The sequence below is a fragment of the Artibeus jamaicensis genome, unplaced genomic scaffold (genome assembly GCF_021234435.1).
Source record: "Artibeus jamaicensis isolate MK-2021 breed Jamaican fruit bat unplaced genomic scaffold, CSHL_Jam_final contig_387, whole genome shotgun sequence".
Taxonomy (NCBI): Eukaryota; Metazoa; Chordata; class Mammalia; order Chiroptera; family Phyllostomidae; genus Artibeus; species Artibeus jamaicensis.
Genome location: NW_026521812.1, coordinates 23,164,056 through 23,308,234, shown reverse-complemented (window position 1 = coordinate 23,308,234; position 144,179 = coordinate 23,164,056). Strand labels below are relative to the sequence as shown.

General features: G+C 43.1%; 2 protein-coding genes and 2 pseudogenes across 3 annotated transcripts; 2 read left to right on the top strand and 2 right to left on the bottom strand.

The window, feature by feature from the left end:
• Positions 1-62,684: 62,684 nt before the first annotated feature.
• NR2E1 (nuclear receptor subfamily 2 group E member 1) lies at positions 62,685-80,987 on the top strand. Its single transcript, XM_037159031.2, has 9 exons — positions 62,685-62,733; positions 67,255-67,400; positions 70,540-70,627; positions 72,091-72,326; positions 73,661-73,807; positions 75,814-75,910; positions 76,295-76,444; positions 76,693-76,798; positions 80,775-80,987. Exons 1-9 carry the CDS (start codon positions 62,709-62,711, stop codon positions 80,935-80,937), a joined length of 1,158 nt encoding a protein of 385 aa, XP_037014926.1. The 5' UTR covers positions 62,685-62,708; the 3' UTR covers positions 80,938-80,987.
• Positions 80,988-101,337: 20,350 nt separating this feature from the next.
• On the bottom strand, positions 101,338-143,645 carry SNX3 (sorting nexin 3). 2 transcript variants are annotated; one of them, XM_037159023.2, is made up of 4 exons: positions 143,330-143,641; positions 108,972-109,067; positions 103,518-103,642; positions 101,338-102,090 (listed from the first exon to the last, which is right to left on the bottom strand). In XM_037159023.2, exons 1-4 carry the CDS (start codon positions 143,489-143,491, stop codon positions 101,985-101,987), a joined length of 489 nt encoding a protein of 162 aa, XP_037014918.1. In that variant the 5' UTR covers positions 143,492-143,641; the 3' UTR covers positions 101,338-101,984. The 2 variants fall into 2 exon arrangements, with proteins under 2 accessions (XP_037014918.1, XP_037014919.1); XM_037159024.2 differs by lacking the exon at positions 103,518-103,642 and having other exon boundaries at positions 143,330-143,645.
• Positions 119,982-129,180, top strand: LOC119059409 (ATP synthase F(0) complex subunit C2, mitochondrial-like; annotated as a pseudogene).
• On the bottom strand, positions 133,569-134,355 carry LOC128627354 (40S ribosomal protein S27-like; annotated as a pseudogene).
• Positions 143,646-144,179: the final 534 nt, after the last annotated feature.

The following is a 144,179-nucleotide window of genomic DNA, read 5'->3' as shown; positions in this document are numbered from 1 at the left end:
TTTTGCGATTAATAGGTGGTGGGATTTTTAGGCACCTGTATTTCAGGCCCAATTATTCACATAATTCCAGTGAAGTTGTACCAAATAGTTTCTTGGCCAGAGAACAAATTTCCCCCTAATGAAGTAGCCCCTGAATATCTAGAAGTTGATGGAGTAACAGCCCCTCCTCTACCTTGGACAAGAATAGAATTAGATAAGAAAAGCAGGACATCAAAAGCTCTATTCATACAGCTAGCTCTAATTGTTTGACTAATGACTCTCAAAATAACCTTTGTTTAACATAACTTCATGCCATGCGCTTGCTCCTTTAATGTTATGTATCAATCTCTATAAAAATAAAGCTTAAATCAAACTCTGTGAGTTCAGTCAGTCCCATAGGGGCTGGCTGTTCTCCAGCATCCAATCAGGTGTCTGACTCTTCATTTGTCGCGTGCGCCGTCCATCCTTCAGGGACTCTGAGACCTGCCGATGCTGGACCCCAGCAGAAAATGATAAATCTAAATTTGAAAAAGTTATGGGTCCTGGCTGTTGTAGCTCAGTGGATTGAGTGTGGCCTGCGAATCAGACAATCGTGGTTCGATTTCCAGTCAGGGCACATACCTGGGTTGCAGGCCGGTTCCCTGCAGGCCAATTCCCAGCAGAGGACGCAGGAAAGGCAACCATACATTGATGTTTCTCTCCCTCTCTCCTTCCCTTCCCCTCTAAAGATAAATAAATAAAATCTTTAAAAAAAAGAAAAAGTTATGGGATTACAAGCAATAATGAAGACAAATTATAATAGAAAGTATTGGTATTAGTTTTTAAAGCATTGTTTTAAATATAAAGCTACATATTTATTCAAAATTGATTCCTATGTGATGCATAAATCACTTCCCAGATGTGTTTCTTTGTGGAGAGAAGCAGGTAGGACGTGCATTAATGAGAGTAAGGTCTTCTCACCCTTAAATACTTCTACAGAATGTTCTTTGTAAAGAAAATGCAGTGAAAATTTCCCTTTTCTGCCTTAAAACATCTGTGAGTTTTTCTTCTTTAGATAAAATGAGTTTTGGTGGGCTCATGGTGAGGAAGAGGTTAAGTATAACGAGCAATCATGTTATCTTTAAAGGCGCATCTCAAATTAAGTTTACATGTGGTAGCTTTTTACAGAGGGTGGATTGCAACATGTGAGCAATTTAAAAGTGAACATTTCATTTTCAGGTTCAGAGTAGCTTTTAATTCCCTCACTAGTGTGCTTCTAATTAAACCCTATTTGTACCATTCTTTATAAAATGAAAGAGACACTGTTATACTGGATTTCCCATCAGAGGAACTCAAGATAGCCCTCATAAAATGACTAATCCAAAGAAAAGGAACAAAATGTGAAAATGAGCCTTAAAATAAAGCCTAACATTTGAAGTAGCATTATTACTAACTTATCACAAGTAATACCCTTTTTTGATAGATCCAAATGATTTAAATATATACAAAGAGGGACAAAAGTAGGTTCACAGTTGTTTATATGGAAAATAATATAATGATAAATAATAATACAAGAGTAAACTGTGTTTCATGTACTCACAACTGTAAATGTACTTTTGCCACATTCTGTATGATTAGTCACAGTAAGTCACCAGAATGCAGAAGGAGCAGCAACAAGGCGACAAAATGCAATGGAAATGATATGTCCAACAGTTTAAGTTGCTGCTTAAAGTTCAAAGATTTACCTCTTGCCAACTTTCATGCTGACATTTAATTGGTGATACGTGGTCTCTCAGGTTTTGCATTTTTTTCCTTATTACCTATAAGGTTAAGCATCTTTTCACATGTTGATAAATGACACAAGCTTCCTAGACTCTTCTGTCTCTGTTCACATTTATTGAGTTTTTTGTGCTTTTCATCATACTTTGTTTGTATATATTTTTTCATACAAAAAAAGTTTAATGTAATCAAATATCAGTTCTTTGCCTTTATGATTTGTACTTTTTGTATCTAGTTTAAGAAACCTGCTGGGATCCAAGATCCTAAAGATATTCCCTATATTTTCTTCAAACAATTTAAAAGGTTTTATTTTCATTCTTCAAGTTTAATCTATTTGGGATTTGCTTTTGTGGTTTGGGTGACATGGAGATCTTAATTTTACTTTTCCATATAGAAAGTAAACTGTACCAACATCATATATCAACCCATTCATCCTGTCACCCCTGATGTAAATATCACCTCCATTGTGGATCAAGAGCCCCTAAATGCATGAGTCTAATTCCAGGCTTTCTACTGTACTCAGCTGATCTCTTTGAACATTTCTGAACCAAATTAGTTTGATTGGTAAAGCCTTGTAATGACTTGATATTTTAAAGAGAAAGTCCCACATCCTCATTATTTTTCCCCCAGAATTGTTTGGTATATTTTTAGATATTTGCTCTTTTATTTGTATTTTAATCAGTTTCTCAAGTTGCATAAAAAATCCAGGTGGATTTTTAAAATTATATTAAATTGCTACACCAAATCTGCGAAGGGAGGAGGGGTTAAATGGAAGAAGACAGAGAATTTGGAGGTGGGATCATTGAAACAATTCTGTAAGATCCTGTAATTGTGGATACATGATTTTGTGCATTTCTCAAAACTTTAGTATTTTGCAGCAGAAAGGGTGAGCTTTAATAAAAAAAGTTTTTTTAAAAAATTAGTTAGGAGGTTGGGGGATCCAGGAAGGAACACAGAGAATGACAAGTGAATTGATCTGTCTTGTAAATGTATGAGACAAATTTACTAAATTAGGGGGTGAGGGAAAGGTTCTGGCCTAAGCAACTTTAAAAGTGAGCAGAGTCTATAAGATTAAAAGCAAAAGGAATGGCACATATGCACTATACTCTAGTTGGTGTTATTTCCCAGAGGGGTACAAGTTAATGATGCTGGTACACTGCACATGAATACTGGAATTGAACAATCAAGTAAATGGGTAGTGGGAACAAGGTCTCTCACTGTTAGAGTGGGAATTTGCCAATAATCAAGAGACTATAATAGATTAGCGTTGGAGACATCAGTATGAACTACATTATGTTTAGCTTAATATGGACACAGATGGTTATGTATAGAACTATTTATAGATGTGTGTATATAAACAAGTCAGTATACATGCGTGTATCTCCTTGCTCTGTCTGCTGACAAGACCTAGAAGTAATGACACTCCAGAAGCAACAAACATACCTAGCTCCCAAATCTTGGTTTCTAGTACTAATTTCCAATAAGAGGAACCCAGGTTCCTTGGAGAAGTGTCTGATTCTAGGACTGGAGCAGGAAATACACAAGATGAGCCTAGAGCTTCTGTACCACCAAAAGGTATGGAAGCACTCCAAAGACAGAAAAATTACTTTGATGGGAATGTGTCAAAGGGACACAGGAGCCAACCGAAAGCATTTCCAGTGGTCAAAGAACAATTTGAGCAACAAAATAAAGGAGTATTGGAGCATATTCTAAATTATTAAATGAATATTCATGACTCCATACTGATATAACAAAGGACTGACTAAATAAATGTGAGAGAAGAAACAAACCTCCCTTGCAAAAAATTCCCCATAATTTACGTAGATCCTTCATCCTCAAGGATGTAGAAGACAACTCCCCATTTCCTAAATGCGCATAGTAACTTCTTTCCAAAGAGTACTGTTGTGGGCGTGAAAGGAGAAAAGAGTGACTTTGCATTGGAGAAATCTGACACACAGCACCTCAGCCAGGGGAGCAATGTAAAAATCAGCAGTGATAAAACATGGTAACAGCATGTTCTCTTGATATCACGGGATGAAGTGGCCCTTGACCCTTGGGGTCTTCCTCACAGAAACCCATAACCCCAATCTAAGCATGAGAAGAACAATCAGACAAATCTCCATAGCAGGGCCTACTACAGAATATTCAACTAGTATTCCTCAAAATTATCAAGGTTATTAAAAACAAGGAAACGCTCGCAGAGCTACAAGGAACCTAAGGAGACATGACCACTAAATATAACATGGTGTCCTGGGTGGAATCCTGGAAGAGAAAACGATACTAAATAAAACTAAAAAAATCTGAGAAAATTATGGGCCTCACTTAATAAGAATGTATGACTGTTTGGTTCATCAGTTGTAACAAATACATCATACTTTTGAAAGATATTAGTAATAAGGACAGCAGAGTGTGGGGTACATGAGAATGCTCTATACTGTCTTTAATTTTTCTATAAATCTAAAGCTCTTCTAAAAAATAAAGTCTATTACTTTAAAAGTATTACTCAGGTTAGTTTTCTCTTTCAGTCTTTTATTTGAGAATAACCTTTAACATTCCCAAAGTTTTCTTCCTAATGAAATTTTGTCACATCCAAAACTACTAAGATTGATATTTATTTTGGCATCTAACAAACCTATACATATGGTAACTTTTGGGAGGGAAGAATTCAGGCATTCTGTACTACTGATTAATAGGAGGCCCAACTATTCCAGTGACCAGGCATAGTAGAAACTATATAAAAGTGTAAGACTTTGCAATCTTGGCTACAGCTTTTCCCAAATAGCAGTTTCAAATCTTCTGTAAACTTAAAAGATCTGTAATGCAAAGATAACCATTGAATTTTGAGGGCAGGAGTTTCCACATGATGTACTTCTACCCTGAAATAAACTTAAACATTGCTTACGTGAGATGTTTAATTGTGAGTAGAACTGTTACCCCGAGGATCTACATAATGTGCTCCTATTAAATAAACATGTTAATCTGATGGGTGGGATTGTTCCAAATTTTCCAACTGAATTTCGAGAGTAGTAGTTTTCACACTGTGATCTAAAAGGCTTGAAACACTGTTATGGGTTGAACTGTGTCCCCCCCAAATTCGTATGTGGCAATCCTATTCCTAGTACCTCAGAATGTGACCTTATTTAGAGATAGTCTTTACAGAGGTGGCCGGGTAGAAATGAGGCCACGAGAGTGGGTCCTAATCCAGTATGACTAGTGTCCTTACAGAAGGGGAAATGTGGGCTCACAGACATGCACAGAGAGAGGACGATGCATGGGGAGAACATGGCCATACGCATCAGGAAGAGAAGCCTGGCCCTGGCTGGCGTAGCTCAGTGGATTGAGCGCGGGCCTGTGAACCAGAGTATCGCGGTTCGATTCCCAGTCAGGGCACATGCCTGGGTTGCAGGCCAGTTCCCAGCAGGGGACGCATAAGAGGCAACCATACATTGATATTTCTCTCCCTCTCTCCTTCCCTTCCCTTCTCTCAAAAAATAAATAAATAAAATATTAAAAAAAAAAAAAAAAAGAAGAGGGCCCTGGCTGGTGTAGCTCAGTGGATTGAGCACGGGCCTCAGAACCAGACACTCGCGGTTCGATTCCCAGTCAGGGCACATACCTGGGTTGCAGGCTTGTTCCCTACAGGCCAGTTCCCAGCAGGGGATGCATGAAAGGCAACCATACATTGATGTTTCTCTCCCTCTCTCCTTCCCTTCCCCTCTAAAGATAAATAAATAAAATCTTTAAAAAAAAGAAGAAGAAGAAGAGAAGCCTGGAAAAGATCCTTCTCTCACAGCCCTCAGAGAAAACTAACCCTGCCACCACCTTGGCCTTGACCGCAAACTTCTAGCCTCCAGAACTGCCAGGTAATAAACTGTTGTCTAAGCCTTACCCCCACCCCAGGTTGTAGCAGATAAGCAAACTAATCCAAATACCCTTTCAGGCACTTTTGGAGGAAGGATGGAAGTGGAAACCCAATTTTCTTTGTTTCTATGTTAGATTTCTAAGTAAATTTCTTTAAATGAAGCATTCCAAACTAATGTTACAAAACCATTGTGCAAAAGTGATTTTAACATAAATGATTTCAAACTCATTTCTAATCAACAGGTTCAGTTGCTCCTTGAGGCCATTCTTTAACAGTGAATTTCTGTCACTGTCTTAGTCTAGACACCTCCGAAAACCAGAGCCTGAGCTAAAGACTTGTACTTAGTAGGTATTTAGGAGGAGATTCCAGGGGAAAGTAGATGCTGCACCATCTATGCAATCAATGCATTATTCTCCTGTTGAGTAAATATTATTCATTCTCCTTTTGGGAAAACCATTGCCACCTATGATCTATCATTTTTGCCCAATGCCCTTCTTCATAGACATTAAAAAGTGAGACTTCAAAGTAACATCTAAGTAATGAAAATTCTACATTAACAAAATCCTGAATTAGAGAAATCCAAGTTAATTTATAACATATATAATGTTTAAAATTGTTCTTCCCTATAAAGCAGGTTGTATCGTTAGGGTTCTCCAGAGAAACAGAACCACTAGCATCTGCACTGTGCGTAGGAAGAGGTTTGTTTTTGGAGTGAGGGAACTGGCTCATGCAGTTGTGGGAACTGACAAGCCTGAAATCCATAAGGCAGATAGGCAGACCGGGAACTAAGGCAGGCAGGAGCTGATGTTGCAGTCTTGAAGCAGAATTTCTTAAGAAACCTGTTTTGCTTTTAAGGCCCACGCAAATTGTTGAGAGTAATCTCTCTTTCTGAAAGTCAGTTGATGGTAGATGTTAACTTCACAGCAACACTGGGATTAGTATTTGATTAAATATCTGGGTACTGTAGCCTAGCCAAGTTGACACATAAAACTAACCATCACACAGGTCAAGAAACGAAAATCTAGGGACATGCATTTCCTTCCCTATGGCACTGTGGAAAAGTCAGAAAATGCTCTGGCTCAGTTCATTTAAGGAGCAGCCGCAGCAACACGGTCAAGGTAATAATATCATGGAAAAAAGAATGAGTTGGTAATACAAGTACATTCTTGCAGAGAAAGAATGCTACCTTAAATGGCAAAGATATTTCTGACATGGTCTGAATGTCTGTGTCCCCTCCAAATTCACATCGGATTCCTGATATCTAATTTGGATAGGGTTAGGAGGCGGGGCTTTTGTGGAGCCTTTATGAATGGGATTAGTGCTGTTATAGAAAAGATCCCTCAAGGCCCCCTGGCTCCTCCTACCATGCCAGAATACGAGAAGTCTGGGGCCAAGGAAAAAGTCCTCGCTCAACCACATTGGCAGCCTGATCTGGGACTTCCAGCCTCCAGAACTGTGAGAAATCAGTTTCTGTTATTTATAAGCCACCCAGTCTGTGGTCCAATATTTTGTTACAGCAGTCTGCATGGACTCAGGTAGTGAAACAACTTGTTTCTGCTTTATTCCTGCACTATCCCCAAAACGTGTGAAAATAAAGCTTTAGACCTGAAGATTATCGGCTCTTCAAGCAAACCCCCGTGGAAATAATCTACTCCATCCTCTTTGTTTACAAGGAAGGAACCTGAGAGAAGGAGAAGTCAGCCCACTTGTCTGTGATGTCACCACCAGTGGGCCGCACACCTCCAGTCAGGACCCAGGTGTCCCGGCCCTGGAGTGCTATTAACAACCCCAAGCCACCCTTGTGGACCACGAAGGTGAATACCGGTGGCTAGAGAATGGATTTTTTCCCACTTAGTATTCACAATTTCACTTGTGTATGAATGATACCATGAAGTTTATTTTATAGCTATTGGATAACATTAGAAAATACTTGCTAATCTTTCAGGTGTGATACAGGCACTGAAGTTATGAAGACAAATGGTTCTTAATTTTTAGGGATGTGAACACTGCGTACATTTTCTTCAAAATACTTCAGCAAAAAATAAGAAACAAATATGGCAAAGTAGTAACAATTATACATATAAGCAATGAGCATATGGGTGTTTGTTATATTATTCTCCCCCCTTTGTTATGTTTGAATTTTTCATAATAAAAAGAAAACAGAAAAAGTTTACTTTCTGTTCCTAGATGTGTTGGCCAGTATTAATCTTTCACATGTCCAGCATTCACTGTCAGTGAGTCTACAAACCTACAGACCACGTCCCCAGGGTTATGCACATTCACTGCTGCAGACTAGGAAATCTAAGCCCAGGAGACCCCAGACTGACCCTAGGTGGGCTATGTCCATTCCTCCTTGATTCTTATTCTAATATTTACAAGCTGAAAAATTATCACATGTTTACATCGCCTAAAAAGGCACAAAGCCTTCTTATCCCTCTCTTCATAGGTCAAATAGCTTAATGTGTCAGTTTTTACCAAAAAAAAGACCTAAAATAAATTGATGATTGAGCTAGAGATGCGATAGTTATAGTAGTCTCACAGCATTTTTATTTAGGCTGTAATTATACAACATAGAGTGAAGCTTTTATAATTATTAGTACTTTATGTGTGAAAAGACTCGATGGCGTGTACCATGCTTTATAAATGTTGGTTGTCGCCCTCACCACTGAGCATTCATTAAGCATCCACTGTGTACCTGTGCTAAAAACTAGAAAAATTCAGTGACATGAGAAAATCCAGGCCTTGGACTCCAGGTAAGCTATCAAACAGTTCAAATGAACCAAATAATTGCAAACCTCTGCTTCATTGATTATTATTTGGCTATAGCCACTCGTGTGTTCCAAAGTCTCACATCCAGCACTCACATTCCAGAGACATTTGATAAATTGTATACGCTTATATATAAACTGTATAAGCTAAGGTATTGAAATTGCATTGTCTGCTAGAGTAAAATTGGAAGCACTCCATTTCTTTATGATTGTCATTTTCTTGACCTTCAAAGAAAAATACAAATTTTGACCCAGCTGAAAACCTAGTGCTGATTTGAGAAGGATTAGAGGTAGGAAGAAGAAGTTCAAACTTGAAACCAGTTGTTCGTCATTGATAGTTAACGACTAAACTCCAGATAACTAACAACAAAGCATTCTTTACCTCCTCAAAATGGAACACGTGAACTGATGATACAGAAATGCTGATTCCCAGGCGTACATTCCACTGTGTAACCTGTTTCACCTAATTTAGCCCTTTCACTAATCAACTGTAGCTATGTAATCTCTCTGCGCCTTAGTTTATTTATCCAAATAAGAGGGTCAAATGATTTTAAGGCAATTTCAAAATACAATGTTTTATAGATTCTATAATTTTTAAATTCAGTGATATTCTTAAAAGTTTTTAAATGAACTGTTATTTCTTACAGTTTTGATAAGTATTTTCATACTATTTCACCTATTGCCTTTTTCTTTCATTTTTATATGTATTTTTACACATACAGCACTGTATTTTCAGTCTTAGTATCAACTTTTTCTGGGGACCTTTCTGGTAGCAGAAAAATTAAAAACTAGTGAGGTCGCAGCTGATGAGAGCTCATGGAAGCTTTAAAAATGAGGTGGAGTGGTCTGAGGGGAGGGCCCTGTGCCAGCTGGGGGTCTCCACAGCCCTCTGGCATCAGGGGCAGCCACAGGAAGCATTTATTTGCTGGGGCTCCTTTATTTTATTGGTATCACTCATCTCAAGCCTAAGTCCCCATTTGTGTCAGATGAGGTTCAAGGCTCTGTCAGGACACAAAGTGGAGAAACTCCAAAAGGGGCACACATTGTCACTGACAAAACTTGGTGGGACATAAGGCTGTCTACTCTCTTCAGAATGTGGACTCACCTTATTAATATTTACTGCAGCCCAAACCTTTGGTAAATGTGTGCTATAACTATTTCATTGATTTCTCTCCCAAGAGGCTATTTGCTGTCTACCCAGGACGCCAAACTGATCCTCCTAAAATGCTTCTCTCAAAGCAGATTTCAGGACACCTGTGCTCTCTACATTCTGCCCACCCTGCATCTTCCTCTCCTCTGTCTTTGGCACTTGCTTTGGAGAGTTACAAGCACAGCACGTGGCCTTTCTTTTCCAGTATATATTGATGCACAACTTCCTGTAACAGCAAGAATTGTTCTTAGTTGCCAAGGAGTGGCAATATCAGGTTCACACCAGATTCCGAAATACCACCATCCCTGGGCACACAGCCCTGTGACCAAGGTGTTCTCCATTAAAAGCCAGCAATTTATAAATACCAGAGAGGCTTGGATTCTCAGCCTCTTTTTTCCCTCTTCGTATGTTGGATTTTTGCCTTACCAGCCTGGAACCTCCCTGTTCTTAGTCCTGGTTTATGAGCCCAAAGTCTGAATATCAGAGATAGCCAACAACTCAACAAATAGTTCCTGAGAAATGACCTAGGACCAAGTTCTGGATAATGGATAGTGGGAGAGGGGTCAGATTTCTGGGAAGAGAAGATGCTCCTGCCATGTCACAGGTGCAGGAGAGAGAAGGAGTGTGAAAGAAACCCCTGTATGGTATCAGGACACACAGCAGAGTGTTTGGGGAGCAACCCAGAGGCACATCTTGATAGTGGATTCAAGAAAGGCTTTAAAAAGAGCTGGAGGCCATAAATGCCACCCTTTGCACTTCCTTGATTAACCTGAAACGCTCACTCTGAGTAAACAATGACTTATTCATTAGTCAGACCTTTGATGTCACCTTGTCTTTCTTGTTTTATTTTTAACTGTTTGACCCTGGGCAGAAGCAGAGGCTTCAGGACAGTGGTTCTCCCATCACCGATTCCCCTTAGTGCCAGAAATACCACCATCCCCAGGCACACAGCCCTGTGTCCCAGGTATTTTCCATTAAAATCCAGCAATTTATAAATACCAGAGAGGCATGGGCTTGGATTCTCAGCCTCTTTTTTTCCCTCTTGGTATGTTGGATTTTGGCCTTACCATCACCTAGTTAAGACTGAGAGATCTGGTTGGAGACAGAAGCAGGGCTGTCCAACCTTTTGGCATCTCTGGGCCACACTGGAAGACGAAGAGTTGTCTCCGGCCACACATTAAATACATTGTAACACATAACCACGAAAAAAATCTCATAATGTTTCAAACGAATTTACGATTTTGTGTTGGGCCGCATTCACAGCCATCCTGAGCCTCCTGCCCCGGCAGGTTGGACACCCCTGCTAGAGGAAAGAGAAGGAATTTTCTGGAAACAGGACACTCTCTGGGAGAGGCAGTCACTGGCTGCAAGTGTCCAACGGGAACCTCCATCTGCCCTCTGGAATCATAGAACTTCCAAACTTCCACTGGGGAGAAAGAGAAGTCAGCTGTCCCTGCCTGACCCTTGGCACCCGCCAGGCCCCAAGCCTGGATGCACAGTCCACCCGAGAGCCCGAAAGGACGGCTCTCTCAGTCTCATTCTTCCCAGCCTTCTGCACCTGAATTCCACTTGCTGCTATGTGCTCTCTCCTGTTTTCTGCCACTTCTAATTTTCCTTTTCCTTATTTATTCTTTCCCGCCCTCTCTCCCTTCCTTCTACCATCCCTCTCCGGTGTACAGACATTTGGACCCAAGCAGCTCCTTCAAACCTTCCTTTTGTTCTTAAAATTCCATTTTCTTCCACCAGGGGTCGACTTTGTTTCTTTTTTTCTGAGGCTGATGCGGCTCCACGGGGCGAGAGATCTTAGTCCAGACACAGCCTTTTGCGGGGAATTGTGGTAAGGCTCGAGGCAGATGCGCCTTCCCGGCCACCTGGGTCGGAGTTACCCGAGTGAAGAAGCAGCTTGTCGAGGGGGAGGCTGGACTCCTCTCTGCCACCAAAAATGGCGTTCTTTGCCCCGTTTGAGGCGTTGGAGTTGGATCAAGTTCCCCGGAGTTGGGGATACCATAAAGTGGCGCGGGACCACTGCAGTCACCACCCGAGACTGTGGTGCAAACGCCTGGGCGGTGCAAACAGCGGCTGCGGCTGTGGCTCAGGATCCTGCCTCTCTCCCTGTGGGCCAGGGGTGTGGAGACACTCAGCTCCGCTTGCTCGCAGCCCAGGAAGCTGGGAGGCAGGGGCCAGGGCTGAGCGCCTCGGCCCTGACAGACGCCGCCGGCGGGTGCGCTGGGGCCGAGCCTCCGCGGCCCGGACAGGCAGCTCGGTGCCTTCAAAGTCCCCCAGACGGCCCGGGTAGCGGGCGTCAGCAGCCGAAGCCCAATTCTCTTCAAACCCAGGATCGGACATTCATCTCCAAAAGCCTTTTCTTGTTTCTCCTCCTATTTCTTCCTTCCCATTTGTTTGGTCGCCTCTCTGGCTGCAAACCAAGAGAGGGGACCAAATATAAAACGTCAAGCCGAATTAAAAGCGTAGGGCTTGTTCGCTCCCAGCCTCCTCCCCACCCCCACCCCGCCCCTAAATTGTGTTTCAAAACAACACGGTGACTTTTGGACACGATTTCTCCATTTCATCCACACCACAATAGAGACGCCGTGAATGCCGCGGGTGAAGTGTTTGGCTGTGTCAGAGTCGGTCCCGCAGGCTGGCTCGGGCCGGCTCTGGGGCTTCGCTTTGTGTTATGTTCACGGAGAAGATATTAATTAAAAGAAATACATTATTAAAAAGTAATGAGTTGAATAAAAATTATCTCAGCTCATTTTCTGATTATGTTAATTGTTAAAAACCCTTCAATCACGTCGTTGCAGTCAATGGGCTTTAATGTGAAATTAGTGGGCTCTTGATAACTTACAGTCCAGAATAATCCTGGCGGTTTAGTCATCATTCCTAATAACAAGGATGTTGCTAAGAACAGAAATTTTACATGATTTTGATACATACAGCCCTTCCCCCCACGTATCATTTAAAAAAATAAAAAAAGGCTTAGCCTGCCCGCGATTTCCAAGTTCTCCTTCCACGGATCCACCACGGCCTCGCGAACCTGAGTTTGTGCTCCGGCCCCTCTGGCTCCCCGCCCGCTGCTCCCCGCCCGCACGTCGCGGGTTGCGGGTTCCCACTCGAGACCCCACGGGCCCCTGGAAGACTAAGTGCCCGGCCCGCCCCTCCCCCGGGGCGGAGAGCTGTTCCGAGCCCCGGGCTGTGCCCTGTGGCAGGGGAGGCGGGGGGGGGGGGGGGGCGCTGGCGGGGGTCCGAGTTCTCAGCTACCTGAGCTGGAGGGGCTGCGCGCCACCTACCCGGCGCAAGCGCTTCCAGACCTGCGTGGCGCTCCCCAGGGCTTGCGGGCCTGCGGGCCTGCAGGGCAGGGCGGGCCGGGTTGTGGCCAGTGCGTGTTTGTGTTTTCGGAGGCTTGGAAACCACCCTCTGGAGAACCGTTGGCAGCGCAGACAGGCGCGGGGGCGGACAGTCCGGCGAGACGTGGAAAGATTCCCCGCGACTACAGCCAGGGCCTCACTCCTCACTGGGGCAGAGTAGGCTCTCAGTAGGTTTCATTGGCTCCAACGATAGCTAGTAAATTAGCACGTGATTCTGATGAACGTCGACGACCAGCCTTCTTGCAGCCCCTGGGCCGCCCAGAAAGCTCCTGCCCCCACGCGACCTAACTCAGAGCCCAGTTTTGGGGGCGAGGGGAGTGTTAAGCTGGTCAAGGGTGAGAAGGGATGTTTCACATACTCCACAAATACTTCGCTCTCAGGGAGCCAAGGAAAGAAATGCTCCACACCCTCTTCTTGGGGGACAGACTGTGCTTCGCAGGCTGTGCTTGGCGTGGGGGGAGGCACGACTGGTAGAGTAGTGGGGTCCTGGACCTTGGAGGGGTGTGGTGATGGGTTGCCTGAGGCGAGAGGGATGAGCTTCTATCTCAACCTGTCTGGTCCTGGATGTCTAGGAACAAAAAACTTCTCAATTGAGGTGCTTTGACGCCTTGTCCAATCATCACCCAACATGCAGCTAGAGTTGAAGGTTATCATCTGCAGACAGGAAGAGATGCAATCTTCATTTTCTTTTCAGGGGAACTAAGTAGAGGAAATTGGGTTTTCTGTCTGAAATTACATGTACATATACACATGTCTATAGATATTGATATGCAAAGGTATGTGAGCCCGGGGTGCAGTCGTTGAGGAGGGTGCGGGTGTGTCTTATAGACTGGACTCATTTCCAGGATTCACTCTGTGCCTCAAAGTGCTTTCTCAAAGCTTCGACTTTTAAGACTGTCTGTCTGGGTGGGATGGGGAATCTGGTGTTTCTTCATTTGTTTATGTGTGTGTTCCTTTTGCCCCTCAGAAAGAGCAACTTTCTTTTAAAATATGCATATTTTCACTTTCTCAAGCCCAAACACCAAGAACCTTCCCAGAGGAGTGGGGGCAAAGGTGTCAGGGGCTGCCTGGGACGATCCCAAAGCTAATCCTTGTTCACCTCTTACTTGCATCTGCTGTTAGGCTGAAGATCATTTCAGTAAATAACAATGAAGGGGAATGGCACCTAGAGGGCTCGTCGGCAACATTTAAAAGCCAATAGAGTTTATACTTCTACTCTATCATTTCTTATTGATTAGAGTAATCAAGATAAAAAGCTAGTCGAGCTCGGAGAACTTCAGCAGCATATCATTAAAGATAAGAGTCAGTTAATTCTGGAGCTGGGGTAATGTGGCTGAAATGAAGGGTTCATTTGCATGAGATGCTGAGCCCAGTAATGAGGGGACAAAAATCACTAATTAGGATTGCAGGATGTCGCCCTCTCTGCAAGCACCCTTTCCAGTTCGCGGACAGAGAGGAGATCCGCATTTATGTAAATCTGGGCAGACTTGCTTTGTTGAGGGCGATTATCACCCGGCTCTCTAAGCCATCCTTCCAGGGCCCACTGCCCGACCTGGGAGGGAATGCGGGTCAGTAAGGTCGGATCCACTCCTTCCCTGCCCATCCCACTCCCAACCCGCCCCTCCCTGGCCACAGGAGGACGGCTGGTCCACTACCTATGGACGCTCCCAGGCATTCGTCGGGGGCTGCAGAGGCCCGCTGTCTAGTCTTCGAAGCGGGCTCTGGCCTGATCAGCGTGGTCGCCTGGGGAGTGCGGGTTGAGGCGTGAGAGCACAGCACGGGCTCAGCTCACAGGCCCCACAGGAAGCTCAGGGATCTTCCAGGACAGGATCCAAAGAGAGGCCCATATCTCAGGGCCAACGTCCTTGCCCCCCAACCCGATAGCTTCCGCCTGTCCATTCTGGGAAGGCAGTGCAGGAGTGCATACACGTGTCCTGTGTGCCTGATGTGCAGGAATGTGTGCCTGTCTGCGTGTCTATGTGCACGCAGAGAGCCAGGTCTTGTGTAACTGGGAGTATTGTTACTGCGTGAATGCTTTTGCGTACGGATGTACACAAGTGTGAGAGTGTTCGTATAGATGGTAATGCAGCGTATGTCGTGTGCACACCTGATATTGTGTATGTGGGGTGCAGGTGGCGGGGGGCGGGGGCAGAGAGCTTGAAGAGGTTCCCCGGAAGGAGAAGCCCTCCAAATTTAACGAGTTTGGGTGCCCAGGGATGAAATGGCAGCTGAGCCAGGCCTCCGAAGGCCCCGCGATGCCACAGGAGACCGCTGTGGGAGGCCGAGGAAGGAATCGGAGCACGTGCGGAAGCGGTGCCTCTGAGGCCTGGCGGAGCCGGACAGAGTTGGTGGAGGCCTTTGTGCTGCGCGTGGCCCCTACTCTCTGTCCCGCGAGCAAGCAAGTAAAGCAACCTTACCTCTCAGCCGTCGTAGGCTCCCTCGACCCACCTAGGAAAAATGAAAGTAGACAAAAAAAAAAAAAAAAGGCACCCCCAAGACAGGTTTTATAACTTAATGGGAGAAGGGGACGAGTGGAAGCCACTGGACGATCAGAAACCGCGCGTTCTCACCCAGGCCCTGGTCCTTTTCCTGCCCAAGGTACTTTAGGAGTCAGGTCCTTCGCGGCCCTCCCAAATCCGGTGCTGGGGGAGACTCGGTTCCCAGAGCAGTTCCCCACCTCGATGCTCCTTCGTGGGTGGGAGGTACAAGGGCGCGCGGCTGCTGGGGCAACCCCTCCCGCAGACTGAGCGGCCACGCCGGGAACCCCACCCTGCGTCCTGCTTTACACTCGGCCCCTTTGGAAACTAACTTCACCCTCACTTGGCTTCGGCATAAAGGAATCAAAGCCTGTGTCCGATAATTGTAGGTGTCAGCGTGGAAAGTGGCAGTGTTTGCGCACTCTTCCAGGTCTCCCCGTGTCTGCTCCCCAGGCACTGCAGTCCTCTCACACCCCACCCCCAGCACACAGCTCGCGGGCTGCAGGGAGACCCGCGGCTGCGCGGAACCCGAGGCCCACGGGCCCGGTGCGCGCGAGCGTCAAGGACCTACAACCGCGCGAAGACCAAACCGCCAAGGCCGCGCCTGGAAGGTTTCGGGGGCTGAGGGGGCAGGGGGGTACCCAGTAGTCTGGCTGGATCCCGGTGGGCTCAGTTAAAGGGACCGTGGGTCCAGGAGCGGGAGGTGCCCACAAGGGGCGCGTTTCTTTAGTACCGATACCCTGCCCCCCCTGGGATTTTTTTGTATCCATGCACAGCTGGGGGCTCCCTCACCACCCACCCCTTGGCCTCTCCCTACAGAATAAAGTCAGTCTGTATTTAATGGTTATGGTGGATGTGAGGGGGATTTGGCAGAGGCAGAAGAGAGGCCTTTAGCTCTCAAATATCGGTCCTCACGTCGTGTGAGCCTACCAACCCACCACGACCCCATATTCTTGTGCGGGTGTCTGACTCGAATGACAAGCAAGCTGATTTTTTCAGTACATAGCTGGGAAATGTACTGAGTGATAATAGAGATTTCTCTTTCATTTTTTACGCTTGACTTGGTTATTGTTGCTTTTCTTTTCCCGTGATTCCTTCTGAGGATTAGCTCTGACTTCCCCACTATTGGCGGTCAAAGTGGCCCCGACTCGGGATGACAATTGACGGGGATCAAGGGATTGCCCATTCTGTGCCTGTAAGAACGGATTCGTGCCAGAGAAACTCATCAAGTGGAGGCGGAGAATAAAGCCCGTTCGGGGGTAAATGTATTCATTGAGAAGGGTTCTCCCAAATTGCTTCTAAGTTTTTTTAATGAAAAGTAACGATTGCAGCAATCAGCGGCTTTTTGGCGGATTACAAACCTGGAGGGAGCTGCGGCCCTGCATTGAAAATCGCCCCGGCCTTCGCGCGGTTCACAAGAGCAGCTCCAGGGCCGGGGGGCCGGTCCCCAGACAAAGGTGGGAGGGGGGCAGCCGAGGAGGGTGCCTCTGGGCGCGGGTGGGAGGAAGGTGTGGCAGGGAGCTCCCCACAGAGGAAGGCCAGGGGCAAGGTGCAGAGGAGGGTGCCGAGAGAGATCGACCCCACCACCACTGGGTAGATTCCGGGCCTGTGCAACGAGAAAGGTGCGTGAGGGGGACCGAGCAGGTGACTATGGAATGCGGAGGAATGCAGGGTGCGACCCAGTCCCCCACCTCCACCCTGCACCTGCGCGGACTAGTTTCTAATTTTAGGAAAGCCTTATTTTGCAAACTGGAACTAAAGCGTGGACACCTGCTCGGCCTGGGTAGGGTCTCCCCAGGAGTTACTGGCTGGAGGAGAGAAAGCTGAGTCCCATGCCCTGGGCGGTAGCGGATCCCGGCTGAGCTGGAGCCGTGCTGGCCCACGTCCCCTCTCCCACACGCTTTGGCCTCGCTCGCACCCGTCTCCTCTGCCACCACTGAACTGGAACGCGCGCCCCCGCCTTCACGGAATCCAGGTCTCCAGGGAGGCTCTGCTCCCAGCCCCAGGACGTGGGGAGTCGCCTTAGAAAACTAGGGGGCAGAGACACAACGCGATTCCCACAGAGGCTGAAATCAACTGCGGAGGCCTAAGGCAGCCGCATTCAGCCTGACTTTTTTATACATGTATTTCTCTTAATAGTGTATCTTGGCAGGGGGGTGGGGGGTATGTTTTTCACGCCGACTTCTTTAAGGCACTCTGAAGTAAATAAGGGGAGCAGAGAGACAAGGGTGGGGAAGAGAAGAAAAAGAAAGACTCTCCCCTCTCCTACCCCCACCCTTCCTCAAGTCTAAAAAGAATAAATCCAGCAGGCAAGTCCGCAGCCCTGAAGGTTTAACTTTTTTTCTTTGCAGCTTGTCAATGCGACCATTGCTTTGATGGGAGGCTCCTCAAGGTGACACATTTCTGAACTTCACCCCTTTTCAAACTAACTCCCTACCTCCTTGTTAGTGGCCAGCTCTGAACTTGTGCAGAGTGTTTTTGTGTGAGTCAAGGCTCATTCACAGGCGCTTTTGTGGACCTCTCCTCCTTTCAGGCCTCAGCGTGTTACACCAATTAAAGGGCGACGTGCTGTAAATGTAATGGGCCGGGCAGCGATTGTTTCTGACAAGCAACAAAACACATAGATCCACCCCTTAGATTAGGCCGTTGAAGGGGAGGTTGAGGCCGGTCAGTTTACTGAATAGTTTGTGAACTGTAATTCTGAGGACTCATGTGAAAAAAAAAAGTCTCTTCCCACCTCCCTGGCCTTGCTCCCCCTCTCCAAAAGCTCAAAAAGAAAGAAAGAAAGAAGGAAGAAAGAGAGAGACGGGGGAAAAAAAAAAAGAAAGAGAAGGAGAGAAACAAGTGGCATCCGTGGGGAAGAACAGGGTCACTGGAGAAGAAACCTGGGTTAGAGGCTTGTCCTTTCACTTGGACTGTCCCCAAAGCCCCTTCAGTTCTTTCCCCCCACCTTCCTTACTCTTTGAAGTTGGCCCTCAGCTTTATCTACACAGCAGCCTTCTCCCCTACTGGTGAGCTTGGTTCCCCCCACATCAGACTTGAGATCAGGGTAGAAGTGAGGAAAAGTCAGGTTGTTTTAGAAAATTTATTTGGGGTTCGATCTGGTGCTGGTGCGGCACTGGTGAGGCACAGGCAGCAGTACCCACCCCACCCCTCCCCTGCCTTCCCCTGGGGCCTCTCCAGTCCTCCCTCAGAGCCCTGCGTGCTGCAGAGGGCTCTGGTGCAGCCACTCTGCCTGGGCTCTCTCTACCCTGGGATTTCCTCCTCTTTTCCAATTTCTTGTATCCACCCTGGCCTCTGCAATTCTCCATCATCACCTGAACTTTAAAGAGCACATTTCACCTGGAAAGGAGAGGTTAGAGACTCACCTTTCTCACAAGTTCTGAGGCCCAGACAAGAGAAGTGAGTTGTCCAAGATCACAAAGCAGGTAGCTGAACTGCACCTGGAGTTCAGTTCTCCTATTCCATCTGGTAAAGGATCCGCCCTCCCACAAATCACTGCCCCGCCTCCCCACACTGCCTCTTCGATGGCTTCTCTGCCCCTGGGCACACTCAGCCGAGGCTTTGCTTCTGTGGTCCCAACCTCACTCTTCTGCTCTCTTGTCCTGACACACTGCCTGTCCTCAGCCTTCCCAGCCCAACTCTGTCCAACAAATAGTTACCAAATATCAGTTATACACAAAGGACGTTTTGCCTTTTCTTTTTTTTTTTTTTAAAGATTTTATTTATTTATTTTTAGAAAGAGGGGACGGGAAGGAGAAAGAGAGGGAATGAAACATCAGTGTGTGGTTGCCTCTCTCTTCCCCCTACTGGTGACCTGGCCCACAACCCAGGCATGTGACCCAACTGGGAATCAAACCCTTGATCCTTTGGTTCCCAGGCCGGCACTCAATCCACTGAGCTATACCAGCCAGGGCCATTTTGCCTTTCCTATGAAACTTTCCAGCCACTCTTATTCACTCAGTCCCTCCCCATTCAAACTCCTCTATCTGGATTTCCACTGCCTCCCCCATCACTTTCTGCCTGGAAATCTCTTATGTGTTCTTCAATACCCTACTCACATGACACTTCTGAGAAGCCATCCCAGGGTGCAAAGACCCCGCAGAAGGAAGAAGGTTCAGCTTGTTTGAGGAATTCAATAAAGCCCAGTGTGGTAGAGCAGAGTAAGGTTGGAGAGAGGTCCAATCTCCCATAGCTTTGTGGGTTACGTTAGGAACTTCAGATTTTCCTGTAGAAGCAACGAGGAGCCACTGAACAGTTATGAAGAATGAAAGCCTCTTGTCTTGAAAATAGAGACTGTATCCTTTTCATCTTTGTGTCCTTTTATTCCTATCCCAGTGTCTGGCGCATAATTCTCAAGAACCAATTGCTAAGGGCATACGCAAACCAATAAATCATTAAACAGATACCATCCAGCCCCTCCATATCTGATAATTCTGGCTGACCAGGTTGTAAGTGCTGGGATGGCAGGGACCAAGTCACAGTGCCTTTGAATTCTCAACAGAACCTGATACTAGTTCCATGCTAGGAATACAGTGCACACTTGTTCTTGATTAAAGGTCTGCGAGAGAAAGAACTTAAAATCAGGGGGCCTGAGACTTTGCCAATGCTAATAGTCTTACATTGGGGAACACATTATGTAAGCCACTCTGAAACTTTGGTTTCTTTATCCATAAAATAGGGGCAATGCCACTCAATTCCCCGGTTATGAGGAGTAAACAATGCCAGTTGTATGAGAATGACTTGATTGCAAAGGAATACATTCATGAACGAAAATTAGTACGTGCCCTGGGGCCAGGATAAGAGAAACGGTGAGCGGGTCACTTTAAGCAAACAGGATCCTGGAAGAACTCCTCTGACTCTCGGCAGCCTTCCCCTCTCCAGCGGTTGGCTCAGAGCCCAGCTGGTCCCATATCTTCCCCCAGGGCGTGTCACCGCTGCTGACATCCTTCACACTTAGCTCCCTAAGCTCATGCTCTAAGAATCCTGTTTCAAAGAAGCCTGCATTCTCTTGTCACACGTCGAAGGCTGTGCTTGGAGACCCGGACAACTGGAGTCTGGGGTGCCATGGCAGAAATTACACAGACTCTGATTCCTACTAAACCAGGCTAAAGAAGCCCTCGTGGCAAGAGCGGACGGGGGCCCACCAGCCCCCCTGGCTGTTCACCAAACTCTGCTGCCCAGGGGCTGTGGGTGCCTGTCCTGGAGGCCCTTGTTTCCTTGAGGATGAAACATGGGTACCAGAGACTGCTGACCTGCCGGGGAGTGTGCATGCTTGTGTGTGTGTGAGTGTGTGTGTTCCAATCACCTTAGTTAGCCTCTGACAGTGGGAAAAGAACCCTCCAAAGGGAGAGGGGAAGTCTTTTTATTTAGGTTTCTACGTCCAAATCAAATTCTTTTTTAAAAATGCAGACGGGACAGAAAGGAGCGGGATGTGGGCTTCTGATGTTTCCTTGCCCTGCCTTCATCGGAACATTTTTTAACCTCAAAGAGCAGGCGTAGAAGCTAGTATTTGTCAAATTCTGAAGCCGAGTCAGCCAGCCAGCGTGCCAGGGAGAACTCTAGGAGCAGGAGGGGGCCCCAGGCGGCGGCGGGAACACTTGGGCATGTCACGTCTTCCCCACGGAGATGGCTTCACTGTGTGTACCCCAAGTAGATGCCAAGCCAGAGGCCTGCCCTCACGGAACTAACGTGGGAGTGAATGTGCCCTTAGAGGCCTTCACCCCGGCCTGGGGTGTGTGCTGCTAGACCCTCTCCCCACAGGCTGAGACGACAGAAGGCGCCTGCCTGGGTCTCCCAAGGCAGGAACCCCTTGGCCACCAGGAACCGATGTTGCTTCAGCTCAGTGTCAGCTTGTGCAATCTTAAGTGATGTCGGTCAAGGATTCTACACCTTTCTTCATATTTTTCTTGCAGTGATTCCTCCCGGAGGATATTTTTCAGACGATTGCCTCCCCACCTGAGGGAGTCGTTCATCTTCATAGGAGAGTAACTTTGGGGACTGGGAGTGCGGAGCAGTGGAGGGGGTATTGGTGAGCAGCACCAGGGGAGTGAAGGGTCTGGAGGAACTGCCCCGGGTGTGTAGCAGCTGAGGGTGGACTACCAGCCACGGATCCCTGGAGAAGAGACGAACGATTGGCCAACAGACCCGCTGGTCCCTTGTGAGGGTTGAGCAGCACTCGGTGCCGCCCCAGGGAAGGTGGGGGAAGCAGAAACCTAAACAAGCGAATTCAATTACATCTGAAAAAGAATAGGCTAAATTAGGACTCCGTCCTTGGGCCTGTTCCAGGAAATATTTGTGAAAAGTTAGTTGAAAGAATACTACCATCCAAATCCTAATTTCGCTATTATATAAAAGCCCCAATTTCTTTGCAGTTTCTGATTAGAAAATGTTTTCCTGATTTTGTCTTTGCTACTGGTGTGTGACCTCTTAATTTAATTTTATTTTTTGCTTATACAAACAGATGGCAGTGGAAACTTTTTGCGATCACGTTGCAGCAAAGACGGGGGGGAGTAGAAAATTAGTAATTATATATTGTGTACCTAATTCACTTAATTAGTAGTTATCAAACATCCTTAATGGTTCATAGCCACAAACTAGGTTCATATCTGAGGATGTCACCCTGCTTCAGAGATCGCTCACGTTTGTCTCTGTGATGCAGGGAGAGAGAGAGTGTTCTCAGTGGACTGAGGTGAGAGTCCGCCAGGCCGAAGCCCTGGCCCTTTCCTGCTGCCCTCTGCCCTGCCTTGCCCCTAGCCGAGCCCCTGTGCTAGTGCCAGTCAGTGATAACACTCTCCAATCTATCCAAACAGCCAGTCAGTGGGAGTGAAGATCCAAAACCTAGTGTTTGAAAAAGTTAATTTTTGACTTTCAGTCACTTGCCTGAGAAATGCTCCTTGCCCTGGCCAGGTGTCCCGGTTGGTTGAGCATCTGGAACATAAGTAAGGCACATACCTAGGCTGTGGGTTTGCTCCCAGGTTCAGACCTGTATGGGAGGCAACTGATCAAGGTTTCTCTCTCACATTTCTCTCTCTCCCCCCCCAACCCATTCTGCTCTCTCTAAAATCAGTAAAATCAATATCACTGGGTGAGGATTTTGAAAAAGAAAGAAAGAAAATGCTCCTAGGCTTTTTCAGTTTCTCTTCTCAAGGCATGCTGTTAACTCTTTGAGGGACCTTGCATATCTGTGGGAAACCTTCTCTGTGTGGGAACAGAAACTAAATTAGGTGCATTTTTGGGTCATGTGCCATTTCATGGTGGACAGTATTCAGGGCTGTTGCTTACCATCGTGTAGGTCGAACATGGCACAAAAATAGAGGGAAGCATTCAATCAGCCTACGGATGGAATTGGGGCTCCAGCTCACTGAGGTAAGGGGTGAGGACAGATGGGGCCCCTCCCATGCTAGCCAGCTCTACTTCACCAGTTGGGGAAAACCACAACAGCTGTTTTCGATAGTATATTTCTTTTGGATGAAATGACAAATTTTAAGTTCTGGGGCCAAGCACCTTGGGTCTAAACTCTGTGTCATATACTAGCTGAGTCACCTTGGATAAATTGCTTACCCGCTGTGTCTCAATTCCTCATCTATAAAATAAGTGAATAATAATAAGTGAAGAATATAAATGAATAATGAGTCACCACTTCATAGGTTTGTGAGAACAAAAAGACTTAATACACGTAAAGAGCTTAGAGTAGTCTGGCATATAGTCATCACTCAATTAATATTAGCTATTGTTACCGTTATCCTTTGATATGTTAAAAAACACATGTACTTTTCCCCCACTGTGGCAAGGATTAGAAACACAAAGTCCCCATGCTCTGTTTAGAAAAGAGTAATGGGCCTGCATGGCTTGGCAGGAAAAAGGCACTTAAGTGGGGTGACACAGGTTTAGGTCCCTTGGAGCCACCAACTGTGACCTGACCATGTCCTCTACAGCTACAGTCCCCTGGTAAGCAAACTGTGGGCAATAACAGGATCTACCTCGAATGATCAGTGTGAAGATTAAACACAAAACACAGAAAGTGTCCCACACGGTGCCTGACATTTAATAGGCTCTCAAAAAGTACTAGTTATCGTTTGATTAAAGGTAAGCCAAAATTTTTTTAAAAGTTAAGCCAAGACATGGCATTTGAATACTGTTATACACAGAGTAACCGAGGGTGTTCCAGCATCAATGGAAACAAAACAAAACAAAAACGACTTCACCCCTCCCTCCAGCCCAGGCAGTGATCTAACAACCTTTACGTGGGACTTAGGTCGAGGCCCCTCTGGACTGATGGATGTTGCTGTTTGCCTTGCTTCTCCCACCTCTCCCTTGGTGCTGGTCAAAGGTGACGTTTGCAGGAACTGAGAAAACCAGTCAGGGAAGATGAAGCGTCTCACAGCCCTTTCTGTGTGAGGGCGCTCCGAGTACCAGACTGTCAGCTCCTGAGGGCGCAGAGCGAGTCTGTTTCTGTTTAACCATGTATCTGCACTGTCCTCAGTACATATTTGTTGAAGAAGTGTCTAAAAAATGAATACGTTACTAATGACTCTCTTGTACAGTAGCAGTTCAGGTAAACCTGAACTCAATTTGTCACACTTTGTGAAAGGAGAAGTTAACAGAAGAGGTAGCTCCTATGACTTCAGTATTTAAAAAAACCTAGTGTTTGACTATTAGCCTCAATTTAATAGTTAATAAGATTTGGGATTTGCACAAATTCAGCCCAATTTCTTATACCTTGTACAGGGAGATCCTTAGCACCAAGAAGTCATTCAACAAACATTTATAGAGCAAGTCCTATATGCCAAGACTGAAATAATAACTTACGCTTTAAGTCTACTAGTTCATTCCACATATAAATTTAAAGTAATTACCCCCAAGATGAAAAGAAAAGTATCACCTCCATTTCCTCTTTGCCATGTGAGGAAAGTGGGGCTCAAAGAGGCTCAGTGACGTACCTGAGTTTCCTCTGACAGTGGGGCCTGCTGGAAGGGGGTGCTCCAACCGCTAAACCCAGCACCGTTCCACTTCTCCCTGGGACGTCTTCTGCAGGAACTGCTACTTAAAATCATGACCTAGAGGGAGCAACATTGTCACTGTTTTAGAAAAGGAGTAAGGCAAATATTTTAGAAACATTTTCTTGTGAACTTTAAAACATTTTTTTAAATGAGAGAGATCAGTTTGTTGTTCCACTTGTTTATGTATTCATTGGTTGTTTCCTGTATTTGCCCTGACTGGGGATTGAACCTACAACCTTGGTGGATCTAGATGATGCTCTAATCAAATAGATATTGGGCCATGGCTTTGAAGTTCGGGTTTTTTTTTTAAAGATTTTATTTATTTTTAAACAGAGGGGAAGGGAGGGGGAGAAACATCAATGTGTGCGCATGCCTCTCATGCACCCCCTACTGGGGACCAAGCCTGCAACCCAGGCATGTGCCCAGACTGGGAATAGAACTGACTGGCAGCCCTTTGGTTCACAGGCTGGCACGCAATCCACTGAGCCACACCACCCAGGCTGCAGTCTTTTATTTTTTGTTTTTTACCAAAAGCACTTTCTGGTTAACACAAAGGTCTTATCAGAAAATGAGTCATTATACTTCACTCCCTGGTGTACCCATTAATCCAAATTTAAATCTAATTATTTAGGATTTAAAATAGAAAAAAGATATTTTTGAATATTTCTAACAATCTAAATAGACATTTTTAGCACACCTTTTCTCAGTAGATGCTTAATGACTTAAACCCACCCTACCTTGTGGCGACGGAGAAAGCATCGTGCTGAGGGATGGGCAGACTTGCCCAGGTGAACTGACACGAGGAGCCACAGGGCCTCAGAGGCACAGAGAGAGCAGGGAATACATGTAGCTTTCCAAGATGTCCAGCTGTACTTCCCTGTTATCCATCCAATAACCACCACCCCTTCCCCAACACGTATGTGAGTTGGAATAGGTCTTGTATCCTTCTAATCACATTTGTTGCCATTAGGACAATGATAACAACAGCCACCCTCAAGATGAATTGGATGGAAATGGTGGGGAGTCTGCACGATCAGAAGTCCCGGGGAAAACTGCAGTGCCAGCCAAGTCTGTCTTGCCTCCTTCCATCTCCCCGCCCTCCCAACTTCTGAACCACTCCCCACACGTGTCCTACGTCCCCACTGACCTTTGCTTCTGAAAGGTCCTAAATGCTCCACTGGTCTGAGGCCTGTCCTTTCTGGAAAGTGAGTCATGTTTCAAAATTACTGTTACAACAAACTTTTCAAGTAGGTATTAAGATGATCTGACCAAGCTAACTTATCCTAACGTGAGTTATTCCCACAGAAGTAATAATACAAAAGATCTTCTGAACCTAAACTAAGCTGTAATTTATGGGGTTCATGCCAGAAGGGTTTTAGGGGCCAATGAAAGGAGTCTCCCAGGTCATGTGCTCACCCCCGGCCCGTAAGCTGAAGACACAAGAGCATGTGGCTCATGGGGCAGGACGAAGTGGGTTATTTTAAAAGGGGATGTGGGTGGGGGCAGTGACTGGTCTTTCCTTTACACGGGTCTTGTGTTAGTCTGTTCTGGCTGCCATAACAACATGCCATAGACTGCATAGCTTAAACAACAAAAATTTATTTTTTCATGGTTGTGGAAGCTGGGAAGCCCAAGATCAAGGTGCTGGTCAGTTTGGTTTGTGGTGAGAACTCTCTCATACTGGCCTGTTGATGGTTGCCTTCTCCCTTTGTTCTCACATGAGAGAGAGAGAGCTCGGGTCTTTTGTTTTTCTTATAAGGGCACCAGCCTTATTGGATTAGGGCCCCACTCTTAGGACCTCACTTAACCTCCATCACCTCCTCAGAGGCCCTATCTCCAAATGTGAGTATAGTCCCATAGGGGGGTTAGAGCTTCAACATATGAATTTTGGGTGGGGTGACACATTCAGTCCATAACACTCCACCCCTGGCCCCCTAAATCTTTGTTCTTCTCACATACAAATACATGTACTCCATCATAGCAGTCCCAAAATTCTTAACTCATTGTGGCATCAAATTAAAGTCTGAAGTCCAAAGTCTCATCTAAATAGCATCTAAATCAGATATGGGTGAGACTCCAGGTAAGGAGAAATTCCTCCCCTGCTCTAAACCTGTGAAACCAGACAAGTTACTGCTTCCAAAATGCACCGGTGCGACAGGGATAGAACAGTCTCATTTGTAAAGGAAGAAACAGGAAACAGGGAAAGGGTGACAGGTCCCAAGCAAGTCTAATGCCAGGAGGTATTTCGTTAGCTCTTAGGGCTTGAGAACAATCCTCTCTGGTCCAATGGCCTTGCTTTCAGGGCCACTGTGGCAGCAATGTCACCCTCGAGGCTCTGTGGGCAACCCCACCCCTTCAGCTCTCTGCTAGGGGCCCCACCAGGGCTCTGTTTAAGGGCCCTGACCTTGACAACCAAGGAGAAAGCAGCCTTCCCTTTTCTTGAAAGATAAGCCATGTTAACAGCATGCCTTCATTCCACTCCTTTTTCTTTTTAAGCTGGCAGTATTTCTGGTGGTAAAAATCCCATTTCTATTTCTGTCTTTTGATGAGGTGGCTGATTAGATCCATGGCTTACACCCACATTAATCTCTTTATCAAAGTGTTGTTCAGCCACACCGTTAGCATTTTTAGTCAGAACACCATCGTTGTTTTGTTTTGTTTTATTTTTGTCAATGTGGATAGGCTGAGAACATCCCAAATATTTAAGTTCTGGTTCCTTTTTGCTTAAGGATTTGTTCCTCAACTTATCTTTCACCTCTTTTTTTTTTTCCTTCAATTTTATTTTGTGTTGGTTTCAGTTATAGAGCTTAGGGGTTAGATAATCATGCACTTTACATAGTGCTCCTGTCAAAATGCCCAGCAGCCCAACTGGCACCATACGTAGTCATCATCATCTCTTTCCCTTTGCATTTTTACTATGAGCTGTGAGGAAGACTAAAACCACACCTTCAATACTTTGCTGAGAAATCTTCTCTGCTCAATATCTAATTTCATTGTTCAGAAGTTCAACCATCCACAAAACACTGGAATACAGTTCAGCCAAGTCCCTTGCCACTTGTAACAAGGATCAACTTTCCTCTAGCTTTGAACAATCTTTTCCTCATTTCTACTTGAGATCTCACCAGAATAGTCTTTAACATCCCTAAGTCTACCAACATTCTTTTGTGGTTATTTATGTATTTCCTAAGAAGAGATGGGGGTTTTCTCTCCAGCTCTCCTCTTTTCTTTCTGAACCCTCACCAGAATCACCTTTTACATCCATGTTTCTACTGGTGGTCCCTTCATGGCACTGTAAACTTTTTCTAGCACACACCTCAGAACTCCTCTAGCCTCTACCCACTTCCCAGTTTCAAAGCCACTTCCATATATTTCGATATTTGTTGCAGCAGCAGAACCCCACTTCTTGGTACCAAAATCTGCAACTGTCAGGGTTCTCCAGATAATTAGAACCAGCGGGATGTATGTCTCTATAGAAGGGGATTCATTACAAGGAATTTGCTCACATGATTATGGAGGCTGACAAGTCCCAAGATCTGCAGTGAGCAAGATGGACCCAAGAGAGTCAGTGATGTAGTTCTGGTCCAAAGACTCAAGGTCCAAGAAGAGGTAATGTTTCAGTTCAAGTCCAAAGTCAGGAAAAACCTCATGTACCAGTTCAAAAGCAGTAAGGCAGGAACAGTGCCCTCTTACTCAGCCTTTTTGTTTTATTCGGGCCTTCAACTGATTAGATGAGGCCCACCCATCTTAGGGAGCACAATCTGCTTTACTCAATCTATGGATTTAAATGCTCATTTCATTCACATATACCCTCACAGACACATCCAGAATAATGTTTGGCCAGATGTCTGGGCATTCCATGGCCCAGTCAAGTTGACACATAAAATTAACCATCACAGTTCTCAACCTAATATATCACCTTAGATTCATAAGGTAAATTAGTATTCCACCTTATAAATTTTAGAATCCCCTGGAGAGCTTTAAAAACAAACCACAGCCCTGGCAGGTGTGGCTCTATGGGTTGAGCGCGGACCTATGAACCAAAAGGTTGCAGATTCAATTCCCAGTTGGGGCACATGCCTGGGCTGCAGGCTGATGTTTCTCCCTCTCTCTTTCTCCCTCCCTTCCACTCTCTCTAGAAATAAACAAAATATTTTTAAAACAACCAACAGTGTGGACCTGCCCCCAGAAATCCATATATAATTGTTTAAGATGTAGCTCATCTTGGGAGTCTTAAAAGCTCCTGGAGTTATTCTCACATGCAAACAAGGTGACCAGATGACCTCAATAAGCAAATTTAACAGGACAGAGAGGTCACATGGGAACACTTAATGTGACTCACCCTGGAGCTACCACCAACTAACCACTAAGAGTCTCTCAACTCATTAGCTGAGGGCCATGAGCTGAGTGTACCAGCAAAGGAAGAGTGAGCAATCAGACAACACCGGTTTTTCTCAAGTGCACATGAGAAAACTGAAATCAAAGGCACAAGGCCTTTGGGGGCAACAGAGATCCTTTAGATATGGGAATGGTGAGGTATTATTTTATACTTTGGTGTTGGGACAAACAGCTTTGGCTTATGTTTCATAATTTGTGTAATTGTGATTTCATGCACTTTTAATCATTTAGCTGATTTTTGATGTTCACTACTTTTTTTTTCCTGGGAAGTGGGGGACACATTGCTCTCACTTCTACTGGTGCCTGGGGCACCCCCAGGAGAGGAGGAAGGACACCTGACCTAGAGGGGCTGCCGGCAGGGCCTCCGTGCAGCTGCCGCCCCAGAGCTGGGATCCAGGCCACGGAGTCCCGCCTCCTGTGGGGAGGGGGCGAGGGAGAAAGCGGGTGGCAGGGGACAGAAACGCCCCTCCACCCTGGCTGAGGAGGCGACTAGAGCCTGGGTGCGGGCAGACTGGACTTTGTGTATTTAGAATAGTAGTTCTGGTCCTCTCGTTAGTGAGGCTAAGGGCTGACAGCGACACCTCCCTCTTCTCTGAGGGGCGGCAACTCTTCCCACTCTGCCACGGGCTCCATAAGGCAACCAAAAAGGCAATTTACTGTCTGAGTAAGGTTTTTGTATAGTATTTGCTTAATGTGAATGCAGCCAGAGACAAAAGAACCTAGAACTGTCTTGCATGATAAAGAAGGACTACATTATATTGGACCAACTTCTTAAAAGATATTGACTCCTTAAAGAGGAGTTACTGGTAACTTGAAAACTGGTGGAACCAACCCTGAAACATAGTTTTGTAAATGAGCCCCACAACGCGGAGTGCCAGTTTGGGAAAGGGGGTGGTGATGATGGTTTTATGGCGAAATGTACTTAATGCCGCTGTACTGAACACTTAGAAATGATTTTGTGGAAATTCCACATTAAAAAATAAGGCATTTTATTCAGAATGAATATCACCTTTACATACATAATACCAAAACCGAACCCCCCTCCCCAGGCTTCAGGAACTCTGCATCAGAAAGTCTAGGTTCAAATACCAGAAGAGGAAAGAGGCATAATGGCACAGAGGTGGTGTCTGCAGAACCACCCACAAACACCCACACTCGCTCTTCACGGGGTGGTTCTCAAGATGGGAAGGAGCTAATCAGACCGAAATGTTTCCTTGGAGTTGAGCTGGTGTTTTAGTGGCAGAGCATGCACAGGGAGGCAGGGAGAAATCTTCCTCCTCGAAGCAATGAAAAAATGCTGGGCTGCCCACCAGGGCCGGACCGCCACCCCCACCCGGAGCAGCCCACCCAGCGCCCAGAAGGCCTTCGCCTTCTCCGCAGCGGGGGCCGCGAGTTTGGCTGCGGAGCCAGCGCTGCGCTGTGGAGACCACGTCTGGCCCGCGCAGCCCACCCCGCGGGCCGCGCTCATAACTCCCAGGGCCTCCTGTGACTGCGAGGCGGGAGCAGCAGCTTCACCCTCCTCCCTCCTGCTCCCTCGGCCTCCAGGTTCAATAGGATTACATCATGGAGCAAGTATGCGGGGCAGCCTGAGAATCAAAGCCATCTCAATCAGCGGCTGGTTAACTGTAATGTTGCTGAAACACATCCTTCCCACCCACCCCCTCTCCCGTCTCCCCACCCCAGACCTCTGCTTTTCGTACCATTAAGGGTAGCGTTACTGGGGAAAAGAAAATCTGATCAAAACTGTCGACCGCCAACGGCAGATTTTTCTATGGATTCTATAAAGGCCACCTTAACGATTTCCCTAATTAATGGATGACATCTTTGGCTGAAGGAGAGGCGATGGATTCGACTCTGTCTTCGTCTTTGTTAACCTTCTAATTAACTTTCGTAGGTCACCCAGGTCTCCCAAACCTAAAAAGTGAAGAGGCCCATTGTGCGAGGAGCAGTAAACTTACTTTTTCTGCTGGGGTACTTAAAAGGGAGAATGATTATAGGCCGAGAAAAATAACTCCATTTAAAAGCTTTGTGGTCCAAGCGAATGCATAGGGCCCTCCCTTAGAAAATAATTGAAACACCTTTTATACCAATATTTCTATGCATAATAAAATAAATTAGTAAAATGCACCTAAATTCAGCAGCGCTTTCAATTTTTTTTTCTTTAATGTAAGCCTTTGCAAGTCAACAAAAGGAGTGAGGTTCAGAGAGAAAATTGCAACTGCCACAGCTACCACCCTTTCCACAGAGCGAGTGCAGGACAGGGCCAGGGGCTCAGATGCCAATCACCTCCCCAGGAAATGTTCCAAGTGTACCTACCGCCCTTGCCCAGGCAGGGGATGAACTGCCTCGGGGACTCAAACACTATTAGCAAATGAACAGGTCTTTTTCTGGATCGAGTGGTTAGGGGATGGGGAGGTTCAGAAATATTTTAATGGTCTCAGTGAAAAAGAGAAACCATGATGGTAGAAAGTCAGAAAGTAAGGTGAACCCCCACTGTGCTCAGGAAAACTGGTAAAGCAGAACAATGTTTTTTGTTTTTTTAAGTAAGACATAATTGTGCTGGAATTTTAGTTTTGGTAGATTTGCCAGAATGTACAGATGAGTTGTGGCTGCATCTCCAGCTCCTTGGCATCTCCGACCACACAAAGGAGACACCCAGGGGAAGAGCAGGTGCTCAGCCTAAAATGGAGAGGAGCTGGAGGCCCCTTTAAAGCAGGGTTTTGCTGGAAGGGAGCTACTCTGAGAGCCCCACCCCAAGCACAACAGCAGCAGTGATTTGGGTATTGTTTTCTGATTAGAAACATATCCAGACCTAACTGTAAAAAGCATGAAAACATTAAATACTGTCAAGATTTCAATTATGCCTTTCCATTTTTTCTATGCACCCAAATATTTTTACACAGTTCAGATTTGTATCGTTCTGATTGTTTCTTTAATATCATGTGATGAATACTTCTCCGTGTCATTAAAAGTGGGAACAAGACCCCTTTGCGGTCCTTACCACACACCAAGGTTTAAGGTGCAGGGGGCAACTCTATGACATTCTTCTGGAAAGCTTCCACTCGTGGGAAAACAAGTGCTCACATGTATTGCCCTGATAGGTTAAATTGCTACCGCCTCTCTGGAATAGGGGGCAATTTGGCATTATTTATCAAATAACAAAACATATATCTTTTTTTAATCCTCACCAAAGAATATGTTTACTGATTTTAGGGAGAGAAGAAGGAGGAGGGAGAGAGAGAGGAACATGGATGTGACAGAGAAACATCAATAGGCTGCCTCTGGTACATGCCCTGACAGGGGATTGAAGCTGCAACCTTTTGGTGCAAGGGACGACCCTCCAACCAACTGAGCCACCCAACCAGAGCAAAACATACATCTTTTGATGTAGCAATTCCTCTCTAGAAATATTCTCTGGAGATATACTTGCACATGTGCACAATGGCACATGTATAAAGTTACTCTTTGCAGCACAGTAGAGGGGAAGCACTCTAAATGTCCACAGATAGGAACTGGTTAAAAAATGTGGTACATTCACGCAGTGGACTATAATGCAGCCATACAAAATAGATGAAGATGCTCATTATATACCAATTTGGAATGGTCTCTAAAATAGCCTGTGAAGTAAAAAACAAACCAACAACCACGTGAAGAAGGAGCAGGACAGTATGTAAAGTGTGGTACCATTTGCAAGGAAAGGCATGGTTTCAACTTTCATACCATTTTCTTTTAGTTGCATTTCTCTTGGAACAAGAGATCTGAGTGGCTGAGGAGAAGCTGTGAGAGGGAAACTTTAGCATTTACCTTTTATGTCTTTCAAATATGTGCTGTGTGAATGTACTGCCTATTCAAAAACCCCATAAATTTAAAATTTTACAAAGAGAAAGTTTGCCATTTTCTACTCTGCCTTGTGCACAGTCCTGTACAATTCCAGGGTGGTCCAGTCGTAAAATCATCCTGTTCATTTCCATGTCCTCAGATTGCTTTAGGCTTCTCAGAGTCTGCCTAGATTTAAAGACACCCTTAACATGGAAGGTACACAGTCAACTCTCTCTTTGAAATCTTTAAATGTTTTTTTAATGAAAACAGAATAATGCATTCTGTGATTTAATTGTTGAAAATTAAAATTCAACAAACTGTGAAGACTGTATAAATAAAACATTCACAAGCTTCATCAGCACGTGCATCAGGACAAATGCTTTGGGCCTTGGAATTGTGGAAATATTTCCTAACATTTGAGACGTGCCAAGAAAGAGATAAAGAAATCAAATAAGATCTCGTTTTATACAAATTCTTCCTGCTCACAAGAGTCTGATTTACTTGTATCAATCAATTTAAGTGATTCACAATTTATGAGCCATTTTAAATGATTGAACTGAAACCTGGAGCCACATTATCCTCTCCTCACTCTTCAGCCTAATCTGTCAAAATGGCATGGGAAATTATTAGGTCAAGCCATACAAAATTAATGTTGTGTCAATGGTCCAAAAGCAGCAATTTCAAGATTCAACCTAATATTTTTATTATCATGATGCTGTAACCTGTAGTTGCATAACAGAGACACTGTTAGTTGCCTGTCCAACATCTATTTCTCTCTTCTCTCCCATTAGCAGAACACCCATTTAATAATCACTTATGGAGGTAGTAAATCTCACTCCAACTAAACCACATACATGGAATTCCCATCTATGTTGCTTACGATTGCTCTGAATTTGGGGGAATGAGATATAAGAAAAGACAGCTAAAATCTTCTGAGAATTTCTCTTCCACTAGACATTTTCAGGTCCAGCACGGGACTACCCAGAATTCCAGTAGTCATCTTGCCACTACAAAGAAAGCAAGTGTGCAGACAAAATGAGCATCTTTTTAGTAGGAAAAAAGGAAGTTGTGTATTCATGATAGTCCTAAGTGGTTGATAACTCTGTATTCCTTGACCTTGTACTTCTCGTTATGTGAAATAATAATTTTCCTTATTATTTAAGCCATTTTGAAGTGCCTTTCTATTACATCCCAAATATCAATAGACCATCCTGGCAAATATTTTCACCACTTTAAGCGTGTGAAGCCCAGGTGGTTTCCTGTAAAAGCTCCTCAAGTAGTTCTGTCGTGCTCCTTTAGTCAAGATTATTTTAAATCCGAAAAATAAATTCCTCCTCAACCTCTTTAGTCCTCAAGAAAATGCAAATGAAAACCACAATGAGATACCACTTCACGCCACTAAATGGCTATAATCAAAAAGATGGGCAATAACAAGTGGTAGTAATGATGTGGAGAAATTGGAACCCTTGTGCATTGCTAATGAAAATGTGAATGGTACAATCACTTTGGAAAACAGTTTGGCATTTCTTCAAAAAGTTAAATATAGAGTTACTGTATAACCCAACAATTCTACTCTTAGATATATATCCAAGAGAACTAAACACATACGTCCACAAAAAAAACAAAAACACTTTAGACAGGAATGTTCATAGCAGCATTATTCATAATAGCCAAAATGTAGAAACAACTCAAATGTCTGCCAATTGGTGAATGAACAGATAAAATGTGGCATATCTATACAATGGAATAGTGTTTGGAGATAAAAAGAAATGAAGTGCTGACACATGCTACAACAGGACCTTGAAAACATGCTAAGTGAAAGAAGCCAGACACAAAGGACTACACAGTGTGTAATTTTACTTCTGCGAAATGTCCAGAATACGCAAATCTATAGAGGCAGAAAGTAAATTAGGGGTTTCTGGCGGCTGGTGGGAGGGGGAAATGGGAAGCAACTGCTAATGGAAATGGAGTTTCTTTTTGGGCGTGACAAAATATTCTGGAATTTGAGAGTGTTAATGGATGCACAACTCTGAATGAATATACTTAAAACTACTGAATTGTACACTTTAAAAGGGTGAACTTTATGATAATAAATATCAATTATAACTCAATAAAGCTGTTATGAAATTTTCAAAGAATAAATGTCTCCCACAACTATAATTGTTTTAAAAGATTTCAGAATTATCATATAACTAAAAGCCAACCTTCAAAAAAATATATGACCAATTTGTTAAAAGAAATACTATTTTCTATCTTATTAGACCTGCAGTTTTGCAGCCATTTAAGCAAAAACTGATGGAAGACTCTATCCCCCAGTAGACTGTACTTCATGAGGGCAGTGTCCACACCTGCGTCTCTGTGCCAGCATGTCCAGCTGGGCAGCACATGCTACAGAATGAGTGCATGAATGGACCTTGGTGCATCTTCTTATGAGAACTCCTGGGTTTAGTCCCTAAAATAGCCCTCTGTTAACTTACCTGTAAAATGGGGCTGCAGCAGTAACTAACTGCCTTTAGGATGAGTTAAATAAGAAAAGAGAGCCAAATTGCAAAATTCTTGAAACATATTAAGAATCAATAAAAGGTAGTCATTGCTGTTTTGTTTGTTGTTATCATTATTATTACTATTATTATATTTTGGGAACTTATGTCTGCTCATCACAAGAGATAGAAATTTGTCCTGGCTGGTTTGGCTCAGTGAATTGAGCTTTGGCCTGAGAGCTGAAAGGTTGCTGGTTCCATTCCTGGTCAGGGTACATGCCTGGGTTGTGGACCAGGTCCCCAGCTGGGGGTTTGCAAGAGGCAACCAGTTGATGTTTCTCTCACATATTGATGTTTCTCTCTCTCTCTCTTTCTACCTCCCTTCTCTCTCTCTAAAAAATAAATAAATATTTTTAAAAGATAAGAATTTCTTACCAAAATATCAAATGATTACTTTTTAAATATGTATTTATTATTATCACAAAGTTGAAGAACGGAGTGGCAATTTTCAGATTCAGAAACAAAAATAATTAGAAATTCAGAATCATCAATCACAAGATTTGACAACAGTTTATGAGTACATGAAAAAAATCTACTAAGCTATAATACATTTGAATTTCTTTTTTTTTAAAATATTTTTTATTTATTTATCTTTAGAGGGGAAGGGGGGAAGGAGAGAGGGAGAGAAACAGCAATGTACGGTTGCCCCTCCTGCGTCCCCCGCTGGGAAATGGCCCGCAGGAAACCAGCCTGCAACCCAGGCATGTGCCCTGACTGGGAATCGAACCGCGATTGTCTGGTTCGCAGGCCCGCGCTCAATTCACTGAGCTACACCAGCCAGGGCTGAATTTCTATAAATGATTTAGAAACATCATTTTCCCAAACTTCTACTATTTTTTGTTATTCCATTAAGCTTAAAATACTAAGGACCTTTTAATTAACTGGTCAGCTTTCAGGCTGTGTTTACAAGTTTTTTAATTGTCTCCCTTATCCTCCCCTCTATCCACTTCCAATTTGTAAAATGCACATTTGAATAGGGCAATATTTTTCACTTTGCATGAAGTTTAACATACACAGATAAGATATGAATTGAGTCAAAAATTGTTTTGAGGTAGGTTGGGGTGTGCCAGCGGCCAAACTTTGGTCCTCCTAGCTAAGTGTGGGTAAATTATTTATCCAGCATCCTGTAACCTGTTAATAGGGCTTTGAAAGGAAAGCCCAGGACAAGCTGCTCTTGTTGCTGTTGCTACAACACACAGGGCCCCTCTATCACATAACACAGGGACAAACAGAGGACAAGCAGCAAATCATCCTCCACTAGCCATGACACCAAGTATTATGAGAAATGTCAAGTGTAGGGAGAATGGAAAGTGCATGGTTTTCCGGTGCATTCTTCCAGGTTTCGGTCCAGATTTTGAGCATTTACATAGTCACAAGTTTCCATTAGAGCAATATGCTTTACCAGTCTTCCTGTTTGCTCTTGTGAAAATGAAAATACAATGGCCAAGAAGAAGTGGGAAAGAGATGAACAAGTAAGTGACTTGAAGAGATTAGGAAACCTGTTAGAATCAATTCTGTGTATTCACACCGACCACCTAGCCACCCCTCACCTCACCTCACACAAGTAGAGGGAGCAGAGGGTAGTACAGAAGTAAGAGAGCCTTCTAATCCAGGCATTAATAGAGCTAGATATCACCATACTGGACCAGGAATAATGATGACGACCTCACCGTGGCGCGCCGTCCCTAGTGTCGATGCCTTACTCTTTGTTCTCAGTATCAGTAAAACCCACCCATAAGAGGGAAGGTTTCTTTTCAGTATGAAGACACTTCCTGACAACTAAGAAAGTTTTCCCTGCTGAAAGGTTACATCTTGTTTATGAGTTGGGTTCTCTATCTTAAAATGGGGGTAGGGGCTTTGTGAAGAAGTATTATCCCCCTACCTTTAGAGGGGAAGGGAAGGAGAGAGGGAGAGAAATATCAATGTATGGTTGCCTCTCATACGTCCCCTGCTGGGAACTGGCCTGCAACCCAGGCATGTGCCCTGACTGGGAATAGAACCGTGATACTCTGTTTCGCAGGCCCGCACTCAATCCACTGAGCCACACCAGCCAGGGCACCCCCTTGACCTAATTTTCATATTCTTCTCTTGTCTCTGCCGTTTTGTTCCTCTCAACTCGCCTTCCTTCTCTTTTACCACATTAATCTTTTTTTCCAGTTTTTTTTTTAAGGTTTCCGTTTACAGTTTACATTCCGTATTATTTTGTATTAGTTTCAGGTATACAGCACAGTGGTTAGACAATCATAGACTTCACAAAGTGTACATTTTGTACCCGCCTGGCACCTTCCACATAGCCATTACATATTCTGTACTATAGTCCCTGTGCTGCGCTTCCATCCCCACAACAATTCTGTAACCGCCAATCTGTACTTCCCGTCCCTTCACCTTTTCCACCCAATCCCCCAACCCCCTCCCCTCTGGCAACCATCAGTTGGTTCTCTGTACCTATGAGTCTGTTTCTGTTTTGTTTCTTCATTTATATTGCTCTTTAGAGTCCACATATCATAAATCTTTAGTAGTATATTTGCTCCTCACCAAAGTGACAAAATCTTTTTTTTTTTAAGATTTTATTTATCTTTAGAGGGGAAGGGAAGGAGAGAGGAAGAGAAACATTGTATGGTTGCCTCTTGTGTGTCCCCAGCTTGGAACTGGCCTGCAACCCAGGCATATGCCCTGACTGGGAATCGAACCACAATCCTTTGTTTCGCAGGCCTGTGTTCAATCCACTGAGCTACACCAGCCAGGGCCAAAGTGACAAAATCTTGATTCTGAAATTCTAAAGTCTTGACTCTGAATTTTGTTTTGCCTGACGAAACATCAGTTTAATGTTAAGAACTACAGGTGGCCCAGCACTCTTACATCCATGCACCAAACAAGGAGTTTACATGTCTATCAAGAGATATTTTGTAGAACTTCAGTTGGTATACATGCAATTTATGTATGCATATATGTTAAAGAATTTTCTGGATCTCTGTAGAGTACTTTGAAGTCTCTTCTGCATGCTAATTTCCCTCCTAATCCAGATGCCACTGCTCTTTGTGACATTTCAGAGAGGTCACTGAGCACCATCCTTGCAACCCTTCAGAGAAGAACAATGGAGTGTCAGTGCAGTACCATTTTTTTACTACCTAACCTTTTAGTATTCTTTTTTCTTTTCAAGAAAAGCCAGTCAAGTCCTAGGAGGTCTTACCACTGATGCTAATTTCTCTCTAGCTCAGTGAGTCCTTACCCTCTGCAGAGAAACTTAAAATTTGTATCTGTGCTCACAGATTTACACATTTCCTGTTTTATGTGATTACTCCCCAGAAGGAACTACCGTGAGTCTTTCTACTCTAAACTGGTCTTTCTGGCCTTTCCATGATTTTGTAGTTCAACAAATCACAGTTTTTACAAATGAGCTTGCCTCCTGACGTGGAATTCTAAGAACTCTAACTATAGTTAACCTGAATATAGAGTATATGGGTTTGAAAGAAATGACAAGTGTTAGAGACTGCAGCTTTTTAAGCTATAAATTTCATAAAACTCCAGCTTAACTTAGAAGCTGGAAAAATATTTTAGTTTTAGTATAGCAGATTTTTTAATAAAGTCAAAATTTCATAAATCCTGGGGGAATTCATCTAAAATGTTAACATTTCAACACAAATTTATAAGAAAATCTTAATATGTTACCATTTGGTGAGTTTTAATTTTGCTAGGATGAAAATAAGTTTTTCAACACTGAAGTAACTTATGTGGATGTGGCTTTATACAGTATAAAAGATTAGTATTATACATTGTGCATAGGAAAAACCCATTTGAGCTTAAAATGTAAATTCCTCAAGATGTTTAAGTTCCTGCTCTATAAAGTATATGTAAAGATAATTTGCACTTGAGTGTAAAGTTATTTGTGTTTATTGTAGAAATTTTGAAAAATATACAGGAATATAAAGATGAAAATCGTTTAGAATTCCACCCCCCAGATAACCACTGTTCATTTTTCTTCCAGGCTCTTAGCTATGCATCTATTTTGAAATTGCTTTTCTTAGACTTTCACTGTTCTGTTTTAAGCAATACTGCTTTATGCTGAGGCATGGCTTGACTTTTCTTGACCTGGAGAAGAAAATTAAGGGAGAGAGAGAAATTGAGAAAGAACAGGAAGGCTGCAGGATTCTCCTGTTCCCTCTCCTCCTGGCTGTTCACACTACTCCCCCACATCTTCCTCTCCCAGACACACCCTCCCAAATTCTCAAATAGAACAACAACAAAAAGCTTTTCCAGCATTACAAGTGAGCTTACTGCTCATCACTGTGAAGAAAATATCAACATTCTGTATGTGGACAGCTAGGTAATTAGGTAATTTGTGGATTTTTGCATCTCTATCATCATCTGTTTCTAGGCTTCTAAGAAATCATGAATAATGGTGGCCAGATGGGAGGGGTGGGTGAAGAGGTGAGGGGATTAAGAATTACAAATAGGTAGTTATAGAATAGCCGTGGGGGTTTTAAGGTAGAATATAGGAAATGGAGCAGCCAAATAACATATGCATGACCCATGGATATGAACAATGGTGGGGGAATTGTCTGAAGAAGTGGGGAGTGTTGGGTGGGGGGTTTGGGTGGGTGTGAGAAAGGGGGAAATTGGGACAACTGTAAGAGCATAATCAATAAAATAAAATTAAAAAAAAGAAACCATGAATATCTAGGAAAAAAAGGAGGGCAGGGAGGAGAGGATGGGGAGGGAAAGGAGGGAGAGAAGAAGATACAGAATCTTTTCAATCACCTGAAAACACCTTTAGATTCTAAAGCTGGAATGACCACTATTCTTTTTCTCTGCAATGTAGTAGTTACTCTCCTCAGTTTGTCCATCTTTATATTTTTAGTTTAAATATTAATAAATTTTGGGCAGTTTGAGTAAACAATACAACTTTTCAGAACAGCTTGTGTTATTATGACCTAGATCTTAAGGCAACTAAATGTTTTCTCCTTTTCCTGTAATTTTGTACAGAAGAGCATGTTTGGCACAACCTATAGTACCTACAGTAAGCACCAGACTATGAAAACAGAACAGTCTGTCAGCCTGCTAAGAGGATGTTCAGTATCTCTGTAGAACTATTTTTACTGAAGCCTCTAAGCATGGCATTATTGTGCCCCTTGGTTGTGTTATCATTTCACCATGAGAAATTATAGCTCTGGCTTCTGTTTCTAGCACTTGGGTAAATTACATGTTGCAGCGGTTAATTTTATGTGGCAACTTGGCAAGGCTATGGTGCCAATGTTTGGTCACACACCAGTCTGGATGTTGCTGTGAAGGTATTTCTTAGATGTGGTTAAAGTAGGTTTTGCATGAAGCAGTTTACTCTCCATAATGTGGGTCAGCCTAATCCACTCAGTTGAAAGCTTTAAGAGAAGAGACTGAGGTCCTCTGAAGAGAAAGAAATTCTGCCTCCAGACCTGCCTTTGAACTCAAGACTGAAACATCAACTCTTGTTAGGAATTTCTAGCCTGCAGGCATGATCTGTGGATTTTGGAGTTGCCAGCCCCCACAATTCCATGGGCCAATTCCTTAGAATCTCTCTCTCTCTCTCTCTCTCTACACACACACACACTCACACACACACACACACACACACACCCTGAATGACAATCTCAACTAAAATGCTTATACCATATTCTTAAAACATATGTTTAAATATAGCACTGGCAGAAAAGGGAGGTATGTTCAGACCCCGAAACATAAGTGAAATCTGGAACACCAGTAGGCAAGCAAGCCCCAAAGCCAGCTTTCACCCTGAGAGTTTCTGTCAGATGCCGAAGACCCTAAATCTCAATTCTGAGATGATGGTCAAGAATTGCCCACGGTGGGAAGCCTGTTAGGAGAATCCTTAAAGTTAAAAACACAAAGGGCCACATCCTCAGTATAAAGATACATTTAAAAAATGAACCCTGCCCTAAGGAGGAGCCATAACAAGGACATGTGCCTATCTTAATGTTGATGCTGGGAGGATAAAAAAACTTGCCTAAGAGTTAGAAGCACAACTAGACCCTACACAACTTTTCTATCTAGATTCATTCTACATAAAATTTTTAAACAATAATAATGGAGTATTTCACCCTGACTGGTGTGGCTCAGTGGGTTGGACCTGGCCACAGTCCTAAAGGTCACCAGTTCGCTTCTGGGCCAGGGCACATGCCTGGGTTGCGGGCCAGATCCCCAGTTGGGGAGTGTGCCAGAGGCAATAGATAGATGTTACTCTCTCTTGCACATAGATGTTTCTTTTTCTCTTTGTCCCTCCCTTGCCCTCTGTCTAAAAATAAAGAAAATCTTTAAAAAAATAGTTGAGTATTTCAATATAAAAGGATCCCAAGTTAGTAGTACAACCAGGTAACCTGATAAGAAAGAACAAATGCAAACCTTTTCTGCAAAATTTCATCTTCAACTGTGGTTTCTAAGAATCCCCACAGATAAAGTGCCAAGGTCGAAGCTCACCAGGGAAAAATATCACAAAGCCGAGGGAGAAACACGGCACCAGAAGGAGCAAGCAGAAGACACCAAAAACAGTCTCTTAGTAAAATCAAATATTGACATTACTAGTGACCAAATACACATTTTATATGCTTAATTAAATGAAAGAGGAGCTTGACAAAGCCCCAGAGCCAATACTTCTAAGTGATCAAGAGACAGCCAACCTATCAGATGCATAGTTCAAAACACTGGTGATCAGGACGCTCACAGAACTGGTTGATTTTAATTGCAAATTAGATGAACAAATGAAGGCTATACTAAGTGAAATGAGGCAAAATGCACAAGGAACCAATAGTGATGGAAACAAATCTGGGACTAAAATCAATGGAGTGAACAAGAAGGAAGAAAGAAATAACCAAACAGAAGAGAATGAAGAAACAAGAATTTTAAAAAATGAGGAGAGGCTTAGGAACCTCTAGGACATCTTTAAACATTCCAACATCCGAATTATAGGGGTACCAGAAGGGGAAGAGGAACAGCAACAAGTGGAAAACTTATTTGAACAAATAATAAAGGAGAACTTCCCCAATCTGGCAAAGCAAATAGACTTCCAGGAAGTCCAGAAAGCTCAGAGAGGCCCAAAGAAGTTGAATCCAAGAAGGAACACACCAAAGCACATCATAATTACATTAACCAAGATTAAAATGAAAGAGAGAACTCTAGAAGCAGCAAGAGATAAGGGGACAGTCACCTACAAAGGAGTTCCCATCAGACTGTCAACGGATTTCTCAAAAGAGACCTTACAGGCAAGAAGGGGCTGGAAAGAAGTATTCCAAGTCATGAAAGGCAAGGACCTCCATCCAAGATTACTCTATCCAGCAAAGCTTTCATTTAGAATGGAAGGGCAGATAAAGCACTTCCCAGATAAGATCAAGTTCAAGGAGTTCATCATCACCAAGCCCTTATTATATGAAATGTTAAAGGGTCTTATCTAAGAAAAAGAAGATAAAAAATATGAACAGTGAAGGGATAGCAAACTCACAGTTATTAACAACCACACCTAAAACAAAAGCAAACTAAGAGGACAGCTAGATCAGGAGTGGAACCATAGAAATGGAGATCACAAGGAGGGTTAGCAACAGGGGAGTGGGAGAAGGAGAAGGGGGGAGAAGGTACAGAGAATAAGTAGCACAGCCGGTAGGTATAAAATAGACAGGGGGAGGGCAAGAATAGTATGGGAAATGTAGAAGCTAAAGAACTTGTGACATATGGGCATGAAATAAAGGGGAGGAATGGAGGGGAGGGGGTGTGCAGGGGGAGGGGAATGAAGGTGGGGAAATGGTACAACTGTAATGGCATAATCAGTAAAATATATTTTATAAAAAGATATTCCCAGGAAGAACCAGTGATGGCCACACTGGTTATTCAAAAAATCTTATTCCACTGCCAGAGCAAAGAGTCCTTGCCATCCCTGCCCAACAAAATATGTATATATCATGAACTACAATAAATAAATACATACATACATACATAAATAAGGAGCTTGAGAATATTTGCAATAAATAAGAGACTATGAGAAACATCTAAGCAGAACTAAAGTGTAACCAAAAAGTACTTCAGGAAACAAAAGAATAAAATGATTAATTTTTAAATAGGAGAGGGGGGTTAAACAACTGTTTAGATCCAAAAAGAAAAGAGAATGAGTGAATAGAATATAAATTTTAAGATAATTTCCAGCATACAGTCCAGGAACAAAGAGACAAACAATCTGAAAGAGACATTAAGAGTTTTATATCTCTTAATCAGAGTTCATGAAAAAAAAATAATAGCATAGGGAGAAGGCAATTTCCAAAGAGATAATAGCTGAGAAATTTCCAGTGTTATTGAGGATACTAGTGTTCAGATTCAGAATGCCAAGTGCTTCTCAATCAGGAGAAATAAAACAAATCCACATATAGAACTATGACTATAAAAATGCAGAACTGGGAAGTGGAGGGAAAACTGCAAGTACTCAGAAAACAAAGATGGATCACCTGTGAACATGCAGCCTCAGACCAAAGACTAACTCTTCAACTGCAGCAACAACAAAAAAAACAAAAGACAGTAGATCCATGCCATCAATGTACTGAGAGAAAATAACTATGAATCAAGAATTATACCTGAGTCAGAAGGAACTGGAACAAAATATTCAAAGTGATGCAAAGTAGGAAGCTACGACCAAGATGACTCTACCCAGCAAGACTATCACTTAGAATGGAAGGGCAAATAAAGTGCTTTTAGGATAAGAAAAAGCTAAAGAAGTTCATTGTCACCAAACCAGTACTACGAGAAATGTAAAAGGAACTCTTAAAAGGAAGGCAGAGGGAGATCAAAATGGGAATGCTAAAGTGGCAATAACTACATACCTATCAATAATTCTTTCAAATGTAAATGGATTAAATGCTCCAATCAAAAGATATAAAGTAGCTGAATAGACAAGAAAACAAGACCCATACATATGCTGTCCCTAAGAGACCTAACTTAGATCAAAAGACACAAACAGACTGAAAGTAAAGAGATGGAAAAAAGATACTTCATGCAAATGGAAATGAAAACAAAAATCCAAGACAGCAATACTTTCATCATACAAGGTAGACTTTAAAGAAAGGCTATAACAAGAGACAAAGAAGGGATGCAGCAATTCTACTTCTAGGTATTTATCCGAAGAAACTCAAAACATCAATTGGAAAAGACATATGCATTTCTATGTTCGTTGCAACATTACTTATAATAGCCATGGTATGGAAATGACCTAAATGTCCATTGATAGATGAATGAATAAAGGAGAGGTGGTATATATATGCACAATAAAATATTACGTGGCCATAAAAAAGAATGGAATCTTGCCATTTGCAACATGAATGGACCAAGAGGGTACTATACTAAGTGGAAAAAGTGAGACAACTACCATATTATTTTACTTATGTATGTAATCTAAAAAACAAAATAAAAAAAACAGAGACAGACAGATACAGAGAACAATTTGATGGTTGGCAGATGGGAGGGAGGTTTTGGGGTTGGATAAAAAGGGAGAAGAGGTTGTGATATGCAAGTTGTCATAAAAAAGTCACATGATGTAAAGTGCAGCACAGGGAATATAGTCGGTAATATTCTAGTAACTGTATGGTGGCAGGTGCTACCCTTATTGGGGGGATTGTTTTGTAAGTTATATAAATGTCTAATCATGATGTTATACACCTGAAATAAATGACATTGTATGTCAACTGTAATTGAAAAATAAAAATAAGTTTTAAGAAAGAATTATATCCCCAGTGAAGTATCTTGCAAGAAGTGTAATATAGGTATTTTTAGTCAACCAAAAATTGAGAGACTTTAACACAACCAGACCCTCACTAAAGAAAATTACAAAGGATGTACTTCAAAAAGAGGAAAATAGGATTTCCAGCCAAGATGGAGGCATAGGTAGACACTCTGTGCCTCCTCACACAACCAAAATTAAAGACAACAAAAATTTAGAAACAAAAAAACAACCAAAACTGACAGAAAATTGAACCATATGGAAGTCCAACAACCATTCAACCAGACTGGTAAGAGGGGTGAAGTGAGCAGCCAACGGAGAAGGGTTGTGGCAGGAAAAAACAGTGGCTGGCAGACCCGGGTATGGGGAGAAAATGAGCAGACCCAGCGAGGCACACAAGGCAGCTGGCTGACCTTGGACACACATGCATGCGCAGATAAACCAGGCAAAAACGGGCAGCCAGACAGACCACGCAACCCAGGGCCCCAGCACAAGAAATAAAGCCTAAGAGCACTGATTGAAAACACTTGTGGGGGTTGAGGGGCTGGGAGAGACTCCCAGCCTCCCAGGAGAGTTTGTTGGAGAGACCCACAGGGTCCTAGAATGTACACAAGCCCACCCACCCAGGAACCAGCACCAGAAGGGCCCAATTTGTTTGGGGGAAGCAGCGGAAGGGACTGAAATTCAAGAGAGAGAGAGAGAGCAAGTGCCACTGTTCCCTCTCTGACCCTGCCCCCACATACAACATCACAACCTAGCCACCTGGGTTTCCCCACCCTGGTGAACACCTAGGGCTCCACCCCTCACTACATAATAGGCACAATCAGACCAAAAAAAAAAATGGCTCAAACGAAAGAATAGATCAAAGCTCCAGAGCTAATACATCTAAGTGACCAAGAGATAGCCAACCAGCAGAAGCACAGTTCAAAGCACTGGTAATCAGGATGCTCACAAATGGTTGCAAATTAGATGAAAAAATGAAGGCTACTCTAAGTGAAATGAAGGAAAATGCACAGGGAACCAATAATGAAGAGAAGAAAACTGGGACTCAAACAATGGAGTAGACAAGAAGGAAGAAAGAAATAACCAAACAGAAGAGAATGAAGAAACAAGAATTTTAAAAAATGAGGAGAGGCTCAGGAACCTCTAGGACATCTTTAAACGTTCCAACATCCGAATTATAGGAGTACCAGAAGGGGAAGAGGAACAGCAATAAGTGGAACACTTATTTGATCAAATAATAAAGGAGAACTTCCCCAATCTGGCAAAGCAAATAGACTTCCAGGATGTCCAGGAAGCTCAGAGAGGCCCAAAGAAGTTGGACCCAAGAAGGAACACACCAAGGCACATCATAATTATATTAGCCAAGATTAAAATGAAAGAGAGAATTCTAGAAGCAGCGAGATAAGGGGACAGTCACCCACAAAGGAGTTCCCATCAGACTGTCAGCGGATTTCTCAAAAGAGACCTTGAAAACAAAAAGGGCTGGAAAGAAGTATTCCAAGTCATGAAATGAAAGGACCTCCATCCAAGATTGCTCTATTTAGCAAAGCCATCATTTAGAATGGAAGGGCAGATAAAGCGCTTCCCAGATAAGGTCAAGTTCAAGGAGTTCATAATCACCAAGTCCTTATTACATGAATTGTTAAAGGAACTTATGTAAGAAAAAGAAGATAAAAATACAAACAGTAAAAAAAAAAAGCAAACTCACAGTTATTAACAACCACATCTAAAACAAAAGTAAACTAAGCAAACAACTAGAACAGGAACAGAACCATAGAAATGAAGATCACATGGAGGGTTAGCAACAGGGGAGTGGGAAGAGGAGAGAGGGGGAAAAGGTACAGAGAATTAGTAGAATTAGACGGTAGGTAGAAAATAGGGGAAGGGCAAGAATAGTATGGGAAATACTATTGAACTTGTGACATATGGACATGAACTAAAGGGGGGGAATGTGGGTGGGAGGGGGTATGCAAGGTGGAAGGGAAAGAAGGGGGGAAATGAGACAACTATAATAGCATAATCAATAAAATATGTTTAAAAAGAAAATAATCAACAAAGATATAGGTAAATATGTGGATAAATCTAAAGAAATTGGTATTAACAGTAGTATTTAATCCCTGTGTGTGTGGTGGGGGTTGGGGGGAGGTACTAAGCTAGAACTGGATCCCAGAACAATAAAAGAATAAGAGGAAAAGATTTCTAAGGTACTCATATTGTTCAGGATCTGGAAGGATATTGATTAACTGATTGCCGAGGGGACGGGTAGAGAGAGGTGGAGGAGGGTTGGGGGATAAATGGACAGAGACTTGACTTGGGGTGGTGAGCAGACTATAATGTACAGAGGATGTTGTGTAGAATTGTACACCAGAAACCTGTATAATTTTGTTCACCAGTGTCATCACAGTAAATTCAATAAAAGAGTTTTATACTATTAAAGATAGCTAAGTAACCACTAAAAGAACAGACATACAAAGAATGTAACTTCCAAACAAGAACAGGGGGATGCTGGACTCTGAGGGGGGAATCCTCAGTCAATGCAAAAGAATCAAAAGGAAAGGAGCAAACGACAGAAACAGAAAGCGCCAAAGAGACGGTAGTAATAAACCCAAGTATACCAGTACTAAACGTACTAGAGACTCCAGCGAAATAACAAAGACTGTCAGGTTGGTTAAAAAAAAAAAACAGTTGTGAGAGCTTCTTAAAACATAAAGTTCATAGAAGGTTGAAGGTCAAAGGATGGAAAACTAAATATTAACAGAAGAAAGCTAGTGTGGCTAAATTCCTACCAGAGAAAACAGGCTCTGACCAAAGCATCGCTAGAAATGAAGAGTTGTTACCTAATTCACCAAGCGGACATGCCAGTTCTATACTCACACGTACCCACAAACATGTGCTTCCTTTAAATACCAGAAAAATGAGAAGTTATTGCCATTACCACTGCTATTTAATATTGTATTTGAAGTCCTAACCCATGTAAGTATGACGAAAACAGAAAATAAATCACAGGTTTGATTAGAAAAGGAACACTCTCATATTTGCACATGGGATTATTGGCCATTTGGGGAAATTAAAAAATTATTAGAATTAGTAGAGTTTTTCAATCAATATACATTTTCGTACTGCAAAAATCATCAATAAAGAAATACAGTTTTAAAAGAATACCATTATAATAGCAAAATATGATAAATTTAGATATAAATCTAACAAAATTGTGTACCTCATTAATAGAGGAAAATTCTACCTCATTGAAAAAACATTAAAGAAGACTTAAACAAATGAAGAATTATCAAGTTGTTAGTAGGCAGCTTCAATAGCATGAAGATGGCAATTTTTCCCATCTTCATTAAACCTAATTCCAACGAAAATCCTAACACTATTTTTATTGGAACTTGACAAGCTAATTCTAAAATTGAAATGGATGAGCAAATGGTCAAAAATGGTCATGCCTCCCTAAGAAAAAGTGCAAAATAAGGAGAATTCTCCTCCCCCATAGTAAGTCAGACAGTGGGGTGCTGGCAGAGGACTGGACAAAAGAGCTGAAGGAGTATGATTAGGAACCAGGAAACAAATCAATGTGTATAGGTAGATCTGCTTTTATAATGTCATGGGCACTAGAGTTAAATAGAGAAAAGATTCAATCAATGGTACTAGGAAAATGTATTAAACAACTGTGAATAAACTAAACTGGAACCCTACCTCACACCATATACGAAAACCAATACCAGCCCGGGAAGGAAAATATTGAAAAATCCTACCACACAGGATTAGAACTTTGGTCCATCAAAAGACTTTAGCAAGAGAGTGAAAAGGCAATCATAAATATGCTGTATACGTAATTGAAACAAAGGATTAGTCCAAAATACATTTTTAGTATTTTAAAAGGTTTTGTTTATTAATTTTTGGAAAGAAAGGAAGGAAGAAAGAGGGAGAGAAAGATCAATGTGTGGTTGCCCCTTGCACTCATCCTACTGGGGACCTAGCCTGCAATCAGGCATCTGCCCTGACTGGGAATCAAATCGACAACCCTTTGGTTCACAGGCTGGTGCTCAATCCACTGAGTCACACCAGCCAGGCAGTTTTTAGTATTTTTTAAGGCTCCTATGAATCAAAAGAAAAACAACCCAATGAGAGAATGACAATCACAATCAAGTATTTCATATAAGAGAAAATAAAAACAGCCCACAGACAAATGCTCAATCCTATTAGTAACCAGAGAAATGCAAATTAAAACTACAAAGAGATATTTTTCCATACCAATAAAAAAATTTAAGTAACTCAATAGTAAATGTTGACATGGATGGTAAACAACAGTGGATTTTATCACCTCCTAGTGGGAGTATAAATTAATACAACTATTGAGGGAAACTGATAGTACCGACTTAAATTGAGTAAGAAAACAATTCTACTGCTGGGTTAATATACTAAAGAAATTCTTGCATGTGTGTACCAGGATGTGTTGAGTTGCTCCTGGCAGCATTTGTCATAATTACAAAAGAAAGGGGAGCCATGGCTGGTGCGGTTCAGTGGATTGAGTGCTGGCCTTTGAACCAAAGGGCCACTGTTTTGATTCCCAGTCGAGTGCAAGCCTGGGTTGTGGGCCAGGTTAGGGATGTGTGTGAAAGGCAGCCGACTGATGTGTCTCTCGCACATGCGTATTTCTTTCTCTTTCCCCCTCCCTTTCCCTCTCTCTAAAAGTAAGTGAATAAAATTTATTTTAAGATTTTATTCATTTATCTCCAGATGGGAAGGGAAGGAGAGAGGGTGAGAAATATCAATGTATGGTTGCCTCTCTTGTGTCCCCTGCTGGGAACTGGCCTGCAACCCAGGCATGTGCCCTGACTGGGAATTGAACCACGATCCCTTAGTTCGCAGGCATACACTCAATCTACTGAGCTACACCAGCCAGGGCTAAACAAAAAAATTTTTTTTTCAAATAAAGAAGGAGCCCTGGCTGGTGTAGCTCAGTGGACTGAACACAGGCCTGTGAAGCAAAGGGTCACCGGTTCGATTCCCAGTCAGGGCACATGCCTGGGTTGCAGGCCAGTTCTCAGCAGGGGACACACGAGAGGCAACCATACATTGATATTTCTCTCCCTATCTCCTTCCCTTCCCCTCTAAAGATACACAAATAAAATCTAAAATAATAATAATAATAAAAAATGGAGGAGAACCCAGATGTCCATTCATCATGAGAACCAACTGCGTGACATGCTCACACAGTGAAGTACTATACAACCAAGGTAATGAGGACACCACATTGTGTGAAGATAGTAATGCTAATTTAATAGCAACCATTAAATGTAGTGTTGGGGAAAGATAACACATCTCTGAAGACCATGTAATGCTTGCTTCTGTTTATATAAAGTTTTTTTAAAAAGGGAATGCTTCACACTATGTCATTTAGGGATACATACAGAAAGTAGTAACATTATAAAGCAAGCAAGCAAATGAGTAAAGCACAATGCAGGGTGGTGCCTATTTCTGGTTTGTGTGGGTGGGGAGGGGAGATGCAGTCCAAGAGAGCATGATGGAGTCTTGTGACAGACAGTACTGAGATTTTTTTTAATGTAGCTGTTAGAATACGAGCATTCATTTGATTTTATTCTTTAGAATGTACAGATACATTCATACAGTATTTTACATGTGTGATGCATTTCATAATCAAATGTTAGATATGTTGTTTCCAGGATGGTGGCTAACATAGCAAGGCTCGGCCTGTCTCTCTTGCCTTTCTTTTTTATAATTAATTAATTTCGTAATTAATTAATTTATTTTAGAGAGGGGGGAGGAGAAAGAGAGGGAGAGAAACATGGATGCGGAGAGACACACCCAATCTGTTGCCTTCTTGTACGGCACCAACTGGGGACTGGCCTGCAACCCAGACATGTGCCCAGCTACAGCTGGGACCTTTTGGTTTGCAGGCCAGCACTCAATCCACTGAACCGTACCAGCCAGGGCTCTTCTACCTTTCTTCTTCAAGGAAAAGCCATGAGAAAACACCATTCTCTTATTGATTTAAGTATAATCCATCCCTGAATCTAGTGTTCCTTCTTTGTGGCTCATGACTACTGTAACATGAATCTGGTACTGTACTTGTCCCTGTTCTGCCATTATCGGGAGTTTTATTTCCGTGGTTTTCTGACAAACTGTGTCTGGGAGCAGCAAGATCATTATCTGCCCTTTCCAGCAGTGTTTGCTCAGCCAGCAGTGTAAAAGAAGGAAGAAGAGGAGGAAGAGAAAGAAGGAGGAGGAGGAGAAAGAAAACAAATTTCAGCCCTGGCTGGTGTAGCTCAGTGGATTGAGCAGGGGCCTACGAACCAAAAGATCGTGGTTCGAGTCCCTGTCAGGGCACATGCCTGGGTTGCAGGCCAGTTCCCAGCAGGGGATGCACCAGAAGCAACCATACATTGATATTTCTCTCCTTCTCTCCTTCCCTTCCCTTCTAAAGATAAATAAATTAAAAAATTTAAAAAAAGAAAACAAAACAAAACAAATTTCATTAAAACTGGATCCCCAGGAGCTTCTTTACTCTAATTAAGTACACTTTGAGTGACTCCAAAAGAATTCTTTCTTAAAGACAGAGTAATTCAAGGCCTTGAAAGCTAACCAGAAGTGATGGTAAGGCCTGACTCAGTACGCCACCCTTTCATGGGTGGACCTTCTCAAAATCACCCAGTGTTCCCCTCTCTCTGAAGACCTTGATCTGTAAAACAGAAATGATGAACAATCACGCTGGTTGTTCTTAGACACTATGGTCATATGCTTTCTACTCATAGAAGAGTCCGTCATTAAATCAGTCTAAACCTACACATTGCTGTTACACGATCCTTTAATTTGGAAGTTTCATCACTCTGACTCATATTTGGATTTTCTTTTTTCTTCCTAATAATGCTATACTTCAGTCTTTACACCCTCACTCAACTTCTGCTGGCATGGACACACTCAGCATTGTCATATTTGCCAATAAAAGCCAAATACTATATATTTTTGGTAGGCTTTAGTAAGCTTCATATAAGCGAAAGATCCTGTCAATTATTTAATTTAAACTTGCAAAGACATCAATAAACTAAAAGAAAGCATACTGGGTATTGACGGAAGAAAACTGTTGATTCCCAAATTTATCTTCTGGGAATTCAAAATACACAATGGAGTAACAGCTGTTCTAGCATCAGAGATTAGCAGAAAGTTATTATTGAAATTCAAAGTTGTGACATCTTTAGATAAATATTTGTCCTTGGTTTTCACAGCCTCTGACTCAACAGAAATCAAAAAGGGTTCATAGAGTGGCCCAGACAAGACCGTTTTAAATCTTCAGCTGCGGTTGAAAGGGAGCCCAGGTTGGATTCTGCGGGCAGGTCCATCTGCTGCTGTTGGTTCCTGATGTCAGCTCTGGCTCTGCCTGCCTTCAGCCGTGTTTCAGCCTGGCCCTGAAGGCTTTCTTCACCCCTCCTGCTGAGCCTGCCCTAGAAGAAAGCTTTCCTCTCACTGTGCCCGCCGGCCCAGAGAGATGCCAATACCCTGGCCTGACCGCCTTTGGAGGAAGGGTCCCTTACTAACTCCTACGTATGGGAGACTTCGGTTCACCAGCCTTAGAGAACACGAGTGTGTAAATTGAAGCCAAACTCGCTTTAGTCTGCGTCCTATCGGGAACATAGTAGTTGCTCAATAAACACCCGATGCATGGTCACATCTCGGCAGCCGAGAATACCAAGGAGGCGTCTCTTTCCCTTCTTCCTAAATCCTCTGCCTGCACTCTACCCCTCGGTGTCCGCAGCCCTCACCTCGGTCTTCGGACCGTTGGCCCCATCAGCGTCTGCGTGGCCACCAGCCCGGGCGGGAATCTCAGCTTCTGTAGGCGCTGCAGGAGGGCGCAAATGCCCTCCAGAGGGTGGCTGCGGGGGCGGGGACGGGTACAGCCGGACTCGCATCCCTCTCCACCGCAGGCTCCCCCAGCCCCTCTTGCTCCAGCTAACCACAACCGCCCCCCCTCCAACGCAAATGGGGAATCTTGGCCGCGGCCCCCTCCCCCGCCTTATAAAAAAGAAGTTGACTTTTGTTTGGAGTTTGTGAAAAGTGGGGCTCAGGGCCCAGTCAATGGGGCGCCCCGCGGCGCGGGCTGAGTGGAGCTAGCGCGACCCGCTCAGCCGCGGCCCCAATTAATCCGCCCTTTGTGCGGCCCGCGCGGCCGCCCCCGCCGCAGCAGCACCAGCGGCCCATTGTCCCGCCGCGCCGGGCCGCGGGATTTACCATTTTCAAACAGCCGGTTTTGTCCCGGGCAGTTCGAGCGGAAGTTTCTCACTGACAATTTGCCCCAAATAGATAGATTTGTCAGGAGCGACCTTCGGGAAAGAAGCAAAAAGCCACTGGCCTAAAGATTGGGCTGGAGACCAGCACCCGGCGTTCCCCGCCCCCGCGGCCCCTCCGCCCGCACCCCCGCACCCCCAGCACCACGTCCCCGCAGCCCCTCGGGGGCCGCTGTCGCCCGCCCCTGCGGAGACCGACACTCCTCGGGCCTGGCCTTCATTTACCAGTCTGTAAAATGGGACAGTTGGGAGCTCGCAAGCTATATATCCAGAGCTTTAGCTCAATTAAGGTGGCAGACGTCTTTAGCTCTCTCTCCGCAACTCCTTTAAAAAAAAACTGTAACCAAAAACCTGGCGAGGCCTCAGCGACCCAGTGACACAGCTGTGAAGGTGGGTCCAGGGTGGGAAGTTCCGCGTGTTGCACGTGCTGCTTCTCTCTGCCTCCGTCTCCCCCTGACAAAGATGTCAACTGCGCCGCATCCCAGGTGGTGCCTTTGTAAGGCTTGCTATTGTGCCCTCGTAAGTCAAGATATAAAACGCTTTGTACCAAATTGCTCCTGATCTGGAGCTCTCAACTTGGGAGTCGGGTTGTTAGATTTTTTTTTTCCAGCCACCAGAGCAGCTCTTCTCCCAAATGACCTCACTTAATAAGCAACATCTAAAAGCGGGAGTGGGGGGGGGGGGCGTGGAACGAGCTTGCTGTTGATGAAAAGAATACTTACTGATTTCTTCATACTTCATGGCAAGTGTGAGTCCTTTAAAATACAGTCTCATAGCAAACTGAACTGTGAATTTTAAGCAGAACTGAATTGTATTAATCAGTTGATGGTTTGGTTCATTTTCTATCACTGGAGTTGAAATACAAAGGTCGGGACTCCGCAGCGTTTATTTCTGCTGCACTCCGGCGATCTCTTTCTTTAGTCTAGATTGAAAATCTCCTGCTAGTTGCACACGAGAGAAAAAAATGAAACAAAAAATCTGTTTTTTTTGTTTATCTATCAGGTGAATACGCACTTCAGCATCTCACAGAGGAGACCCTAGGTGGTCTTTAACAAGGTTTCAGTGGTTAAGAGCTACTATTCAGAAAAGATGACAATACATACACAGTGTCAATAGTATTTAAACAAACATCCCAGACAACAGAATGATGGTTATTAACTATGATGCTTGGGGCTTCTGACTAATTTCCCATGCCTGTCTGCAGCCAAACAGCTGCAGGATTCCACTCCCGCCCCCACAAACTGTTTATGTGCATCATTTTAAAAATTGCATTTAACAGTAATATTCTTCAGCATAGTCCCTCTGTGTGGAACAGAAGTGAATGGTTTAGTAATAGTGATGAGTGAAGCCAGTAGCAAGAATGTCTTTCCTGCCAAAAGAACTCTAACCACTCTGCTAAATATCAGCTCCTTCAAAAGATCCTACATTTCCTGATGCTGTATGCCCTGCAGTACATCCCTTACATACAGCACGTGAGGTATATACAGTCTAAATAAATGCAGTTTTTTAGTCCTACTCACACTCGTGGTATTTTCAAAATTGATTAAATTGTGAACTGTACTAAAGTGTATCCCTCCTAGGGTTTGACAATATTAAGGAAATCCAAAGAGAAAGTAAGGTTTTTTTGCATAATTCCTTCCTCACTTGCAGACAGATATTAAGTTTTAAAAATTACTTTAGTGATCAGGACATTAAAATAAATACATTCCTTCTACACTCCAAGCATGCAATTCCAATCATTATTCAGCTAATGCAACTGTAAATAAATATACTTAGGGACTGCATATTAGGGATTCCAACTATATGCAATTATGAACACTTGGGTAATTATACATTATTTTAGCTAATCACAAATGCATGGACTAAAGTTGAATTACCTCCACTGTTTTTGTTGTTGTTTAGCATTTATTAAGCATTTGCTTTGCACTAAAAGATGGCCAAAACATACCAAAGAATCTCAGCCTTCAAAAAGAAGGCATCTAAATATTTGCATCTCATCTATAGAGCAATACACATATGTTGGGTGTGGTTCATGTGGGTATTTCGAATATCTCATTAGTCAATGTCCTAATCTGATAGAAACATTAGATTTCAAATCACTGTTTCATCTCCTCCAAAATCATGTCGATTACACCTGACATTTTAAAGACTGGGAGAAGTGTCTGCAACCTGCCTCCTGAGTGGTGAACTGCTACACCTGAAAGGCCAAACCCTCCTCCTCCCACCAGGCAATCATCTTATGCCCTGAAGCATGAGATCTGATTACCCCTATCATCATCTTAGCTTGCATAGATACAGATGTTATTAACGGCTGTAGTTTATCCAACCCTTTTTTGAAACGCAGCTGCAGCATTTGACTTGGGGACCTCCTGTGAATCCCACTGGTTGACTCTGTCTTGCACAAAGCACGTGGGGGTAGGGGGAGGGAGAAGTGGGGGGTGGGGGGAGGTTTGTTTTGTTTTGGAGGGTTGTTTTTTTTTTTAATTTGAATCACACTTCTCTAAATAGCCACTCGGCATCTTTGTAAGTGATATGAATTCTGAAATTCCTTACTAGGATAGGAAGCCAACAGACCACTGTGTGAACTAGATCATTTAGGAACAAAGCATACTAGAGTCTATGATGTTTTCACTGCATTGGCAGAGATCAGATATGAGGACCTGATACACTTATTCGTGGGGAAAATCATCATAACTATTCTCAAATGTGTTAGCCACATTTATATGGGGCTACCCTGTTTTATATAACTGTTTCTACTGGTGTTGAAACAATAATCTGGACAAAGCAGAGATGTTTTTACAACGTGAGAGGCCCAGATTGGCCATCCACACTGATAAGATTCAGTGATTAATCTTAATCACTGACTTTTTCTCAATGTCCACTATTAGTGCCTCTAAGCAGTACCTGTTATAACTCACATGATCCCCTCTACAAAACAGAAAGAGACTTCACAGGTTTTCTATCCATTGGCACACAGAAAAAAATTAAATATTGGCAGCGAGGGAATTTGAAAAAATGAAAACCTGTGATGCGAAAGAGTTTGAGGTTTCAGAAATATTGTACCATTACTTCAAGATGTACAAAACGCTTTTCTTAATTCTAACTAATTCACTCCTAAGAAAGTGAAATTGCCTTAATTGGAGCTTCTAGAAGTCCTTCTGGAAAAGGGGAAGCAGCTCAATGCCGTGCGATTAGTATTTCAAAGAGCATGAGATTCAGCATCGAGGATTCTGGCTCCTGTGGTTGGCCTCTGTCTCTGGATGAGTGACCTGGGACCAGCTTTGTCTTTGCAGGTCTCAGTTTCCTCATCTGTAAAATGATGGAATTAGATAAGCATTGATCTCTATGGGCACTTTTGACTGTGTGCTCTGTAATCCTGGGTTAAATGGAAGCCAAGTCAGACCGTGTAATTCACAGGAAATTGGAAGGTTAAAAAAGGCTTGGTGGCCTGTCTCTCCCTGGATATTGTCAGCTCTCTTGTTTCTCTGGTCATTCTTTTGTTATAGTCCAAAATGACCTGCACTGCTTCCCAAGATTTGGCAGTCTAGAGGACCTGTTCCTAATCCCTCCCCTCCCCATCTCTGGGGCACAGTAAAAGAAAGCCAGCCCCCCCTCCTCCATACCATCAGTGTGGTCACTTATATACCCACATTTACAAAGTACTGCTGCATGCCAGAGTGCTTGGTGCTGGGGACCCAAACATAAGTCCATCTCTGCCCCAAGAAGCTCCCTGTCTCAGAGATCCCTCATGTCTCCTTTTTACTCCTGCCATTAGGAAACAAAAGACAGGCAGCTTTGTCTCTGTTGACCTATCTTCCTGGGAGAAGAGGGGAAAACTACATTATTTCCTTGCCCCTGGTAATATCTCTGATTGTTTTTGCTTTAAATGCATCTCAGGTGAGTCATCTGATAGGAAGGGAGCCCAGGTCCCAAATTAAAGCACTTGGATAGGAGAGCCATGGTACACATTCTTCCTGCAACAGGACAGGATATCAATAAGTAAAATATTTAATGTAAGAAATAAAGTAACAGATGGGAGGGGATATTCTTGGGGGCAAGAAGTATATCAAAGTGCAGAGACCCTGTAGATGGTGCCAATCAGCAGTCTGCCCCTGGACCTGAATTTCTTCTCTGATGTGACCTTGAGGGACAGTGCGAATAAATGCAGAGGCGTGATTTGTTATTTGTTAAGGGTGGGGTAGGGAAGGACCCTCTCCCACATACCGTGCTCTTACTACTATTGCTCTGGGAAAACAGTGTTGTCTTCCCACTGGTGAGGAGTAACGACAACTCTTAGCCAACACGGTCCTGGAAAGTGTCGAGGAGAAACTATGCCACTCAGCACTCTCAGGGCTCTAACACAACCGTGTTTCTTTTTTGGATGGTTCTGTTTCTTTTCTGAGCACAGTTATACAGAAGCCAAATAACTGGAAAAGAGGTTCACAGCAGAATCAGGAGCAAGCCTGAGGAGGCTGTTTGTTGTCACTTAGAAGCCCTCATGGAGCGCCTGCTATGTGCTAGACACCCTGCTCCGTGGCCCACCTTCTCTCTCACTCACCATCCGCTGGGGAAGCAACGACCCACCACAGGTTAAATTATTCTTTGGAAGAAAATAAAAACCAACTTTCTCCTTCATGTAAATAAACAAACAAATAAAAACTTGTGCCAGTGTCTTTCGGAGATGGAACATTGACCCTCAGCCACGTTCAACTGGTAGGTTTCCTGAGACATTTTGTGGTCTGAATATTTCTCAGCTCCGCTCAGCAGTGAAGTGAAGGCCATTCTAAAGGAATGCGGCTCTAGAGGTCCTAGAATGACCTCTGAGAGGGAGTCATCAGTGGTTGGGAAAGGGGCCTCTGTTCCACACCAGCTTCATCGGCTCTGCTTGCTGATGAGATGGCCTTTTCTTTCTTCTTTGCTGTCTTAATTTAGAAGCATGAAGGGACAGTAACAGAGAAAGATGGCATTTTAGAGGAGCTAGTGAACTGAGAACGGGGGTAGGACCCAGGCGACGTGCTGCCCCGCACTCCTGTGCCTCTCACACAATCCAGTTGACAGGACTCTGCTTCCCTTTTAAAATGGATGGGAAATGGCTTTAGCCTGAGAGTCAATACGACACCGTTTTCAGAGGCAGTAAATTTGCCTAACTCAGGTCTGACTTTCCAGGGCACTCCCTGACAGCTTGCCCTACTCCACACTGGTTTGGGATCCCTTGTATCTTTCCAGAAAGTTCTGCACTGTAGTCTACTCCAAAACTTTTACCATCTTTTACGTGCTCGTCCCCCTGTAACATCCTCGAGAAAGGGGTCATGTCGTTAATCTCTGGCACATAGGGCTGCTCAGTAATTGATGAAGGAGGTGGATTGGGGGATGGACCTAGAGCCCCCTAGATTCCATGGTCCTTCTCCTATTCTTATTTCTTATATTCTGGACAAAAATGTAAACATCCTGGAATAAAAGATTCCTTCCCTGTGTTTTTGGCTTTGGTTTGTCTGAGAGCTAAGAGGCTCATAAGAGGCTACCAAGGAAGTCAGAGGCTATGTTTGGACTTAGAAGGGCTTGGGAACGTGTTGGGTGGTTCCACTCACTTCCCAAGCCAATGCTATAAATCAGCAATTTTCAACCCTTTCCACCTCATGGCACATATAAACTAATTAGTAAAATTCTAAGCCACACCAAAAAAATATGTATTTTTGCCAATCTGACAAGATAGGTATAATTTTGATACCTTCATACCAGATGTCATTTTCCAATTTGACAATCAAAGGGAAAAGAGGCCAGTGCCCCTGACTGAAATAGTCAGGTACTGCATATATTGAATATCCTTGTGGCGCGCCAGTTGAAAATCGCTGCTATTAAACTCAACCTTGAACTTAAGATCTTGCCTCTGTCAAAAGCTATATTTGACATAGGTTGCGTTGGTCGCTTATCAACCATTTTTCTTACTGGACTCGCAGGAAAAAATCTTGGAAAGTTACGGTTGAACAGGGCATAGTCCTCTTACATAAAAGGATCTGGCACCCAGCGAGGTCTAGTCACTTGCCCAGATTTACACAGTTAGTTGGGACAGAGGCTGAACCCCCACCTTCTGGCCTCCAGCTAGTTTAGCCTTACTCTGTCTCCAAAAGCTTCTTGGGAAATCTGCAGGGGACTTTCCTCCTTCATTCATTGCCCCAGTACACGAGCAGTGTGCTGGGGCCTGCAGGTGGGAGGATAAAAAGTTACACTCCCTGTCTTGCAGAGGCTGTAGACCCTGGGGGTCCACTCCGACCCCCCAGGTCTCTACACCTTAGATCCCAGTTCTCCGTGGCCGCCAGCAGCTCTCCTCAAGTGAGTGGAAGCAGGCCAGCGCTCTGGCTCAAGGCTCCTACTGGACCTGGTGGGTTCCAAGCCCCGGCCCCTCCCGCCTACCCTGGATCTTGTCGCTGCCATTGCCACCAAACCAATCATGCCAGAAAGTCATCATGATGATTTCAGAACTGCATTGTAATTTATGCAAAGCGTGAGGATAATTACAGCTGGGAGGGCAGAACGCAGTAGGAACATGCTGAGGGTGTGTGTATGCGTGTTGCGCTTTTTGCCAGGGCTGGGGTGTGTGTGGGTGGGTGAGTGTGGGTGTGTGGGTGTGCGCGCGCATGCGCCCATGTGTTTCTATTCAGTGGACTTATTGACATTCTGCTTGATTAGGGGCTGGTATCAGGAGAAAGGGGAACCTTCCCATTTTGATTTTGAGACAATTTGGTGAGCCTCAAAAGTATTTCCCTAAAGTTTTGATGCCTACAAATACACCAGCAGGGTAAAAGTGTGGGGGAGTACGGCGAGGGGTAGTTTGGACCCGTCCAGAGCCGCAGTCCTCCCACCTGCAGCCCCTGCACCCACGAAGCGGCTTCTAGACTTCCTTTCACCACAGACTCCGAAATGTTTCCCGGGAGACAGGCCCAGGTCTACTGTGACACCAGCCTTCATCTTCGCTCCAGATAAGTTCCGTGGACCCTCTGCGTCCACGTAAGGATGGTGGTGGTGATGGCGGCAAGTGGGTTTCTGGAGGGAACCAGAACACCAGGTGGCTCAGCGGTAACTGAGTCTAAACCCCGCCCGGAAATAACTCCCCTTTCTGAGCACTGAGTTCCAGTTTGCGCCATGTCGCTAGCGGGGCTCGCTGCTCAAGCGTCTGCCCAGCTTGGCGGTCAAAAATGTTGACTACTTGTCCTGCCTCCTGGAAAAACAACAATAACAACAACAACAACAACAACAAACACCTCATTTATGGCTTTGTCCCATAATTTCCTAATCTTATCTCAATTCAAAAAACCAAGAATGTGTCATTTAGGAGACAGCCGTCCCCCTTCTTGGTCTTTCTGGACGTCCGCAGCCCCCGAACCCTGGTTGCTGCGCAACACTGGAGAGGACCGCAGGCTTTGAAGAGTCTGGTGTGTGCGGCCAGGCGTTCCGGGCCCAGCCCAGGCCGCTGCGGAAAGTTGCAGTCACGAGCCGCCGCCACAGCCCGCAGCGCACAACCTGTGCCCCAGGGACGCCTCTGCCCCGGAGCTGCTGCGCCCTCTGAGGGCTGGGGCTGGGGCTGGGGAAGTGGGGGAGTGGGGGACACCTGCACGCACTCACTTGTACACGCCTACTCTGATGAAAAGGCCGGTGTGACAGCGAGTCCGAACGCTGTGGGGCTGAGGTTGAGCGGGCGGAACTGCGGAGTACTGGCCCGGGTTCCCCTCGCGTCCCTCCTCCACCCCCTCGCGGGGGACCGAAGCGCCGCAGAGGACTGGCGAGCACAAGGTGTGACCCCTGACCTCTGGGCAGACCTACGCCCGGAGGAGAGGCTGGCAAGCCCTACCTAGTTCGACAAGTTCAAGCGGCTGGGTGAGCTTAAAAAAGAGTTAATCTCTTAAGAGATCAGAATCACCGGCGAGATCAGAATCTGGGAGAGCCGGCTCGCGCTCTCCCAGAGCCGCACAGGGACCAGGACGCGAGAAGCACAGGAATTCCGGGAAGCGGGGATAGGAGAAGCTTGCTGAGGCGAAGGAGCTCTTCACAATCCTTTGGCCTGGAGAGAGGGAGCCAGCAAAGCCCAGGGGTCAAGCCTCAGGAGAAAAAGCTTTGCCCTCCAGCCTCTGCCGTGCAGATAGTGGAGGTAACAGGAGTTTCTCCCTGCTCCGTGCGGACTTCGCTTTGGGAAGCGGGCCGCACCTTCCCCGCGACTGGTGCCCGAGCGCACAGCGCGAAGGCCTAAGGAGCTCGAAGCCTCCGGCAGACCCCGTCCCAGCCCCAAGTCCCCAAACGCCGTCCTTAGCTCTAACTTTCCATAGATAGTTACAAATGAATAATTACTCACCTCGGGCCAGATCCGAGTTTTACCCAACAGAAGGGGCTCGGGACCAAGAAGGAACCAACTCACTTGGCCACATCCGGCGCGCCCCATCAGACTCAAACACACAGCCACCCAGTTTCTTCCATGAATGTGTCCGGCACTCTGGAGAGAAGGGGAAAAGCGTTCTGAGAAAGCTCCATCTCCCCTCCCCTTCCCTTTAGCCAGGAAATATAATAATTCATTTTTATTACCAGAGCAGCACCGTCCTCACCATCATGCACACACAGAACCACACTCCCATATATTCACACTCTAACTCAGCTCTAAGAGTGCCTGCATTTTCTTCGGGAGCCGCTTGGAGGTTCATTAATATCATTAGCATTTAACCCCCTCCCTTTTCCCATCCCCTCCCCGCACATGGCTGACGTCAGACCCCGCCAGGAGTTGGGGGAAAAGCTAAGTGGGCCAGGGACGCCCTATTCCCCTCCCCGCGGCTGCCTGTCAGAGCGCTTCTGGAGATATTACAGCGGACCCAGCCCGCCGCGACGAGCACAAAGTCACGGGGTAATGAACTTCGGGGACCCTATGCCGCTTAGAACGCGGCTCTCCCGGGAAATCAGGACCTGGCCGCCTGCTCCTTCGGAAGACTTCCCGGCAATCTAGTTTTCCCACAACGCGCTCGGGTTTGGGCAGCGCCGAGCCCATCTGCTTGAGACTGGGTTGTGTTTTCCTGCTTTCTTTAGAAGACCAGCGGTCTGTAGAGATCTGTCCACACGCTTCGTGCTTAATGTAGAGGGATAAATTGAAGACCGAGAGACAGGAATGGGGAAAGAGAGGGATTTTGCCATTCTTGCTCCGTAGGAAGACCATTTTCGTGTTCCCATCTCTGTCCTTCAGTCCCCCTCTCTTGTTCTCCCTTCTTTCGATCTGCTTGTCCGCCTCTCCATTTGTCTGTTCATGCGTGTGTCCATAGCAAGCAACATTCCTAGCAGCTGCAGTTTTGCAAGAGCCGGGAAGAAACTTAAGGATGCTTAAATTTCCACCGTGGAACGAATTCTGAGCTCCCAGGGAGCAGTGCAGAGCGCGACCGACATCCACCTGTCCAGCTCGGGAGCCTCGCAGGCTGGAGGGCGGCTGGAGAGTGGCGGAGCCCGGCGGCGAAGCGGACGCTGCCGGCCGGGACTCGAGCAGCGCCCACCAACCGCTCCGCCCGGGGACTGCAAGCATGAGCAAGCCGGCCGGATCAACAAGTGGGTACCTTTAGGGCCGCCGCGGGGCTCAGACGCGCAGCCTGGGGTGGGCGGGCGGGGAGGCCTTGAAGAGCCTACCCAGAGCGCAGCCTCCTCGAACCCCGGAGAGGTACTCCGTTGGCGTGTGCGCTTTGGCCCAGCTCCTTGTAGACTGTGAGTTGGAACATTTCGTGGTGAAGGCAGAACAATTTCGTTACCCCTGAGTTTCTTGAGTCTCTCCCCTACCCCTTCCTGGTAAGGTGGGAAGGTTGCGACCCGTGCAGTGAGCCCACCAGTCCGGCGAGTTCCCCCCTCTTAGAGGCCAGGTGTGGGGAGGAAGGGGAGATGGGGGCGGGAAATAGACCCCGGCTTCGGGCAGCAGCAGGATAACATGCCGGCTCAAAACTCAGAGCTGCGGCGCACAGAAGCAACTCTGCGGAAAGCGGATTTTGAATGGAATGCTTTGCACCCCGTTTATAGCTTTTTCAAGTAATCCTGCAAACTGGGAAGCAGAAACAATTTTAAAGTCACATTTTCCTTAATCCTAAATCCTCGTAGGTCATAACTGGGGAATTTAAAGTATGGCGAACCGTTCTAGCAAAGAGAGGACCAAATCCCTAATCCCAAGGACTTTTCGAGCAGGAGCTCAGCAGAGGCAGGAGGTGCGGCCTGTTCCTTTCGCGCGCTTCTCTCCTTCAAACTTGCTTAGCTGGCGGCTGTCCCTCCATATGCCAAGCCGAGGCTGATCTCCAGCCACCCCTAGACGCCCTAGGGCAGGACTTGGTGGACCGGCAAGGGCCTTTGCATGAGCGGATACTGTAGAACCCAGGATGTGCCGCCAGAGCCGGCGTTGGGCAGCAGGGCCGCAATGCTCGGGGCTCCAGCCGCATCTCAGTTCCCGCCTTCTGGTGTCCCGGGGTTGCAGTTTCCAGGGTCCAGGGGTGGAGTTGGCTGCTGCTGCAGACCCCTTGTCCCGTAGTTCTGCCGCCCTTGCTGTTTTCACCTGTGGCACTTTTGTCGATTCGTGCTTTCCTCGACAACATCCCTTTCTCCCTTCCCTCACCCTTCCTGTCGCGACTCTGAAAGTTGGCAGAGTCGGAGACACTTCTGAGAGCTGGTAGTAAAGTCCTACTTGTGTGAGATGCAATTCCACCTCCCCCCTTCATAAAAACGTGGGATGTTTTCACTTTGTCCGATTGTTTTGGTTTGGGCGCTGCCGTTTTAAAAATTAGAGTAAAATGAAATTGGACAAAAAGAGAAGAGGAGAAATACTTAGATTTAGGCAGAGGGAAAAGAGAAGGAAACAACCACGGTCCGCATCAGAGCCAACACTTGAGAAGGACTGGAGTGTCTAGCCTCCGACCTATCCCGGCCTGGCTGTTTGGTTCTCTGGGACGGGAGGCGAGCTCGGGGTTTGTGGCCCACTGTCCCTCTTGCGAGGGTCCTTCCCAGGAGGCGAAGAAAGAAACGCTTCCCGTTGCATTCCCAGCCTCATCGCAAACACCCCAGCTCTGGCAGGCCTGGGCAGGCCTCCTGCTCGCTCGCCCTGTGACAGGTCCCCGCGCCTCCTTCCCTGGCAGTAAGTAGTGTGGGATTCCTGCACCCACTTGGGGGTGCAGAGCCGCCATGGTTGAGGGAGTGAGTGAAAGGCGAGGCTTCGGATGCAAGAGGAGGGGCGGGCTCGAAGCCGGTTCCCCGGGGCCCGCCCGCGTGTTGAGGACTAGGAAGCGTCGGACCCTCTGAGCTTTTAGAAAAAGAGAGAGAGCGATGCCTCGGGGAAACTTGGAGGATTTCCAACTTCCCGGGAGCCTGAGTTTGGCCTCGGCAGCCTCGAGTCCCCTGCGCGGTTCCAGCCGCTGCTGTTGAGGTCTCTCCGGCCCCAAGGACCGAAGCTCCCGCCTGCGGCGCCGCTGCAGCCGGGCCCTGGCAGAGCGGCCACGGCTCTGCCACCGCAGCCCTGCGCGTGGAGGTCGGCGCACAGCGGGCGAGGTCTGCAGCCCCTGCTGCGCGCGGCCTTTAGCGGCTGGAGAGCAGTACGCTGTCAACCTGGAACCCCGCCTGGGTGGTAACGAGACCCCGGTCAGTCACCCCTGCTGCCCGGACTAACTTCTTTCAACAGCCCCTGATGGTAATTACAGTAATCGAAGCTGCCATATATCTTCAGGCAATTATGACACACAAAAAGCCCCGATGGGACCCCTGGCGAGGGAAGTTAAGAACGGTTTTCCAGCTTCAGGAAACTCCCGCTCGCCTCACGTCGGAGCTCGATCGGTTTGTTAAATGAGAGGAGCTTTGCAACGGGGGCAACCAGCTTGCCTCGTGACCCCAAGTCGCCTTAGCTGGCTGGGCAGCGGACTCTGAGGCGCAGACTCGCTGGCTCTGGAATTTTTGCTTCCCACCCTCCCAGCCCCAAGAGGGCGGCGGGTCTCTAAGCTGCCCCAGTCTACGCGGAAGCAGGGCCGGCCCGCAGCCGCGGGAGCCGGCTTCTTCTTCCACCCCATCGGGGTTCTCTGGAGAGTGTGTCCCTAACCTTGCCCCTCCTGCGAGCTCATGGCGGCATCATCAAAAGTGCCCCGGGGAAAAAGAGGACATCTGGGGCGTCGGGGTCCCAAACGTGGGCCCTAGCTCTGGCAGAGGGGTGTGTTATGCACAAGAGGATGGTTGCAAATTATGGAAATCAGATTTGCTGCACCTCCGGACTGAAGCCAGAGCAGCAGAGCTCCAGTCCGGGCCCGCTGGGTGGCCGTGAGTTCCCTCGGGCGCAGTGGCAGGCCCAAGGGGTTGAGGAACGAGACTCGCTGTGGCCGCCCAGTGCTCTCTCCAGCCCCTCCTCCAGCAAATCACTCCTCCCACCCCGCGGGAGAGGGGGTGCACAGGCGGTGGTCGCCGCGCCGCGCGCCTCCCCTGCGGGCCTTTGTCGCCGTCCGAATTCCCATGCTACTCTTTTTGACGGGTCACTGGTGGCTCTATAGGCAGGTGCTTCGGCGGGGTTGTAATTACCCCGGCCGAGCCTGGTGGTTACCGAGCCCCCTCCCACTTCACCCCCCGCCGCCCCACCCGCTCCCTCCCTCCCCGTCCACCCTGGCCTCTCCCGGGCCACCGCATCGCGTGAGCGCCCGCCCAGACGCCTCGGAATCTACCGCCAAGTTTCCACCTTCGACGTCTCAGGGGGGCCGTCCCCGCCGCACCCTCTCCAGCTCTACTCCTCCCGCCGGTTCTCACCCCGGCCTCTGCTCACTCCAGCCTGAGCGCCCCAGGGGGCAGCGGTCAAGTTTCAACGGGGCCTGAGGCCGCAGGGGTCCAGACAGGCCTCCCTGTGCCGAAAGGGAAATTAAATGTTAAGAAGTTAATTATTATTAACATCATTATCATTAAAGTGTTAATTAAGTTAACACTTTATTTAATACTCCCTCTGTAGGAGGAAGGATTTCCAAGTTCCTGCAAAGCACTTTAGGCGGGCTGTACTCTTCTCTATTCTTAGAAAAAAAGGATTCTCTGAATCCTTCTCCCTACTGAATCCCTACTGAATTTTCCAGTATTTGTGTCATCCCTTACATTGCCCCAGGGTCCGCAGCCACCCGAGGCTTGAGGGGATTTCGAGGAAAGTTCTCTTAAACTTGGCGGCTCTAGAGGCCAGCGGGAGTGTGTGTGGAGGGAGGGGGCTTTAGAAAAATAACTCAGACCCTTCAAAACATTAGCCTAGGACAGCAGTGGGAAAACAGGAAAGAAGAGGCCCAGAGGGTCCAGAAAGAGGAGAGTCTTTAAGAAAGAAGTTGGGGGATGGAAGGAGAAAGGGGTGCCTTCCCTCCGCGCGGGTCAAAAAATCACACTCTCACCGATCACTCTTTTCTGACTTGCCTCTAGCCCTGTGCTACCTAGTTGCTTTGGGGAGGAAATTTTTTTCCTAAAAGACATATTTCTCAAAAGCGGTCCACCAAGCATTTAAAAAACATAGGTAAAGAGAAAGTTGGGCAATTACCACCACCCTTATTATCATTAATAATCCTAGTATTAGCATTACAATAATAATCCACATAATAACAGCCGCCCGGCAGCTCAGAGAAAACTCGATTGCCTTCCAGCCGCCATCCCTGGTTCCAGCCGTGTTTGTTTTTCTTCTGGTTCCTTTTACATTTCAAGTTTGTCTCCTCGTGCGCTTCACTGACAACTTTCTCTGTTAAAAGCAGGAGCGGGGGAGGCAGGCGCCCAAACTTTCCGAGGAGCAGAAAGGCAGCGGCCGGCAGCGCTGCCGCCTCGGCCTGCTGTAATCTTTTATTCCGAAATGAGTCTCAGCGATTAGAGGAGACCCAAATACACGTAGCGGTGCATGAATAATGCTCATTGTAGGAAAGTGACACTTGCTCAAGGAAAAAAAGTTTGGCTATAAAATCACTTCATTATTTGCTTTTACTGCAGCTTCGGTGCTAATCCCTTCAGAGGTCAGATTGCTTAGCATCTCTCTCTCCCTCCCTCTCCCCTTTCCTCCCTCTCCTCCGCCCTCCTCGCCCCTTCCCCCCTTCCCTGTCTTCTGTGCGATTTCAGGCCGAATTTTAGATATACCCTGTAAAGTGTGTGGCGACCGCAGCTCCGGGAAACACTACGGGGTCTACGCCTGCGACGGCTGCTCGGGTTTTTTCAAACGGAGTATCCGAAGGAATAGGACGTATGTCTGCAAATCTGGAAACCAGGTACCTTAGCCAGGCAGCCTCACCCAGCTCCCCTCTGCTGCCTCCCCCTCCTTTGTTTGTGCCAAAGGGCTCTCCTCTGAGATTCCAGGCTGCTCCGGAGGGACCAGACCTTGACCTTTCCCTTCCTCTCTTTCCTGACTCAACTCTTGGAGGCCCTTTCCCTTGGGTAAGGCAAGGGCAGTGTGGGGGTTTGGGGAGGGGCAGGTAAGGGAAGACAATGAGTTTACAGTAGGAAGTCTGAAACCCCGGTGTCAACCCCTCACACACACACATACATACATTTAATCCTCTAATTTTGACACTGGTTGAGGCCCACACTCAGTAGCTATAAAGTCAGGCCAGGGGACCTAAGGGACCTAAGGACTTAAGAATCTACACCTCACGTGTAAGCTGGAAAGAAAGGGCTAGGTTGTGCTGTGTGTCCACCACACCCCCATTCCTAGCAGACCAATGCCTTGAGCACTGCCTGGGATGGCAGAAGTAAAAGGCACAGGGCATCCCGGTCAAGGTCGAGACTCAAAGTGAGTGTCAGCCACTGGAACAGAAAGGATGGGCTGTGTGAGGGTGTGCCCTTTCAACTGTGGAGATGCAGGGCTGTTCTGACTCTTGCTGAGCCTTGTCAGAAAAGGGCAGACTGGACAGAAAGAGAAGACTTCCAAGGAAGGAGTAACTGGGCCTTTCTGTCCGGTCCCCATAGCTCCTCTTTCTCTGCTTAGAAGACGTGCCTGGTTGGCTGTGTTTTGGTCTTAGGCAGGCCGACCTGTCTCAGAGAAACAGGTGAGTTGGGGCATGTGCTGAGCATGAGCCAAAGCTTCCCAGATGAGTGGACAAAACCCTGGATTCATGTCGCAGCTGAGTAATAAGCTTATTTCAACCCAGGGGCTCAGGCTTTCGGCCCCACACTTTGCCTTCTCCTCAGCCAGGCACACAGACCCTCAGCACAGCGCCACCATCATGGCTCTCAAGGAGATCCCGGAGAGCTTTTTAGTCAGCAGTCATCCTTTGGTAGCCAGAACAGTACAACACCTTCACTAGTTAATCTATCATCAATATGATACACATATTTATTCAGACATATGTGGTGCTAGTGAATAATTCTTTTTCTGAAGCCATGTCTGCTTATATCAGTCTCTGGTGGATATGGATTATGAACAAGAACAAGAAGACATCTATCTGCATTTGGAAAAGTAAATCAGAACTCTCCAGGCCTGTCGCTTGTTTGAGTGGGTTCACAGCTCTGGATCAGTCTCTAGCTTCACCATGTAGATGCACCACACTGCACACTCACAGGCCTGCGTCCCAGTGGCTACGCAGGGGCTTGGGGTCATTGTGGGTCATCAGGTTTAAGCAGGCTTCCACTTAAATTGTCTGTTACTTTTATGCAATGCACAGAATTGGGAAATCAAAACCTCACGTTATGCTTGATATTTTCAAAGAGGTTGGCTATCAGTTTATATTGATGTCAGTCCAAGTATTTGTAAAGGAGTGATAATAGACTCATCAGGCTTGGTGGTTCTCTCCTTGTAGAGAGAATGAATGGCCTAGGCTGAGGAATCATCTTTCTCCCCGACTTTAGATATGCACATACATAGGATCTGGTTTGAAGACTCTCTTAAGAACTAGCAAAGCCTTCCATTTTGCATTGACATGTTTATCAGGACAGTGGGGGAATAATGTTTGAGGATAGACTTATGACTACATTCATTAAGTTCTTTAAGCCTCTTTACATCTTTACTACGCAGGCCAGCAAAGATGCCCTGAAGAATTCACTCAGGAAACAAAAATTAGTTCCTTTCTCTTTTTTACTTGAGGATTGGGTAAATAATATTCCAAGTTATTATTAACAGCAGTAAGGACATTTAGAAATTGTTATGAACCCGTGACCTACCTTTATTTAAATAAATCTATATTTTAAATCAGAGGGGTGTGATAGTCTAAAACCGTATTTTCTAATGTGTAATTTTTCCAAAGGGATATTTTAGAAAATACACTTAGTCCAACTTCAGCATATATGAAATTTTGATACTATGAAGCAAAATAAAAGTGCATTTACTTTACTATCTTTCTTCCCATTGCAACTTTAGCAGTATCAATTGATAAACACAAAAGAGCATCAAACTTATGTATTTTATGTATATAAAATATAGGTGCAGATATGACTGTTTATGTATTTTCTCGGTAGTAACGCCTAACACTGAATGAATTCCATAAGAAACTTCCTCTGTAAATTTCTTCCTTCAATGGCCAACATTTTCTCATAAAATTGCTTTTGGTAAAATATTTATTTTCTCACGTGTCTCGGATCGATATGTCCAAGGCGGCAATTGCCTCGTTTTTCAGTTCTCCTGCTAATGTTCTCAGCCTGTATTACTCTTTTGTTAGACAGGCCACCACAGTCTCTTCCTGGCCATATTCCCGTGGTGGGCACTTCTGGGGTTCGCCTGGGCCTCGGGCTGCTCCCTGCCCACCCTCTGCTCCGTGGGTGCTGCCCTCGCACCCACCCTGGCCTCTGCCTCAGCTTCAGGGAGTGGTTGTGTGTGCAGGGCTCGGACCAGGCAGTAAGACGACGCTCGCCATACTGGTTATAAGGATGGCTTTCCACACAAAGGCAAGAGTTTGAAAACGGGAGAGGAAAGAGTAAATGGGAGATACCTGACCCAGAAAGGTAGACTAAGACCGGAGGCGGAAAGTCAGCTCCCGGGAGGGGCACAGGCCGGGAGCCCGGCCGGCCAGCCTGCCCCCGACCGAGCGCAGGGCCAGGTCGCTGTCTCCGGTCCTGAAAAAGCCTCCTCCCAGCGTCACCACCCTCTCCACTCGCGGAAGTCCCGCTCCGCAGCTTCTCCGCGCACAGCAGAGTCGGGCAAACAGACGAGGTGACCCCTAGCCTGCTCGGAGGAGGGTTTTCCTCCTTGTCCACTTTCACAGGGTCATGGGCTGGGTCTCTTGAAGTAGCCCCTGAAATCCCAGCCCTTTCTCTACCCGGCCGTGCTGGTGCCCAGGGACCTGGCCTCACGGCCCCAGGAGTCGGTGGCCGGGTCCGTCTCCGCCTCCCCCGGCCCCGGGTTTCCCGGGCCCAGCGCCGGCCTCGCGTCGCCCGTCCGAAGGCCCGGGGCCGCTGACGGCCTGCGCCCCGTTCTAGGGAGGCTGCCCCGTGGACAAGACGCACAGAAACCAGTGCAGGGCGTGTCGGCTCAAGAAGTGTTTGGAGGTCAACATGAACAAAGACGGTAATTAGTACATCTTTTTACTCTTCTAACGTTGATTAATAAGTAAATTGTAGGTACAGAAAATACGCGGCACTCATGCTTGTAAACTATCTCCCAAGCACCTCTTTCTGGATGCTAGGATTGGCCTCAGGCTCTCAGCCTCGTCCTTATCCTTCCCCATCTTCCACCGAGAGTTCCTTCCCGACCCCCATGCTCTGCCGAGGGTAAGGCCCATGCCCGCATAAGAAACCCGTAACCCACGATCGCCCCCTAGAAGGCAGCGTTCCTGGGGCCCCACCCTGCTGGGGACGCAGGCGGCGTTTCCTGTCCCCCGTCTCAGCTCCTCATTTCACTTCTCCGCATAGTCCTTTGGTAGCCACCCCCGAGCCTGTCAGCCTCCTGCAGGACCTCGCAGTCTGGTTAGTCTCCGGGGCAGGAGCAGGTCCTGGGGACTGGGAGACAAGTGTGGGAGGTGGGAGGGTCACATGGAATTTCGCGTCCCTGTTTGGAAATTCAACAAGATTCCAAAACTGGGACCATCGTTGTGGTGACCCGGGCTATTCCGAGGTTTTTTCTTGCCTCTGCAGAAAGGGGCTGAAGAGGTTGGGTGACATTTGTGAGTGCCTCCGACACCCAGCTCCCAGAAGGGCTCTTAAAGGCGCCTGCAGCAAGAACTAGGGCCTGTGGTTGCAGGGTGGTAGCCAGGCGAGGGCGCCCCGGGCCGGGCGGGCTGGGGAGTAAGGGCCCTGAGCGAGGAATGGGGTCTCCGCACCGGGTGCGGTGGCGGCAACACAGGTGGCCGCCCTAGGAGGAACCCCGCTCACCCGGGAGAGCTCTTTCCTCCGAGGCCCTGGAAGCAGGAGGGAGCGTCCAACCTGTTGAACTTGTGTATTGACAAGTTGTCAAGCTAGGCGAGCGGAAGATTGCCCTGAATTAATTTGTTTGTTGAAACTGTTGGTGGTAATTGTCACATCTCCCCTGCCTTCCTCCAGCATGCTCCGAGATAGGCTCTCACTGGTCCCATCCCCCAGTGTTCCTGGGCTCAGGTCCTTTTTTCCTGCGTCCCTCAGAGGCCAAACCACATTCCCACACGGGCGGGGTGGAGGTGGGGAGAACTTGGGCCGACTGGGAAAAGTCTGTGCAGAGATCTAGTGGCCCCCTCTCCTCTAGACTGTGGACCAGGACACCCAGCTACTCCCTACCAGAGGGTCTGTGTGTGCCTGAGACCCTCCCTGTGCGGGGAGGAGCCCTGAACTCACCAACTCTTGCCGGAGGCGTGTCGTTATCCCGATACTTTGTGCCGGGCTCCTCTTCCCAGCCTCCCTAAGGCGTACAGTCAGACGAGAAGAGCGCCCATACTCCTCCCCCTCCTCACCTCTCCCTTGGCCTTGCCTGCCCTGACCTGGCGTTTGGCCCTGCAGCACGGCAGTGGCTAAGTGTTGCCAAGACTCTAATCCCAGGTGTGTGTCCATTTGTCTCTGCAGCCGTGCAGCATGAACGGGGCCCTCGGACGTCCACCATCCGTAAGCAGGTGGCCCTCTACTTCCGTGGACACAAGGAAGAGAACGGGGCAGCCGCACACTTCCCTTCTGCAGCGCTGCCCGCGCCAGCCTTCTTCACCACGGTCACGCAACTGGAGCCACATGGCCTTGAGCTGGCCACGGTGTCCGCCACCCCAGAAAGGCAGACCCTCGTGAGCCTGGCTCAACCCACACCCAAGGTTAGTGGCCTTCCTGCGAGTCCCCTGACGAGGGGAGGGAAATGAGAGGGGCACCCATGCCTTCTGATCTGTGATGGGGTCAGGCAAAAGGTGGAGAGACCTGGAAGGTTACTGGTAGAGCCCTGCAGGGAGCTCTGGGCCTTTCAGCTCTTCCCAGTTGAGCGGAGGGTGCTCAGACTTTAGTATGTAATAAAGTTACTCTCTGGGCTACTACAAATATGGACTTGCAGGCCCATCCGCCAGAGAGCCCCTTTTAGCAAGTTTGATATGGGTGTGGGGGAAGGAAGACGCACACTTTTGGAAAACGCCCTGCTGTGGAGCCCTGTCTGAACGGAGAGGACAGCCTGGAATCTCCCTGGGGGCCAGAGAGCAGATATTTCTTTGGAGAAGAAAGGAGTTGCTTGGAGCTGGCAGAAGAGTCCCTGAGTTGCAAATCTCAGGGATCCATTCTCTTGGGCAAAGCTGTGGGTCCCTAACGTAGAGGAGGAATGTGGAACTCACCCTGTTGGGACAGTTTGAGGAACCTGGCTTCATTTCTCACTCTCCCCTCACTCTCTTCTGAGCAGCATGGATTTACTCCAGGACTGAGCTTCTACTGGCAGGGCTGGCGCCAGAACCACCTAAAAAAGCTGCCACCTAGGGACTACCCTTCAGGCTTCCAGCTGGTACCTACCCAGAGGCCCCACTCCAGGCCAAGAAGGGCTCTGAACCTCCCCCCAGGAGGGCCAGCTGCAGCCCCACACTGCAGGGAAGCCAAACACCTGGGCACACATGCACGCAAAATATTTAATATTGCTTCCTTACCCTTGATGTGTATAATAAGCTTGGGAAAGTAGTGTTATGAATATGTTGTCAGTTATGAATGGGAATGTTCTGTGAATGATTAAGATGTCTAATTGAAATATTTCCATAATATACTAATCCTTTCTAAAAATACTCATATGCATATTTGTGTTTGGGATGCCTATTAATTTATACTTTTTTCACATCTATTTTTATTTACACAAATGCGAGCAGCTCTTGTCTAAATTGGGAGACAGGCCTGGCACTTGTCTCAGCCCAAGGAAAATTTGCTACAGGGGATAGAAAAGCCAGATGCCCCTCTGGAAGGAACGGGCCCACAAAGAGTGGACATGGGTCTCTCCCAGCGGTTTCCCCAACTCTACAAATGTGGATGTCTGCTTTTTACGCCCCTACGGCCGCTGCCCATTTGAGCCGAACATCCAAATGCCTATCTCCTTCTGTGTTCGAATTAGACAATGAAAAAGCTGGCTCTTCTTGCCAAGCTGTGGTTTCCTCACTCTCTGGTGTCTCTGTTTCGTCCCCCCCCCCAGTACCCCCATGAAGTAAATGGGACCCCAATGTATCTCTATGAAGTGGCCACAGAGTCAGTGTGTGAATCAGCTGCCAGGCTTCTGTTTATGAGTATTAAGTGGGCCAAGAGTGTACCAGCTTTCTCCACCCTGTCTCTGCAAGACCAGGTATGACCCAGCGGGCCTGGAGGTATTGGGGGATGGAAGTTGGGAAGACGCAGTGGGGGTCACTCTTTGGAAACTGCAGGTTACCTGGATAAACCGCCAAGGTCACACATCGGTTCTTAAGAACAAATTTCTTCTTACTAAGAAATATAGTTATGTTATTTCAGGAAAGTTTGATCTGGTCTATGGAAAACAAAAGGACATTATTATTTTTTATCTGGTTTAGTTGAAACATCAAATTTAATCACAAATTCTTAATGAGTTTTAAAATTGTTAATAAAACATTGTTTCCTTAAGTACATTGGAACTGAGTGAAATGGAAGAGTATTCTCCTGTGAGATTTTTGGAAGTAGTTTTAGTATTCTGTCATCACAGCTCTGTGTTGTCCACTGTGATAGATTTTGGCCACTAATTCACCCGCACGTAGGATGAAAGAGCGCATTGCACACTTCTGCAGGCTATGTTCTCCCTTGAGGCTTTGGGTGCTTTCAGAGATTTTATTAACAAACAGACACTGTGCATGATTCTGTGCCTGTAAATGGCATCTGAGGCAGTAAAAGTTTGTGTTGCTAAAACCTGCGGTGTCCTGAAACCCAGAAATTTTGTGGTTCGGGGTATCAGAAATGGCCTCTGCCAGAGTTTTTCTAACCTTAAAGGAAAGGAAGAACATGAAGTATGCACGACCATGGGCCATTACCAGTGCATGAATGAGAATTAATGACAAATTTCCCAAAAGGCTAATAAGCAGTTCTAAAGGGATTTATTTCTGTAATTCATTTTATACTTAATTAAAGCATAATAGTGCCCCTTAATATGAAGTGCGTTTCCTACAGAGAGACCTGGCAATGTGCTAAAAACATCTAATCTTTTAGCATGGAATGTTTTTTTTTTTTCAAGACCTGGACTTTCAGATATGGCCAGAATTAGATACTGTTCACCTTGCATTTTTAAATCACTTTTTTTAGTATTCAATGCAGTAAAAGTAAAAAATAACACATTTTAAAGTTAAACCTTTTAATTTTGTTTGCAAGCCTTCATAATTTAGCTCTTAGCTTCCAAAAGGAAATGCTTTCACATAAATCATCCAGATTTGGCCAAATTTTTATAGATTTTTCAAAAAACAGATTTTTCTAGATGGTTAGGTTCTACCTCTGACCAGGTTTACTGGTTGGCTCTATCATTGTCTGGTGTGTGTGTGTGTGTGTAAATGGGCTGTTTTTTCCCTCAAAACAAGTATTTGTAGACTCTTTAATTCAAACAAAATTTATTTACTGTCTGCCACTCAGCCCTTCGGCAGAAGCCCTTCAACAGCTAGCAAACTGCAGTGAAGTGGAATGCAGTATATCCATTTGGAAAAGGAGCCGGATTCTCATTTTAAATATTCAGTAGCACATTTTATTAGAATGAAAATGACAAGCACCTTGATGCTGTCCACTTATGTGTCTCTGAAAAATCAGGCAGTGAGAGGAGGTAAACTCAGCAAAACCCGATTAACATAATTACACCCTGATTTCCCTGCATGCCTCTTGGGAATTAATGATTTTTTCTTTCTCTCTCTCCCCACACCCACCCAGCCCCCTACACCCACCAGGAAGATGGGGGCCCAGATCTGCAAGCTTAGTCTGGAAACATGAATCCTGATAATAACAGCATTTTATATGAGGGGAATCCACCTGCTGAGATGCTGCTGGTGGTATTTCATTGAGCCTGGGTCTCTGGGAGAAGTTGCTAGGTGGTCGGGAGCAAATGGATAGGAAGACCGGAAGGGTAAACCCTTTCCCAAGAGAAGCAAACTTTGGGCAATTAGAATGGTGACTCTCAAATGCATGTGCTTATCTATAGGCACCTTGTCAAAAAGGAGAACAAGGGAAAGCTAGAATATTCAGAGGAAAAATTACTGAGACAGGCATTTAAAACACTTTTTAAAATAATAGAAATTTACATATTGAAATTGTTTGTAAATTTATAAATTACACACTATATTATATTATACATCTATTGTATGACAGCTGATGCTTTTGGAAGATGCTTGGAGAGAACTGTTTGTTCTAGGAATAGCACAATGGGCCATTCCGGTTGATGCTAACACTCTACTGGCTGTATCTGGTAAGAATTGCACAATTTAATGACTTTGTTGTAGAAATTACCATAAAAATACATTACTGAAAAAAGAACAACATGTAAAGAATAACAAATTCCTGCTGAACAATAGAGTATACCTGTCATTTATAAATCTATATTTAAATGCAAATAATGTTGTTTTGTTGTATTCATGACTGCTTGCATTGTTATTTAAATGCAAATTACTGTGTTTGTTATCATCCAAAAGAAGATTTTATATTAACTTTCATACAATATAACCAGTTTACATGGAATCAGATATCTTAGAGTGACAATTGAATAGATATTGATATGCAGAATTTTGTCAAAAATCAATATTAAATTATGAAAATGCCTTCATATTACATTTATTCCATATTTTTATTCTAGGCATGAATGGTGACAACACAGATTCCCAGAAGCTGAACAAGATTATATCTGAAATACAGGCTTTACAAGAGGTGGTGGCTCGGTTTAGGCAACTCCGGTTAGATGCTACCGAATTTGCCTGTCTCAAGTGCATTGTCACTTTCAAAGCTGGTAAGCAAACACAAACTCCTGTCTCCTCTCCTTCCAGCTTCGCCACCTCACCAATGCAGCCACCTCAAAGTCCAGACTTACCTTTGCAAGAAGGAAGTGTTCAGGGGAGCAGAGACTCTTAGTCTGGTCCTGATTTAATGGCTGTGGGGATTTGTGTGTTCTCCTGCTGGCTCTCCACTTCCAGAGGGATACTTTCCCATCTGCACTTCCTGTGCTGCCTCTCATGCTTTGCCGGTCTTCATTTCTAGTTCCTACACACAGTGGTTCTGAACTGAGAAGTTTCCGGAATGCTGCTGCCATTGCAGCTCTTCAAGATGAGGCTCAGCTAACGCTCAACAGCTACATCCATACCAGGTAACTCTTGCTGGCCTTGAACGTGACCTTAAGAAAATTGCTTTCATTGTGAATGCCTGAGCAGAGGGTAATAAGCCAGTTCAAACATTGTGACCGATTGTTCTATTGCCAGCCAGTTAATTTACTTAGAATTTATGTCCTTACCTACCTCTCATAAGATGGGTGGGAGGAGCAAGTCAAATTAGATCATCACTCAGATGGCCAGATGCCTTATGGCTGACCTGGTTGAACAAGCTGACTCATCAAAACAGTCAAATACATTTGTATGGATGGATCCAGCTGTAGGAAAGGTAAAAAATAAAGCCTAAGTGTTATAGTTGATATAGTAGAGAGTAGTCAAGTCATTCTTTAAAAGAGACAAGTGCCTTTCTTTGGATGCCAACCCCAAATATCCTTATATGATATTTCTAGAGAACTTCCTAGAGGGGCCATCTCTACCCGCATCATAACTGCTGATTGGTATCTGTTGAGGTATTTGGAATCTTAGCACCCACCAGTATGTCTGGCCAAGCAGGGCCCATTGGCAGAGGCTGTGCTTGTCTAATTTTAGAAACTCTCAGCCACTGGGGCTTCAGCAATCCTCCTGCTGGCCCAGCAATGGGCAAGTTCACAAGGAAGTACAGACTTTCTCTTCCCATTTTCAGAGGGAAAAAAGCAAGACTTTAAAGAGGCATAGAACATTGCTAGGTTTGTGGTGGGTCTGAGGTTAGAATAGAGTTGCTATTCTTGTTTACTCTCTAGGTTGGTCTTAAAGGGAAGACCATGGAAGCCTGTCTCTATTATCTCAATATCACTACAGATGTTGTGTTGGAATAACTAAATCAGATGACTAGGAGCTACAAATGTCCTCCTTATGTGAGGGGTTAGAGAAACCCTGAGTCAACTCTATCCATTTGGAGTAATACCCATTTGTCTGGGATCTCCTTATTTTTATTATAAATCCTCTTTTGAATACTATTGAATAAAACTGTTCCCTGTCCACAGAACATCACTGAAACTGTGTTGTGTGATAGTGCAATGTGTATACGAGTCATGGTCTTTAAATTTAAAATTCATGTTACATTTCAATATGTATATAATAGGCACTGAATATTTGTTCAAAATTATAAAATGGACCAGTACCAGATTTCCCCACTAAAAACTAATTTGTATATTAGAACCGGCTTTTGCTATTGAGAATCATTAAGGTGTAAAGAACTTCAAACCAAGAAGGATATGACACCCTGTTATGGATGCAGTCCAGCCTTCGCTGACTGCTAGCTCTGCTGGTGAGCGCATGGGACACAGGCCAGCAAGACACCACCCTCAGTGCTGCATGAAATAGGTAGAAGTGTTGCTCCTGTTCAGACCAGAGAAGAGGGAAAAGCCAAGTGGGGAGTAGGAGAGATGAATTCTAGTTGGGGAATGTGGGATGAGGGAGAATCTGGAAAGGCTGATTGATGAAGGAGACAACACATGAGCTGATATCCTTGAATGGGGAGAAGGGGTGCTTGTTAGAGCCAAAAGAGGTGCTATGGGGGTGCTGGAGAGGTGACTGGGGAGAATCTGAGAGAGCCTCAGAGAATTAAAGCATAAATTAACAAAAGTCTATTTTAGAGAAATGGCAAGTACAGTACTTTTCCCCTACCCTCAAAACAAGGAAATTATTCATGTAAGGACCTCACCTGCTTTATTCTTGTTTCATGATACCTGCTATAGCTCTAATTTTTAAAAAAGATTTTATTTATTTTTAGAGAGAGGGGAAGTCAGGGAGAAATAGAGGGAGAAAAATATCAGTTGGCTGCCTCTCACATGCCCCAAGTTGGGGACCTGGCCTGTGAAACCCAGACATGTGCCCTCACTGGGAATTGAGCCAGTGACCTTTTGATTCACAGGCCGCTGCTCAATCTACTGCGCCACAGGAGCCAGGGCTATAACTTAATATTAAGATATAGACTCATGCATGTGACAAAACTGACTATTTCTTATTTCTTAGGTCCTTCAAGTCATTGAACATTCTCTTTTCATAGTTCCTGTCTAGAAAAATGAAATCTGAAATTGAAATGAAAAGTTAACATAGCAAACCGAACTACTTGTCCATTAGTTGTTTGTAGAGATTACAAAGTGAGCTCATTGTTACAGCTCTGTAAGCTACTTCTCCAAGTATCTATGATATAAGGAGAAAGCTAGGAATTGGCGCTTCACACGGACTATATGTTATAGTTAAAAATCAAATATATGGATCTGTGACAGACTCAATACACACCTGAGAGAAAACTCCCACTTATTTTTGCCAGTGAATGGAACCAGGGACACAGCTATTTAAAAAAATAATAATTTTGAGCTGTCAAAGACACACACCTCTGTGTGTCTGTCTGTCTGTCTGTCTCTGTCTCTCTCTTACACACACATTATTATTTCTTGGTAGTATAGTACTTCACATGTAAGGGGTAATTCTCATTGAATGACTAACCACTCCCTCCTTAACTAGAGAATTTAAAAAATGGGTGAGAAGGTGAGTAGATTACTTATTTATAGAAAATCAAGAGTTAAGTGTCTATAGATTCTCCAAAATCCATCCTTTTGGGGAGTAATCACTTCCTGCAGTTGTTTCTCACCCGGGGAACCTCCCAGCTACTAGGTGGTTGCTGCAGACACCGAGAGGCTGGTCTTGGCAGCGGCTGTGTCCCACCCACTGCAGGGCTCTCTTCTTTTCTGCCTGATCCTGGGAAGGGGAACAGAGCTATTAAAGAGAATAAGTGTCCACGGCAAGGGGAATCGTGGGTCTTGGGATTTCTTTCAAAGAAACATAGGAGGTATTTCTAGTAAGGAGAGTAAGTGGTGGAATTTAGGCTTTAAAAAATGTAGATAAGCCTTACCATTTTCATATTACATTATTAAACGTGGCATGGTGTTCCCCATCCATGGGTGCTCTTGAGGCTCTCAGTGAAAGAGTCAAGTGAGATTTCCAGAGGCCCAGAATGAACTATCAGCCTCTTATCGAGTTGAAGAGAGGGACCCTCATGTGCTCAAAGCTAGGCGACAAGTGGGAAAGTTGCTTCCCTGGACTCTATTTTTTGTAGGGTGGAGTTACAGGGCAGTTAAAGTCAGTATTCAGCTAACTAAATCCTATGAAAGGATTTCCGTATCTGTCTTTCTAACACCTTGTAGCTATTGGTTGAGTCTGGCTCAGTCGCAGATATGTGACCCCAGACCTCAGTACCTTAGGTGGTTTGTTTCAGTGGAGGGAGTCCCCTGACCCCCATGGAGTGTATGGATACCTGGCTCGAAGCTATTGATGAAGAAGAATCGGGGCTGCAGTGAGGAGGTGACTATAGGCATCTGAAGGCAGTAGAAAATTGAACTTGCACATCTGAGCACAGATGTGTGTTGGACATTAAGAGAGGAAATTGTTGAGCAATTTCTCACATCTTTAACTACACGTCAGTTTCATTGACATGAAAGTCGGGTGGCAGCACCACCCAACAGAACTTAGTCCTTAATTTGCAGTGTAATAAGGCTGGAATTATTCCTGAAAGTGACTAAGTGTAATGCCTGAATAATAATTTGGAGAATTTCCTAGAAAAGGAATCCATTTTATTTGAGGGAAATTGCCTTGCAAAGAAGGAGCCTTGAAAATCAGAAGACATGGATACTACCACTAACTACTGTATGCCAAGAACCTTGTGTTTATTATTTAGCCTAAACTTAGTACTTGTGTTTCTTAATTTTTTTTCTCCAAACAAAATGCAACCCCTTTGCTAATGTTGAGACAGTCATCATGTCGTTTGGACATCATTTATGTTCTCTAGGCTGAGATTATCTATGTGTGAAGCAAGGACAGTAGTGCCTGGCTGGGACTCTGCTGCATGGACAGTGCGTTGCTAAAGAGGCCCCGCCAGGACATTGTGCTGGAGATGGTGTGTGTTCAAGTATGAGGTGTCAATTTCCAGTAGTAATGGATCTGACCTTGCTTTCATGGCTTCTCCTATTCCAGATATCCCACTCAACCCTGTCGCTTTGGAAAACTTCTGCTGCTTTTGCCAGCTTTACGTTCCATTAGCCCTTCAACAATAGAAGAAGTGTTTTTCAAAAAGACCATCGGTAACGTGCCAATTACAAGACTGCTTTCAGATATGTACAAATCCAGTGATATCTAAGCCCTTCGAGCCCCTACTGTTCTGTATGGGCCAGTCCCCATGGAGAACAAGCCTCAACTAACAAACCCTTCAGGAAGCATACATCTGGGGATGTGGAGCCTTCAGGAAAAAAGTCCATTGACACAAAACAGTTCCAGGAGCTTTGACCTGCTGCCTCGCCCAGGGTGGGGCAGCCCCAAAGGAAAGGGGGTGTAACAGGACCACCTGAGCAGACAACTCGCTGCTGCCGTGCCCTGGGAGGGGGCCAAACTGAGGGTTGCTGTGGGCCATGCCACTCTGCCTCTCACCTGGAAGGTCTCTCTGAACTATCAAATGCTGAAACACAGGTAGAACTTTCTTTTCCTTTTTAGCACATAAAGATGGGTAACCAAATACAGCTCTGTGCGTAACACCATGCAGCAGCCTCGAGAACCATCTTATGGTGGAGACTTTATTTGAAAAACAATGGATAGGTTGAAAATCAAGCATTTTATCGAAAGTTTCCCTTTTATTGTAATACATCATTAAGTGACCTTCAGAACTGAGTTAATAAGTGAAAGGTAGCTTATGCCTTGAGATTGGCTTTTTTGCTTTTTCCTTTCTCTTTTCTTTGGTTCTTCTTCTTTTAATACCATAGGCCAGGCAACCTTGTCAAAGGAATTGGTGGATGAAAATGAAATTCTCACCAGGACTTCAGGTTGGATAACATCTCAAAAAATAGAAGAGCTTTCCTCAAAGAACAGAAGGGGAGGGAGGAAGAATAAAAACAGCAAAACCAAATAAAGTGGAGGTGAACGATTGAGTGAGGCAGATTGCTGTCCCATTAAAATACTGCTGAAACCAAAGGCAATGAGGGTCCAAGCTGATGGTTCAGTGAGTTACGCCACCCAGGAAACAAACATAGACATGACGCCGAGGGTTCTTCAAGGTGATGAGTACTGCATGGTTGCTCAGTTGGTCTCCTGCTAACAGCCTGAGACTCTTAAATGCCTTTCAGAAAACTGGTTTCTAGTAAAGCCTTGACTGTGTGCATTGCACACACACACATACACACACACACCCCATTCTACATTACACGCTGCTCCTTTGGTATGAACCTATACTTATGGAAATGTAGAAACAAACATTTTAAAATAGCTGCTGTACTTTTCACATTTTGATTTAGTAGGTTCTAGCACTGAGGAAAAATATTCAGCACTTGAACTATCATAGGTTGAGTAAAACTTTTCTTGTACAAAGTGAATTAACTGATTTGTGAAGGTAAAAGGTTGTACTCATTGTATTTACAAAGAATAAAAATATATTGAATCTAAAGGAACTGGACTCAGTCTGATTTCTTAGCCTGCTTCCCTGGCCGGGGCTCACCCAGCGTTTACAAGGTGGTGGCGGCAGCTGGTAACAAAACTGCAGCTCGGAGCACTGCAGCCTAGAGAACCGAAATACAAAGGCAATTTCCTTTTTACAGTGAATCCCATTTGTAAAATGATGAATAAAGAAATAAAACATAAGATTCCGTTCTCTGCAGCTCTCAAGTGTAATTGCATCTGTTAGAAAAATTGCTGTGTGAGGAAGAAAGAGGACGATTAACAGAGTCTTCATTCACTTACTCCTCTGTTTCTAACTCCCTTGCCAACATTTCAATCCTGACCAGGAACCTAAAATCATTTAATGATCAAAAAAGATAAAGCGTGAAGAACTTTATTAGGGAGTAAAATGGGGAAGGAGCTCTAGGAAGTGCAATCAGATGTTCCCAGGAAGTCTCAGGGTACTGGGTCCGCAGCCAGAGGTCAGGGGTGGAAGTCAGAGGTGCCCAAGGCCTCGGGCATTGTGGCTGGGAAGCAGCTCCAGCGAGTCTGGAGCAGAGGCACTACAACTGTTTGCAAACTGACCTTGCAGACTGCACAGTCAGTCAGTCTGTGTAGCAATCAGCCTTGCACTTGTCTACTGATTCCACAGAGAAGTTAGTCTTAAAGAAAAGCAAGGCACTTAAAGATGTGTGCACAAATGTTCCTCAACACCATTCACATTTAACAACTACAGTGTCCACTGACAAAGAATAGATACACAGTGGTAAATACAGACTATCACAGTAAAGTGAGCAGACTGGAGCCAACATGTCAACAGGAGTAAACCTGAAATACAGCACTGAGGAGGGAGGTGAGAAGTCAATCACAGAGGATAGGTGCAGCTTGGCATTTCTGTAAATAGGTTGTGTTTATAGGTATGTAAATGTACAGGAAATGTTTGAACAAACATGAGTGCGATAACACTGATTGCAGGAGAGTGGTTGCCTCTAGGAACGGACAGGATTGGGGAAGAATACCAAGAGGAACCTCGAATGTTTCTGAATGGGCTTCTTTCAAAAGACAAAGAATCAGAAACAAATACGGGTCAATGACAAGATTTGGTAAAGATGAGTAATGGGTCCAAGACTGTTCACCCATGCATTAGTCAAGTTTTACATCAATAATGCTGACTCATAACCCCAAAGCTTACAAGAACAAACCTGTACTTTGCTCATGGGACTGCCAATCTCCCGAGTGTCAGCTGGGCCGGGCTCTCGGTTGTAGTTTGTGTTCACGTGGGCTTTAGTCTTTCGTCATTCTGGGCTGACGACTTCCCTAAGGCGATGTCTTTGCCTGAAAGAGGGCAGAAGTGCAAGAGGCTGAGCCAAACTATGCGCATGTATTTAAAGCTGCTGCGCACATCACACCGTTCACTTTCCAGTGGGCAAACCAACCTCAAGTGGGCAGGGAAGTGGACTCCTGTCATGGAGGAGAAAAGGGGGGATATCACCCACCTATAATAAAATCTATCAATCATAATCTACTGGGATCTATTTTAAATACTCTCAGAAAAATTAAAGGGAAGTAAGTCACCTGTGACATGCCACAAATACTGATTCCCACTGGAATTACCTTTGGTTTGGGCATCTCTGTCATTACAAATAAGAATCAAACCTGGCTTACAACATTTGAAAAACCCAGAATTAAAAACCTAGCTGTCTCTCCTGGGGTTTGGGGGGTTTCTGCCAGATGCAGCCTGGACATTTTTTTTAGTCCTCATTCAAGGGTTTGTTTATTGATTTGAGAAAGAGGAAGAGAGAGAAACACTGATTGGTTGCCTCCCACATGCACCCCAACTGGGGATCAAACCTGCAATCTAGACATGTGTTCAGGCCAGGGATGGAATCCACAACCTTTTGGTGTATGGGATGATGCTTCAACCAACTGAGCCACCCAGCCAGGGCCAGCCTAGGTATTTTAAGAACCTCACTGCTTACCTGGACGTTAAGGCTGGTGTTGTAGGGGAGGTGCCACAGTAGTACTTGAATATATAAATTCAAGATATACAGTTTTAATACATGCAATTTAAATATACAAACAAGAGAAGATGAATCCAACCAAATGATAACTGTGGTCAAAAACCAGTCTTCATTGCTTCTCCTTTCACAAATGGTTTTCCTAAGTCTGGAAGTGTCACTTTTCAAAAGTATCATTTATATGCTGTGACAACTAGGTATGAAGTCTTACATTTGGGTTTGAGTTCCTTTTTAGTTATTCTTGGATGCTAGGGAAGAGAACAATCGGAGGATGAGTTCAGAAACTGAATTGAAACTCTTAGATTATTTCATTCAGGGTTCAAAGTTTTCAATCCAATTTAGGAATTCACAAATTGAATGCATTGGCCAGAGACTTGCACTGTTATTGCTGTACTTAATTATTTCTATAAAAATGGAAATCTATTTTTCTACAAGTTATTTTTGTGCATGTGTGTCTCTCCTGCTGGTATACATGACCCTGACTCATTCTTTTTAACATCTGCCTAGTATTTTATCTTATGGATGTCCGACAGTTTGCTCAACAAATTCCTTATTGCTAGATTTGGGTTGCCTGCAGTGTTTCACTAATACTTTAAACTGTAAAGACCACCCTTCTATGCACACTTCTGCGGACTTATGAGGGTATCTCTGTACACTAAGTTCTTAGAAGTGGCATTTCCGGGTCAAAGATTACATGCATTCTTAATTGTGATACATACACATAGCCAAATGGCTCTCCAAAAGGGTTGTATCAATTTGCGCTCCTGCCAAGAGGGCATGAGAGGAACCATTTTATTGCTCAGAATTCAGAAGTGCTTAATCAGACAGAGGCTTGATGAACACTTCAGAGGCTGTTAGAAAAATACAGAGGATGCATATGTTTCTATGATGAATACGCCTCTGCTGCAAAGCTTACCGAACTGGGCAGGCAGGTTTCACCCGGTACCCATGGTTAGAGTGTGGGTCCTCAAATTTTGTGGTCCAGGCCATGTCTGTGAACTTTTGGGAGCACCCATGTCAGAGTGAAGGTTGAAGTGATAAATGAAAATATCAAAGCTGTTGGCAGAGCTTCCTGCTGCTAAAATGCTGCTCTGAGAATCTCCAGCCATTCCCTTCACAATGACATTTTTTAAATCACTGACGGAAATTGAGGGACAATAACTTTAACTGAATAACTCTAATATCTTTACTGCAAATGACAAATTTCTTTTTTATGAAGTCTATTTTAAATCATGCTTTTGGGTTTTTGAAGCTCATTTTGGAACATGAGTGGCTTTTTTTTTCTCTCTGAATATTGCTGACGTGCACACAGACTGTGAAGGAGGGCCATCAGCACTTCTAGCTGCCCACTGAGCTCATCAGGAACGTGCAGAGGGAAGTCTCTCCAGTGAGGAAACTAAGATGTTGCCACATAGCCCCGGCATTTTTCTGACATGCCATAATATTGCAGTGCTCTGCTGGGAAATGGTGAATAGGGTCAAAGTATTAGGAGGCTAAGGTCGTAAATTTGACCTTCGGGGGGAGATAGGTGTCCTTATTGTGGCCCTTGTGTCTCTAATAAATGTTGATCGTATGTCTGAGGATGCTGAGCAAGGGGCAGGGGTGTCCTGGGCTCCTCTACCATGAAAGCTGGAGAGTGGCTCCCAGCGCCTGTCTCCCCTCTGACACTCCCCCGCCCCCACCCTGGGGTGTCATCCGGGGCACCTTCTTTGCCCTGGCCTAGTGATGAATCCAGTGGAAGGAGCATGGGCCAGGGTGAAAAGGCGGGGTTCTAGTTTTGACCACTGTGATAAATCAGTTCATATCTCTGCACCTCAGTGTTTCCATCTGTGCGAAGGAGCACTAGGCTCAGTGATGCCTAATTTCCCTCTTTCTCTCATCATCATCATCATGTTTAAGTGGGTCCAGGAGACCATGAGAATGAAGCCTCCTTGGTGGCAAGAACGAATCAGATTAAGTGCATTTCCACCTGTGCTCAGCTTCGACTTCTTGCCCCCTAAATCCTTTCATTGAGGCAAGTTGTTCTCTGTCTTGGTTGTGTATGGATCACCTGGGGAGCTTTCAAAAACTCTTAGCGCCTAAGCTGCACCCCAGACCAATCACGCAGTGTCTTGGGTGGAGCCCAGGCATCAGCATTTGGAAGCTCCACCACGGCCCCAGTGTGCGACTTAGGATGAGGAGCACTGATGGCAGCCTTTCGTCTGGAGCCCTGGAACGGGGGTTTGTGTTTGGATTCAGGATCATCTGTGCCCCTCCTCCGTCTTGCCTGGTTGCTGTCCCTGCACTTACTGGTGACCTTTAAAAAAGTTAATTCTTTTTCTTCTTTCCCTGCTCTGGCCTGTCATTGAACTCACCCAGCTGATTGTGGCGCTTATGATTGAGAACCTCTTCTGACCGTCTTTCCCCAGAAATTAACGTGATCATTAAGGCTTATAATTTCACTCACCAGTGCCATCAATCAAGGGGGCTGCGAAACAGAGTTAAGAGTCCTTTTGTAATTGGCAGCAGCCTGTTATTCGGAGCAGCCTGTGGGGAGGTGGGAGGATGGGAGGGCCTGGTGTGCAGGAAGGGGCTGTGCCCCTCGAACTGACTCCCCAAGCTCTTTATGACCTGCTCCCCACAGGGACCAGCAAGCTCCTAGCCTGTCTGCCTTGAATGTCAAAAGGAGGAAGCCAGTTCTTTCCAACAGTGCTACCCCTTCCCCAGCCCAAGCTCTCTGCAATGGAAAGCAAGGTCTCTCCAGAACCCAGAAATGGAGAAGATCTTCAGACTGGTAGGGAGGACCAGTGGGTCCCAATTATCTGTATTTCAGAAGTGGGGTTGAGGCTGTGGGGCCCAAGGGAGCAACACATTTCTCCCCAACCCCTTGAGAGATACCCTGGAACCCCGTAAACAGCGGCTGAGCCTGGAGAAATGCACACTTTGCATGCCCTGCTCAGCCCAGGTTAACTCCAGGCTTCTGGCTGCCTGCAGGGAGCCCGTAATGGGAGTGGCCCTGGAACTGAAGCTGAGTTTTTCCTCCTGAGAGGGCTGGGCTGGCTGCCTCAGTTTCTCTCACACACAAGCACCCAGTGGACTATCTTATATGTACATGGTCTGCAGCATATGGGCCAGAGGTGAGAGGCAGTTACTTTATTTCAAATACATTATAAAAACATTAAAATTGACTTTCCTTTTCTAGCTATAGGAAATTATGGAGGGGAAAGAATCATCTATAATCCCACCTCCCTAGTACAACAATTTTCATTTTCACTTTTTCCCCCTAGTTTAAACAGCAATATAATAACATTACAAGCCAGACTATTATTTTGAGTTCTTTAAATCCTTTAATTCTTCTCTTTTCAAAGGAGGAACTTAGAGAACCCAGTTCACAGAGCTTTGCAGTGTAGAGAAATTCTGCTTGGGCCATGACAGTGAAGCCAGGAGGTGAGCTTACTGTGGCTTGAGGTAAAGAGGGGAAGTAAAAAAAATCTCCTTACATTTCTTCTTCTCAAGTACAATGGGAGAAGGGAAAACAGAGTGAGATTGAAGCAGAGTGGACCATAATGAAGTTTATGCCCCAGTTTCCAGACCTTTGACCAGGCGTGGGGGCCTGGAGAAGTGAAGGGAATTTTGAGGGAAGAGTAGTTTGGATTCCTGTAACCCACAACACTGCGGCGCTGCTTCCACAATACTCCTGAGGTGTCCATATCAACCTGTTTACAACGTGTAGGAGGAAAAGCGAGGGGCTAAGATTTCATTTTTCTTTCTGTTCCCCTGTAATGTGGGAGCTGGCCCAAGAGCGATGGGCAGGGCAAGAGGACAGACCAGTCAGCAGAGGATAGTAAGGCTGGCCCCCTGGGTCTGCGACTGGAGTACTTGGAAGAGATTCAGGAATCTGCAGCCAGCAAGAGCCGAAGTAGGGCCCTGGCAGCAGGGACTACCAGAGGCTGTGGCCAAACCCAGAGACCAGAGCCTACAGTTGCTGGAGCGCAGCACAAATGCCTGCTGGTGAGCAGCAGGGACGTCTTTCCGGAGTCCAGTGGGGTGGGGGTGCTGTGCCTGAGGCCCCCACTGCTTCTCACCGCTAGGAGCACATGGTTGTGCACTAACTCCCATGACATGGACACCTTTTATGGGAGAAAAAGCAGGGAAAGGGGTCACTCTCTGGAACACTGCAACCTACCTAAAGGGTTATTTTAGTCAATTCCAGAAGAAGAAAGAAAAGTAGATTTTTATCTTTAAGCAGCAGGTGTGAGTTTGTGAAGAAGACCAGGTGCATAGTAGAAAAAAGAAAGAAATCAAATATCTATGCAATTTGTGAGAGGTTCATTTGGGCCCCCTGACATTAGCTCAAAACATCTGGACCAGCCCTTTGAACTGGGGAATGAGGGGTTAAGTAGAGAGACCTCAACTCTGGTCCAGCTGTGGCATTCCAGGGTCATAATCCAGAGTCAGAACTTTGAACAGGGGATGGGAATGAGATGCCATAACCCCATGGGTCATTCATCATCCATTCATTCCTTTAGCCAGTCATGGTCTTTTTAAAAAAATATATTTTATTGATTATGCTATTATAGTTGTCCCAATTAGCCCCCTTTGGCCTCCTCCTCCTGGTATCCCCCTTCAGCATTCCCTCCCTTAGTTTATGTCCACGGGTTGTACATATAAATTCTTTGGCTTCTCCATTTCCTATAGTATTCTTAACATCTCTCCGTCTATTTTGTATCTACTAATTATGCTTCTTAGTCCCTGCACCTTTTCCCTCATTCTTCCTCTTCCCCTTTTCAGATGGTAACCCTCCAAATGATCTCCATATCTACGATGCTGTTCCTGTTCTAGTTGTTTGCTTAGTTTTTTTAGATTCAGTTGTTGATAGTTGTGAATTTATTGCTGTTTTACTGTTAAAAGTTTTTCTTTTACTTAAATACGTCCCTTTAACATTTCATATGATAATGGCTTGGAGATGATGAATTCCTTTAGCTTTACCTTATCTGGGAAGCACTTTATCTGCCCTTTCATTCTAACTGATAGCTTTGCTGGATAGAGTAATCTAGGTCATAGGTCTTTCCTTTTCATCACTTTGAATACTTCTCTCTTTATCTTTAACCTTTGGCATTTTAATTATGATGTGTCTTGGTGTGGTCCTCTTTGGGTCCAACTTGGTTGGGACTCTCTGTGCTTCCTAGACTCATATGTCTATTTCCTTCACCAAATTAGGGAAGTTTCATTTCACTATTTTTTCAAATAAGTCTTTAATTTCTTGTTCTTCCTCTTCTCCTTCTGGTATCTCTATGATTCAGATGTTGGTACATTTGGAGATGTCCCAGAGGCTCCTTATATATCCTCATTTTTAAAAAATTCTTTTTTCTTCTTGCTGTTTTGATTGAATGCTTACTTCTTCCTTATGTTCCAAATTGTTGACTGAACACTGGCTTCCTCTCCTCCACTGATGTTTCCCTGTAGATTTTTATTTCACTTGGTGCAAACTTCATTTCTTCATTTATGTTGTTGACATACGTAATGAGTTCTTTGAGCAACCTGCTCTCCAGTGTTTTGAACTCTGCATCTGATAGATTATCTCTGTTTTGTTTAGTTCTTTTCCTGGAGTTTTGTTCTGTTCTGTCAGTTGGGCCATATTTCTTTGTCTCCTCACTTTGGCAGCTTTCCTGTGGTGTTTCCGTGTGTGAGGTAGAGCTGCTTTGACTCCCTGTCTTAGGAGTGTGGCCTATGGTAGAAAAAGCACCTGTCAATTGTGTGGGGTGGAGCCTTAGGTAATCACCAGGGCAAAGCAACCTGCTTCGCTGCATTGTGGCTCTGTGTGGGGGGAGGTCACAATGCTGAGGGGGAGGGGAGAGGGGGACAATGCTGCTACCTGGCTTCTGGAGGTTTGCCAGGCACTTGCTCCATTTCCTGTCACTTTACCCACTTCCCATCTGCAACTGGCTCCCTTCCAGCGGTTGCCCTGGTGGTGAGTCACAGAGTGGGAGGGTTTGCCTATATTCTAAGACTGTGCAGGCCCTTTAAAAGGAATCTTCTGAAAATCCAGCAGTTTCTTCTGCCGCCCCAACTCCCTCTGGTTTTTACAGCCAGAAGTTATGGGAATTTATCTTCCTGGCACTAGAACCCTGGGCTGTGCAGTCTGGCCTGGGGCTGGGATCACTCACTCCCAAGGTATCCCTCCCAATTTTTATCCACCACATGTGAATGTGGCACTGTCCGTTCCATCACTGACACCATCCCTGTTCTCCACGCCCCACTGTGTCTCTGTGCCACTCTGGGCAACCCCGCCTCTCCTACCCACCTGGATGAATGTGGCTTTTTTAAATCCTTGGTTGTCGGACTTCCACGCAGCTCACTTTTCTGATGGTTCTGGCTGTTACTTGTTTTGAGATCCGAATGTCATTTTTTCATGGGTGCACGAGGAGGTGAAGCACGTGTACCTGTGCCTCCATCCTGACCAGAGGTTTCCCATCAGGGTCCTTGCGGGGCCACGCACACCAGGCCCTGAGCTCCATGGGGAGGACAGAAATGAATAGTAGAGTCCTCAGGAGATCATTCATAGTCCAGTAAGGGAGACAGAGGCACAAAGAATTACCACACAGTGAGATGGCCCGCATACACGGAGACATAAACACTGCTTAGGGAACATCAGAGAAGAACACTCAACCTTACCTCTTTCTGAAACAAGCAGGAGGCTTTTGCTGAGCTGGCAAAAGTTAGGCTGACTCTTCAGTGATGAGCAGGGGTGAACCAGGGGTGAGCAGGTTTAGCTGGAACAGCATGGGTAAATGCTTGGCGGAGTGGCATTTTTGGGTCAAGGCTTCAGAGGCTGGAGGGTATCTTGTTAGAGGCTGAAGACTAGGGCAGGGGTGGCAGATGGTATTTGAAACTAGGTCGGAATCATGTTGCATACATTTTCCTTTGCGCACCACTTTCTACCTTGAGTTGTTATTTTCAGACACACCTGCAGTCCCCTCGACTGCAATGCCCAGTGTTGTGCGCCATGCTTCCAAGGCCATCACTGTCAACAAGTTCTTGTTGAATAAAGAGTTAAATGTCTTAACCTAGAGAACATGGGGTCTGAGAAGATAAATTCTATAAACCCATTTGACAAGTGCCAAGACCAAATCATTAAGTTTAGGGATTTCCTCTAGGGAAGTTAGTAAAATTCTGTGGTCACCTTGAATCCCTTTAGGAATTATTGACTTCTGTGTTTCCCACCAAATTGTTCAGCCTAATCCGGTATCTGATTTTGCCCACAGATCCCCCTTTTCCCTGCATTTTCCCAAAGCACTGTACCGTATCATTTAAAAAAAAATCATCTCATCTGCAAGGGAAATTCAGCTGCTGCTGAAGAAAGAAATTGATAGCAACCCATTCATTATCTACACCACCACCATTACCGTTTAGAAACATAAGCAGTCACCACTGGAGGAGATAAGGCCAGCAGGTTATATTGCCCGAAGAGCTGGCTAAGGCCTGGAAATAGTATCCCTCTTCCAGAGAGCAAGCCAGCAGCAGAATTAGAACGCCAATTTCACCGCCTCGCTGGAAGAGCACTCCTGCCAGTGAGGCATCTTCCCCAGAGCAAAAGGTGCTACAGAGAATTTTTCACAAAAGGCTGTTACAGTAAGTGGGCACACAACTCTTCTGAAAGATAATTCAGAGACTTGTATCATAAGCCAAATATATTCATCTATGTCTTCAGATTCACTTCTAGAACTTGGGCTTAAAGAAGAACCTAAAACTTAGCAAGAGCTTTATGTATAAGGAATGCTCACCATAGTGTTATTTACATTTTTAAGTTGGAAACAATAAAAATCTCCAGTTGAATGTGGCACAAACCCATTTTGTATACCCTCCACATTTATTTTCTCTGCAAAATTATTGTGGTAGTATTATCACCCGAAAATCTACCTGAGAAAAATAGTGGGAGTATGGGTAAGTTATTCTTTCATCTGTTTGCCAAACAATCTATAAGATGGTTTTTTTTTTAATTTTTAATATTATTTATTTATTTATCTTTAGAGGGAAAGGAGAGAGGGAGAGAAACATCAGTGTATGGTTGCCTCTCATGCATCCCCTGCTGGGAACTGGCCTGCATTCCAGGCATGTGCCCTGACTGGGAATCGAACCGTGATCCTCTGGTTCGCAGGCCTGAGCTCAATCCACTGAGCTACAGCAGCCAGGGTGATGGTTTTGTTTTTAAAATTACTTGTATTTATTTTTACTCTTAAAATATTTTTTTCTATTTATTTTTAGAGAGAGATGAAAGGAGGGAGAGAAGAGAGAAACATCAGTGTGAGAGAGAGCATCGACAGTTGCCTCTGGTACACACCCCCACTGGGGACCGAAACTGCAGCCTGGCATATCCCTGACCAGGGAGCAAACTGGTGGCTTTTGATTTTGCAGGATGATGCCCAACTGGGCCATACAGGCCAGGGCCTAAATTATTTTTAGTAGCATGGCATATTTATTGTATTGATAGTTATTGGTGTTTTATTATTTATACTTATAGTCAAATTTATTTAAAATTTCCAAAGCTAGAGCATTGACTGATTCAGTTTTTTAAAATTTATTTTTATTGTATTTTTTCCATCACCATGTATCCCTCTTATACCTCCCTTCCCACTGATTCAGTCTTTTCTGCAAGGAATTCACAGGTGCTGGAGGGTCTGTGGAGATGCATTTAGTCTGGGAGGCAATAGCAGGTGCCTGCTTTCTTGGGAATCCCTATGCAAGTTCAGGTAAAATCTGCCTGTCTGTTGTGTCCACAGGAAATAAGTCTACAGGAGAAACGCAGGCATGGGGGCTGGAGAGGATTGATGAGGGCGTGACCGTGAGGGAAGAGAGATGACAGAAAGAGCAGAGGATGCAGGGCTGAGTTGTCGGCTCCCATCGCTTCACACCGAGGCCCAGGAGGTGAGCGTCACATCCCCGGCCCCACGGCTGCTCTGAACCTTGAGCTCAGCTCTTTGTGCAGCTCAGTTTTGTGCTCCATGTAAGAGCTCAGCCCCTTGCTTCTTAATAAGGGGTGTGTCTGGGAGCTCACTTTTCTCCTCATTCCCTCTCACTGTGGCCTTTTCTCCCCTCCCCCACGCTCCTTCCCAAGGCTTCCCTCAGCGGGTCCCCAGGGAAGGGAGAGTGTGGTCAGTGGTGTCACATTTCAGCACAAGAAGAGATCAAGGATGGAAAACACACTTTGTTTTCTCGACAAATTCTTTGCAATCAGAACTGCTTCCTCAAATAACTGTTTTTGTTTGTTTGTTGGTTGGTTGGTCTTTTAAGCCAATTACTGATATATGCAACGACATGGTTGTACCTTAAAGCATGTTGAGTGAGAATCCAGACACCCCCCCAAAAAGAAAGTACCTACCGGCCCAAGGACTCAGACCTGGGATTTGAACCCAAGTCTGGGTGGCTTTAAAGCGTATCCTCTTTCTACTCCCCAGGGACCCCTGACTCACATTGCCACCTGCCTTGGCCATTCCTGTGTCTGAAAAATGAGAAGCTTGAATTGGATCGCTTCTGAGATTCCTCACCGTCCTACCATCCTACGGCTCTGTAAGTCAAATTCTCTGTTAAAATTTACTTATTTTTGACTAGTTAGTAGTCAGATATACAAAATTCCCAGAGTCTGAAGGGTCTGCATGTCAAGGACCATGGAGACCAGAGACGTGATGACTATGCAGCGTGGCCTCCGGGACCGGATCCTGGAACAGAAAAAGGACATCAGTAGAAAACCTGGTGAGAGTCAAAGAAAGTTTGGAGCAGAGTCGACAGCAATGTACCTCTGGTTTCTTAGTTCTGATAAAAATAGCCTGACCATGTAAAATGTCAACACGAGGAGAAACTGGGTGAGGAGGTACATGAGAACTCTTTGTGATATCTTTACAACTTTTCTGTAAGTCTAAAATCACTCCAAAATAAAAAGGGGTGTGTGTGTGTGTTTAGGAGTATATAATGAAGCATTTTCCTCTCTCCTCTTGTCTTGGGGCCACTTAGTCCCCTCAACCAAGCAATCAATGTTATCTGTTTCTGATACAGTCTTTCAGAGCTATTCAATCAATAATCAGAAAATATTATATTTTATAAATACCATTTCTCAAAACAGAAATTATGCCAGTGAGATTAATTCCTGGAAGTGGAATCCTGAGCTTGCAGTTTTGATAGTTACTGCCCAGTTGCGCTCCATGGAAGGTGTGCCGATTTCTTCTCCCACCAGACAATGTGTATGAATAAGGCCCTGTCATTTCGGCAACACTGACGGTTGTCTGGGGACAGTCCACTTCAGTTTAAGGGAGATGGTAGGCTCTCACGCCTCTCTGGAATGCTGTCCCAGAGTGGCGGGTCCATTTGGAAGCACACAGCGGAGGCCAGTGGGGCAGCTGCAGTGGTCAGGGGCAGCCCGGCCCTGAAGAAGTGATGGCCGAACGATTAACCTTCCCAGCATCAATTACCACGGCCCTTGGGCGACGATGTTCACAGAAGGGCATTGTCTCTGCTCCACAGCACACAAAAAGTCAAGCCTCACGAATTTGTTCATAGTAGGGGAAAAAAACACAACAAAACCTCACAGGTCAAAAGTGTTCAAATTACAGTTCCAAGAAAATCCCTTTGCAGAAAGACAGCAAATCCCCAGGGCAGTTGAAAGGACAAAACTTTCTTCACCTCAAGACTCTTCAATGCATAAACCGGTTAAACATGGTCTGGATTTACTGAACATGAAAACAACTGGATTAAAGTATAATCTAGCTAGAAAGGAAAGAAAATGCACTGAGAAAGCTAAATGATGACAAAGCGGCAGTGTTTACATCTGCCAAGCAGGGATGGCCACTCCAGTTTTATAACCAGATTCTCTCAAATGTTTAACTTTCCTTTAGATCAAGACAAGGAGTCTGCTCTCCTTGGCCTCTTTGACAACAACACTGGTGTCAAGGCAAACCGTGCATGAGCTAGGGGCACCGATGCCCAGGAGGCCAGAGGCCCCGCACAGCAGTCCACAGGCACCGGCTATCAGAGCGACATTCTGGCACAGGTCCCAGCTCAACCGCCTACAGTCTAGCATCACACAAACAGGTGTTGGAATGTCAGGATCCGAAAGACCTGGATTTGAATCCCAGTTTCATCGTTTACTGGCTGTGTGACCTTGCACAAATGACATCAGCTCTCAGTTCTTCTCTTGGTAAAATGGGGGTAAAATACCCACGGCATAGGGTTGCTTTGAGAATGAAGTAATAACAATACATGTAAAGAGCCCAGGCTGAAATCTAAGCACTCGGGAGATGGTAGGCTAGCTGTTTTCCAGTCTCTCTCCCTCCTCCTACACGCACGGCGAACAGCAAGCACCCTGCTTTACGTTGCGCAGACTCAGGGTACACCCACTTCACACTCGGTGGCAAGAGGGTTCAGAATCTGTTACTTCTAGGGCTCCTAACTTTTCTTGTACCAAAGATCCCTACTCAGGTGTCAGGTGTTTTTAAAATAATATAATAAAATATATAGGTTTATAGAAAAAACCATTCTGTTCAAGTACATTTATCAAATTTTCTTTTAACTGATGATAAAATATGTCTCTCTTAAACACATTAAGCAAGATCTTGGGGCTGGTGTAGTAACTGCAATAATTTTCAAGCAGTGAGGGTACATATTTTAAGATCTGCAGCAACAAATGTGATATTCATAACTTTTAACTGGGAACAGTCAGAAGTCTTATGGTTTCTAGTCTTATGGTTTGTTCCTATATTCATAATGGAAGAAACCTAAATTTCAGTCAGAGAATGAATACTAAGAATAAAGATGTAATTTTTCCCATTAAAATTCAGACCATAGGTTAATAACTCAGGTGTTACAAAATATCACCAACTCTGGCCTCAAAACTACTGAGAAAAGGTGTTTCAAAACTGCCAAACCTGCAGACTTTGCTTGGAGTGGTGTGCACCGTGCAGATGATGTTTCACTGAGCCGTACACCTGAAACCTATGGTTTTGCAAACCAACGTCACCCAATAAAGTCAATTAAAAAAAAACAAAAAACACCTGTCAAACCTGACCCTAGTCAGGAACCTCAGTTAGTTAAAGCATTGTTCCAATACTCCAAGGTTGCAGGTTCAAATCCCGATCAGGGTATGTACAGGAAATCAACAAATGAATGCATACATAAGTGGAAAAACAACCCAAAATTTCTCGACATGAATGGTGTGGCTGAGTAGATTGAGCATGGGTCTGTGAACCAAAGGTCACTGGTTTGATTTCCAGTCAGGGCACATGCCTGGGTTGTGGGCCAGGTTCCCAGTAGGGGACATGGGAGAGGTGACCACACATTGATGTTTCTTTTCCTCTCTTTCTCCCTTCCTCTCTAAAAATAAATAATTAAAATCTTTTTAAAAATCAATGCTTCTATCAATAACAAAACAAAATTTAAAAAAAAAATCTGTCAAAACTGCACTGCTTAATTGCACACTTTTACTCTGGCTCTTTAAAGATTTTCTGTTGGTTTTCGATTTTCTGCAGCTAGAATATGAGAGACCTGTGCTGTTTTTTGAAGCTGTTCTCTCAGCTTCCTGGATCTGTTATTTGGTATTTTTGAAACATTTTCAGCCATTATTACTTTAGTAATTTCACTCTGTTCTCTTTTCCTTCTCATATTCCAATTTACACCTATGTTATACTTTTTGAAAATGATCCCAGTTGTTTTCTATTTTTTTCTCTTCACACTTCATTTTGGGAAGTTTCTATTGACCTACCTACACAGTTCAAGTCTTTCCTACACTATTTTGAGCCTACTAACAAGCTCATGAGCCCATGGAAATCATTCTTCATGTCTGTTATGGTGATTTCTAGCATTTTCCTTCTTAAAAGTTTCCACTTCTTATTATACCACCTTTCTGTTTTTGCATGTTGTCTTTTTCCATTAAGATGTTTGACACATTCATCAGTTATTGAAATTCCATTTGATAATTCCAACACCTGTGTCCGATCTGACTCTGGTTCTGATGATTGCTGCATCTCTCGAGGCTGTTTTGTTCTTGCCTTTTGGCACGACTTGTAATTTTTTGTTGAAAGTAAGACACATTGCACTCAGTAATGAACCAATCAGCAGGCCTTATGTGTGAGGGTTTATCTGGTTAGGGAGTGGACTGTGCTTAATGTTTGCTGTAGTTATGGTACCAGAAGCTTCAAATTCTTCTGTTGTCTTTGCTTTTGTCTCTAAACTTTCATTACCCCTAATTATTCCTCCTCAAGAGTCCGTCTTGCAGCTTTTGCCTGTAATCCACCATCACACTGGAGCCCTGATGGAGTGGTGGTAAGGGTGGAGGATGGGGATTCTAATCTCCAGGTCAAATCTGTGTTTTGTGGCGCGTGATCTTCCCAGGTGTGTCCCTGGTGGTATAGCTTCCCTCCTCCGGCCCTTCATCCCTTGCCTGCCTGAAGCATTCTCAGTATATTTCCTTAAAGTCTTAACCCCTGTTACATTTTTCCCCCTTTAGGTGAGAGAGGAAGGCTAGATGGGCTGGTGCGAGAATGCCCTTCCCAACAGGAATAGGCTCTAACATCTTTTTTTCTGCACAGTGGGCCTTTGTAATCAAGTTCTACACATATTTTATAGTGATTATTCATCTCCCTGCCAGAGCCATAAGGAAGAGCTTTCTTGTTCTTCACTGTGAGGCTCTGGTGAGGATGCTGGAGGTAAAGCCCAGGAGTTTGTGGGGGCCCCTAAGACTGCGGGCTCCACTCAACCTCCAGCAACTCATCAATATTACCATGTAAGTGTTCCTGCCAGTTTATCCCCCCAGCAGTTTCTGCTCCAGGAAAACAGTTGTAACTGTCTCTCTAGAAGAGCCTGTCTCTCCAGATTTTGGGGTGGTGGTTTGCCCTGCAACCTCAATTCTCTGATGGTTGGGTACAAGAAAAGTCATGTGCAGTCTGTTCAGCTATTTCTTGTTGTGAGGACAAGATCTTCATATGTTTCAGGCTCTTTAGTTGTTAGAGCTGAAACCGGAAGTGCCCTTTATTTTTTTTCCCCCCCTCCATCTGAACTCCCGGGTCCTTGTTGTCCTCCTCACATCTGCCATGCCCCCAACCTGAACTAGTAGTGAATCTTTCAACGACAGCGTCCTAACAAGACTAAGTTTCTTGAGAAAAAGGCTCACGTTTAACCTCTTGTCTATGTTAACACTCTGTACATATGAAATGCTTAATGCTGTCTGATTTTGGGGGGTGACTTCATTTATGGTACTCATCTCAGTGGAAAGCATCCTCTGAACTTTCTTTTGCACTTCTGAGTAAACTTTCCTGGCCTCCAAATGAAGGTCTTATTTTCTTAGCAACGTTGGAATAAGGCAAAGTTCATCTTCTGTAAATCACTACTCACAAAGTAATTCCTCAAGATCTGATAAGTCCTGACTTTTCTGATTTGCTCATGTCTTTGTGTAATGATGTAAGTAGCCAGGTTAAAGTAGTCAAGATAAAATCTGACCAAATTCCTGGAAATCAAACGTGTCCTTAGCTAAGTGCCCCAAACCTGGCTGTTTCAAAATTATCTGGGAAGCTTAAAAAAAAAAAAAATCTTGGACTTAAGCCTAGAGAGTAATTGTGGTATACAGCTAAATTTAGGAAAATAAAATACTTCTGATCAGCAAGCTCTTCATGTCCAAAACCAAACTTAAAAACAAAACAAAACCCAGTCATTTAATCGTGTTCAGCCTAAAGGATGTAGGAAATGTTACTGAAAATTCACCCTTCCATTCATTCAATACATTTACTGAACATCAAAATAAGACCTGAGTACCAAATCACAGGCACTGTCCCCAAGAGTCAGACAGACTTATTCCAGGGCCATCAACATCCAGGCTAACCTTGGGAATATTATTTATTTCATAGGAAAGTTCTGTGACAAAAATCACGAAGAAACTATTGAGACTTTTATTCTATCCTCCAAAAAACAGTTTCTAACTCGTTCCCCAGTCCAAACGCTTGCATACTGTAATAAATCCCAGCTAGCATCTACATGCCAGGTAGTGTGCTAAGCTCTCTGTCCACCCATACTTCAAACAGATGTTATTTGTCAAAGTCTAGGGGCCAGAAGACTCCTCCTTTCATTTGCTAGGAGTATCCTCACTCCTGTAACCAGACCAGGCAAAAAAAGTGCTGAGACAACAGGGCAAGGACTTTTAATGCAGAGTGGGCCATATATAAAAAGAGGGTCAAGCTGAAAAGCCCAGGATGTAATAGAGGAGATGCTCTCCAGCACCCCCCACCAGAGGTCCTCATCACTACTGAGGGTCATGATGGCAGAACCTCCAAGGAAGAAACCAAATACCAACTAAACCCACCCCAAAACACCCACCAGTTTAGTGGTAATGCTTGCTATTACTATTAATGTACGTCTGATTGCCACTGCCATCAGAGAACTATGATTAGGGCTTTACGTGTCTCAGACACTGCTCTCCTACGGATTTCACATTTAGTCCTCGACAACTCTTGAGTTATTCCAGGTCCCACGGGGGTTTACCCTCTACAACTGGCAGGAGTTGAGACAAGGAAATTACTTACTGAGAAGGCACCAAGCCTGTAACTCATGCTACATAAGCCACTGCCAAATTCACTTCTAATCTTTTAGGAAGGCTCTTAAGGGCTTCTAGAACATCTTCCTATGTGTAGAGTTAACAGCCCCTGCAGTTTTACTCTACAGGGTTGAAGTGTAGTTTTAACACAGACCATGGTTTTAGTTCTTTCCAGTGTTGAGAAACAACACTGGAAAATACCTTCCCTGGCAGAAACGTCTTATCGGGAATAGAACAACTTTTCACCGACTTAAAACCTTCAGCTTTCTTAAAGTATGCCTGCCCTTAGGAAACTGTAGGGGTTAGAAGTAAGCAAGGCCAGTACAACTCATCCGAAACCACATTATTCCCTCATATAGAAGTGACCAAAATCAGAAGAATTCCACGGTGAATGGAAACCTCAGCACTACTGACATTTTTCTGTTGTGGGAAGCTGTCCTGTGCATTGTAGATTTTGCTTTTCTAACTTGTCCCCACTGGTTTTCAGCATCACTCTCCAGTTGTGACAAGCAAAAATGTCTCAGGACATTGCCAAATATCCCCAGGGAGAAAAGTCGTCCCTGGCTGGGAACTGCTGCTTCCAGAGGCATTGAGCCCTTTAGCAGAGCTACCATTCCTTAGTTCTGAATACCAAAAACTGACAGACCTGGACTTCCTTCTGCAAGCTCAATGAGATAAAGTTCACCTTGCTTAGCGCTGAGTGTTAATGCACAGTAACCGAAAGGCCCAGTGTTATGGCACTGTGAAATACTAAGGCCTTATTACAGAGCAGCTCTGACTTCTTCCTATGGTTTCCAATCTCCTTGGTGGACATCCTAGTTTGGCCAAGATCTAAGCTGGTTTCCTCTCAAATGACTGACCTGTCTTCAGGTGACATTCTGGTGTGGGCAGACAAACCTTCCTTACCTTACACCTGGGGATTAACTCTAGGTCACAGTGGGTCCCCAAAGCACCATGTTGTGCAATTCAAATAAGAGACCGAATTCTGGCTGCGAAGTTTTGGCCATAGCACAGGTTAAGCAGCGAGAAGGCATGTATCTTCTCATTTTTTATCACACCAGTCAGGGAGAACACTGTGCCCTCTCCCTTGGTTAAAGAGGGTCAAGACTGCCACTATCCCAAGGCAAATTAGAGAGAAAGCATGAATCTGTTGACTAAAAAAGGAGTTATTACACCCTTGCTAAGTTTGTTTAAGCAAGTCATGCAGATGAGCTAGAAAATATTCTTCTAAATAACAGGAGGCATGGCACTGATTATCTTAAAAAGTCTTTTGTAAAAAGAATGACTTGAGATTATAAAGCATTTTTCAAATACACAAAGTGCTTTATAATGACTCAAGCCTTAAGGAATGCTTTTTTTAGTTCATCACTTTTTCAGCTGTTTAAAAGAAAATACCCCATTCTAAGGGTGGTGGCATATTTGATATCACCACTGTTTAAAGAGGATTGAAGTTACAGGAATGAGAAGTATATAATTAGTAAATAATCCCTCTCAACAAGTGAGTTAAGCAGAAAAGCCATAAAAGAAGAAAAGCAGGATGCAACACAATCAGTACATATCAGAAATGCATTTTTATTTTTATTTGAAAACAACTTAAATTTTTAGACAAATGATTTTAGTATATAAATTTGCTTTTGTCCTTATACAGAATATAAAGATTCCCCTCACTGATCTTCTATGTGCAGGGCATTACAAGCCTGCAGGGAGATATGTTCAGCATACAAGTGTGTGTCTCATGTGCAGGGTGCCGGCAGCCCATGGTGCAGTGCTCCTACACATAAATTAGGTCAAGTGACATCACATATGAAAAAGGCAATAAGAGAAATATCCTAGTTATTCAAGAAGCAAACATGACACAAAAACTGTGCAGATAAGGTCAGATCAGTAACTTTAGTGGGGATACTGGAGCTTATGCTGGAATAACAACTTTGTGAGGCTAAAGAGTGCACCACGTTAGAACAGCAAGGAAGCATCATTATACAGAAAGGCTGGAATGAGGGATTTTCACTAAAGCAAATTAACTTCTTGTCAACTGCCCAAACAAAACAAAACAAAGCAGAGCATATGAGTATTAGTATTACTAAAGGCAAGATATACCAGTTTCTGTGCAGCATGCTAAAAGTTAGAACTTCTTCACTGGTGCATACGAATCATTAATAGTCACAGAAAGTTTGTTTCTTTTCCCCTTCTCGCCAAGTTTCAGGCATGTCTTATTTTAGATGGTGTATAGCTTTTATCTATTATTTCATCCTGTAAAAACATGTGAAGACAACGTTCATTCTGTGCCAGAGGATGACCAGCGACCCTAGGAATAAAACAGACAAATTTAGTCCAATATTTTATAAAAACACATATTTTAAGTTTAGGAAGCACAAACAATTTAGTAATAAGTGTTAGTCTAAACTTCCCGTAAATCTATGCTTTACCAACTTAAAGTAAATTCTCTTGCCTTTGGTTCACAAGGATAATTTATAAAACATTCAGTCATGAGCTTTGCACTGCTTCTAGCATATGTACCCAATCAGCTTCTTTACCTATTAGATGGTACATTTATAAGAAACTTAAATTAATTTTAAAAGTAAAAGTAAAATGTTTCCTGATTCTAAGAATCCATTTTTTAAAAAATTTTATTTAGTTATTTTTCAAGTACAGTTTTTTGTCTAAGAATCCATTTTAAAGAAGGAAAAGATACAGGATTAGAGTTAGAAATCCTGGAGTTCTAATCACTAGAGTTCAAGGAAAGCCCCAAACAGTAATAGGTACAAGTATACAGGGTTCTTTGGGCAGGGGTGGGGGATGGGTTGCTTGCTTTTAAAAATTTTAAAGGTTTCCATTAGACTAAACACAAGATCAGACTGGGCAAAGAGACTTCTATTTCAAAATTTAAAAACATCTACTCTAGCACTGCCTTCTCTAAAGGGAAAGTATATTTATAAAAAGACAATGAAAGCTGTCTAAAACAACAAAAAAGGCTTTATATAACTTTTCTTTCTGTTTACCTACCACGCACAGATCTTCAAAGATAAAAATTAAAGTGCTTCTAATAAATAGTTCACACAACCGTAGTCTTTATGATTTGACCTTATTTGGTCGATTTCAAAGCGAATACTTAATTGTAGTGAACCCTTTCCTGGTATAACTATCACTATCTAGCTTTTTAAAAATGCCTATATTTTAAATGGAAATAAAATTTAAAGTTACAAATTTTGCTTTGACTTTAGGAGTTTCTAAAGTAAAAGATAACCCCATCTTCTTACATTTCCAAAAGAATACATTTTGCCATGAAAATTTTAAATGTACACATTTATAAGACATGCTGATAATACCTCCATCTGCAATCAAACAAAATTATTTCAAGGATACTGTAAGTTTTATTGTTTATACTAGAACATATCTTAAATCAGAAAGAATCATAAGTAAAACTGTCTTTTTAAGTGCTATAATTTTAAATGTAATTTGCATAAATTAACTAAAAAAAAACCCCAAATATATACAAAACTTAGGTCAAAACAAAGATACTCATTTCAATCACTCAAGTGTGTTAATATTTATCACATGATATTTAACTTGTTATATACTTTTACTTTGCTTAAATGATACAAAAAGTTAGGAAATGGCCAAAAGGAAAAGGCAGTATTACAGTTTAGCTTAATATCAAAATTACTAGCAGTCACATAAGATAATCTTAGAGCACTGTCCACTCTTACACCCTGAAAAACGGAAAGAACTTACTTGTTTATAAACTGCTCCAGCCCTTGCTTCCTTTCTTCAATAAAATTGTCATCAAATATTCCATCATCTCCTCTAAAAGGAAGCTGACGCAAAAATGCTTTCCCAGGGAGTGGGGGAACTACAACCTAAAACAACGTAAGGAAAGAAAGTTCTCGAACGTGCTGGCTGAGTTGTGGACATCTATAGATCACAACACGAAGAAAAAGTATATCCTCACTGTAAGAGCCATCCCACTGTCAAACTTCTTTAAATATAAAAGGGAATCAGTAAAAGACACTGAAAAAATATTCAATGTTTTGGAGGCAAGATAACCAAACACAAAAGAGCTGATCAGAACAACTCTCCTCAATAGCTGGGCCCCTAGCTTCATTATCATTTTTCCTGACTTATTAGCAAAGCACAAGTATACAAAGAAAACATGAAAAAAATACTGAGATAAAAGCTACCATGCCCCTCAGACAAGTTCTGATGTCACCTGAGGAAGACAATACTTTATTACAATGGAAAAGGTAGAGATCAAAATCAACTCTCAATGCAATAAAGAAAAAAATCATGTAGGGAACTTCTGGCCAAGTTGGAAGCATAGGTAGATACACTACTTCCTCACACAATCAAAAGAAGGATAATAACAAATTTAAAAACTAAAAAACAACCAGAACTTCCAGAAAATTGAACTGTGTAAAAGTCCGACAACCAAGGACTTAAAGAAACGTTCATCCAGATTGGCAGGAGGGGTAGACACAGGCAGAGAGCGGAGAGGACACTTGGCAAGGCAGTGGCTGGCGGGCCCACATTTGCAAGCAGATAAACCAGGAAGAACAACTGGGGAGGGAGACAGACCATGCAACTCAGGGTTCCAGTGAAGGAAAAAAAAGCCTCAAAACCTCTGGGTATAAAAACCTGTGGGGGCTGAAGCGGCAAAAGAAATTCCCAGCTCACAGGAGAAGTTTGTTGGAGAGATACAGAGGGTCCTGGAACGTACACAAACCCACCCACACCCAGGAATCAGCACCAAAAGGGCTCTAATTTGCTTGTTGGTAGAGGGGGAAGTGACTGAAAGCAGCTGAGAGCCCAGCAAACAGCATTGTTCCTTTTGAACCCCTCCCCCACATACAGTGCCACAACACAGCAATGTGGGTCCCCCACCCCCATGAATACCTAAGGCTCTGCCCCTTACAAGATAACACATGCGCTGAGACAAAGTAATATGGCCCAAATGAAAGAACAGATCAAAGGTCCAAAAACAGAACTGATGAAGAGATGGCCAACCTTTCAGATGCAGAGTTCAAAACACTGGTAATCAGGATGCTCACAGAAATGGTTGAGTATAGTCACAAAATGGAGGAAAAAGTGAAGGCTGTGCAAAGTGAAATAAAGAAAAATATACAGGGAACCGACAGTGAGGAAAAGGAAACTGTGACTCAAATCAATGATCTGGAACAGAAGGAAGAAATAATCATTCGACCAGAACAGAATGAAAAAGAAAGAATTCAAAAAAAAAATGAGGAGAGGCTTAGGAACCTCTTGGACAACTTTAAATGTTCCAACATCTGAATCATGGGGTGCCAGAAGGAGAAGAGGAAGAGCAAGAAATCAAGAATTTATTTGAAAAAAATAATGAAGGAAAATTTCCCTAAACTGTGCAAGGAAACAGACTTTCAGAAAGTCCAGGAAGTCCAGGAAGCCCAGAGAGTCCCAAAGAAGTTGGGCCCATGGAAGTACACACCAAGCCACATCATAGTTACATTACTCAAGATTAAAGATAAAAGGAGAATCTTAAAGGCAGCAAGAGAAAAGGAGACAGTTACCTACAAAGGAGTTCCCATAAGAGTGTCAGCTGATTTCTCAAAAGAAACCTTGCAGGCAAGAAGGGGCTGGAAAGAAGTACTCAAAGTCATGAAAGACAGGACCTACATCCAAGATGACTGACTCTATCCAGCAAAGTTACTATTTAGAATGGAAGGGCAGATAAAGTGCTTCCCAGACAAGGTCAAGTTAAACAATTTCATCATCACCAAGCCCTTATTATATGAAATGTTAAAGGGATTTACCTAAGAAAAAGAAGATCAAAACTAGGAACAGTAAAATGACAACAAACTCTCAACTATCAACAACTAAACTTAAACAAAAACAAAAAGGAACTAAGCAAACAAATAGAATAGAACAGAATCACAGAAATGGAGATCATGTGGAGGGTTATCAGTGGGGAGGGGGAAGGGGGAGGATGGGGGTAAATGTACAAGGAATAAGAAGCATAAATGGTAGGTATAAAATAGACAGGGGGAGGTTAAGAAGAGTTTAGGAAATGGAGAACCCAAAGAACTCATGTCCATGGGTTTTATGTACAACCCATGGACATGAACTAAGGGGTGGAAGGGAAAGCTGGTAGGAGGGGAGGTGCAGGGCAGAGGGGAATAAAGGGTTAGTGTTAGGAAAAAAAAATGGGACAACTGTAATAGCATAATCAATAAAATATACTTAAAAATAAAGAAATATAATATTAACAATGTTCAGACATGGTCGGATACAAATTCTGTTATCAATTTCTTCCATCTAATACCACCTGCATATAGACTTCCCTACTTGTGGTGAGGTGATGTCAAGATCATCAACAACTACTTGTCACCACTATTCCATTTCCTAGAAACATGTTATCTTTCTCCCAAATCGGCTATCCTATCTTTTCTCAAACCTGTTGTTTCTTCCAACACTATAGGAATACCCCAAATTTTCACCTTCAAAGCCTGACTATCCTCTAGGGTCAACTTATACTGATTCCTATCTTCTGGGAATTATTTGGAGCTCAGACATTTATTTTTGAACACTGTTAAACGGCAGCAAGCTATTTATTTTACAGATGAGTTTGGTTTCTATCCTAGTGTTTCTCAATGATAGCACTCCCACATGATTTCCTGTAGTAGAGGGAGGCTTTCTTGTGCAGCCAGAATGCTTAATAGCATCCCAGGGCTCTATCCCTAGATACCACAAGTAGCACTCCTATTTATGACAATAAAATAGTGAGATATATCAATATATAATATCTCAGATGGTGATGTCCTCTTAAAAAAATTAAACTAGGAGTTTAAACTAAAAGAGAGCTATTCTCATTCATATAGGATGGTCCAGGGAAAGCCTCACTTAGAGGTGGCATTTTAGCAGTAGACTTGATAGAAGGCACTATCTCCTAACTTATCTATAAATCAATAAAATTCTAACAAATATTAATGAGGGTCTTTATAAACTTGAAGATTTATATATGAACTTTAGAATTTAATAAAGCTCAAGAATAGCCAAATTATTTGCAACATATATTAGGTACCTGAAGACATTAGAACATATCTTCAGGCTGTTCTGAAGGGCAAATAGATTAGTGGAATGCAATAGAATTTAGAAACTGCCCTGGCTGGCATGGCTCAGTGAATTGAGCACCATACTGTGAAGCAAAGGGTCACCAGCAGTTCAATTCCTAGTCACGGCACACGCCTCATTTGCAGACCAGGTCCCTGATGGGGGGCGTGTGAGAAGCAACCACATATTGATAGTTCTCTCCCTCTCTTTCTCTCTCCCTTCCCCTCTCTGTAAAAATAAATACAATCTTAAAAAAAAAGAATTTAGAAACTGTTCAATGTGTTTATTGGAAACTTAGTTCTAACAAAAACAAAATTGCTGACAAGTGGAGAAAGGAATTTGTGTTCAGTAAATGGGGTTGACAAAACCACCCGCCCCTGTGGAGAACCACCAATCTAGCCTATTGATGCCTTCAAATCAAGGACTCCTTTTTAGACTACAGATAAGCTGGGCATATTATAGAAGCCTAAATATCTGTTAAACCACTTCACTGAAACCTTATTTTACACCAAAACAGAGAAAAGATGGAAGTAAACAATTAAAACAAGGAGAGATATAAATAGTAAACACCAGTAATACAAATTATACCTATTCTAAGAGGTAAAACTTCAAATTCTTGGTGCAGAGTTTCTATAACTAGGAGTTATCCTATTTGACAAGGTATAAAAGGAAAGAGCAACACAACTTCATACAGATTAGCAATAATGATAATAAATAAATAAAATGATAATAACAGCAAAAAAGAAACACAAAACCAAATGCTTTCCCTTTACCAGCACCCAAACTCACCCAACAGAATGTAAGCACCATAAAAGTTGGGGATATTAATTTGTTCACAGCTCTATCTGTTACTCAAAGAATATACAGTCTGAGCTCTCAAATGTTTGTAAAATAAATACATCTTCAAAAGCGAATATTCCAAAGCAAGAATGTAGTACTTCTATTTATTAAGGTCTTTTTCTATCTTTCAGTGAAGTTTTAAGTTTTCATTACATGGGTCTAATAGTTCTAGTTTTTTTTTTTTTTTTAAACTTTTTTTTTTCTTAAAGATTTTATTTATTTATCTTTAGAGGAAAAGGGAAGGAGAGAGGGAGAGAAACATCAATGTATGGTTGCCTTTCGTGCGTCCCCTGCTGGGAATTGGCCTGCAGGGAACTGGCCTGCAACCCAGGAATGTGCCCTGACCGGGAATCGAACTGCAATTGTCTGGTTCGCAGGCCCGTGCTCAATCCACTGAGCTACACCAGCCAGGGCTAATAGTTCTAGTTTTATTCTTAAGTATTTTATGAATAAAATGGTTTTCTTTTACATTTCAACAGAATGCAATGATTGGCATATGTGCTCTTGTATCAAGTCCCATTTATCTGGTTAGAAACTTTCCTTCCATTTCTATCTTATTAGCTTCAGAAATAAGTACAAGCTACCCCTTAGTCTACTTAGAAGCTCCTACTCCTACTATACTCTAGTCATAAAATAACTTCATCATTCTGGGCACACCACGCCCTATGATGTTGTCCTGACATAGAGCTGAAATAGGGATATTAGAGTGTGACCATGCTCTAGCTTATTTTGCAGCCAAAGCTTATGAGAGAAGACAATTCTTACTGGGGTACATGACTGTGTTTGAATTGTAGGTAGATCATGGTCATCATTTAAAAACAATAATCTGAAGAGTATCAGCATGTATCACTCAGAGTAAGCTAAGTACTAGTTTATAAACTTTTGTTATATGTAAATGTATGATGATGAAAAGTGTATTTATTATGAGTCAGTAAAAAATACTGGAAAGCACTGACCCATGAGATGTACTGAGGAAAGAAACCTGGCTAGGGGTGTGGAGGGGAAGGTGGAATAGGAAGATGAGGGAAAGGAAGTAATAGAAAGTGAAGTGTCATCCCAGTGTAAGTCAGCAAAGGCCTCAATTAAGGCCTCAGCAAAGGTCAGCAAAGGACACTAGACAAAAGAAGGAAGATAATTCTACATAAAATCTATACACTTCATCCAGCTCACATGAAATAAGGTAAAACTGAACTCTTTGAAAAGGAGAAATCATATACTAAAATTTGGAATGTTTTGCTTCAAAGTTGCATTACATATAATTCTTACCTTGCTCTCTCTTTCTAATTCACTTCGTAGCCATTCAAAGTCACTGTATCTCCTTCTAACAGTAGATTCCTTCAGCTTGAAAATAGGCAGATTTGTCTGAAACAAAAAATGTCACTCCTAAGTTGAAGAATATTACAGGGAGTTCAAAACAAAGAGGGGTGAGATGTGTGTGCTAAATTAATGATATGGCAAGCCTGGTTACCTTAAAATAGAAAATCAAAGTTATTAAGGTGTCATTTTTTTACCTTTAACAAAATAAAACTTAGCTAACTATTAAAAAACATTATTTACACTAGAGTAAAACTTTCAATATGAACGTTAGCAAATATGCTATTGGATGTTGTTCTGCCTGAGGTTAGTTACATAAACAAAGGTCATTTTTTCTATTTCACTGACCTGTAAAAATGTCAACTGAGCAGGGGTGAAGATAAAGCCAGCTGACTGTGATCCAATTTAGATAGCAGCCTAATATATAATGTTCAGTGGAGAAACAGACCTTAACTACTTTGAAATAAAATACAAAATATTTTGGTATTATCTCTTCCACTATATTGCATATTCTTAATGGTCTTTAAAAATGCCAGAAAAATCACTCAATGGAAGTAGGAAATTAGGAGCCATGCACTTTACATCAGATTCATAGGTCCACAGCTTTATAGACTGAGGGCAAATTTAAGAATGGGAAACACAATACCCAGGACTTTGAGGTTACATCAGAGTGGAAGGAAACTTTTATTCAGAGATTATTCTTTACAAGATTGCAAAGATCACTTCTGTCAACTTTTAAAAGTAACAAGAAATATTTCTATTACCTTTTAATGAAATAGATTTTATGAACCCCCATTCATTGCTTGTGGGGATGTAAATGGACATAGTTACTGTGAAAAACAATATCAAAGTTCCTCACAAAAATTAATGGAGTTACCATATACCCAACAACCCCTCTTCTGAGTCACTACCTGGAAAATTTATTCATAAGAACATATGTACCCCTATGTTCACTGCAGCATTATTCACAATGGCTAAGACATGGAAACAACCAAAGTTTCTTTTGATAGATGATTGGATAAAGATGTGGTACTTATATACAGTGGAATAGTACTCAGCCATAAGAAAAGATGAAATACTATCATTTCCAACAACACAGAACCTGAGATACCATGCTAAGCAAAACAAATCAGGGCATAAAACTGAAAACAACAAATGAACAAACAAGACAAACAGAAAGAAACCCCCCAAACTCACAGATATAGACAACAGTATGGTGGTTACCAGAGGGAAAGGGGGTTAGGGAGAGGCAGTAAATGGTAAAGGGGGTAGAAAACAAGATGATGGAGGGAGACTTACTTTGGATGGCAAACACACAATACAGTATATAGATGATGTATTATAGAACTGTATACTTGAAACATAATTTTATTAACCACTGTCACCCCAATAATTTTAATTAAATAAGAATAGATTTTAAAATACATATAGTATCACAAAGTTTGGAAGGGACAGAAATTACCTAACACAAATAATGCCGTATCATACTAAAAATGCTATTTAATACTATAGCTGACCTTTGAACAACAGGTGTGAGCTGCACAAGTCCACTTAGGTGTGGCTTCCCCCATAAATACACTGGAAACTTTTTTTTTTGAGATTTGCAATGATTTGAAAGAAACCCAAACTACTGGCCAAGATAGAGGTGTAAGTAGATACACTATACCTCCTTGTACAACCAAAAGGAGGACAACCGCCAACCCCCCCCAAAAAAAAACAAAAGAAGGACAACAACAAATTTGAAAACAAAAATCAACCAGAAATGCCAGAAAATCAAACCGTATGGAAGTCCAACAACCAAGGAGTTAAAGAAGAAACATTCATTCAGACTGGTAGGAGGGGCAGAAAAGTTGTATGGCAAGGCAGCAGCTGGTTGTCCCACATATGCGTGCAGATAAATTGGGAGGAACAACTGGGGAGCAAGACTGTGCAACCCAGGGTTCCAATGTGGTTAAAGAAGGCCTCAAAACCTCTGGCTGTAAAAACCTGTGGCAGTTGTGGCAGCTGGAGAAATTCCCAGCTTTACAGGAGCGTTCAATGGACAGACCCACAGAGTACTAGAACATATACAAATCCATCCACCTGGGAATCAGCACCAGAAGGGCCCATTTTGCTTGTGGGAAGTGACTGAAGCCAGTCGAGAGCCGCGAAAGCAGCATTGTTCCCTCTTGGACCCTTCCCCCACATACAGCAACACAACAAAGTGATGTAGGTTGCCCCACCTTAGTCAACATCTAAGATGCTTCCCCTTATAAGATAGCACACGTGCCAAGAAATATGGCCCAAATGAAAGAACAGATCAAAGCTCTAAACATGGAAGTAAGTGCAAAGAGATAGCCAACCTATCAGATGCACAGTTCAGAACACCGGTAATTTAGATGCTCACAGAAATGGCGGAGTATGGTTGCAAAATGGAGGAAAAAGTGAAAGTTATGCATAGTGAAATAAAGAATATACAGGGAACCAACAGTGATGGGAAGGAAACCAGGACTCAAATCAATGATTTGGAGAAGGAAGAAATAAACATTCAACCAGAACAGAATGAAGAAATAAGAATTCAAAAACCTCTGGAACAACTTTAAATGTCCCAACATCCAAATCGTAGGGGTGCCAGAAAGAGAAGAGGAGGAGCAAGAAATTGAAAACTTATTTGGAAAAATAATGAACTTCCCCAATCTGGCAAATGAAATATACTTCTAGGAAGTCCAGGAAGCTCAGAGTATCAAAGAAGTTGGACCCAAGGAAGCACACACATAGGCACATCATAATTACATTACCCAAGATTAAAGATAAGGAGAGAATCTTAAAGCAGCAAGAGAAAAGGAGACAGTTATCTACAAAGGAGTGCTCATAAGACTGTCAGCTGATTTCTCAAAAGAGACCTTGCAGGCAAGAAGGAACTGTAAAGAAGTATTCAAAGTCCTGAAAGGCAAGGACCTATATCCAAGATTGCTTTATCCAGCAAAACTATCATTTACAATGGAAAGGCAGATAAAGTGCTTCCCAGACAAGGTCAAGTCACAGGATTTCATCATCACCAAGCCCTTATTATATGAAATGTTAAAGGGAATTATTTAAGAAAAAGAAGATCAAAACTAGGAACAGTAAAATGACAACAAACTCACAACTATCAACAACTGAACCTAAAACAAAAACAAAAAGGAACTAAGCAAACAACTAGAACAGGAACAGAATCACAGAAATGGAGATCACATGGAGGGTTATCAGCATGGAGGGTTAAGAACTGGAGTAAAGGCACAAAGAAAAAGAGGCATAAATGGTAGGTACAAAATAGACAGGGAGATGTTTTCTTGAGTATAGGAAATGGAGAAGCCAAAGAACATATAGGTATGACCCACAGACATGAACTAAGGGGGTGGGAAGGGGGGATGCTGGTGGGATGGGGGTCGAGACAGAGGGGAATAAAGGGGAGAAAAAAAATGGGACAATTTTAATAGCATAATGTACAAAATATACTTAAAAAAATAAAGACCTCACTCATTAGTCATGTAGCCTAGAAATATCAAACATATTAAGAGTTAGGCACATTATGAATGCATTAAATATAGAAATACTAGTCTATTTTGCCATTTACTACCATAAAACATATACAAATCTATTGTAAAAAATTAAAACACACACATAGACCACACATGGCAATACTGGCTGTCAAGAGAAATGTAAACAAGTGTAAGGATTAAGCCACAACTGCATAAAATTAACTATAGTATATACTGTGCTACTGTAACAATTTCATAGTTACCTCCTATTGTATCAGTTACACTAGGCTACTATAGAGCAATCACATGTGCTGGTTATCAATGCATGAATCTTTATACCTATAATAAATATGGATTTCTTTTTCACAGTATCTTTTCATTTTTGAAAATGACTAGTATAATACATGTAATTATCTACAGTGTTTTACATCATATATGACAATACTGATGTAGGTACTGACAGAGAATTTACTTAGAAACAGATGACAAGCTTAATTATATCAATCATGAGTACTGCAAATGTAGTTTAATGTTCTTATAATTTTCTTTTCTCTAGCTTACTTTATTGTAAGAATGTAGCATATAATAAATATAACATACAAAACATGTGTTAATAGTGTTTATGCTACTGGTAAGGCTTCCAGTCAACAGTAGGCCATTAGTACTTAAGTTCTGGGAAAGTCAAGTTATTGGTGGATTTCTAACTGTGTGGGAGATTGGTACCCCAACCCCCAACACTGTTCCAGAGTCAACTGTATATACCTTGACGTTATATTTTGTCCTTTAATTCGATCTTTCTAGTTGTAGAACTAAAAACTCTCTTACAGCTGAAAAGAAAAGTTAAGTGCCACTAGAAGGAAACACTGGCTTCCTATTTTGTACACAGGAACATCGTTATTATATAAAATTCACTCATAAGAAGATTCCAGTAATTTGTTAAACTTAATGCCACTGGTAATTGTCATTCGGGTAAAGAAAAGCTTTTTATTTAGAATCTTAAATCTAAATATTTTTTTCTGGTCTAAATTTTTTCCAAAGTGTATTAACTTCTCTATGTTGTATATCTTATAGCTTGGAATCTTCTACAGATGCTATTGGGCATAACACTGTATAGGTTTCAAGCATGAAACCGAATCTCACAAGAGGTTTAAAAGCACTTGAATTTTCTTTCCCAGGTAACCACAACATTTGTTCATTGTATTAATGACCAAGAGCAAATTGTACCTAACAAGACTCTTATTATACTAGAAGTCAAGCTTATATTTAGAGATGCTGGCTTGCTGTACAGAAAGGTATTCTCATTCCCCACAGGGAATAAAATTAGGTCCCCTGGAGAGCAGGATGATAATTCCCAGAAAGAAAGCACTGGATTATTTATCTCTAATTTCACCCATTGGCTTTTTAACCAAGTTCGCCCTTCCGCATTAAAATATTAAGTCTTTGTAAGTGTCTAAAGATAGAAAGGCCTTTACAGAATTGAGTGTTTTCTGCAGGTGAGATTTTACATTTTGAATTCCCTCTTCTCAAATTACTTTACAAAAGGGATTAGCTGCTCTCTTTATTCAATATGTTAAGATCAAGCTTGTGAAAAGTGTTCCCTAAGAATTTTCATACTTCTGGGCACGGAAGTCTATAAAGTTAATCTCTGAAACAACATATCAAGCTTACAGGTACAATGTTGGGGGAAGAGTGCCAATCCAGCTCATTTTACCTTCCATTTTCCCTTTTGAACTTTTGACATAATCATGATTATATCTCATTCACTTTAATAGAAGGGGGGGAGGGGGGGAGGGAGAAAACAATCCAATCCTTTCTACAATTAGCTAATAGTTTGACAGGTTACACATTAAAAAAGGATTATGGTTAGTTTAAGAAAATTCTTTTATTTAGTTTTCTCAGCTAGCTATGATTTCTCCTTATACGAAGATAGCTGTACTTTTAATATTATTTGCTCATTACATTTAGAGTGGTCAATTTGCCTGTTAATGTCTTCCTTACCATCATAAGGAATTTCAATTCAACCTGATCAAAATACAAGTGAAAAATGTGGAGGTTTTTTAAGTCACTGAACTATCACCACTAATTACAAACTCCTATGATTGGTCACTTTCAACTTGTTTAACAAATAAAATGTTCTACTTTGGTTTTTAAAGAATGAAGAGTAAGGATAATAATTTTTTCCTATAGCTTTAGGAGGATTCAACTATTATCACAGTTTGGAAGCATCTGTAACAGGGCATAGTGCTGGGTAAGGTGGGGGATATAATAAGATGTCCTGGCCCTCAAGAAGCTTATGTTAGCGAGGTTAAGAGAGAAGTATATAAAAAGTTACATTTACATGGTTAAAAATACTGTACACTCAAACAAAAACAAAGTTGAAACAACAAGAATAAACTGTAGACAAATACCTACAACATAAAACAAAGAGATAACTTCATTAAAAGGTAAAGAACTTAGAAAACAATGAGAGATAAAGATGAACAACCTGACAAATTAATATGCAGAACACATAAAAAGGCTTATCTGCAATGAATAATCAAACATCCCACCTTAGGAAACTAGAAAAACCTAAACACAAAAGAAGTAGAAGAGAGGAAATATTGAAGCAGAAATCAATGAAATAGAGATAAAAAATAATAGAAAAAACAATAATGAAAAACAATGCTTCAATAAAGAAATGGGAGACTAAAATTTGAGATTATTTTTGTTATATTGTTTTACAAAACTTTTGACATGGTCAGTCATACTATTTCTTGTACAGGAGAAGAAAATCAAAGTTACTGACACTAATAACTTTCTCATTCTTACCTTCAAATCTCAGAAATTCATTCCTTCAGTATAAAACTATATACTTTCTAATATTCTGTATTATAGTGGTTAAAAGCTCAGTCTCTGTGTAGGGTCAAATTACCAGCAATGCCATTTAGCTATGTGAGTTGGGCAAGTTACCGTATTTTTCAGACTATAAGACATGCACCCCCCAAATTTGGGAGGAAAAGGGGGTTGCGTCTTATAGTCTGAATGTAGCTTACCTGGCTTGCTGTGGGGAGGAGGGATGGTGGAACGAGGTCACAGGTTATTAAATATTTTACCACATTTTTGCTTCAAAATTTTTTTCTATTTTCCTCCTCTAAAACCTAGGTGTGGTAAGGTGCGTCTTATAGTCCTAAAAATATGGTAATCTTTTTCTCAATTTGCTCACCTAAAACTGGAAATAATAGTGTGAATGTGTATGAAAACAAATGACTTCGAAGTTAAACTAACCTAGATGATTTCTTTTCTACTACTTGGGAAATCATACAAAAGAGAACTATCTTAAAATAAATAAGATTTACAATACTGTCATATTGTTATAATCCTATCTCATACAGCTGCAATGATGAAATGAGGTAATATATATACACATGCTTAGAACTATACCTGTCACCCAATAATTGCATCATAAGTCTGTAATTTCTTTTTCTTACATTACCCATATTGTGTCTTTTTAAAACTTAGCAAAAAGTTCTATTATTATAATATTATACTTATACCCTTAACCAATTGTTGTTATATTTTGCTCTATACAGTTAATTTTGCTAAACCATTTGAGAGTAAACTGCAGACATCATAACCCTTTACAACTAAGTACACTTCAGTATGCATTTTCTAAGGACATTCTCTTATATAATCACAGAACAAGGACTAAATACAGCACATTTAATGTTGATGTATAGCCCATATTAAATTTTTACCAGTTGTCCCAACAGTATCTTTTGTAACTTCTTAAAAGCCAGAATCCCATTAAGAATCAGCACTTCCCTAATTAGTACTATAGTCTTTTTTAATCCAGGACAGTTATCCTGCCTTTTAGCCATTTGAGTCACCAACAATTTTGATGAGTGCAGGCCAGACATCTGAAATACATTACACATTTGGGTTTGTCTGCTTCCTCATGGCCAGTTCCATGTCCTGCATTTTTGGTAGGAATGTTGAAGCCTTCTCAGTGCATCACACCAGAAGGCACATGATGTCAGTTTCTCCTATTACTGGATCATTTGGTTATGATTAGGTAAGATAGGTTTTTCCTAAGTCACCTCTTTCCCTCTTTATTGTAAGTTTTTATTCTTGCACCTACCCTTCACAATAAAATTGAGAGCCATCTGAAATTTACCCAGCTAAATTTAAAACTTATAGAACTGTAACCACCCCCCCCAAAAAAAAACCAAAACAATTTTGCTTCTTGGAAAAATCACATTTTTAGGTAAAGTTGTTCACTTGATTTAGGCATTAGGAGGGAGGCTGGTTAATTGCACGAAATCCCTACTCTTTGCCAAATATAGTATGAACATGCAGAATCAGAAGATTTATAGTCTTTCTGGCTACACAATGGAGCCATGGATATTTGTACTTGCCCTAGGAGAAATTCATGGCAATTCTCAAGCTTCTAAGCATCTTGCCTTTTTATGTGTGAAGATTTTGCGTAGCTCATGAAAAAGTGATAGACTGTTTATAAAAGATACCTGTGAAGTACAGAACATTAGAAAAAAACAAGCCTAAAAATCTGGAGACAACTGTTCAATATTATTTTGTTGCTGTTCACTTGTTCTAATACTATACCAGAAACAAAACTCCAAGGAGATGAAATGTTATGGTCTGTATGCCTGATATCCTTAAACTGCTATTTATATAAGGGAGAACCAGCTATTTCCCACAAAGTATTACTAATCACATGGCATAAAATCATCAGGAATCCAAACACATTATAGGCCTAAAACAAGTGCTTCCTTCACATCTAAGCAGAGGAAACTGCCTCGTTAGTAGTCTTCAAAAAGCTGGGTCTTACACACTTACATAGGCTGACCTATTAAAGTCAGCAGCTCACAGACACCCTATATGTAACCTGATTATCACTGATAGCCAAGCAGAAAGCCAAGCCTCAAAATGTGATCACCTGAATATAGTTTAACAATAGATATTAAAAAAATGTTTACTAGCTGTTTCTAGTATTTCTTCAGATAGTGTCACGTGTACATTTGAAAAAAGAGACTGGCAACGACATCAAAAGTATACTCAATAGACCATACTCTATTCAGTCAATCCTAAGAGATGTAAATGGATGCCTCACTACAGTTCTCATTAAACGGTTGCATTTCTCCAAATATCTGCATCTAGAGATAAAGGATAAGCTGAGAAGTGCTTAAGCTATTACCTCTCCCTTCAGTACTTTTGATACTTATTTTACCCAATCTGGAACAGCATGAATAAATGGAGATATGGTTTATAACCTAGATGAACTCTAAATATGTCTGGGGAGAAGTCATTTAAGTGAAGAATAAGCTTTTAGTCTGGTGAACCTTTGAAATGTAGATTGTTACTAAGCCACGGTATTCAGTTTTCTTTCTTTTTCTTTCTCTCCCTTTTTTAAAAATAAGGGTATGGGGCCTTCCAGTGATACAATTTCCTGTTATTCTAAAAGAAGTATTCTTTATGGTATAATTGTAGAGAAGTAATGATCTAAACTGCTTTAATACATAAACCAAGTAGTTTCATATACTTTCTCCTTTGTCCATATTCATTTGTGAAACTGGCAACAAGAATCATTTACAAGCTCATACAAGGTTTTTAATGAGCAACCTTTAATGGACTTGTGCAACAGTAATTCTATAGTAAGGAAAAACTCACTCATATTATTTAATGAACATGTACATAATATCCAACAGACTTCTGCTGAAAGAAAACTGCCAATAAGACCTTTTCTGAACAACTTTAAAAGTGCAAAACTATTTCCTGTATCTTCCCAATTTGCCTATTCCTAAGAATTGCCTCAAGAGTTTTGAAACATCCACCCACCCCCACACACCTCAACAACTATCTCCTAAAGAATCTCATTCAAATCAGTCTAGGATGGAATCTGAACATCAATAGTTTTAGGTGATTCTAAGGTGCAAGAACCACTGTCCTTGACCTACCAAATGTAGAAATGGTGAAGAGTGCAGGGGGTTGGGGTGGGAAGGGTTGGTGGTCAGGAATCTGATGATCACCAAGTGATTCTAGATTAGTGGGTACAGATCTGTGCAAGTAAGTATTTTACCTCCTCAAGGATAACGATTTGGAAGTACCACACTGAGAATACTGAACTGGAAATGAGATGCAAAGTCATTGTAAGTAAAACTCTGAAGTGGAAACCAATGAAAGAATATTAATTAATAAACTCTAGTTAGTAAAGGCCTATACATACAGTATTAGGCACATATAATTACAGGGATCTAAAACAAATGCCCTCAAGAGATATTTACAGCATGAAATAAGGGGGGCAGTTACAACTACTATCATCACAGAACTTTACTGTTTAGAAACCTATACTTCTGTAATCAGAGTAGGAATAGATATAAAACAAATATATAGGGATATATTAGGTTAAGTTTGTATGGTAAGTTCATAAAAAGTATCCTTACAATTAAAAAATTAGAATAGAATATGTTCATTTGTAGAGATTTCATTTTTATAATATCCTTTCGATTCATACATATACAGATTTTATTCTGGCTAAATATACCTACATTTTTAGCTTCTCATTTGATATAGTTAACATGATTGCACAGATGGCGTAAATGAGATGAAGTGTAAGTACAATGGTAAAGCACAAAGCTCTGGAACCTAAAGATCGGACTTTAACCCCAACTCCTGCATTAACTAGCTCTCTGACCCTGGGCAAAATGCTATGGATGACAGCTAGATGAAACCTTGATACAGATCCAGAGAATTCACATACTCTCCTTGGCACAAACTCCTAAAGGTGAAATTATTGGGCCAATGGCTATGAATGTTAAGGTTTCAAAATGTCTTTTGGAGAGGCTACTTTGTCATAGACTGAAGAGGTGCCTAAGTGTAGTAGTCTATTACTCTGGTGGCCTACAGTAAACCATGCCTCTTGATATCTGTCTGGCTGTCTGTTTCCTCTCCAGTGTTGACTTGACCACATAACTGCCTTTGATCAATAGTACATAAGCAAATACCTGTGAACTGGGGCTTGTCCTCATGGAACATTTAAGAAAAGAATTTTGTTTCTGGAACCCAATCACCATTATTCTGTTCAAAGTCTAGCTATCCACATGGAGGACAACTCAGGACCCAATCAACAGCCCTAGCTGAGCTCCCAGGTGTTAGTCAACACTAACCTCCCAGCCAACCATACAACTGTGTAACCTTCAAAATAAATCTTCCAGCTCCAGTCAAGCTGCTCCAGCAAATATCAAGGAGAACAGAGACAGCTGTTCCTCCTAAGACCTGACCAAACAGCACAACTGATAAAGTGAATAATTGTTATTTGAAGCCACCGACTTTTAGAGTTATTGATTACACAGAAATACATAACTGAATCAGTCACCTGATAAGGGAGAATTACGCTCAACAAGAAACAGATTGAGGTCTTCTCCGCACTGGGAGCAGCTCTCCTGCCACAGCCCTTCATTCCCTGAAAATGTACACCTGCGCCAAGTTTGTGTCCACCCCAACTTGGTCAGGAGCTCCTCTCAGCTGCTGAGCTGGTCACTACCCGCAGTGGTGCTGAAAGGAACAGAGACACTGACAGATGAGAGCCTCGGCAGCTTGGCAGCCCCATGTCCTCTGACCTCACTTATTTCTAGCTGCGGCTTCCAAACCAGCACCATTGCAAGGGACATTGACACAGCAGCCGTGTTCAATGTGACTAGGGCTGCCACAGTAGGAGTAGCAGGCTCGGGCTGGACTTGGGGCTGTGTTTGGGAGCTCATTATTGGTTATGCCAGGAAGCCCTTCTCTGAAGCAACAGCTCTTCTTGTACGCCATACAGGGCTTTGCCCTCTCAGAGGCCATGGGGCTTTTTTGCCTGATGGTGGCTTTTCTCTTCTCTTCGCCATGGGAAGGAGCCATCACCAGCTCCCATAGTTCTTCCTCCCATGTACTGTCTGCCCTGCATGTTCGTTCCTTTTCCTGTACCTCCTCAGGTAGCCTGGGGAAAGTGGTTGGCTCGGGGTTTGACAGAGGAAAGAAAGATAAATACTGTATTAATTATATATATATACACATATGTATATATATATATAAAGAAACAGATTGAGAGGACAGTATTTTATACATATATGTATATATATCCCTTTTATGCTACATATAATATACTATATATAGAAACTTTACAATTTTTAAAATAAAAATTACAGGGACAAACTTTTTTATATAAAAAGTATACTGAGCTTAAAATTTTTAAACTCTTTGCTGTTTACATTTTTGCTTCCTTTTCAACTCCTGACTATGAGCTGAATAGCAGAGGCTCCTAGAAAATCACTGACTCCGGATTACTCAGCAAAGGAAGTATCCCTCCATGATTTGAGAAGCTCATGAGCTGAACTGAAGGTTTTCTACTCTAAACAAAAGTTTGAAAATAAAACTTGTAGTCTGATTGAATTGCTTTCTCTACTGTAACTTAATAAAACCTCTAGGAAAAAATAGTATGAAATAATTTGCTGCCTATATTATAAAAAATGAAGCTGAGGTGTTTTTTCAAATAAAATACTACCTGGAAAACTGATCTACAATGTGGCCACATACAGGAAGCAACTAACTGACACTTCTTACTTGCATCAATGTTTCTGTCTTTCTCTTCCCCTCCAGCAAGTAATGAAAAATTGTCCTTGGGTGAGGAAGGAATAGTTAGAGTAATTAGCTATATATAAGAGCAACTAGAACATTAATAGCTATATATAAGAGCAACTGGGACATTAAACATATTACATGCACGCTTTAAGTTTACAGATTGACTACCAGCACCATTACAATACTTTATTCCTTTCATAAATCCACAAAGAATGATTATTGTTCTAATAACTTGAAAGTACTCAAATCACTAACACAAAATCTTTTTACTAAAAATAGTAAGAATCCTCGTAATAAACCAAGGCTGAGAATACAGGTCATAAGCAGTTGCAACTGGTCATCAAAGGTTTCGATATATTAATATTTAGGGTGGTATAATTTTTAAGAATTTCTGGGCAGCACATACTCTTTAGCTGTCTAGTACAATCAGTGTTTGAGATGGGGTTGGAGAGCAGGGTATTCTGGATTTTTTTCTAATAATTTAAGTTCATTTCTAAGTACTTTAGCCTTTTCCCCTCGTAATTCCTCTTCCTTGCCCTCTCCTCTGAGTAGTGAGGTTTGTAAGAAAAGGAAATCATTCCAGATCCTCCACCTCTAGCCCCCAAATCATACTTGTATGTACAGTGAAGAAGATATTTTAAGTCATGACATTTGTAAACATTAATTATGAAGTCTCATAAGCCAATAAATTGATATTACTTAGAATGCCAATAAGTATACAGCATAGAAGGTGTTCATTAAGAATCCACCATGAACACTGACTAAGTATACGAACAGGGTCCCTGACTTAACAGCCTTTATAAACTGACAAGGACAGGTCAGGGGAAGGAAAGATACTAAGGATACTGGAATACCATGGGGGAGTTTTTGTAAGATAGTACACGATTTGTCCTGACAATAATTTATCATTATTATGATAAATGCATGAATGCAAAATCTTTTAGGCTTAAAGGCTTTAAAAGGTAAGAGAAAATGTTTTCAAGTATACTTTCATGGCTGCTTACACCATTATGTATCACAAGTTTTCAAGTTTAGATGTTCAACTATATAGATGAAGAATTTAAAGTCCCTGTCTTTTTCCATTCACCTAAGATATATTTTTTAAAGATTTTATTTACTTTTAGAGAAAGGTGAAGGGGAGGGAGAAAGAGAGAAAGAGAAACATCAATGTGTGGTTGCCTCTTGCATGCCCCACACTGGGGACCTGTCCTGCAACCCAGGCATGTGTCCTAACTGGGAATCAAACCAGTGACTGTTTGGTTTGCAGGCCAGTGCTCAATCCACTGAGCCACATCAGCTAGAGCTATTTGCCTAAGATACTCAAGGTTAGAGACATTAAGATTACATTTTAGAGAAACACTTAAGGTCCAAACAATTGCTATACCATTTTTAGTGGTGAAAGTTCTTAACATGCTACATTGTTGGGGGGGAAATGCAAGCAAATATATGAGGTCTGTCCAGAAAAAGTCCCATTATTAATAATGAGAATAGTATGTAACCTGGCAGTCAAGGAGAGTGGAGTGGAATGCACATGTGTGAACAATGACAACACCACTGTACTAGTCAGTGGGGGCAACAGATGCTTGAGTAGGCATGTGTCTGTGTAGCCACTGCACTCAAAATGTGCAAGTAGAACAGATCTGCATCAGATTTTGGGTTAAGCTTGAACATTCCTCCACAGAAACCATTCGGATGATTCAGAAGACCACAGCCATGGGTAAATGGGCACAACAATGTGCCTGCTCAAGCATCAGGTCTCGTTCAGAGTTTTTTTGGCAAAGCATCAAATCACCCAGGTGACTCAGCCCCCACTACAGCTCATATTTGGTACCCTGTGACTTCTGGCTTTTCTCAAAACTAAAATCACCTATGAAAGAGTGTATCCGAGGTCTGTCCAGAAGATATTCATCCATGTAATATGAAAGTAGAGACATTTACTGAAGAAGACACAAGAAACGTTCATTCATAGGACAGTGATGCCTCAGTTTCCCTCAAAGTAGGCACCTTGGAATCTCACACAGTTCTCCCAATTGCCATCAGCTGCCCCATTGTATTTTCCTGAATCTCATCGATGGTCTGAAATTTCTCCCCTTTCAAATGCTACTTGAGTCCAATGATGAGAATGATAGAGTCAAATGTGAAAATGAAAGTGATTTAGAAGATGAAGACTATGTAGAAGTTCATTCAGAAGATTTTGATACCAAGCAAGATAGTTCTAGTGAAGAAAGGGAAGGTGAATTTGACATGAATGAGAAGTATGGTTTTGTTTTCTTTGAAAGGACAAAGAATTAAAATGGAAGAAAAATCCAGTAAGGAGACTGAAATTAGAAAATTAGAAAACAGCCACAGAAAACACTGTGTCAACTTCTATTAGTTCAGCCAAACACAAAAAATACCAAGACAGAACTTGAAACTTGGCACTTGCTTTATCATAAATGATATTCTAGATCTAATTTTATTATATTCAAATAAACACATCAATTCTATCTAAACTGCTTTTCATGAGAAAGAGTTGCTAAACAAATAGACAAAGCCAAACCGAAAGTATTTTTAGCGCTCTTACATCCACCTGGTTAATATGGCAGCAACCGGCTAAATCTGCAGGATTGACGGGCTACAGATAGTGGCAGCACTGAACTTTGCAGACTTACACTATCTTGACAAAAATTTAGATTTATTTGTAATTTTATCAGGTTTGATGACAAACTAACCCACTTCAGAATGCCTGAAAGTAGAGAAATAGTGCCTGTGAGAGACATTTTCTCAGCATTTGTAGAAAATTGTAAATTATGTTACTCTATGGGACACAATGTAACAATAGACAAAATGTTAACTGGATTCAGAGGTAAATGTGGGGTTAGCCAATATATTCCACGCAAGCCCAGTAAATATGGTGTAAAAGTTTTTGCTGTGGTCAATTCAAAAGTATTTTAAGCAAGAAATCTTGAAATATGACAGTAAGCAGCCCAAAGGTCTTTACTTGATTACTAATAAACCAGCAGAAGTAATCAAGAGACGTTCAGAACCCATTTACTCATCAGGATGTAACACTGCAGCAGTTACCTGGCTCAATGATATAAATCTTATCTCCTACTTGAAAAAGAAGTGACTTTCGTATTTAGGTACTGTTTATAATAAACCCCAACTCCCCTCTGAATTTGTGTCTTCTAAAAACAGTCCCGAAAAATCCAACTTACTTGCTTTTGGTATAGAGTGCACACTCGTATCTCACATACCCCAAAAGGGAAAAAAAACGTAATTTTAGTTTCATGTATGCATTTCAAATGATGCCATAAATTTAGATGCACAAAAGCCTGATGTAACAGAATATTACAACCAAAGTCAGGAGTTGGTTGACACTGTGGACCAAATGATAGGTACATATAATGTGATCAGGAGCACCAGAAGATGGCCTATATTATATTCTATACAACTTTGAGTATTGCAGGAATAAATGTTCAGTTAATCATATGCTATGTGTGAAAATAAAGTGAAGAATATTTATCAGAAATCTCATAAAGTGGTTAGTGCCAGAACAAATAAAAAGGTGTTTGAAAATCTCTACAGGTGTGCATAAGCTTTTACACCTTAAACTTCATCAATTTCAAATGCAAATTGAAGGAATTTCTTTTTTTTTTATTTAGTTATTTTTCAAGTACAGTTTTTTGTCTATTTTTCCCATCCCAGCCTCCCCCGCCCCTTGCTCCCCACCTCCCTCCCATTTCCACCCCCCTTAGTTCTCGTCCCTGTGTCCTTCCTATTTGTTCCTCCAAATCCCTCCCCCTTTTTCCCCTTAACTTCCCTTCCTTCTCCCCTCTGGTCACTATCCCCTCGTTCTCTATTTCAGTGTCTTTGGTTTTTTTTCCCCCTGCTTGCTTGTTTGTTTTGTTGTTTAGCTTCCTAGGAATTTCTAATGATGACATAAATATGGCTCCCCCCGACAAACAGAAAAAGAAAAAATATTAGGTGTTATGCATCCAAAATGAGTGGCTTTTCAAAATATTTTTGCAAGGGTTGTGAAAAATATTTATGCCTTGAGCACAGCAATACTGTCTGCAATGTCTGTTACAAACATTTTGCAAAGCCAGTTATTGAAGACTCTGATTAATTAATGTTAAAGACAGTTTTTGGTTGAATTTTTTAGCAATCTTCATGTTTCTGCTTTTTGAAAAAATTTTATTATGTTTTTATATTTCTTTGTTTAAAAATTTCTAGATTGTAACTGTAAATTAAAAAATCATGCATTTTGTTATATAAATACCATAAATGCAAATTTGGCCCTGGCTGGTATGGCTCAGTGGATTGAGTGCCAGCCTGAAAACCGAAGAGTCACTGGTTTGATTCCCACTCAGGGCACATGCCTGGGTTGCAGGTCAGGTCCCTGGTTGGGGAGTGTGAGAGGCAACCAACAGTGATGTTTCTCTCCCTCCCTTCCCTTTTCTCTAAAAATAAATAAATAAAATCTTTTAGGTCTTGGCTGGTGTAGCTCAGTGGATTGAGCGCAGGCTTGCAAACCTAAGGATCGTGGTTCGATTCCTAGTCAGGGCACATGCCTGGGTTGCAGGCCAGTTCCTAGCAGGAAATGCACGAGAGGTAATCATACATTGAGATTTCTCTCCCTCTCTCCTTCCCTTCCCCTCTAAAGATAAATAAAATCTAAAAAACAAACAAGTAAGTAAATACAATCTTTTGAAAAATAAATGCAAATTTGTAGTGTTTTTAATTTTTTCCACATTTTAGCACACACCAGTAATGAATGTATCTTTTGGATACATGTGACTCTACTGTAATTTTTTTGACCATGACCTTAAGCAGGGTTAAAAGTGGGCTTTAGTTTCTGTGAGATCAAAGAAATTTTCCCACTAGCCTGAAGAGGAAGGATATTTCTTTAGCTGAGGGAAAATGAATGGACCATAACCATGTGAGCCAAGAAAGAATCCTGAGCCTCAGATGAGACCACAGCCCTTGATTGATGGCTTTGTGAGAGCTCAGTAAATTGCTCAGTTAAGCCATGTCCACACTGCTGAGTTACAGAAACTGATGAGGTAATATTTAAGATGCTACATTTCTAATAATTTTTTTAAAGATTTTATTTATTCATTTAGAGACCAGGGAAGAGAGGGAGAAAGAGAGGGAGAGTAACATCAATGTGTGGTTGCCTCTCACATGGCCCCCACTGAGGACCTGGCCTGCAAGCCAGGCATGTGTCCTGACTGGGAATCGAATCAGTGACTCTTTGGTTTGAAGCCTGAGCTCAATCCACTGAGCTACACCAGCCAGGGCTCTAATCATTTTTAATGCAGCTATAGAAAATAGAAAACTAATACAGCCAACAAAACTACCCTTCAAAAATAAAGATTAATCAAGACATTTCCAGATGAACAAAGACTGCAAGAATTCATACTAAGTAGATTTGCCTTACAAGAACTACTACAAAAAAAGTCCTTCATGCTGAAATGACACCAGATGGTAACTGGTATACCCACGAGGAAATAAAGAGCAGCAGTAAATACTTAGGTAAATACATAAGACATAAAAAGTACATTTTTCTCTGTTTTTCCTCTTAGCTGATTAAAAAGACAATTGCATAAAACAACTGTAAAACTGTAGGTTCACCTTCACATAAAGGTGCCATACACCTGAAAACAGCACAGAGGACCGGGGAGTGGAGGTACACAGGAGCAAATTTTCTGTATTTCACTATTTTTTAGAAGGGTTTTATTTACTTATTTTTAGAGAGGAGAAGGGAGGGAGAAAGAGAGGGAGAGAAACATCAATGGGTAGTTGCCTCTCGCACGCCCCCAACTGGGGACCTGGCCCATAACCCAGGCATGTGCCCTGACTGGGAGTTGAACCAGCGACCCTTTGGTTTGCAGGCTGGCACTCAATCCACCGAGCCATATGAGCTAGGGCCATAGTTTCTATATTTTAGAGGAATTAAGTTGGTATTACTCTGAAGTACACTGTGAAAAGCTGGTATACAATAATTCATAGATCAAACAATAATATTAATTTTTAAAAAGAAGTTAAAAAATCTCAGGAATTAGGATGGAACACTTAGAAAATATCTGTTTAACACAAAAAGAAGTATAAAAGGAAGAGCTTGTCAGATTAAATTAAAAAAACCATTATAACTTTCACAATAATATTCAAAATGACAAACAAGTTAAAAAGTGACTTCCATTTATTGCCAGTTAGATGGCAATAAATTAAAAACCTATTTGAAAAAATGACAGAAAACTCCCCTAACTTGGTGAAGGAAATAGACATATAAGTACAGGAAGCTCAGAGTCCCAAACAAGATGAACTCAAAGAGGCCCACCCCTAGACATATCATAATTAAAATGCCAAATGTTAAAGAGAGAATCTTAAAAGCAGCAAGAGAAAAGCAATTAGTTACCTACCTATAAGGGAGCTCCCATGTCAGCCAATTTATCTATGAAACTTTGCAGGCTAGAAGGGATTGGCAAGAAATATTCAAAGTGATGAAAAGCAGGGTCCTTCGGCCAAGATTACCCAGCAAAGCTATCATTTAAAATCAAAGAACATATAAAGTGGTTCCCGGACAAGAAAAAGCTAAAGGAGTTCATCATCACAAAGGCAGTATTATATAAAAATGTTACAGGGTTTTTTTTAAGACCAAAACTATGAAATATAAAATGGCAATACATACATATCTATCAACAACTGAATCTAAAAAACAAACGATCAAGCAGAACAGAAACAGAATCATAGCTACAGAGAACATTTTGAGGGTTGCCAGATGGGAGGGGGGTTGAGGAGATGGGTGACCGTAAGAAAGGTGGGCAGAGGCTATTGTTTGTTTTCTGAGCCCTCCCTGCAACAGAGCCAGGGATCCCGCTGGCTGGTACCATATCTGAGACTCCAACACCTGGCTAATAACTGCCTCAGCTCTGGAGATCCCCTGAGACTCTGTCCCACCCAACTTATGGGCCCCACTGAAGTTGCTTTTCCCTATGAATGGCTGGCCTTGGCTCAGGCGTCACAAAGTCCTAACTCCTCTCAAACAGCAGCAGCCAGCCTCGGTGAGACCTAAATCCCCACATGTCTTGTTAAGTGGCCCCAGGCATGGCACTAGCAGCAGCTAGCCTATAGTCACAGCTTGGCTTCACCTTAGGCTATCTAAGCCCAGCACAAGTAGCAGCTATCTTAGACTGCTTCACAGATCAGGCAGGGTGGCCCTGGTAAAATACAGGTGGGTCTTGTAGCACCTGGGAACCCCTAGAGCACAGACACCCTGTGGACAGCTACAGACATCACAGCACCACTACCCTGGCCCCTGCACAGCTGATCCTCCACGGAAGGCAGAGGTTGGTGGTCAGTGGTCACAACCAGTCGTTGCAGTTGACTGGCCTGAGTGAATCCCACCCATTGACCTGCCAATAGCAATCAAGGCTCAACTACAGGAGGGTGTACTCAGCCCACACAGAGGGCACACCTACTACATTATTCCTGCTACAAGATAGGGAGTCATAGCAACTCTACCTAGTACATAGAAACAAACACAGGGAGGCTGCCAAAACAAGGAGACAAAGAAATTTGGTCCAAATGACAGAACAGATCAGAAGTTCAGAAAAAGAGCTAAACAAAATGAAAATAAGCAACCTTTTGGATGAGGGTTCAAAACACTGGTTATGAGGATGCACAAGGAACTTAGTGAGGAGGACCTCAACAGCATAAAAAAGACCTAGTCAGAAACGAAGGATACACTAACTGAAATGAAGAACAACTTACAGGGAAACAGCAGTAGAGTGGATGAAGCCAAGAATCGAATCAATGATTTGGAACATAAGGAAGCAAAAACCAGCCAATCAGAACAAGAAGAAAAACAAATCCAAAAAATAAGGATATGGAAGGAGCCTCTGGGACAACTTAAAATGTTCCAAGTGAATTTTTTCAACCACCCTTTCAACATGTTTGCCCATTTTATGGTAGGTGATTTACGAGAACATCTGCCCACACCATGCAGTGTTGAGCAGTTTTTGACCAAAAACGGCATCACCCCAGTGCCCTACACTCTCCGTTAACCTTATCTCACCCTGAGCAACTTTTTTTGTTTGTTTCCCCAGATTAAAAAAGCCATCTAAGGGAAACATTTTGCTGATGTGGAAGAGGTGAAACAAAAAAATAGAAGCACTAAGAGGCATCAAAATCAATGAGTTTGAAACCGAGCAGTGGAAGAAATGTCTTAATAGTTGTGTTGCATCCAATAGAGAGTACTCCGAAGGTGACTGATGTTTAGACATGTAAGAAAAAATGCACAATTTTTTTGAGTTCCCCCTCATATCAACATCCTCTGCCCTTTTAAACTAAAATAAATATCAATTTACTATATTGTCCTATTTTAATAGTTGATATCACAGCCCTAGCTGGGTGGCTCAGTTAGTTGAAGCATCGTCCCATACACCAAAAAGTTGATGGGTTTGATACCTGGTCAGGGCCCATACCTAGGTTGCAGGTTCAATCCCTGGTTGGGTATATATGGGAGGCAACCGATCAATACTTCTCTCTCTCCCCCTCTTCCTCTCTCTAAAATCAGTAAACATATCCTTGGGTGAGAATTAAAAAAAAAAACACAATGACAAATTAATATTGCAGTTTCTCATTTTCAACTTTATCCCTTTCTATAGCCCAGACATTAAACTTACCCATGTCAGTAGTTCAACCAAACTAAATATTAAAGATCATTTAATAATGGCATACTGCCATATTATATAGAGGGTTTACACCTAAGAACATAAAATGTTAATGGTGATATGGTATAAGAAATTACTTCTGGGCTAGAAAATAAGTAAACCATGATGATGGCTAGCACTGATTACAATCAGTTCTGTCAAGCATCATTTTCATTTTGCCACTGGTTTGTGATGACCCCAAAGCACCATAATCCAACTGCCTGTTAGTTTTATCAGCAGCAATTTTTTGTCTTTAAATAGTTATTCAGAGACATTTACATAAGGCTTCAGGTGAGAACATAAGCTTTCTAAATTGAAAATCCTTGTGGTTGGCCGTAATATGACTAGTAGATGTAATCAAGTAACTCACGAAGTTAGATTTTGTCTCTGCAGAAGAAAAGAATGATGTCTAACAATTTCATTCAGCACCCGGCAATAGGGCTATGCTGGAAAATTCTATTGGTATTTGATGAATGTGTAGGGAAAAAAACCTAACTAGCAGGATTATATTTAGCTACCATTTCCTCAATCATTTGAAATTAAGACTCACCAAGTGTTTTGCATTTCCATTATGCCTCATAATCTCTAGACCAGGGATTGGCAAACTTTCACAAAGGGCACAACAGTAAATATTTTAGGTTGTCACAACTATTCAACTCTGCCGTTAGTGCAAAAGTGGTCATAAATAACGTGTACTGTGTTCCAATAAAATGTTACAAAAACAGGGAAGCCCTCAGCTTGATGCCCTCTGCTCTAGGCTCATTAGTGTCTTACGAATGTTCTCAGTGATGTAATACAGAAGAGCTTTGGGGGTACAGATTTAAACAAAGACCTGGTGATACATAAATGCCTAGCCAACAAGTTTTTTATGTACTTCTGTTTCCACCTGGAGATAATCAATAATGCGAAGGCAAAACGAGACTGAGACACTCAGAACTAGAGACAAGGAGGGAAGCTCTGAGACTCCTTTGTTTCTCTGTACGGATCAGAATTCCCAAACTTACAACAGAATAGAGAAGCTCACCCACAAAGGCAGGAATGGTAAAAACAGAAAGCAAACAAGGTAAAGGGGGAAGGTACAGAAATAATTTTAGAAAAGCCAAGCAAATAGAGACATTAGTGACAAAATCAAAGTCTAGAGCCAAAGAATTAGAAAGGGATCATTCCAATATTGTGAGACACAAAGAAATTTTATAAAAATTATTTTCAGTCTTCCTAAGATTCTCTGGTAGAAACACTGATATCACTTATTTTGGTGGCTCAAATTAAATACCCCATCATTTAATGTCATCAACTAAAATGCTGGACCTAAGTAAAGATGCCTAAGTAGTTTTAAACAGCCACTGAAGCCAATGACAACAAAAATTATGTAATTATGATGTGCCTTGGAACACACCAAGGCACATCATAATTACATTAGCCAAGATTAAAATGAAGGAGAGAATTCTAGAAGCAGCAAGAGATAAAGGGACAGTCACCTACAAAGGAGTTCCCATCAGACTGTCAGCTGATTTCTCAAAAGATGATAATTAACAAAAATGTTAATTATCTACTTTCAGTACCTCTAACCCAATCGACCCCATGATATATTCCTGTCAGATTTAGCATGTCTTCATGCTTTTCTCCTTTTACTACCCACCAAAATTAATTCTCAGGAGGGGATAAAAATTCAGTCACACTGAAGATTAATAAAACTAATGAACGCTCAATTTTATTTCTTCCAAATCCAGTGAACTTTCTCAAAACCTTTAAATTTCAGACATCAGCAAAAAAGAGAAAGAATTAGGAGAGATGGTCAGAATGTTGTTAAAGCCACACCCTAAAAAAGCCAATCCCGATCATTTACTTGCTACTGTGGCAAAGCAGAGCAAAGTGTCTGTTCTTCCTTTCTTCATAGGGCCGCCCAACTAGACTAAATCTTCCAGCTTCCTTTGTGGTTATATGTGGCAACATGCAGGAATGTCCCTTTCCCTTGGCTAGGGAAATGCACATATCATGTGGATATGATATTGGAGGCCGTTTACCATGATATCAGCCGTGCATTGTACAAGACCTCTTCATGTGAAAAAAGTAAACTCTGGCCTTCTGTCCAAGATGGAGGCATAGGTGGAAACACTGTACCTCCTCGCACAACCAAATTTAAGGACAACAAAGATTTAGAAACAAAACCACAATCAGAACAGACAGAAAATTGAACTGTACCAAAGTCCGACAACAAACCATTCATCCAGACCTATAGGAGGGGTGGAGTTGGTGGCCAGTGCAGAGGGGTCCTGTCAGGAAAAAGCGGCTGGACCGACCCGGGAGCACAAGCGGCAGGTGGCAGATCCCAGGCGTGGGGTGGCAACAGGCAGACCCAGTGAGGGCACAAGGCAGTTGGCTGACGATGGTCACACATTCACTCGCAGATAAACAAGTTGAAAAAATGGGCAGTGAGACAGACCGCGCAAAGCAGGGCCCCAGCACCGGGAAATAAAGCCTCAAAGCACCGACGGAAAAAACTTTTGGGGGCTGAGGCTCCCAGCCTCACAGGAGAGTTTGTTGGAGAAACCCTCAGGGTCCTAGAATGTACACAAGCACACCTACCTGGGAACCAGCACCAGAAGGGCCCAATTTGCTTGTGGGAAGCAGCAGAGGGGACCAAAATCCAAGAGAGAGCAGAACAAGAGCCATTTCTCCTTCTCTGACCCCGCCCCCAGTCCCAACCCAGTGACTGGATTGACCCACCCTGGCGAACACCTAAGCTTTCGCCCCTCATCCATAACAGGCACGAACAGACCAAAACACTATGGCTTAAGAATAAGTCAAAGCCTCAGAGCCAATACTTCTAAGCGACAAAGAGATAGCCAACCTATTGGATGCACAGTTCAAAGCACTGATGATCAGGATGCTCACAGAACTGGTTGATTTTAGTTGCAAACTAGATGAAAAAATGAAGGCTACACTAAGTGAAATGAAGCAAAATGCACAGGGAACCAATAGTGATGGAATGGAAACTAGGACTCAAATCAATGGAGTGAACCAGAAGGAAGGAAGAAACATTCAAACAGAAAAGAATGAAGAAATAAGAGTTCAAAAAAATGAGGAGAGGTTTAGGAACCTCCAGGACATCTTTAAATGTTCCAACATCCAAATTACAGGGGTACCAGAAGGGGAAGAGGAAGAGCAACAAGTGGAAACCTTATCTGAACAAATAATAAAGGAGAACTTCCCCAATCTGGCAAAGGAAATAGATTTCCAGGAAGTTCAGGAAGCTCAGAGAGTCCAAAAGGTGGACCCACGGAGGAACACACCAAGGCACATCATAATTACATTAGCCAAGATTAAAATGAAGGAGAGAATTCTAGAAGCAGCAAGAGATAAAGGGACAGTCACCTACAAAGGAGTTCCCATCAGACTGTCAGCTTCTTATAGGCAAGAAGGGGCTGGAAAGAAGTATTTCAAGTCATGAAATCCAAAGACCTACACCCAAGATTGCTCTACCCAGCAAAACTTTCATTTAGAATGGAAGGGCAGATAGAGTGCTTCTTAGGTAAGGTCAAGTTCAAGAAGTTCATCATCACCAAGCCCTTTATTATATGAAATGTTAAAGGGTCTTATCTAAGAAAAAGATAAAAAATATGAACAGTGAAAGAACAGCAAACTCACAGTTATTAACAACCACACCTAAAACAAAAGCAAACTAAAAGGACAGCTAGATCAGGAGTGGAAACATAGAAATAAAGATCTCAAGGAGGGTTAGCAACAGGGGAGTGGGAGAAGGAGAAGGGGGGAGAAGGTACAGAGAATAAGTAGCATAGACAGTAGGCAGAAAATAGACAGGGGGAGGGCAAGAATAGTAAGGGAAATGTAGAAGCTAAAGAACTTGTGACACATGGACATGAACTAAAGGGGGAGAATGGTGGGGGAGGGGGTGTGCAGGGTGGAAAGGAGTGAAGGGGGGAATGGGACAACTGTAATGGATAATCAATAAAATATATTAAAAAAAATTAATAAACTCTGCTTATATTTTTTAAGCCTCTGTGAGAACAGACCAAACTACATTCTTTTTTTTTTTTTAATCCGAAAGGTGTTTGTTGGATAGTTCCCCATTCCTCTTGATTCAGGGTGCTTTTAATGCTGCTTCCTTTGGAAGAAGCATCCTTCTGTTAGTCTTGCTTTTTCTCCTGTGGCCTGACAGAGGACAGCAGAGCAGCCAACACAAAAAACTACCGTTTGTGCGTGGCTAAAGATGGTGGTGATTTACAGCATCCTGGGCATTTCACATCCATGAAGTAGGAATTGGAGCTCTGCACCAGGAGCTTCTTGAAGTTTCCTCTTCTCTTCTGGAGAAGGATGAAGGAGATCCTTAGTGAGAGGCATGCTGTCGTGGGGAGGTTGTCACTGCCAGAAAGACTACATTCTAATAGATACAACTTTTCTGACAAGCTGTAGTCAGTTATACTTTACTACCACATCCAAATTCCTAAGTTAAATATTTCTTTAAAGAAGTAGGACACAGCAGTTCCAAGATTATAGTATTGCTTTTTCTTCGACACCATCTTCCTCATCTGATGTTCAAAAAACTGCTGACTCTGCTTACATGGAAGCAGAATATAGTACGAACATCAAAGTATGTAAAAATAACAGTTCAGTGCCTCTTTCTTTCCTTTTCTTCTGCCCTTCCTCTTCCTTTCCCTCCCTCCCCCACTTTCTGCCTCTTTCTTTCATAAGCAGGACTACGAAGGTGAGGAGAGGAAAACCTCTACTACATGGAATCCCTGTGAGGGCTAAATGTTAAGCCCTTTTAGACTTTCTGCTTTAAAGCTATAGAATGTAGACATTAATAAAATATAAAGATTTATGTCTTAAATGGATATATATTTAGTCTCTTCTTGACTTCTGGCTTACTTCCATGATTATTAAACAGGAATATGGACATGGATGGTGCAAGACAGGCAAAAAATTTTGGTTTGGCTGAATATAGTCAATGGCTCCCTTTCCCCCCCAAACTAAGTTGTATGGGCTGGCATGCTTTCAGATAGTATCTATTGTATATAGTATCAAAGTATAATTGCCTCCCCTCCAAAAAACAGTTTTCTACCCTTAAAAAAAATCCTCACCGAGGATATGTTTTTACAGATTTTACAGAGAGAGGAAGGAAGGGAGGGAAGGAGGGAAAAATGGAAGAGAGAAAGGAGGGAGAGAGGAAGATGGAAGGAGGGAGAAAAGATGGGGGGGTTGGGGGGGAGGAAGGAGACAGAAACATCTCAAACCAGGGGTCCACAACATTTTGGAGTAAGGGAGGCCTCTTGAACCAATTGAGCCCCCAACCTCCTGCCAGGGAAAGTTTTCTACCTCTTGTAAATGTCACTGGTTTTCCTCTCTTCTGTCAGAATGGGCTACTTTTGCTCTTGTTGTTTTATTTATAGAACTTTTTCAGCCCCATTAAGGCCACCAATTATAGTGACTCTGTAGTATTTTCCTCATACTTCTCTGCTGCCTATCATTTCTCAAACACAGAGAGCAAGTGCAACCAGGCACAGCTGCTGCATAGATCAATCAAGTGCCCTTGCTGGGTGGTTTATAAACTACCACTTTCCAGGTCCCACCCCATCCCAATTATAAGAGAAATCCCCAAGAAAAAAAAAAGAAAATTTCCATGACTTAAAATACTCCTCAGGTACTCTGAGTGTCCAATGACAACAAGAGTATAAATATGGGCTCTGAAGGTCAGGAAATCTAGATTCAAATTCCAGTTCTGCCCACTCAATAGCTGAGACTATGGGCAAGTTACTTAACCTTCCTAAACTTCACCCATCCATAAGTATCACTACATGATAAATACAGTGCCAGGTGTTAGGCGAGGGTAATTATGACCAGACACTGTTCTCTAGAAGTTTATAGTGCAAGACACAGGAACCAAAGGTGTTGGGAACCACCCTGTCTGGTCTCAGAAGCTGTAACCCACCCCATGGCTAACACCGAGTGAGAGACCTTGGGACCTTAAGCCACTAAAAGACAAAGCTTATCTCCCTGGCAGGGGTGCTGCCTCTGCCCCTTTACTTCACCCTGCTTGGCCCTGAGCTAACCAGTTAGCCAATGATGGGTAAGATTCTTCAAGGGAGGGATGACCTAAGACAGACATGGTCACAAAGGGGCCCCCAGAGAAGAACTTGTGGGGCTATAGAAAAAGGGAGTAATGGACCCTCGCCCCTTGGCTTTGACATAGCCTGAGTCCTCATTCTGTCTGCAAGAAGTCTCCTAGTTTCTTGGCTACCTTACTCCCCCCCCCCCCCCCCCCCCACCCCCAGCCTGACTCAAGCCTGAAACAGTGACAGAGGGCGGTGCAGCCCTGTGCTGGAAAGGGTGGGTTCCCTGAGGCGATAAGGCCTAAGAAAGAATGCATAAAATCCTGTGAAACCTGCTTTGATAAGAATGCTCTCAACTTTCTGATAAGGGTCCAAGCAGCAAATGAGTTTGTTTTCCAAAGTTGTATAGTCCCTTAGCTAACTGACCCTGACTCAGAATAAGCCCTGTAGTTCTTTGTATGTTACCTATTGTTTGATCATTACTGCCTGACAATGATGAGCTTTACCTGTATTCCTGTGCAAACTGAACTCAATAAAAGCCCATTGAGGAACAGATTCCTGGCCCTTCCCCTTTGAGAGACTGACCACCTTTCCTCCCCAAGCAGATCATGTCTTGGTAGACTTATTCTCATCCATGGCGGACGGAAGGCCCTGTGGGCAAAGCTCCCCCCTCATATACAAAGGAAGCTATAGACAATGAAACAAATTTACTTTGCATGATAGACAACCTCTGTGCCTTGGTTCCCTAATCTGTTAATATGAATTATATAGAATAGAATCCCTAACAACTCAAATATAACAGGGCTACCTTTTAGTTGCCACTGCCTCCTCTCCCCCACCCCCATCTTAAGGGATGCATTAGGTAAGAATCTTCAAAGTTGGCCACATGCCTCTCCTTGACAGAGACCCTGGAAGTCAGCCATAGCTGTCAGCTAAGATGTATATCACATAACACCTCACGGTCAACTGAAAACGCCACATTTATTGTGCAGATGTCCTTTGGCACCAAAATGCTTTGACTGCTCAAAATATTATTTTGGCTCTCTAATAAATACATACTTATAAATCCTAAAAACAAGTCTAAAATTAATTTATTCCTCAGCTCTCAATCTGGATATTAATAGTTTCCAATGAAAAATTAGGGACTCAATCCTCCTAGCCAAGATGGAGGCGTAGGTAGATACACTTTGCCTCCTTGAATAACTAAAAGAAGAAAAACAAATTTCAAAACAAAACATAACCAAGAACTGTCAGAAGTCTGAACTATATGGATGTCCAACAACCAAGAAGTTAAAGAAAAAACATACACCCAGACTGGTAGGAGGGGTGGGACCTCACATATGCAAGGAAAGGATGCTCGAAGAGGCTGGGGTTGGAGCATGGGGTGGCTGTCGGACCAGGCGGTCCCACATATGTGAGCAGATAAGCCAGGAGGAACTACTGGGGAGCAATATAGACTGCACAACCCAGGCGTCCAGAACAGGGAAATAAAGCCTCAAAACCTCTGGCTGTAAAAATCTGTGGGGTTTGCAGTGGCAAGGGACACTCCCAGCCTCACAGAAGAGTTCACTGAAGAAACCCATGGGGTTCCAGAACATACACAAAACCACCACCCACCCACCCTGGAATCAGCACCAGAAGGGCCCAATTTGCTTATGGGTAGCAGGGGATGTGACTAAAAGCCGAGAGAGAGCAAGTGGCATTGTTCCTTCCCGGACCCCTCCCCCACGTTCCACCCCACAACAGTTAAGTGGGTTGCCTTGCCTAAGTGAATACTTAAGGCTCCATCCCAGCACCAACAAAAAAATATGGCCCAAATGAAAAAACAGATCAAAGCTCCAAACACAGAACTAAGCAATGAAGAGATAGCTAACCCATCAAATGCAGAATTTAAAACACAGGTAATCAGGATGCTCACAGAAATGGTTGAGTATGGTTGCAAATAGAGGAAAAATTGAAGGCTGTACAAAGGGAAATAAAGAAAAATATACAGGGAATCTACAGTGAAGGGAAGGAAACCAGGACTCAAATCAACAATTTGGAGCAGAAGAAATAAAAATTCAACCACAAAAGAATGAGGAAACAAGAATTCAAAAAAAGGAGAGGCGTAGCAAGCTCTGGGACATCTTTAAACATTCCAACATCCAAATCGTAGGGGTGCCAGAAGGAGAAGAAGAAGGGCAAGAAATGGAAAACTCATTTGAAAAAATAATGAAAGAGAACTTCCCCAATCTGGCAAAGGAAACAGACTTCCAGGAAGTTTAGGAAGCTCACAGAGTCCTGAAGTAGTTGGGCCCAAGGAAGCACTCACCAAGGCACATCATAATTACATTACCCAAGATTAAAGATAAGGAGAAAATCTTAAGAGCAGTAAGAGAAAAGGAGACAATAACCTACAAAGGAGTTCCCATAACAGTGTCAGCTGATTTCTCAAAACAGACCTTGCAGGCAAGAAGGGGCTGGAAAGAAGTATTCAAAGTCATGAAAGGCAAGGACCTACATCCAAGATTACCCTCTCCAACAAAGCTATCATTTAGAATGGAAGGTCAGATCAAGTGCTTCTCAGAAAAGGTCAAGTTCAAGGAGTTCAGCATCACCAAGCCCTTATGATATGAAATGTTAAAGGGATTTATCTAAAAAAAAAGATCAAAATTATGAACAGTAAAATGACAACAAACTCACAACTATCAAAACTGAACCCCCCCCCAAAAAAAAACCCTCCTATGTAAACAGCTAGAATAGGAATAGAATCACAGAAATGGAGATCAAATGGAGGGTTTTCAGCGGCAATGGAGAGGGGAAGAATGGGGGAAGAGGTACACGGAATAAGAAGCATAAATGGTAAGTACAAAATAAGGGTTGATTAAGAGTAGTATAGGAAAAGAAGCCAAAGAACTTATATGTACGACCCATGTACATGAACCAAGGGGAGGAATGCTCATGGGAGCAGTGTGCAGGACAGAGGGGAATAAAGGGGAGAAAAAAAATGGGACAACTGTTATAGTATAATCAAAAATATATAATCAATAAAATATATATTTTTTAAAAACTAGAGGATTAACTCAGAAAATCACCAACACAGGTTTAGAAAGGTGAACACTACCAAGATATTACTTTCACTAACCATCTCTCATAATTTTATTAGCAAAGTTTATTTACCTTTATTTTTATATATGCCTCAACTTCAAAAGGCTAGTTGTATAATTATTTGAGATGATAAATATTAACTAAACTCATTTGGTGACCATTACACAATATATCATATAACAAATCATTAAGTCATATACACTGAATAAATACAATGTTGTATTTCAATTTTATCTCAATAAACCTGGAAAAATATTAGTACAGTAAAATAGGAGCAATAATACCTTAAAATATGAAACATTCTATTTAAAAATTTCTGCCTTTAATGCATCATTTCCCACATTTTAAATGGCATCAAAACTTTCCACATGGAATCACACAAAATAAAAATGTGAAACATTAAAAAACTCTACTTGATTAAGTACTAAAGAGGATGGGTTTTTTAAAAAAATATTTTATTATTTTTAGAGAGAGAGGAAGTAAGGCGAAAGAGAGGGAGAGAAATATCAATGTGTGGTTGCCTCTCATATGGTCCCCACTGGGGACCTGGCCCACAACCTAGGCATGCGCCCTGACTGGGAATTGAACCAGTGACCCTTTGGTTCACAGATTGAACTCAATCCACTGAGCTACACCAGCCAGGGCAGGATGGCTTTTTAAAGTACCACACATAAGGGGGGGCCCCCCCAAAAAACCCAGAATTTATTTATAAAGAAGTGTTTATTTGTGTTTAAACTTCAGTCATCTGCAAAGTACTCTCCATTTGATTCAATACACCTACAAGATGTTTTTTCCACTGCTCAAAAGTTTTTGATCTCATTGATTTTGATGCCTTTTAGTAATTCTACCATTTTTTATTTCGCTTCTTCCATATTGTCAAAATGTTTCCCTTGGAGAACTTCTTTCATCCAGGGACACAAAGGAAAAATGTTGCTCAGGGTGAGACTGGGTAAATAGGAGGGGTGGGGCATTGGGGTCATGCCATTTTTTTGGCCAAACACTGGTTAACACTCTACATGGTGTGGGCAGGTGTGCTCATAAATCACCCATCATTAAATGGGCAAACACACTAAAAGAATGGTCAAAAAAATTCACTGAAGCCAAACGCAGACTCTCACAACAATGCCAGCTGGTACAGTGATGCAGATGGGTTCCTAAAATATTCATCTAGTCGTGGAAACCTGTACTATACATGCGGCCCACCCTCAAGAAGATAATTCCTTTTTTCTTTTTTAGGTTTTCCTCATATGCCTTCACGCCAAGTAGGTTTCTTGATGGGATAATCTAACAGTTTTAGTAACTCACCTGCATATTTACACAGTAAATGTACCTGTTCACTGACTTTTAATTTAGAAGATATCTGTATTTAGAAAGAGGTAACCTTTAGGAGACTTGACTTTGGAGGTGAACACATGTTGTAAATACAGATGGTGTGTTACAGAATGTATACTTGAAAACTATATAATTCTATTAACCAATGTCACTCCGATAAATTCAATGAAAATGTTTAAAGAAAGAAAAAAAGAAAGAGGTAACTTTTGAGTGCTTGTTATGTAACAGTCACTGTGCTAAAGAGAGTTATGTTCATTATTATCTCACTTAGTCCTACGAGGTAGGTACTATTATTGGCATACCTCTTCTACCATGGTAAGGTGGAGTTTAGATTTCATACTTAACTCTGCTAATAAATAATAAATCCAGTCTTTCAAGTCAGAGCTCCAGAAAGATCCTTAACTTCACTAATGTTCAAAACAGTTGTCTCTTGGTACGACACTTTTAAATAAAATCTCCAGAAAAATTAAAGTTACATTATAGCACAAACTTCCTAAGTGGTGACTGAATTTCTCCTTTAGACTTCTCTTTAATATGCCAAAATAATTCTAGACCCCGAGCTTTCCTAAAGCTTTAATCATTTATGGTGCTCTCTGCTGTACCTACCTATTAGAACAATTTTAAAAAACATTAACACTACCAATTATTTTCAAAAGCCCAAAGATACTAATCAAGTGATTCTAATAGTCTTAAACACTATGCTCACACCAAAAGATAAATGGAGACTGAGGAACTTACATTCTAAAGTGCCACCATCTAGATAAAATTACTCTGTGAATTAGGATAATTCAATCAGATCCTATAAAACTGAACATTTTTCTCAAGACCAGAATTAAAGAGTAAGACAGTTTAAGGGCCCAAATTCTGGAAAGTAAAATGGCTTGCCACGTGACAAATTCAATAGCAAAAGGCAGGCAGTAGGGACCTGGGAGAGCAGCAACAGTTTAGAAGAGTAGTAAGAAAAAACAATTACAAAATGATTTATCTATTCAAATCTCACTGGTCATTCTGCTTAATATGATTAATTACTCTCAAAAACCATTTGCAGCTTAAAATAAGACCTAATATCTTACTAAATGGTGTCCTGAATTTTAACACATTACATATTAAGAGAAACCATAATGGCATTTTGTTAAGCACTAAAAACCCAATTACATTTTCTTAAATGTAAGTAAATGAAGGGCACCTTCGTTTATGATTGTTAACAGTCATTAACACCCAACAAACTGCTTTATATAATACAAACCAGTGTACATGTACACTTTATTTCTGTAACTTAAAAAGGAATATCTCCTTTAAAATGCAAATGATCACACCATAAACACAACTTATTTTTGTCACATCAGCTGTTTGGTAATGAGTGTCGGATATATTTTTTAAATAATTAAACTATCAGACTAGAGTCTTTTTAATATAAGGCACTCAGCAAGATAAACACAAAATTATTAACTGGAGGAAGGAAGTGTAGGCAGGAGATTCCACTTCAGTTGTGTGACAGGAAGTACTAGCTATGGAAATTTAGAAACAGGAATACTAAGTTCTGTTTCAGCAAAAGAAAGGAAGGTGAATAAGGGTAAAAGAGGAAGTTCTTTTTAGTCAACAATATGCCATATATTTAAGGCAATCCAAAGTCATTGCAAAAGTTTTTTAAAAGGCCTGGTTTTTCACTAGGCTTAGGTGGTAATGTACTTCCCTAGGTACAACAGAGCCTGGATTTGCAGTTTCACTGTTACAAGACTGGTTATGGGCACATTTTTACACTCTGTGTAGAGAGGTATGGTTGCTTGTATCATTAAACTGTTAGTGTCATATCTTAAACTAAAGTTTGAAGGTTAATCTTTTTTAGTAACACTATGTAAGTAAATGATCTTTAAAAAGTGTGTAAGTTTCAACACCATGAATATACTTAACACTACTGAACTGTACACTTAAAAATGGTTAAGAATAAATTTCAGTCTTTAGCATGAAGTGCGTAAGTTAATGAGAAATTATTCCTCTTAAGTGTTAATAGTAATTTGTCATGTAAATTTTGATTACTCTAAATTCTTATTATGCTTATTTTTTAATAAAATAATTTGTTGTTGTTGTCATCTTTAACAGCTGGATCCATTTTATGCAATTAATTTTTAAAGATAATTCCACACATGAGGATGAACTACACAGTGAAAGTGAAGCTCTATTCTCAATTACCATCTTCCAAATCATCTGAATTCCTTATTGCCAACAAACACTGGTTATAAAATTACAAGTATGTTTCTACTTCAGCTGATTCATTTATTCAGTGAAGTGCAAATCTCGAAATTAATGGAGCAAGATCCCTAACTGAATAGGCTTTTGTTAAAGCTCAGTAGTTCTGGATTGTGAGGTAGGCAACACTCCCTACACCTCAGATGCCGGCGATCCAGAATGCTTAGCTCAATCATTTCCAATCACTGTCTCAGTTGGCTCAGCCCTACCAAATTTGTCAGGCTTTTATGAACTTCTATTACGTTCTGTTCAGAAAAGTGTACAAACAAGCTTAGTCTGGTGACTTGGGAAGAGCCAGAAGCAACCAGCTTGGCTGGGCCACCTCTGGGAGAAGTGTCCAGGAAAAGAAAACTGGCAAGGCTCCAACTTTGCGCAAACCCCCTTATCTCAGTCACATCTACCTCCCTTCCTGAAGGGCTGGGTTCTGCGTTCTCGAAAGATCTACCCCTTCCAACTCAAATGTCATTCTCAGATCAGCTGGTTGAAGGGCAAGCGGCACCCAACCCACGCCCTGTTCTTCGAGCACCTTCTCCAAATGCCAGCGCTGGGCTCAGCTCACTCTGCAGCCCCCATCCAAGCCCTATACGAAGAGGCGCCCTGGCCCACGACTCCAGCCCGCGGACACGGCTGCCCTATACAGTCAGCCGACCAATCCTGGCCTGGACTGCTTTAACTGCCTGAGGGGACCCGCTTCTGTGTCTGCTGGGGGGAGACCCGGGAGGGCCGGAAGGGTCTCACTGTTGGGGGGGGGGAGATGGCCTCACCTTGACTCTTATTTCATAGGTGGTGAAGCGGCCCCGGCCGACCCCCACTGTCTGAGGGTTGCTCACATCAATCTCAAGGAAGTTGCTGGGCGGCCCATAGGCGTCGTTCAGATTCTGCGGCTTGGTGATCAGTCGCCGGGTGTCCGCCACTGTCTCCGCCATTTCGCAGTTGCAGCAGCCACCCCAGTGGGCTCCCTTAGCCCCTGCCGCGTTTCACCGACGCAGATGCCGCTGCTGGCCGCCGCCGCGGGGACACCGGGCTCGCGCGCAGCGGTGGCTGAGCGAACTAGCACGCAGGGAGGGCGTTCACCCTGCGCATGCGTGCGAAGCTCCCCCCCCCTGCCCCCCCCTCCTCCGGCTTCCGCTAGTCTGCCCAGGGAAGAGACAGCTTACTCGCCGGGACACCGCACCCCGGGTCCAGGAGGCCCAGCTGAGGCTGCAGAGGAGCTGGGCGGACACCAGGGAGTAGTAGCGGAGTCACGGGATTTGTAGTCACAAGCAGGTTCCGGCCACACTACAGCATCCACAATGCACCGGGCGAGTGCGTCTCGGTGGGAATGCGGATGGGGTGCTGCTGGAGCTAGGGGTGCGGGGGCGGGTGCTTCCAGTCCTGTGTTGTCCTGGGCCTGGAGCCCTGGGAAGACCTATGGAATTGATTTAGCGCCGTTTGCAACTGTGGGGACAAAATTTAAAAGGCAAGATATGAGAGGTTTGCGGGCTAGTGAAACAAACTGCCTCGGTTAACTCTATGCCAGTGTATTCACCGTCTCACCGTGAACCACTGAATGTGCCTTTCGAGATAACTATTAAACACTCCTCAGTAATTTTGACACTAACTTTGAGAGTTGCA

Bases quoted from the DNA above. Each gene is read 5' to 3' on its own strand.
- NR2E1 (XM_037159031.2), top strand. From the start codon at position 62,709: ATGAGCAAGCCGGCCGGATCAACAA. The intron at 67,401-70,539 runs GTACCTTAGCCA...GCCCCGTTCTAG, and splicing joins TCTGCAAATCTGGAAACCAG to GGAGGCTGCCCCGTGGACAA. The intron at 72,327-73,660 runs GTTAGTGGCCTT...CCCCCCCCCCAG, and splicing joins TGGCTCAACCCACACCCAAG to TACCCCCATGAAGTAAATGG.
- SNX3 (XM_037159023.2), bottom strand. From the start codon at position 143,491: ATGGCGGAGACAGTGGCGGACACCCGGCGACTGATCACCAAGCCGCAG. The intron at 109,068-143,329 runs GTGAGGCCATCT...TTTTTGTTTCAG, and splicing joins CCTATGAAATAAGAGTCAAG to ACAAATCTGCCTATTTTCAA. The intron at 103,643-108,971 runs GTAAGAATTATA...ACGTTGTTTTAG, and splicing joins AATTAGAAAGAGAGAGCAAG to GTTGTAGTTCCCCCACTCCC.